The following is a 122,484-nucleotide window of genomic DNA, read 5'->3' on the forward strand; positions in this document are numbered from 1 at the left end:
CTATTCAGGTTGTATTGGAACAAACCTTTATAACAACAGCAGTGTAACAGTTTCAGTGACCTTGTATGTTTTTGGTCCTTGTTTTTATGATCGGGTGATCAGTTAAGACCTAACTCATAGACGTGCGTAATGAAAGATGACAGAAATCTCACGCAAGTCATGAAAAAAACAAGTTTATTATCTTATTGATAGGAGACCAATTTTTTTTCCCACTGAAGTACAGAAAGTAATTTTTAATATGCACTGAAATACTGTACATATTATCATAGCCATGCTTCTGTAGATTTAGCCTTTTCACTATCGGAATCAAATTTACTGAAAATACGTGTCTGTACCTCAATAAATTCCATTTTGTGTTCTCCACAGGCGACTTGGTGTCTCGTTTAAAGCGCAAAAGGCAGCAACTTCGGACAGTTTACGTACTTCGCTTCTTGGACACTTTACGTTGGTCGGATTTGACACTTAGCCCTGCTTAGGAAAATGAAACTTCACGTCTTTAAAAGGTCTTGTATCAAACTGCCTAAGAGCTTATAGTGCTGAAGACACCTTAAAATGTGTAGTAATGGACTGTCGAATGAGGTCTTCCTATTTGTAATTGAAATATTTCGTCTTCCATGCAAAAAAAACATTTTGACAATCTGCACTTCACCGTGCAGATTGTGACTGACATCAATCCCAACTCACAACTGCTGCCTGCCCGAGGTATGCGTGCTGAAGAATCCCATAGCCGCCCTCCAAGCAAACGCAGCTCCCTCACCTTGTATTTTATCGCTGACAGGCCGGCCGACCACTTCCAGCCCCATCTGCCGTAAGCCACTGCCCACAGTGGGACAGCCCGACCAATCAGCCCAGGGGGGACGGATTTCCTGAACTCGGAATCCCCCAGCCAGCTCCAATGTGACAGATTCGAGTAACTGGAGGCAGTAGGTGAGCAGCTGTGAGGACAGAGAGGGGCCAGGGACAGATGCAGGGTGCCGAAATGGAGGGATCTAATAATAACAGCGGCAAACAGAAGCCCCTTCCGAAAGTGAGAGAACTATTCAAGAACCAGAGGAAAGAATCGGAGGTAGGAGCTGATGAATGAACTAGAGTCTGTGTGTAGAAGGTACTGTGTGTGCCCGATAGTTTTTGCGTGCCCTACCTCTTTGGAAAGCGTGCTTAATCTGAGTTGATATGTTGTGACAGCTCAGACTACTGCTAAAAATACATGTGTGAATGTGCGGGCACACAATGTAATTTGATGGCAGTGTCTGGGATAATTTTGTAGCTGGCAGCGTGGCGGTATCAAGTAGAATGATGGTATGGATTTTAGAGCTGAGGACTTGTTAAACTTATTCCCGTATTAATTGATTAATTTTGAAATTGAGGGCACTCCATCTACATTTAAGATAAATGCAATGAAATTATTATAAAATGTAAACGATTTAAAAGAAAATCATGTATTTAAATTTAATCAAAACAATCCCATTTATCGACAATTCTGATATGTTTTTTTATTTTTCTCGGACTGGCATTCCGCCGTTATAAATAAGCATAAAGAAAAAAGCCATGCTTTTTCAGACAGAAAAAAAGCATACGAGAGCGACAGTACTGAGTTGGGATATATATATATTATACTATCATTATCTAAAAACAGTATCTTGTTAATCAAATGTGAACACGTTTGCTAGACACAGTTTTTGGAAACTAGTATTACATCACCTCAGTTAAGAGATTCCATATAGCCTACCTTTCAATATTCCCATTTAAAGATTGATTTGTGTAGTGTACAATATCCGTTAAGATGTTTAAATGTGTGAAGTGTTTATTCATTCTGTCATTAAAAATGTGAGCAAAATCAGTGTTGAATAAAATTAGACCATTTAAACCATCCAGTTATTTAAAACATTAAAGTGCAAAGGGAGACATTTTGTTTTGTAATGATACCAATTTATTTATTCGTACTGTTTTAGCATAAACAAATATTTGAGAAATGGGAGCTTAGTGTCCCTCTAGTCTCACTTTTCTATCACAATGAAGAGAAGATGCTGTCTGATGAAAGGTAAACACTCAAGGGCAATACTTTCATATTCCATATCTTTCTTTTATTTACTATGACAGTGCTTTTAGTGTAGACAGATGAATCTGAAATTTTCATCTGTTTTCGCCATTCGTCTGCATTTTAACCGATGATCGAAGGCAACATTTTCCAGTGCATTTCTACACTAAAGCAAGTTTTTAAGTAATACGTTATCTAACCAAATTTTACCCTCTTCTCCTGCAGAAATAGGATTTTCATTCTAAGTATTCTCCATGACCAATTTTTTAATCTTACCCTCTCGAATCAGAAATATTGGGACTTTATTTGAAGAAACCTCTTTAGATGCACACAGATTTGCAGTACTCTAGCTCTGAGGAAGGAAATGTTTTTGAACAGCTGTGTTATCAGTAACTTGACAGCAGACTATGTGAGAGAGCCATATTAAAGCCCATGGGTAGTGTCTCGGTAAAACTTACCTTTTTCAATAGATTATTTTATTTTCTCAGAGAAATAACCATAATAAAAAAGTCTTAGGTGTTCATTTCAGAATGTATAAAGAGAACTGATCTCATTATGAACTGAGGTAATTATCTGTGGTAAACATGTGTCATGTTACAACAAGGAGCTAATACTGTTTTATTCTTTTCATGTGATTCATCTTATTTTATTCCTGTAATTTGCATTGTTATTTGTTATATACAGTAGAATAAGTAATAGTGACCCTAATTCCCAGATTTTCGTAAAGAAGGCTTTGCAGTGTGCAGTATGATTGTTTTTTGTGAAACACATTCTTAAGGAGTAGAGATCGATTTAAGACACACATATTGGAGAGAAGAGAAACCTAATTCAGAGATATTTATATTCTTCTGTGAAAACTGTGCTGAGGCGGTGATGATTTTAAGGCACCAAATCCTTCAATGCATCTTTTCCACTATGTAATCCTCCCCAAAAAGGAAGACATCTTGTCAAAATATGTTCAATTCAGTAAAGTAAAAAAATGGGAGATTTCAGAAATATCAATTTTCAGAACAACAGTGGAACATCTCTTTGGATTAAATGTTTTTTCAATGAAGTCATTTGCACGAAGCAGACCTATCTAGTAAACTATAATCTATAATCTATATAATCTATAATCTATAAACTATAAACTATAATTAAACTATAAATATAAGGATTTCTCTTATCACGCAGTAACTGTTTCGTTGTCTTCTGAAATCTCGACTGTCCACTGTTGTTGACAAATTAATTTAAAGTGAGTTTCATTGATGGCAGTAAGACTCCTATTGAACCATTTAGGTTTTTAGATGATGTAAGTAATTTTCTGTTAGCCAACACCTGTTTCTTGATATTTCGTGTGCATTAACTTAAATTAAGTACATGAACACAAAGAGGTGCAATGATATTGTTACTTGATCTGGTGTTTACAGTATTACAGTGGCATTTATTGTTAGATACTTGTTTCCTATTTCCATCGGAACAAGATTATAAAAGTGCCTGAAGAGTGAAATATGAAATGGATTCATGTGTTGTGTACTAGGAGCCTTCTTTACATCCACAAGAACATAAGAATGTTAACAATCTTATGAGAAGGCAATTTGGTCCATACAGCCTATGGTAGTTGGTAGTTAAGTGATCAGAATGTTGCCCTCAAAACCAGCTTGCAGCCTTTTCCATACATCCACAATCCTTTGAGTAGAAGTGAGTAGAGTGAGAAGTGAGTCGAGCAGAGTAGAAGTGTCTCCTGTTCTTGGCTGTACTTTCATGCCATACTGTCCAGAATTATCCTGGTGATTATGTAATTTATTATCAAGTTTATAATTCCCCCACTTTGTATTTTTTTTCCTCTTAACCAACCAAATGTTCTGTGTTTGGAAGTGCAGTATTATTTTAATGAAGGAATGTAGCCAGACATTATCAGGAATGTCAAGTCCTTATGAAAAGAATGCAGTATGTATATCAATTCGTTTTTTGTGCAAAAAGTATTTCTGTTTTCTAAAGAAGATTGGCTCCTTTTTTTTAGTGTATGGCTTATCAAACCTTTGAGATGAAGCACTGCCATTCTTCTTCAGTATGTGTCTCATCACAGTTCAACTTCTAAGGGAAATAAATAGACAAACCTCTGTGTTCACTTAGCTTAGCCCTTCTCAGTTTGCACTTAGTGAGTATTCATTTTCTGACTACCATGTCTTCTGTCATTTGTTACTACAGATAAAAATATAAAACTAAGCTGGAGACTGAGGCTGTAACATCGGTCTGCAAACAGGTTTGCAAACAGGCTAGCTGTCACTCTGCAAAATGTAAATGAAGTGTTTTATTACAGTAGAAATTCCTGAGTGTTGAGCTTCAGCTCAGAGCTAATAAGTGTCTTTTATCTAGAGATTATTCCCCCCATCATTCTGCTGATGCTGGATTTCTGTTTTCAGACATTGTTAATAATTAAGAAGTTATACCTGGCACAGATTAGTTTATTTAGCACATTGCTATAGAACAAAGAAGGTATTCCTGAATTTGTACCTGTATTTACGTTTTCACTGATCCTTTAGGGGGACCAGTTGTGTTGCTAGGACCAGGCTGAGTTCTGCAGCCTTAAAAGTAATAGGTTCTTCTGCCACCTGAGACATTTTCACTTTGAGCTTTTGTTTTTGCTGTGTGAAGCATTGGCTTATGCAAGTACCCAAATGCATCTGCTATGAGATGTAGATGCATTTACTGTAGGTCGGGTTAGTTATTTTATAGAAGCTGTTTTTTTCTTATGTCAATGATAAAAATAATGTAGAATTGATCATGTTAATTCCGAGTCATTAGGATATTGCTTATTAGGTGTTTTGGAAAAAAATACATTACAAGGTGCTATGTTTAAATACAAAAAGAAAGGAAAAAAAGGAGCTTGTTTTATTTTAATTTAAAACTGATCATGGAAAGAAACCAAAGTTTGCTTGGAGCTTATTGAAGCTGTTTTCTATATTCCTAATCCAAAGAAAGGCAGGTTTGGTGCTCAAAAAGGTCTGAGTGCCTCGGTTTGGAGAGTAAATGTTCTTCATTGACACATATTCTGTATTTATCTGGTTAATCAAAAACATCCTTGTGGGTACCTGCTTTTCACAAATGTGCTATGAAAGACTGTTAGTGGCTGTATATGCAGCAAGCTCCTAAGACCCAGTCTAACCAATGGTTAAATGAAATGTCAGATTGCTTATGATGAATACTTCCTGGAAACCATTATTAATTTACTTAGAATCTGGGGCATGTTGGCTCCTGTGCATTTTAAGCACATTATCTGCTGAAGCAGACATAATACACCAAAAGAAAAACAGAATTAAATCTTTGTCCTGTCTATAGGAATTGTAAAAACAAAGGGTGGAAGACAAATTAGAAATATAAAATGCATGAAAAGCTTATTTTTAAACTGGGTGTATGATGAACTCTTGTCCTGTTTCATGTATTCTGTTGCCGAATGTTGTGTTTCAGGGCTCCATGGAATCTCCTAACCTGGAGTTTGAATATGGGGACTCTGACACCCTTATGGCTGAACTTTCAGGTGAGATGAGTTAGGTATCATCTGCTCTTGGCATTTTGTTGATACTACCTCTCAGCCCTGAGTCTGGCTTCCACTTGCTGACTCTTTGTTCCCGGTGAATGCTTCTGCCCTTGAAGTTCACGTCAATTACATGCTCAAGTTCCAGGCTAAACGCAAAAGCTATTTTTATCTGCTTCTGCACTTCTGAGGTTTAATTCCAAGGCACATTATTATCAAATGGCAATGCGTGTGCCTATAATCATTGTTTAATCGGGCATGAAAATCAAAGGCCTTTTTTCATGCATTTGACTTTTAAATGCACTTTTATAGGAGTCAGAATGATCCTGGTGATTATGTAATTTATTATCAAGTTTATAATTCCCCCACTTTGTATTTTTTTTTCCTCTTAACCAACCAAGTTTTCTGTCTTTGGAAGCGCAGTATTATTTTAATGAAGGAATGTAGCCAGAAATTATCAAGAATGTCAAGTCCTTATGAGAAGAATAATATAAAATACACCTGACTGATGTAAATAGAAGTGGACGCTTTCCTTACACGTTCTGTTCTAGCAGTACATGTTGATGTAATGACACTTGCCACTCAGTTGTGTCCAAGTCCAGAGTTTCTTTTTCAAACAGCCATCTATCATTGACAGTGTTATTTTTTCCCTCTGTTGTTGACAGAACTCTACAGTTACACCGAGGAACCTGAGTTCGGTTTGAACAGAGACTGCTTTGAGGAAGATTTCCGGAGCCAAGGTATACCTCTTTGGAGTCAGGTGTTCTTTGTAATCGTAGATGTCTTGTTCAGAAGGAAGGATTTTTAACTGGTATTGTTTTACTGTTCTGATGAATTCAAGAAGATTATCCAAATTGGCGCATTGGTCTTCAATGCAATTCCAGCCTTCATCTTATCCTCTAGATTCAATGTAAATACAGTAATCTTAGGCTGCTTTTCTGACATTCCACCAGGGGATAGCTTACAAAACAACTGACCATAGTTCTATAATGCTTTCTCTTATTTTTATATAATAATTTCAATAACATCTAAAACTATTTTTAATTTTATAATACTTACACATTTCTTTCATATTTGCACCAGCAAAGGGACATTTAATCAATTCTGTTAATGGTAAATCCAAGTGGAAAACAAAAGATCTTAGATTAATTTGCTTGGTGCCGAAAAAGAGAAAATGAGTTTGATAGACATCACATAATGTCAACACGCAGAATGTGTACATCATGTTCAATTGGTATAACAGAGCAGAGAGATCTGGGGTGTTGATCTCTGAACATAGCATATTAAACTCTCCAGAGATCAAAATAAATGTGTGCATAATCACATAACCAGGTTATAGTGTCCTCTGTAGGTCATCTGATTGCTTGTTATGAAAGAGGATTGCAGACAACAAAGGTTGTCTACTGCTTCTGGAATAGATTGGTAAAGTCTCATGTGAGACAAAAATAAGATTATTCAACAAGACTGAAAAGTCAAATTCATCACTATGCTGAGAATTTCTGTGTCAAGGAATCATAAAATCAAAGGTTTTGCTTTTCTATCCCTGGTCAAACAGGATCTGCCAGTGGGAACAGGATAGTGGAACAGCTTAGGTTAAGTCCCAGACTAAGGTGGTAAGATTAGAAACACCAGGGTTGGTCCACCCTCAGCTAATGAACTACTTTCCCATACTTTTGAAAAAATATGTTTATTCTAAGACTATGGTGGACTCAATACCACGTTACCTAAGTGATGGATCTGCAACATTGTTTAATGGAAATCTGTCTATTAAAACACCATCTTATCAACAGGGGAACTCGGAGAGAACAAAGCTGTTGATTACACTTCAAAAACGTTTTTAACTCTCCAGCATGTGTAAGCAGGGAATCAACATCGAAGTCAGCTTCCTCCTTCAGTCTGTAATTCTGCCCAGAGCTTGACATCAGTCCAGTTGACATCAGTTAGGTTGTGGCGTGTGTGGGTCTCCAGGACCAGGATTGGGAATCACTGTGTTATTGCCATTATATAGGGGTGTGAGATATATATATATTAAATGTATATGCATGTAATAAAAGTAAGAAATGCAATAAATGCATGTAATAAAGGTATCATAAGCATAAGATGGAGGTGGTTCCAAGCAAAATAACAATCTAATAAACATTTTTGGAAAATAACAAATAACATTTCTGGCATAAAATGACTTCAACAGTAATAACTGCAAGGACACAACTCACAGGGTCCAATGGGCACTCTAGCTAACCTAGTCAGCACTAGTTTTAAAAACATGACCTGACTGATTGGCGTTCACCCATTTTCTGACCACTCTATTTAATACAAGTTAGCCGGGGAGCAGGAAGCTGTCCTGGCAAGCAATGGGTGCAAGACAGGATACACCCTGGACAGGACACCAGCCAATCGCAGGGCACATACAGACACAGACACACACAATCATACTTATAAAAGGGTACATTCTCCCAGGAGCCAATGAGCCTACCAGTACGTCTTCAACTGGGAGGAAATTGGAGCACTCGGAGGAAATCAACACGAAAGTGGGGAGAACATGCAAACTCCATGCAGATAGCAGCCCCGGAATTAAATCCAGGGTCCCAGCTCTAACAACTGCACCACCAGGCCACTAATTTTCAGCGATTTTTAAAAGCTGCCACTGAAACATGAACCTTGAGCTTAGTGTTATTATGCACTCATTATAACAGTAATCTATTTCTGTTTGCCGTTATTATTTGATTAGATGGAGGCTTGCTGTTTTTAGACCATTAGAAGGAGACATCATGCGGTGATTTGAATGTATTCTTTGATCTTCAGTGTATATTGTTTCGCAGAAATGCACTGGATTCAGTATTGTTAAACTTACTAATATTTTAATCTACCCAAGTTGAAATATACTGATCAAAATAATCCGAAAACAAATCTTAGAATTATCACATTTCAACTACCCTATCTTGATATATTGTCTGTGTCACAGTCTGTGCTCAGGGTGATGTACTGTATATTAAAAAGCAGTAAGTGTTTGAAACAAATCAAGCATTGCTCTCAGGAATAGAGAAAGGCCACGTATGAACTTCACTTTACAATATTTCAGTCCCTGTCCTGCTAAGTTAGATTGTGAAGTCTTGTTTGACAATTAGATTTATGGTGAACAGTTTTTAACATTCATCTTTGTTACATTTTTTTGCATTTTTTTCCTTCTTGTTAGCACAGAAGTCTAAATTCCTTTGTTCACTTCGTTAAGGAAAGTGGTGAAGGCAGCTAATCATATGTCAGACATTTCTTAACTTTTATTTCTTTAATTGTGAGTCTGAAGTCTGATGGGTTTTACAGGAGCAGTTAACTTTTGATCACTAGCGATTACCTGGCATCCAGATTCCATTTGTAGTCAACACATTTTATATTGACAGGTGCTCATTACTTATACTTCCCAGCTAAAGATTGTGTTGAATAGAAGTAGCGTTGACAGTAGCATTTCCGGTAGTCTGCATTTTTTTTATTTTGAAAAGAAGCCCTTTTTTCTTAACCATTTCTGAAAGAAAACCTTGCATACTGAGCTGTAGAACAGTACACCCATCTTCATTTATAAGGTGGTCACTAAAAAACCCCACAAAACTATTTAACTTGCATTAGGAGGCTGGGTAAGTGCTGATTAATGAGAAGCTCCTGGTCGTAACCTTTTCCACTCTCCTTGCAGCAGACAGAGAATGAATCTTAGTGTTTGCCCTAACTGCTCTGATCTGTGTGGTCTCCCTGCTCTAGTTACAGACCTTGTCTACAGGGATGGTGTAAAAGGGGTCAATGTACCATCCGTGCATTCTCCTTCACTATGTTTCTATGCTGATGTGTCAGTGACGCCTTATTCAACATTTTCTAGTTGCTTATTTCTTATAAAATGTGGTGGCCTTCAAGATAGGTTTAGATGAAATTATAATTCCTGTACATTCCTGGTAAAAGGATTTCTGTCAAGAAAAGGCTCTTATATTGCACATGTCTCATTCAGTTAGTGTCACAGAAATTTACACTAAGCACTTTATTTTTCGTTTTTTACCTCTGCCAAATGTACTGTCGGCTAATGCACATGGGTTGTTCTATATCTGTCAATCTAGCAAAATAGTTAGATTTGTATGACCTAGATGTTATGCCTAGGCGGTGTTTACGTATCAGCAGGATGTCTGTTTAATAGGTGTAAACAAGATCTGTTATAAAATGCTTCATCTTTAAACAATATGCAAGACTGGAGTTCAAAGCAGGGTGGAGATCTCCAGCTTTTATACTGTGAGAAATATATACAGAGAAAAGGTAAATGAACTAGCGGAAATGTTCCCAAAAAAGGGGGTTTTGCTGATCTTCATCACAATAAATCTGTATTTATTTGCTTTTCAGTTGAAATCACATAATAAACGCAGAGACTTTTATTCTGCTTAAAAAATGTTTTTATGAAAATTAAGTCTCTGTATGTACATGTAGTGTCTGGATGTTATCTGTGTGTCATAGTTGTATGTTTTCACATTGGAACAAGTTAAAGGTTTATTCCATGCTGAAAAGAGAAGAAAGGAAACACAACGTTTCAGCTTAGGAGCCTTCTTCAGGTGTGAGCAACAAAACAATGTTTTCATTTCTTATAAAAGTTGAAATTCAGATGTACAGTACATGTATGTTTATCCCTGCCGTGCGTCAGTTGCTTGCTCAGATAGCCTCTGGCTCCCACGCGACCTTGATTTGGAAAAAGCAGTTATGAAATGTATGCTTGTTTGTGTGAAAGGATGATTATGAAAGTAAAAACAAATTCTGTGGTAAAAAAACAAACATAGAAATGAGTCTGTCTGGATTAGCAAAGTTCTGATAATATGCCAGAGCTTAAACGGGGCGTTTTCTTGAAAAGGTTTGTTCAAATATGCTCCAGAACAGTATCGTCTTTCCTGTGTGTATGTACCAGGGGTGTGAAGACGTTCCTGAAGAGTGCAGTCTAGATCATTTTGAAATGGATTTTAATAATGGAAAAGCATGCATAGTGATGACCACTGTTGTTGTAGACTGGGCTATTAATTAAGTATTTATTAATTTTTTTCTCTGGTCCAGACAAATCCTGTCTTAGTCTGACATCATACCTGAGCAAACATGTATTTTCAGGCCCGGACCTCTCAGATTACAATTTAATCTGTTTCCGTTTGGGACAGTTTACCAGGATGTGGTGGAAGACAGTAAAATATGTGCCCACCTGACTCGACTTCTGCATAATGGCCGTTTGTTCTAGACTGCCTCAGGAATATGCAAATTAATCTTTCCACAGACAAAAAAAGAGAGTTGTCTGACCTGATTAAAAGCCTGCAGGAGTGGTGTAAAACCCAGTCTTTTGGAATTCCACGTGAACGGTGACTGACACAGTGCTGCTGCCTCTTCAGCTTTCACACCAAGCCTGTTGTTTGTTTCTGCGCTTTCAGTCTGCGCAAACAGATGACACTGTTTTTAATATGTGGAAAGCGGAAACATCAACTTCTCTGTGGTCTGTTATTCTGTAACAGGAGGTTCTGATAAAATGTGACTGCCTATAAAAAAAAATTGTTTAAAGAGGCTGCTGAGTGAGATCACTGTTAAGAATGTGGGTTGATCCAGATGTTGATGGTTCACACTGATCCCTATTCCCCAAGCAATGGCTCACAGACCAATTGGCGCTGTCTCTCTTGTCAGGCACCCTGGTTCTTTCAGGGCCAGGAAACCTTCATGTTGCATTAATCTTCTTTTGAGGAAGAACACTTCCTTATGAACAGAATAAAACTCACACCACTTGTAGAGAATCTCAGTTACCAGTCTGAAAGATCTGTGTCATTTCCACATTAGGATAAAGCATTTGTTAACATAATATAGTTAGAAACTTTTATGAACGCATGCAACTATAGTAAATTATTCTTCTGAAAATACAAAACTTTATTAAAAGTATGTGAAAAATTGTATTATTTGGGATCTCCAAACCATTTCCCAATTAACTGATTGGACTAACCTTCAAGGCATTACAAAATGAGGCAGCGATATGTAGTTCACATTGTATAGTATGGTCTCAACCATTATGAAATTTGTCCATTTCTTTTATTTAAACCATATATTTCATGTGGAACTAATGACCTGTTCTTGTTTGCAAGCTTTCTTATTTTCTTAATGCACATTTTTTAGATAGAAAAGCAGGGCTTCAGACTGAATGTCTGTGGAGAGCAGTCTTTTACTCATGAGATAGCCTCCTGGACATTAAATGCTCTTCATATCACAACCAGACATGATAAAATAGAGTAAAACTCATTTTGCTTGATAGCTGTCCAAAACGTTCACAGGGAAGGGCGGTGACGTCAACGCCCTGGTAAACCGGCTCGCACAACCAGCAATGTCGGCCGTATGCATTACACTATATATTGAGTACTGGGTTTAGGATTTAAATAGCAAAGAATGGTAAATTAAATTTTTGTGTTTGAGTACAGAAAGAATGTCAAAAGTGCTTTCTGGTCACAGTCAGAAAAGAACAGTCAATTCCAGATAAGAAATATTCAGGTTAATCTCAGCTTTGCAGATGGCCTACTCCTGAAAGAGAGTTGAGCAATTGTTTAAGAGGAAGAGATGTTAACTATGAAAAAGAGGAGTTCTAATAAACCCAACCAAATCCTTTTTTTTCATACGGCACTGATTTAATTTGTAAGACAGTGCTAACCAGGACCTCCTAGTTTACTCCTGAAGATCAGATTTAGGATTGCTGGCACCCCAAGGACATACATTCAACATTACAACTTTAGTGCTCTAAAGGATTTTCACACACGGACAGTAAAGTAATATAACAGAAGTAAAGTAACAGTATGGTACTCTGTGCTTAGTGTGAGGTGTGCAGAGCAAGTGGATAGCTACTGGGTGACAACACACAATAGTTTTCCACAGCTGTTAAAAATAATCATTAAAAATGTTAAATTTCATAAAAATAATCTGCAAAGATTAGTTTACAATGTGTAATGAGTTCAGCTCTACTCCAGTGTGGCTGCAATTCTTTTGAGGTTGCAGAATGTTTGCACTGCGTAAGTTTCAAGGGGGTGATATCACCTTCTGTAACATGTTCAGGGGGTGGAGTGGTGGCTCTGTGTCTAAGGATCTGTGCCTGTGGCTGGAAGTTGCCCGTTCAAGTCCCACAGCCAGCAGAGGAATCCTACTCTGTTGAGCTCCTGAGCAAAGCCCTTAACCCCAGCTGCTCCAGGGGTGCTGTACATGTAAAATGGCTGACCCTGCGTTCTGATCCCAAGCTTCTGTCTGTCTCTGTGTCTCATGGAGATCAAGCTGCGAAAAGACAAATTCCTAATGCAAGAAATTGTATATGGCCAATAAAGTGATCTTATCTCATATCTTATGTTCAGTGCACAAAGCCTTGCTACAAGTGCGTAGAAACATCATACAGAGGAGAAGATGCTCCTGTAATGAAATACACATTAGATTATGGTGTCCATTCAGTATTCCCATAGGGGACAGAACTCTTGGCTGTGACTACTTTGTGCACAGTGGAGTACCAGCTTACTTTGGAATATTTTTTTGCAAGTCAGCTTACCTGTTTCCCATCAGTTAAAATCTTTGTGCAGTGAACATAGAGAGGTCTTTCAAACATGCACATACAGAAATGTCAGGAGATTTATTCTTTATTTTTCTTTGTCATTGAAAATCTATTGCAGATGTGGGATTCTCTCAAATCTCAATTTCGTGGTTGAACAAATTTATTTGGGGATTTTTCTCCCAGAGTAAAAATGTCTGGGAGAAAGGGGACTCTGGAGTTAAATATTCCAAAGAAAAGTGAATACATGCTTAAGAAAGAAGGTTAGAAAGAGTGTCCCTGAGTGACCAGGAAAGAGCAGATCAGGAGATTAGCATTCATTGCTGAAGAGTAATAAGAAACTGAACCTCTAAAGAGATGCATGAAGCTTTAAAAATACAGGAAAAATATAATTGGCTAAATGTGATGTACATTCCACATATTTGTAAGAACACACTTGTTGTTTATTTTTTAGTCCAATTTTTCTTTTTTCAAGAGGCTGGACGCTGAGACTACAACACTGCAGACAATGTAGTTTACAGCTCTGTACAAAAATTCAAATAGATCCACCTTACCATGAGGAAACAAGTCATTTCCACAACAGTATCTTTCTCATTGAGGTGCAGTTGTAGAAGAGCCATCATGTCAAGATAGTTGTTTACTCCAACATGAAGTCCTTGTTCTGATATTTATGTTTGGTCATACCTAAAATTGATTCCACTTATTGCAGTGTTTCACAAGGAAACCAAATTGGGGTTTCCTTCCTTCGGGGGGGTCACCGATAGATAAATGTGGCAGGTCAGTCTTGGTAACATTCATGGAGGAGGGATGCCAGATACCCATTTACTGAAACTGTCCTGCCACTGTCATCTTATATCAGTACAATCCTATTAGAAATATTTGAAAACTCCAAACTCAGGTCATTGCCAGTTTCTTCTGAGTTTCACTGGCTTCGTTGCTGCACTCCTGGGCTGAGGGTCTCCACATCTGTCTGTCAGGTTTAAAGTAGGAGACAAGAAGAGGCTGTTGTGTTATGTAAATAATTAATACTATGTACTAAATAATTAATACTAAATACTATGTGTCTTTTTTTGAAGTGAGTACATAGTACTAAAAACAAGTTCAGTTACTACCATTAAATGTGGGGTTATGTTTCAGTATCAATTAATCTTACAGACATATAACATATATGAACTAAGTGGGCTTCTGTTGAGTCTCCTCAATAGAATAATTCTGTATTCTGTCATAATACAGTATGTATGATTATTGTCCAATCACATTCGTTTCCCGGCAGAGGTTAAAATGTGGTTGATCTTGCCTTGTTTGTGAAATCTTGCCCTGATTTGTTACTGAGAGGACCTTTTTGTTCTCTCCCAGTGAAGCAGAAGAAGTGGACAGAACTGGACCTTTCAGAGCAGAAGGCTTATGTGATGAGACTCTTGGACGCACTGGAGGTTACAAACCGGGATAAAAGACTGAAAGTGGCCCGAGCCATTCTGTACTTGGCACAAGGTTTGTGCTGTAGAAAACAAAACACCATGCGTCATGTGAAAAAGTATTTATTAATTACTGAATTTACATGTGACAGCACTGTGTGCCTGCTGTTCCCTAGGTGTATTTGATGAGTGCGACTCTGAGCTGGATGTGCTCCACTGGTCTCGACACAACATATTCCTCCTGTATGACATGGGGACCTTCACTGCGCTGCTGGAGCTGCTCAGCATGGAAATAGAGTGAGTCTCTTGCAGTCCTATCACAGGGGCCGTACTTGCAGTCTACCAGCACTTCATATGAAGCTAAAGCAATTGGAAATAGGAAACTAGCTGTTAAATATGTGGGAATCCTGGCCATTTTTTTAAGACAAGTGGGATAGCAGCAGCTTTTAAGCTAACAGGGAGGGGACTGCATTTTGGAGACTCATAAACAACAGTAACAAATGGACAAACAGCTAAAAACTAGCTGTGAGTAGGGACTTCATGTGTTTTAGATTCAAGTCCTCATTTAAAAAAAAACAGTTTGCTGCTATAAGTGGTGTTTTGGTGTTGGACCACTAGGTTGTTCTCTTCTCATCTGGATTGGAGGTTTCAGACTAAAACCTCTGTATGGCCACAGGGGACACTGTGGTGTAATTTGTGAAAAGTAAAACCAAGGTTCTGACTACTTGGTCCTTAAACATCACATCATAAGAGTAAGAGTGTTAAGCAGGTTTACTGGCTACATTTCACTCTGGGTTTGCACCCAGCCTCAATTTCCCCCTGCTTTCTCTCCTTCCACTAAACAGTGTAACACATGAATGCGGTTATTTCACACTCTCCTGCTTCCTCAAAGTCATATTTTTCTTATTTCATAGCTTTTGATACTACATATATGACTGATCTGTTAGTTAAAACCTACTTCCTGTGCCCTAGGCCCCTACACAAAGCTAGCTTCTTAGCTCTTTGTCCAATTGTTACTAAATTCAACAATGAGTCTCTGAAACATGGTCTTTTTCCAGTTGTCTTAATGGTTACTTGTGTTAAAAAACTAATCCCACTTGTGTTAAAAAACTGGCTGGGACTCTCACATGTTAGTGCCCTTTTTACAGTTTGCATTGTCTCTCAGAAATTCTGGAGTAGTGATGGTAGCAGCTCAATTACTGTCTAACCTTGAATTGTTGAGCTCTTCAAACCTCTTTAGTTAATTATTATTGGTACCTCCCTGCATTGATTTGACTACTAGGGACCAGTTTGTAAATTTTGACGGTTTTAACGCTGATGGTGTTCCACCAGGGTTTGTCCTGGGACCATATTGCATCCTGGTCAAATTATTTCCCATCATGGACTTTGGTTTCACTGTTGTGATGTTGGCACTCAGATACTCTCATTGAGGTATCTGCAGTTTATAGCAATCAGTTTAACATTGCAATATGGATGCAGCAGACCTTTTTTAAGCTAAACAGGAACAAATCTGAGTATATGCCCATAGGGTCCCAAAAACAGCTTCGCAAAGCTAGTGAGGTTGGTGAAATGAAACCGTTGAATGAAAACCTTGGTGTTACTCTTGCCTCTGTTTGTTATCATTTATTAGTAGTGTCACAAGGGAACCATGTACGTTATATTTCTTGGTTAAAACCGTTACTCTGTCTTTCTAGTGCTGAAATATTAACACATACCTTTAGTTAATTAATATTAGACTAGTAGAAGTCATTCTTTACCGGAATACCATCTAAGGTACTATATAGTTCGGGTGGGTAGCTGCATCAGCATGTGTAGGCTGCAAAGGAACAAGTCATACTGTAGGTTTATTCCATGCTGAAAAGAGAAGAAAGAAAACAACGTTTTGGCCGTGGAGCCTTCTTCAGGTGGAATAAACCTGTGACTTGTTCCTAAGGTACTAAATATACTAGTGTGTGTGGCTCTTTTCTAACTAAAAGTACATTGAATCTACCTATGAACTACAGTACTACATCTACTTCCAGATTTATTGAAAACTTTATTGCACAAGTATAGTCCATCTTTTAAACTATTCTGCTGCATTTTTTTCTTTCTTAAATAGCGCTCATAATAATAACAGAGACTTTGATCCCATGCAGTCTCTGTAGAATTAAAAGGAAGTGGTTCCACATGCACAAGTACAACAGCTCTAACCAGATTCACATTATTTGGTTCATCACTCTCAAAGAAGGAAATTTTCACTTCAACATCAATAATCAGAATCTCTGTTGAACAGTGCCTTGAGAGTTCTGCTGTGTGGAAGGTACAAAGTGAAAAAGTTAAATTGTTTACGTCTGCCTTCTGGGTACCTTGTGTGTGCTGTTGATGTGGTTAAGCCTTGAAGGGAAGTTTCACTGGTTTCAAATGGTCTGGTTGCTTCCCTGACCTGTTCAACTGATTTTTATATTGGTCCACTGTCTAATATTATCTTTTTTCCAAAGATAACTGTACGTTTCCCCAACTACCGGTTTCTAAAATCGTTCATGACAGATTTGTATTCCAGACTGTGTGCCACAATTCACTTCAAATAGAAAGCCTCTACACTCCTAGAGCCCTGTGGATTTGTGGAAGGTCTGTCCTCTGCAGAGACATGCCACAGCTTTTTAATTGCCCATGATATGTTCAGGGGGACAGAGCAGATGAGGCCAGCAGGAGCACAATGAAGCTGCAGTGCACCACACACAGCGATGTATTCTTAGAAAGTCAGGCATCAAAGTGTAATTTTTTTATAGCCATTCTCCAAGGGAGATTGGAAACTGTTACAGCTCTGTTTGCTTCAAGAGAACAGCTTCGTTGTGAATATTTCCGGAAGTCTCTGTCGTCTTTTTTTTTTTTAAGAGAGAGTTTTGCCAGGGCTAATTCCTTTAGAGCTGTGATATCACAGCCCGGGTTGTCTGTCTTGGTGAATTAATTACACAGAAGCACATGTCCTAGTGAGCGAAACCACATTATCAAAATATCTATTTTTTAAAAGAATCTGTACATGCAGTATATTTCCAATGATGTGTGCTGTATCTCAGTTATGATGGCTAAACATCAGTGATGCTACCTTTTTAGTTTTAAAAGTACAACAAAATAGCCTTTACTAAAGAAAATTCACATTTCTTTACACTACGGACTTTCAAAAGATGTAACTGCTGATGGTTCACGGTTAGGATTAGAGTCATGATTGAATTTGTCCCCTCGTTCACAGCTCTGATTAAGCAGTTCTTCTAACTGCTAGCTAGGATTGGTTTGTGTGAAAAGAGGCAAGATATCCCAGTTTTATAAAGGAGTCAACACCAAAAGGTTCTGTATAACCGTCAAAAATTGGTCCCCTTCCAAGTTTTGCTCATGTTTTTTTCCTGCTGTTTTCCAGTAATAACCAGGCTTGCAGCAGTGCTGTGAGAAAGCCAGCTATTTCTCTTGCTGACAGCACAGAGCTCAGGTAAGGCTGCAGTGATGATGGTGTATACACACGCATGGCCTGAGACCATGAACTCGCTCTCTCATAGACACTAGTCTGAATGGACACACCCCAGATTAATTCAACAGCTAATGAAAGCCAAGTCTGGGATTGCTTAACAGATTTATTTCTCTCAAGGGATTTATAATGGATTTATAATGTTAAATATTGCAAGGTGGTAGTGTTTTCAAATTTCCCCTGTCATGTAATTAATAAGTAGGATTTTTAAATAAACATTAGAGAGCTGTATAGGATTCTCAAATTACAAAAAGCAACATTGAATTCTGTTCTTATGTGTGTAAGTAGTAGATTGTAGTAGTAGAATCTTTAAAAATTAAACTATTAATTTATCTTGTATTAATGTTTTAAATATGTTACATCATATAGTGTTTTAGTAATGTTAAGCAAATTTATGTATATTTTTGCCTGGAGCCAACACAAATACAGTACATTGAATTTTGTGTTATGAATAAATTCAAAGTGTTATTTCCCAAATCTTAATAAGAGTGCATGGAATGGGTATTTAAAGGTCACAGAAATGTCAGGTTCTTTTGTAAAGTGTGTAAAACTGTCTGTTTCCATTATCATGATTTAATTAGAAGGCAAAGGCAGCTGTGTTGGATTCTCTTTCATACGTATTTAGTGGTGCTGAGTTACAGCAATAGTTTGTGCTTGTCATTCTTGCTGCAGCTTCATTAAATGGACTGACATGTAAAGCTATAAAAAATAAGACACGGCTCTTTTTTCCTGAAGGGTTTTCTGCAACATAACTTGGCGTTTCCTCATAAATTAACTGTTCCTGTTCAAGTCAGGCCAGCACTCTCCCAGTGAGATTCGTTATACAGCAAAGATCGAATCGTCTGTCAGTGTCTCCTCATATTATAGAGATAGAAGTAGTAGAAAAAAATGCCATTCTACAGCTGAGTTGCTATGTGTCTTATCCCCATTTTTTGCCCTATTTTTTCTTTCCTGTGCCTGTCTTTAAACTGAGTTTTACTGAAGTTAGTGTTGTTAACTTGCTGCTCAGGGTTCTGCTGAGTATCATGTACCTCATGGTGGAAATCATTCGCTGGGAGACAGAAGAGGAAACCCCAGAGTGGAAAACAGCCAGAGAGACATTCAGGACAGAACTAGGTATGGGACAACCATAGTCACATAAAGAGAGATGAGATGTGTAGATACTCAAGAACTAATGAGTGGGGCTAATGAACTTAAGGACATAACGTTACAACAGCCTGTATGGTAGTTATTGGTTAATTGATCCCAAAATCCCATCCAGCCATTTCTTGAAAGAGGCCAGGATACAACAACATAGCTGAGTAACTTGTTTAATATTCCTTTAACTCTTTATGTAAAGATGTGCTCCAGTTCTTGGTTTTAAATGCACTTCCATGTAGTTTCCTCTTGTCCCTTCAAATGTTATGGAATTTGAGCAAAGTTACAGTATGTATTGGATTGAAAATATTTAGAATATGATATGGAAATATATACAGTATATTATAAAATGATGTCTAGAGCCTTTATTGGAAGTGTATCTATTTTATATGTCTTTTGACATAAGTGTGCCCTTTTTTCACGTCCCTGCAGGTTCCCAGTTGTATAATGGAGAGCCATTTGCTCTTCTTCTGTTTACCATGGTGACCAAGTTTTGCAGCATGAATGCTCCACACTTTCCTATGAAGAAAGTCCTTTTGCTGCTCTGGAAAACTGTCCTGGTGAGTCAGATCCTTCCAGGATTTCTACTTAGTCCAGTTTCTTTGTGGTAGTTCTCCTGAGAACGGAGAGCTGACCCTCTGCAATGCAGTATCTTTGCTCTTCTGCTCTGTTGCCCACATGTAACAAGTCCAGATGGCGGAGATGTCTGGGAAGGGCCAGGCTGTTTATTATAGAGGACACTCAGGCTGTGCATCTTACGTACACTGTAAAATGTATTCCATCTAAAAGTGCAAATCAATAATAACAAAAAAGCCCTTAGCAGGTCAAGAGTCCTACACTATACACCCCCGAGATCCATCTTATAGACAAAGAATGAGTTTTCCTGATAATTTTCCAGTATATCTGTCACATTTGTAGTTTCTATGCACCACATCTGTTTTTTCAAAGCACACCAAGATTAACAATTTGAAAATAGATGTCTTATTTAAAGTCTGACCGCTGTCCTTTGATTAGTGGCTTGCTTTGCAGTGAGAACAAAGATAGCACTATAACAGGCTGATGCCTTAGAATAGGCAAGAGATGTATTTTTAGGTATGCAAACTAGCAGTGCTGTTCTGCATTTAAAAGTGTACAGTATTTTTCATGAATGTACATTTTTGGGTTATATACATAAAGTAAATGCATTTTCAATTCTGGAACATAATTATTAAAATGAACTGCAGATTTATGTGTAATTAAATGCATGAAATTGATTGAATATGAATATGAATATGTTGATTTTCCCACATATTGTGTATTTATCAACAACTGCCCATTTTGCGTCAGACAAATGATACCATATGTTTTCTGATTATATAGGAGTCATCACATCAAATTCCATAACCGCTTATCCAATTCAAGGTCATAGGCTCTCCCTAAGAGTCTATCCTGGGAACAATTTGTACAAGGCAAGGTTACAACCAGGACAGGATGTTTCTCCATCTCAGGACGTACAACCAGTCACACACTTGATGAAATAATAGTGAATGTATAAATAGTGAATACTGTATATAAATATTTCTTATCAGTTCCATGTCTAGACTGAAGATGGTTCAATGAAATGCAGACACATCCTCTCTTCAATACAACAGGTCTTCTCTGTAGGCATATTCTCATACCACAGGTAAAACATGTAAAGATCTTGCATGTTGTAAGGGTAACAGTGGTTAGGACTGTCCACAGCTCTGATAGCTCTGTTCACAGCAGGATCATTGTGTATGTGTGTGGCAGTTCACTCTGGGGGGGTTTGAAGAGCTGCAGGAGCTGAAGGTGAAGCGACGAGAGAAGCTGCATTTGCCTGCCCTTCCCGAGGACAGCATTAAGGTGGTGCGCAGCATGAGGGCCGCCTCACCCCCCGCCTCAGCCATGGAGCTCATCGAACAGCAGCAGCAGCAGAGGCGAGGACGACGCAGCCGCAGGGTAAAGAGACTGAGCCCTACCACACCACTGTATCTGTACACACAGCTCTGTCACACCACTGTATCTGTACACACAGCTCTGTCACACCACTGTATCAGTACACACTGCTCTGTCATACTGCAGTATCTGTACCCACTGCTCTGCAACACTGCTGTATCTGTACACACTTCTCTGTCACACTGCTGTATATGTACACACAGCTCTGTCACACTGCTGTATCTGTACACACAGCTTTGTCACAGTGCTGTATCTGTACACACAGCTATGTCACACCACTGTATCTGTACACACAGCTCTGTCACACTGCTTTATCAGTACACACTGCTCTGTCATACTGCAGTATCTGTACACACTGCTCTGCAACACTGCTGTATCTGTCCACACAGCTATGTCACGGTGCTGTATCTGTACACACAGCTCTGTCACACTGCTGTATCTGTACACACAGCTCTGTCACACTGCTGTATCTGTACACATTTCTGTATCTGTAAACACTGCTCTGTCACACTGTTGTATCCATACACACTGGTGTATTTGTACACAAAGCTCTGTCACACTGCTCTGTCACACTGCTGTATCTGTACACACTGCTCTGTCACACTGCAGTATCTGTACACACTGCTCTGTCACACTGCAGTATCTGTACACACTGCTCTGCAACACTGCTGTATCTGTACACACTGCCCTACAACTGTGTACACTAATCTAATTAACTGATGCCTTTTTAAATATTGCATCACACAGTTGAATCGTCTTGAAAAGCAAAGGTGAAACACCACATAGTTCTGTTTATTAGAAATAATTACTTTTAAATATCTCAATGAACTCTGGTATCAATCACTGAACAATTCTGTAAAGCATATATAGCTGTTAGAAATGCAAACTGGAAGATTCTGTGGTAATCTATGCAGTGGTAATCCATTGTAGAGTACATCTGAGCCTCTTTCGTCTGAGATGATAGTACCTTCAAAGGCATACAGTACGTGAGCAGGTCCACACAGGTGAATTTACACATGAAAATGGTGGTATCAGGTCCTGCATGTCACAGAGGAGGTATGCCGTAGGAAGCCTTTTTTCCAAGGGTGGTTTTGATGTTTTTCTTGGTTACACCCGCACTTCCTTATATTTCTGCAGATGGCCTTTACTGATAGCTTGGAAGGCGACTGTCCCTTTCTCAAGAAACAGGTCTATTCCCACATTCCCACATTTTTGTCTTGGACTGGTGTGGCTCTTTTTCCCCTGCGTGGCCCCTGCACACAGGAGAAATGGGAGAGGCTGGCTGATTGTGTCATGCAGCTTCTTATTTCCTTTACATTTGGCTTTGAAGGAGGCTTTGAATGCACAGCGCAGCTTTTCGATTAGCATAAATGCTTTTCAAATGAAAATGCACATTGCCTCTCCATTCTGATGTCTCATATTTAGTATTCAGCTGAACAGTGGCAGTAGTGAAGGCAGAGTTCATTACATCGATGCCTAACACCTGCACTCTTATTTTTGACACTTTTTAATTGATATAAGTGATTTTATGTCAAGTTCACACATACAGTGGATGGCCTCAATTAACTATTTTCTTCAATTATATTGCAGCAGAAGTTAAAAATATATTTCACTCTACTTTCTAGTAGTTGAAATAATGTATGTTAATCCTTAGAGGTATCTGTACTGTCAGTCCAAATTGATTACCCTTTATTTTAAAGTTGCATCCTTTGCTATTTTAATTCTTTTCATGTGCTTCTTAGCTGTCTGAGCTTTCACAGCATTGCTGCTAGTTAGCTGTAGTGCACTGAAGCTGAATATTATTTTAAAGGAGGTTTTTGAAAGAAAGAGGTCAATAGACACTGAGAAATAGAAGCATGTCTTTATGTTTTTCTTTAATAAAAGCATAAGGTAGATTGAATATGCTATGGAAAGTGGAAGTGCTTTGTAATAAAGTAAGTACCATTAATGCAACTCAAAGGTCCCTCAGATTTAATGGGTGTTATCTCGGTTAGAACATCTTTTTGTTTGTGAGACAACTGGGAAAATCACCACAGTACTAGAGCATTCATTCCAGCTCTGATATGAAAAACGTGTAGGAAAAAATATAATGAACAGACATTGAATCTAGCAGAGACCTTTACTTTAATGAAGCCTTTTGAAAAAAAAAGGAATTTTTGCAGTCAAACACAAGCTGAGGTAAAAAAGAGTAAGTTAATTCCATGCTGAACGGTTTAGAGCTCAAAACACTCAATCTGTGGAGCTGTCTTCAAGTGTATAAGGGGGAGAGGAAGTCTGCTCACACCCTCTCTCTCCTACGCACTGTGGCATTAACCTCCACTGGTTCCTGTGCAGCTTGCACGCTGATCCGGCTCCTCACTCTAACCTGTTTCATGACGAGTGTTTGTCGTGTGGGAAATGAAGAGATTTTACCTCCCAACTGTGGTTCCTTTCCACATTGCAGCCCCTGGTGAAGCAGGACAGCCTGGACACCTACAATGAGCGCGACCCCTTCAAGAACGACGAGGCGAGGGACGAGGAGGAGGACAACGACGACGCGGACAGCGGCATCGAGGGCGAGGTGGACCCCCTCGACAGAGACGTCATCATCCAGCCACCTCCCCCACCACCGCCCCTCCGGCCCCCAACGGAGAGGCTGTCCTTTCCAAAGGGGCTGCCCTGGGCTCCCAAAGTCAGGTAGGTGTTCGTGTTCCAGTAGGCTCCCGTGTTTTCCTTCCATTTGTGCTGACTCCGCAGCAGCTCTGAGAATACCGTATAAACATGGTTGGGATTTATCTTTTCATGTTGGAAAGTTTGCTGAAATATCCAGCACTCAGCAATTGGTCTTAACAAAAACAGAGATTTGCTTATAGCTGTTTTGTTTATAGCCAAGTTTTCTAGTCCTCGTTAGTGCCTCAATGATTAAAGACTTGAGAAAAAAAACTTCCGGCTGATCGATTACCTCTTCAGGCATGGAGCTGGCTATCACAGGTCAGCAGGTGAGGGATTCCTGACCTGCGCTCCAGTCAGTCTGTAGAGACAGAGCTGAGGGTTAACAGCACGAAGTTCCAACTCCCTCTGAGTAGCTTTCATTGTACCTTTTCAAAGCAATAAGGCAATATTTTTAAGTGTCAGGCAGCAAAATCTCTCAGAATTTAGCCCTGAGGAGCATTTCCACTCCAAACGTTTTTTTACCCATTTTCAGAATATTAAGACACACTAAATAATTTCTCAATCTCTTTCTCAATCAGAAGTCTGCTGAAATTAACTTTTGTGCCCAACAGGGGACGAGAGATGCCTCTTAATTATCATTGTTTTTGTTTTGTTCCCAGCAGGGGAAAAGATGTCTCTTAATTATCATTGTTTTGTTTTTCAAATTATCCACAAAGATAATTGAAAAACGCAATGAGCTAAATTTGGGTAAAAAAGAAAACATCCAATATTCTAAGTTGTGCAGCAAAATGTTACACTGACAATATTAAATAAAAACTCTATCTTATTGTAGCCCACTGCTAAATATTTATAATGTGTTTGATTTTCAGAGCCCGTTTAATTGCAGATGACTCTAGAATTATAGAATATTGAAAACTTTAAAAAACTGTAACAGAATAGACCATGCCAAGTATTTGAAAACTAGCAAGATATTTGTTGAACATATTTTCATAAAAAAACAAAATCCTTATACCTTTATTCGTGATTAACATACCATGATATATTAAGTAAAATAAATTTCAGGCAGTGCTAGGTGTGAACATAGAATTAAAATGCCTATGAAGTCCTGTCCATACAGTTACTAACAAGTTCTGTTTTTAAACAGAGAGAAAGACATCGAACACTTTCTGGAAACGAGCAGAAATAAATTCATCGGCTTCACCCTTGGAAAGTAAGTGAGAACCTCTGTCATCCTGATACAGGTACAGAGTCAGAGAATGCAGTTGCTGCCAGAAAATATTAAAGAGGGCCTTATAAAAGGGTCATCCAGCTATTAAATCACTGTTTTGTCTGTCAACTAATAAATTGTTGGGTTTCCTGGATCATCCATTAACTTACATTTGAATAAGCAAGATGGACTAAACAGGCTTCTCTCAACCTTACTTATAATTACATGAATTAATTATATAACTCGTGAGTACGTGCCGAAATATGTGGTATCAATAAAGTATTCACAAAATAATTCTGAAAGTTACACTTTGGGATATTTTATCCTAGTTTTAGGATTTATACTCTCACTATTACATAACTTTTTGTAACCTTTAACATAAACCTAACAACAGAGAGGACAAACCTGCCTAAACCTGCTGTAAGTGTCCTACAAATCGTGTACACTGAACTGAAATAAAGTGTGAAGAGAAGAGCAGTGAAATGAAGTTGCCCCGTGGCATCACAATCGTCCCAGAATCTTGGAGATGAGGTGAGAATTGAATTAGCTCAGAGAAGGAGCCTACAGTCTGTCGCTCCCCTGGCAGAGCCTGACAGTCAGCTGCCAAATAGTCAGTGAGCTTCCTCTTTGCCTGGGCCGACACTGTGCTCCTGAGCCATCATACGCCAGCTGGCACACGCTTTGGTAAATGTGTTCTCAGGAAGCAGAAGTCTTGGTCTCTTGCTAATTTCTTTAGGCTGAGAAAATGACCATTTGCACTCTCTTTATTCCTATATCTGTGTCTTTATTTTGTCCGGCAAACTTTCTTCAACTGTTTTCCAGGATGCCTTAATAGAATTCTAGATTATGTTCCAAGTGAAAAACAAAATGTTGTTGAGCCATAATATTATTATCACGGCAGTCTTTATTTCTCTATGTAGGCCTTTGGTGTCTCTGTTATCAGGTTCTTCTTTATAAAGAGCAAAAATGGTGCATATGACCAAATACTGTAAACACCTATTGTTGGAATACAAGCAGTGGCCCCAGCTGATAGCTCCAGTCTTTCCAGACTCATTAAAATTGCATTATCCTTTTCCACTCTTATGACTCCAGTGGAACCTAAGCATAATGCAGCATACAGCAAGTGGTAATTTAGACCTTTTGTTTCTGATCTCTTGTAGTGATACAGAAACATTGGTTGGTCTGCCAAGACCCATCCATGAAAGTGTGAAGACGCTTAAACAGGTAAAATGCTAGACCTGGGCATGAAGACTAAGCAGACTGATAGAGTAATGGTGGCTTATCAAGTTGTGGTCATGCTGACTCAACCGGCACTTGGCGCACAGTGTGCCTGGGCACAGCTGGTTCCAGGCTGTCTGTCTGTGAAAGCAGGTTTATGAGCATATGTACAGTATATCTTGCTGAACTGGGGGGCTCTACAGGCTCCATTAGTCTCACTTCATTCAGCAGTGTATAAATTTGGCTAGATGTCAACTCCTTTTTAAGGAGAAGATCAATATTATAGAAAGAGACAGATTTGCACTGCAGAAGTCTTTAGATAAGGGCTGCATGTTTTGCTCAGGCATTAACTATTATTATTTTAAATGATCAGAAAAGGTCTTGTTTTTCATTTAGAATCTGAGAGTATTTTTATATCCCCCAAATTTGGAAGAATCACCAAGCATCCTGCCAATTGTGAATCCGTTCACTTCTGAGACTGTTGTAAATGTACAAGACAATACAAGAGAAACATGCTTTCACTATTGGATGTATAGTTACAGTTTGAGAATTTCCGTAGTGGTCAGAATCTTCACTGGCTGGGCCACTCATATTCTTCTCGTTATCTTTATCAGTACAGATACAGATCAGAATATAGATGAACATGAATTTCTGTGAAACTGTTTAAAATTCTTGTTGCTTGTTGTTGACAGCACAAGTATGTCTCAATTGCAGAAGTCCAGATCAAGAGAGAGGATGAGCTTCAGCAGTGTCCAATGACCATGGTCAGTGAGAGACCGGAGGAAAGAAAATCCATAAATTCACCAAAACCCACTTGCCCTTCTTGTAAACTCTGCTCCACAGAGATGTGGATTTTCAGTCCTTACAAAAGTATTTACTCCCTTTTCAGTCCATTTTCTAAGTGCTTCATCCAATTGGGGATCATGCGGGAGCCAGAGTCTATCCAAACAAAAACGGGTGCAAGTCGAGGTACACCTTGGACTGGACACCAGTCCATTACAGGGCACACACAGACACAAACACAGACAGGCACACACTCACACCAGAGTCCGTTTTCCCAGAAGGCCGTTCAGCTACCAGCATGTCTTTGGACCCTGGGAGGAAAGCAGAGCACCCAGAGGAAACGTACATGAACATGGACACTCCACACAGAAAGCACTGCAGGACTGGAATTGAACCTAGAGGCCGCAGTGCTGCAAGGCAGCAGGGCTACCCCCTGTCCCACTATGCCTTAACCCCTTCCCATTTAGTTGAATAAGAGCAGCTCAGACAATTGTGTGAGCTGAAGTCATTTTATGCATCTGAAGTAATTAAAACAATCGTTTAGGTGGGTAGCTGCGTCAGCATGCATAGTCTGCAAAGGAACAAGTAATAGGTTTATTCCATGCTGAAAAGAGAAGAGAGAAAACACGTTTCAGCTGTAAAGCCACCTGAAGAAGGGTTCACAGCCGAAACGTTGTGTTTTCTATATAATTTGTAGATCAACACAATCATTGGCACATCACTGGAAATGAGTGAATACATTTGTGAGGGACTGCATAAGTCTTTTATTTGGAAAGACACATCAATGCAATTATAATGCTCACCTGAGGATTAAAATCCAAGCTTTCAAAAATATTTTCATCATAGCACAACAGGTCTTGCAGAACTATAGGACAGTACTGCTTTGTGATATTTTTCTACATAAGTCTAGTTCAATAATATTGAATATTGCACACTATTTATCCAAATATGCTGGGCTGCAGTGAAACTGTGGTTAGAGCTCAGGTGTTATAACTGGAAGTCTGTGGATTAAGATCCCAGGTGCAGCACGGCTTGAACCCTTGAACAAGATATTTCAATCTACTTTCTTCATTAAAGTGTCCAGTCATCTAATCTGGTATAAAATTGTAAATCACTTTAAAAAAAACATTGGCCGTGTAAATTAATGCTAATAAATTAGGTTGTCCAGTCCAGAAGAGGTCTTCAGTTTACATGACCCTGTGGAACCATTGCATGACATTTTGGTGAGGTCTGTATTAGATGTGGTTTAGAGGGGATGGGTAGTGGCAATATTGCATACCCAGACACACAGCAGTAAAACTGTATGTCATTCTTACAGAAATGTTAAGGTCCAGTCATTTCAGTCAACTTTGCTCTTGGAGGCCCAAGCTTCTAGTGCATGTACAGAGTAAGGAAGATTTGGTGGGGTGCAGGAGTGGTAATAATGTGTAACCAAAGTGAAGCAAAACTCTTCCTCTTTCTGTTTCGTTTTTCTGTTCTCCATTTTGTAAGCGACTCTCTCCTTTGTGTGAATTGGACAGGGAGAAGAAGAGGTGGAAGAGATGCCAACTGAAATTCTGTATGTGGGAATGTTATCCAACCTGTCTCAGTATGTGGTGAGTGAGGAGGACCTGAGAGGGGGAAGGGAAGAGTAAAACAACATTTTTGTTTCTTTGCATTTCACCAATTTGACTGAGAATCCCATTTTCCAGTTGTAAATGCCCCAAAGCAGAAATTATGAATCAAAATGTATCATTAAGTCTTTTTAGTGAACCTTTGCAGCCAAGTATTGAAATTTAAATCAAATTAAGTGTCAGATATTGCATACTCCATTTGTAAGGATGAAATGAAGTTTTGACTTCTTTCTTTTTTTCTTTCAGATAGCCCTGCTAAAACTGCTGCTAGCTGCCGCTCCTACCTCAAAGGCCAAGACAGACTCCATCAATATCCTGGCTGACGTCCTACCTGAGGAGATGCCGTAAGTGTCCAGTTTCCAGACAGCCCCCTCTGTACAGTAACTGTTTACCAGAAGTGGCCTTAAACTGAATCTGCGTAGTGATGTTTCTGGTATTTCTTGCTGTCTATGACTAATTAGATTTGCAGTGTGATATCCAGCACTGTGATGTTAAATGTAGGTAATGAAAATGGATTCTGTCATGGGAACATTGAAAGGTCTGGTGTGGTCTGCAATGAATGAGAGATCAGTCATGATTAGCTTGCCCTTCAGAGGCTGGAAACCTTGAAATCGCATCATTCAGAGTTGCAATACAGCTAGTGATTACAGGATTCTTAACAGTCTTTTTTGGCAAATAGTTGTGTTAATGTTCTCAGTTTGACCATTCAGAATACAAGAAGGGCAGTAAAGATGTGTGCTAAGTGTACCACTCGCTCATGATCCAGGCATGGAAAGTTTGAGTCAGGGTCATGTCACTAGTCATTGTGGGATTAAACAAGTGCACAGCAGTAGAGCTCCACAATTTAGGGTTGGGGTTAAAGAGCTTGAGATCTGTCTCACTCTGGAAAATCGCAGCTCTTGCGACTTATCAGGTATCCACAGCCTAGTACTGACACTAGTGAGAGGCCAGTTGTACCTCCAGACAGTGCTGAGTGTCCCGGCTTTCACTGCGGAGCCTGCAGGGTGTCCAGTAGGGGGCGCTGTGCTCCTCCAGGTGTGCTGACTCTCCTGGCTGTCACTGCGGAGCCTGCAGGGTGTCCAGTAGGGGGCGCTGTGCTCATCCAGGTGCTGTCCTGTCTGACACTGCGGAGCCTGCAGGGTGTCCAATAGGGGGCGCTGTGCCCCTCCAGATGTGCTGAGTGACATGGCTGTCACTACGGAGCCTGCAGTGTTCAGTGAGGAGAGATTCACACATGGGAGGGTATCAGAAGAGCAAGTGTGTATCATTCTCTCCTGAGCAGGTACTATATAGGGAGCTCTTAAACAATCGGCAGTCTTAAAACAATTCGGGGTTAACCAAATGGGTGGTTAAATATGAAATAAATAATGACGTTCCGACGTTCCAGATTTATTTTTTTAAAATGCAGTGATAGAGTATAATGACCCCAAACCAAAGACAATCAGTCTTCTCTGTAACAATCTTCTTTATGTATAGTATTGTACTTCAGTACATTTTGTACTGAGTGCCACCAAATAGTATAAAATCTATTTTAATTATGTTGCTGAACAGCAAACATTATATAAAGGGCATACTCAGAGAGGAGAGGCAGAAGTAAATGTAATTAATCTCTGAGGCCTTTTTGGATGTTTCCCTGCAAGGAATGTTGAATCACAGATAAAAGTAGATGACTGCCTACCTATAAAAGAAAACCACGGGAGATCGATGCAGTTGTGGAATCTGTAAGAGAAATGTATTTTCATGAGCTTTGACTGTATTTTTCTCTCTGGAAACTAGGGTTACAGTTCTGCAGAGCATGAAGCTGGGAATCGATGTGAACCGACACAAGGAAATTATTGTCAAGGCCATTTCAGCTCTTCTCTTACTGCTTCTGAAGCACTTCAAACTGAACCACATCTACCAGGTCAGAAGACAAGTCTTTTCACAGATTCCAATATGGAGCTTCCCAGAAGCTGTCTGTCATTAAGGCAACCTGCACCCTGCTGATAGCAAGGCTGTCAAAGAACCCTTGATTTGAAAAGACAAAAAATTACCTGTAAAGGGCAAATTGAAAACCGGTTCAGATAAGGATGCCTCTCTTGAAAGTGCTTTGAGGCTTAAAATGAAAAGGGTGAGCTTCCCTCTAAAAGAAACTTATTTTCTATTGATTCACTGCTGGCTGTTCTCTGGGCACTTCACTGAAGCCTGGGGAGTGTGGATTACAAAGATCTCTCATTGACAAGAGTCTGAAACAGAAGGAGCTCACGCTGCTAAAATTAAGCCTTTTAGAAAAAAATAACGTTTTAGTACTTTAGCGTATTCGTTTGTGCTTTTGTTGTAATGCGCACACTTTACGGAGCAAGGCGGGTCGTGTTTCCGTCAGTATCAACTCATCCAACGGAACACTGCCATCTAGTGTGCAGAGAAGCAATTACTTGGCCTCTGGCAGTCGTGTTTTGAAGTTTTCTAAGCGCCGAATATAATAATAATAATTAATAATAATTGCTTACACTTATATAGCGCTTTTCTGGACACTCCACTCAAAGCGCTTTATAGGTAATGGGGACTCCCCTCCACCACCACCAATGTGCAGCATCCACCTGAATATGTATTTGTAACGCAAATGTGTGGATCAGCTTATACTGTATATGATTATTTGGTAGTGTATTTACAAGTGTGTTCAGCGGCCTAATTGAGCCAGATCTCAATTGTTAAAATCACAAATCCTGTGTTTGAGGTTTCCAGAGCTTACAATGATGATGAACCCTCTTGGAAGTGATGGCCTAGTGAAAACATAATTCGCAATGTGGCTCCAACCATTTGCACAGGCCACTCACTAACCACCACCGTCCTCATTAAAAAATGGCCTTATCTGGACAATAACAGGATAGTCTTTTGAAGTTTAGATGAAAATAGCTTAAAATAGAAAACTTAGTAAAATCAAGCAGCCTGTGTTTTTATTTTGACTGTTGATGACCTAATAGAGTTGCAATGCACTAAGTGCTGTGTACTGTATCCAATTTGTATCTAAGAACAAACCTTAAGATAAAATATAATCACATAAATGGTATTGTTAAAAATGGTCTTTTTTCATTTGCCTAGAAGTACTTAAATAAAAACGGCAATAGCAGGAAGTCAACACATTGAATTTCTAGCCAAACTAGAATAATTACGTCATGGAAGTTACAAATGGCAGGTCTGTCTGTGAAAGAAGAGTCCATTTAATTTGCATGACTGTGTGTTTATTTCCCCATCAGTTTGAGTATGTCTCTCAGCACTTGGTGTTTGCCAACTGTATACCTCTGATCCTGAAGTTCTTCAACCAGAACATCATGTCTTACATCAGCGCCAAAAACAGGTACTTGTTCAATTCAAATTACCTTCACAGATTATCAAATTTTCACATATGTGTACTTATTTCAGTTTCCAGTAAATGGTTGTAGTGTACACAGCTATTGAGTATTACCTGTGCACTTATATTGCTTTTAAAACACTTTTTAGTGTTAAACAGGACAAATCTGATATGTGTTTCAGGTCATTACATTTTACTATTTAAAAATACCAATGGTCCGACTATAACTGAAATGGCTTCCAAAGAGCTGGCAAAAGTCTGGAACAGAGGGTCCTACAGTACTGAAAAAGAGTAGTATTTATTTCAGAATTATGACGGGCGTAGAAGCTCGCTTTCAACGAACTGCTGAAGTACTGTCTTGCTGGAAGTCTTGAAAGCTGTTTAGAACTGTGGTTAAATGTCTAAAATACAGATGGTTCAAGCTTAACAGAAATAGCTCCAGGTCCCATCCGCACTGATGAGGTAAAATGTTTGTCACGTGGCCTCTCTGTGCCCGATGCAGCATCTACATGCTGGATTTCCCACACTGCGTTGTGCACGAGCTGCCGGAGCTCACCGCCGAGAGCCTGGTGAGTGGCAGTTTGAGTGCTGCCCTTCTCTTTCTGGCATTCAGTGGGAATTTAGAAAGCACTGAGAAGGAATGTGATCGTGGAGCACGTGGACGCCTGAGTTTGTGTGACAATAACTCTTAGCAAAAGCAGCATAGTATTCTCTCTACATTCTTAGCATGTGATTTAATTATTTATTGCCCCTTCTAATTACATAAGTACTAGGAATAAGTCTTTTATAATTCCATAGTCACTGCTGTTAATGCATTAGAGGGATTTATTGCATGAATTGTGACTGCTGTGGAAGTTCTATGTATAGTGCATCTATATAATGCATGTTTCATATGGAAATATTTGAACAGTTATGTTTTCCTGCCTAGTGGGAGTTAGACATGTACCCCGCAATATGCTTTTATTTCATCTTGTGTTGGCAGGAAGCTGGGGACAGCAATCAGTTCTGCTGGCGGAATCTCTTCTCCTGCATTAACCTGCTGAGGATTCTCAACAAGCTGACCAAGTGGAAACACTCCAGAACAATGGTAAGACTCAAACTCCTCAATCCTCAAACTCGCAATGAGCAATATGAAGCTACCTGTGCTTGGAAGTAAAAGAGTGGGCTGTGTTTTTGTGCAAAAAGGTGCGACTGCCACAGATAACCTGACTTCTGAAAAAAAAAACTCCAGTTACTGAGAACACCAAACCCCATACCTGACGATACTGTAGATATCCTTTTTCTCACTTCACGATCAGCTTTCAGTTGGGTTCCAGCAGCTTTCACTTTGGCTGCATTCTGATTTGGATTTTAAAGCCCCTCGGCCTTATCTTTGCGTGTGCTGTTTGTCCCTGAAGAAAACAGGGATTACAACATGACTCTTAGTCAGCTCTGACCTTCATGACAGATGCTGGTGGTGTTTAAATCGGCTCCCATCCTGAAGCGAGCTTTAAAGGTGAAACAGGCCATGATGCAGCTGTACGTCCTGAAGCTTCTCAAGATCCAGACTAAGTACCTAGGGCGGCAGTGGAGGAAAAGCAATATGAAAACCATGTCAGCCATCTACCAGAAAGTGCGTCACCGTCTCAATGATGACTGGGCCTATGGCAACGGTAAGCATAGAGAAGAGTGAAATTGCCGTTTGTTCTTGCTTGATGCTCTCGAGTGAAATGAGGCAGAGTGCTTGGAAAGTCTTCATGTATGAGGCTGCCTGCCTCCTCCTTTCCCTTCTATGTTGAAAAGTCCAGCTCAGTGGTGTGCGCTAACTAAACCAACAGATGGCACAATTCAAATAAAACAGGTAAGACGATGAGAACTGGTGGTTTCAGCAATCAGATGTGTCAAAAAATATATTATTGTTTAGGTACCAAGTCTGTCATGCCATGGTGACTGTTCAAATTTGTTAATTACGGTGTATGGTACCATGTAATATTCTTACTTTTTCTTGAAGAAAGCAAAAAAACAAATTGAACATAAAAGTGTAAAAAAAACTATAAAAGTGGCCAAAAGACTTGATGCCTCGTATTAGCAATTTCGTAGTTTCAGAAGAGAACTATAGCATTGCAACTGTTCCGTGCTCTCAACTGTTTGTTTTTTAAAAACCGCGAAGCCGTTATTTTTTTTTTGTCTTCCAGTAGCTTTCCCAGTTAGTTCCTTCATTCCTCTGGGGGGAAGCGTTGTAACATCCTGTATTGTTTTGCCGGCCAGACCTTTATGTCAGAAGCTGTCTTTGTCAGAAGGAGCCCCTGCAGGCTCTCATGAAATGTCTCTGTCCGGCTCCCGCAGACATTGACGCGCGGCCCTGGGATTTCCAGGCGGAGGAGTGCGCCCTGAGGGAGAGCATCGAGAAGTTCAACTGCCGGAGGTACGACAAGAACCCCAACGGCGAGTTCAGCCCCGTGGACAACTGCCTGCAGAGCGTGCTGGGGCAGAGAGTGGAGCTCCCGGAGGACTTCCGCTATAGCTACGAGATCTGGCTGGAGAGAGAAGTCTTCTCCCAGCCCATCCGCTGGGAAGAGCTGCTACATCCAGAGTAAAGGCCAGAGCAGGCAGCTCATTGTTCGGAAGTCAGACGCACTCACGCTACAACACTGCAGAGTGGGCATACAGCCAGTCTGCATGCACTACGTTATGTGCCTACTACTCTTTCAGATTGTTTTATTTTATGGTTTTAGTCTTTGCCTCCCTTTCAATCATCAACATGTGAAGTGGGAAGGTAGTGCAAAAGCAGAAAAGGCCAAATATTTGCTACTTTCCCTCACTCTGGTACTGCCTGGCTTTTTATGTTTTGCCTATGTGTTTTTAGCTCATCATATACTCCGAATTGTCATATTTGCCTTTTGATAGAGTCCTGGCAATCAAGAACATCTCCAACAGTTGTTTTAATACACCTTCCTACCTACAGCTGCTGAAATGTTACTGATTTTTCAGTCAGCCAAAGTATAAATCAGATTTTACTAGTATGTTTAAGTAAGCGTGAGCATAAACATTTTTGTTGGTAAACTGCCTTACATATTAGTCCTCTCCACAGTTTGTGAGAGCTTTACATGTATTTTTGTACCCTAAAACCAAACTGATTATTGTTTTTTTTAACATTTTAGATGACAAATTCAATGCACCTAGTCATGTTATCTGAATCTATTGAGGTGCAAAATAACATTAATTCACGATTATCAGGTGGGTGGCACAAATGGAAAAATCACACAAGGCACCATTTGGCTCCGTCTCTTTTTAGTCATACAAAATGTCATCGATTTAAGGGACAGTGTTTTTGTTTCAAGGACTGACTCATCTGTTAGTAACTCCTGAGTAAACATAAACCAGCTTCTCTCAATGCATTGATGCCCTGAGACTAAATCACAAATATGATCTGGAATTCTTGTTGCAGATGCATAATCAATGAAAACATCTTTCTTCCTTCATGATCTGGATGCATGCTGTCATAAATGGTGATTAAAGTACATGCTTACCCACTGCTGAACAGGCGAGCTCTGTCTTTTAGCAGTAGCGAATATGTGCTCCTGTCCTCATAACCTGGTGTTGGATAACTGTGTAGTCATTAGACTAAAAGCATTACAGTGTGGCCAAGTGACTCGGCTCTTTTGACAAAGTGTTAGTGTGTGAGCGCTGTCAGATTCAGGTCCTGCACACATTCCTCCTGTTGACACAAAAGCTCACGGCCTGCTGAGAGAGTGTCCCAAGTGGGTAAAAGCACATTTGAAGGTGTTTTTAGTCATCATCTCTTGTGGGCACTTGCCATGAAATCTGAGTCTCAACAGGAATGGTCTCACAAATGAACAGCTCAGGATTTGCTGTGCAGTAACACACAAGCACATGCTACTGTTTAAAAATGGTCAACTTCCACCAGTACTTGAAAAAAAATGGACTTTTTATTTATTTGTTTGTTTGTTTGTTTGTTTGTTTGTTTGTTTGTTTGTTTGTTTGTTTGTTTGTTTGTTTTGTATCGGCGGTCGGTGGTGGCCATGCAAGACAAGGCTTGGCAGTTCAAAACTGTTCTCTCACATCTGATCTTTGTAATGCCTGGTGTTATTTCTCAAAGGCTCTGAGAACAGAAATGTCCAAAAGATGGATTGGGAAGTGTGCAATTGTTGCCTTTTATGCTGCAGTTTGCTTGTAGGTAAATATCTTCTGTTGTAGCTGCGTTGTTCATTTCAGACTGATTGATGTCTTTTTAGCTGTAAAAACTGCAAGTGATTAACAGCACAACTGCAAATCGAAATTTAACCAGGCGTGCAAAATAAACTGTTCTTTAGAAGCAACAGATGCTAAATAATACTACTGCTAAACTACTGCTAGGAAGCTGGACTTGATTGAAGTCTCTGCCTTTGTAGGGCCAGAGGAGTCTGTAATGTAATGTACTTCAGACACTGCCGTTAACTTTGATGAAAGAAGTTAGTTTCAAGCATCCTCTTATGTGATTACATCATTTTTGTATCTGTTATATACTGTAAAATGAAGATGGCATTGGTGCGTGGAAAGCTGTAGCTTTCAGACTTGGCCTTCCAAGGCCAGTCTTTCAGAATATCTGAGCCAAATGTCCCACAGCGGTGAATCATACAATACTTGTGTAAAGGAGTGAACACACAAGAGTCCTTGGAAGGCATGTCATACAGTAACTGAGAGATTTGTATTCAGACATTTGCACCCACAAGGTTGACTGCTTATTTATTACAGGAAAAAGTGAGATGGTTTTAATGATGAATGGATAAAAAGATAAAGGTTTAGCTTTTCTGCCCCAGTTACTGGCAGAGAATGTTACTTTACAATATAGAGCATAAACAGTTTTCTTTTTGCTCTTTCACATTTGATTCCAGGGACATGTGTTGTTTTCAGAAGTGCCATAATGAAAAGCTTTGATATGTGTTAGTGCTTGCATAAAATATCTGTTGCATAACACAGATATCGATTGCAGCTCTCAACAATAGTGTGAAACTGTCTGTTACTGTTCCATGCAATATTATGCATGACAGTAGTTCAGATAATATCTCAATTAATGCAAGACACACCTTTTTTAATTAAGTACTTCCAAACCATTCTGCTCTTTTGAACATTTTTCTAACTGTTTGTATGGCATAATTTTAAATACCATAATAAAAACCCTTTATAGTCTTTATAGTCTGTTGCTTGTTTGAAACCTATGGTTAATTACTGTTTGTACCAATTAAAATGTACTATTAGGGTTCAACTACACACAAAATTCCATTATAAATTTTGATGTGTTTGGCACACTACACATAATGGACATTTAGAGTTTGTTTCTTTTTGAGAATTTATAAATTCTTAAAAAGAGAATTAAAAAAAAAATTATTCCTTTTTCTTGGGATCAATGTGTATTTTTACCATTATGAATATCTCGGTGTCAGAAATCCTGCAAAGACTTATTTGTGCATGATAAAGAAAATGTCAGCGTGTCCCATGAAAGCCAGACCAGACGTTGGTCTGTCCAAAATGAATCGAGTGATTTGTAACATAGAAGAATGCTTTCCACTTGTAAGACTGTTAAAATTATACCACTTTGTTGACTCACATCAGAATTGGTCACTTTTTCTGAAGGTTTTAAAGAGCTTTACAAGCTCAGGGTGTCACACTGTTGGGATGTCTCCTGTTGCCTCTGTGACAATCCCTAAACACTATTCTCCAGCAACGAATAAAATATTGGTTTAGAGAGAGAAATAATAATACATTTTTTTATCAAAGTAATGTTTAAAATATTGTTTTGTTACAAAAGCCAAATGTCTAGATGGACATGGTCTAGGATATCTATTGTTGTGTTCAGTCTTATTTGAAGTGGAAAGATTCTCCATTCAATTACATTATAATTTGCTGTGCTACTCACCTGACTTTTCATGCAAACTGATGCCTCAGGTTTAATGTGCTTACTGTATGTGTTTTTTCACAGAGACACCCATAATTGGAGATTTGTGATATCGCTTCTACTGAAAAGCATACTGTAGCTTTCTAGAAAGTCCATCATTCAGCTGTGAAAAATAATTTGGGAAGAGCAGGGACTCTTAGCCTTTGAAGTTATATTCAGCACTTTTATAAGTGATATTTCTTTGAGGTTTTGGTCAAGCCTTTCTAGTGCCAAACATTATTCTAATGCACAGTTTAGCGTATTATTGTTTATTAGTTGCTGGGTTTTGTATTTTTCATTGTTGGCAGTGAATGCCTTATTCTCAACAAACAGGGTGTTTGTTTTCTGGTGTGAACTTGAATCATTATAAACAAACTGCATTTGGAATGCTGTGTGGACTGTAAATATAATATATGACAATATTACAATGTGAAGATGTTAAGTATCTTTTTTAAGTATCTGCTGTATTAATACAATTTGGAATTAGTGTTTGCATAATTTTTCCTGTGTTTTTGTTTCGGGTTATGTGCAATCACTAGCTGAAATGGAGATATCCTTTAAAAAATAAAAGTTGCCAAACACAATAAATGTGTGCCTATTAACAAAAAGCTCCTGAAGGTAAAAACTATAATTCAATAAAATTTGCCTTGCTAAATATCTTAATTTTACATCTCACATATGAGTATTTAAATCAAATCACAGAGCTGTATAAGCAAATGTCGATAAAAAGACTTTCAAATGTTCATGTTGCCCATTTGAACAAAATGCATTATATTTATTTTTGGACTTCCCACTTTTAAAGTAACAGTAATGACGGGACAAGTCAGCTCACAGATGTCTTATTGATACTCCTCTTTTAAGCAGTATTGCCCACTGAACTATCCCTCCGTCATAGCTGGAAAGAAATGCAATCTAGGCTAATGACACAGATTTGAAGCACAGATATTCACTATGTTTTAAATGCTTTTTCTGTAGCTAGTGCATGTAGTGAACTACCTGACCAAAAACATTGGAAAATACAGTCGAATGTTACAATCATCAAGGTAGTTGCAGAAAATACTGGTCATTTGTCAATGAGATTAGAGACCTATTTTAAATTCAACTATAATTTATGACAATCTCTGCAGGCACTCTCATTCATATGTTTTTTTCAGCACGTCTAGCAGACAAAATGGATTCTACACTATATATGCTTTAGTAGGTCTGTTGGTCACCCAAATTTGTCTGAATGATTCCTACATGCTAAAGGTGAAAAAATAATACATAATGTGTTGAAAAGACAAACAATTCCAGTATATGTCACTGATTATGAGGATGCACTGTTGTGAAAACTTGTCAGGTACTGCATGAAAATAACTTCCATCTAGTGTCTGGGGGGCTTCCAGCAAACAGGTTTGGAGTTTGTGTGGGGGAGTGAGTGAAGCAAGGCCTTCACAGAAAGGAGCTGGCTCTTCCGAACTGCCCGAACCCTGCCTGGAAAGCAATAAATCCAGCTTCCTTGTCTCCATGACAGCCGGCTGTCAACAAACAAAACCTCCCCCGGGCAGTCGAGCAGCAAAGCAACTAGTCAGGAGAAAACTTACAGTGAGGTGAGTTCTGATTAATGTTTTAATGAAATGCCAATATTATTAACCGAAGTGTTAGTAGAGTACAGCATGAAAATGGATTTCTCTTTGAAATGTTAATATGCTTCCTTTCATTATGATGTTTTCACTTCAGACTCCTAGACACTTTTGTTACTATCTTTCTTTTAAGAATTTTGGAATACCACAGTAACAAGTGACGTTATTACTTATTTGAGTCCAAATTATTAATTAAATATTATTCAACCGGTTTCTGTCCTATAGCCTCTTTTAATTCAGACATAATGGTAAGAATTCCTGCTGCACCTGTGACAGTGTGTTGGGTTGAGACAAGAGACAAGTTTTGCTTGAAAGAAAATGTGCTGTAATGAAGAGGAGAGTAAACATCTCCTCTGAGACGTGCACAAATCTTTTGCTCAGTGCCCGACGAAGTACTGGCATGTAATGTACAGTACCTCCCCGATCAAATGAAAAGGCCAGCCAGTGCCAGGTGAGGGATGTAAGAGTCCAAGCTCACATCACTCCACCAAGTAACCGTGGTACTCAATCAGTCAATCAATCAATCACAGTTTATTTATCAATTGCACAATAATATAGCATGCAGCATTAGTTGCTGGCAATGAAATGTCTTTTGTACGAGCTCACCAGGAGGAGGGGGGAGGGGGGATAAAAATAACAAAATTAAAGTTACAAAATAAGGTTAAACAATGATAGATAATAGTGCAATAGAAATTGAATAAGATAAACATCGGACAAAACTCAATATAAATAGAGCTGCTATGTGCCCAGGGTGTATGCAATGCATTATGTCCAAGTAGTGCAGTATGCCGAATACAATGAAAGTTTATGGTACTTCAGCAGGAGTGGAGCCACTGTGTGGACCAGCCCAGATTCACTCCAGCAGTCTCCGGGCTACATGGAACATCCCGAACTCTAGGCACTCGAGGCATCCACAGAATTCACCTTTACTTCCTTTCTGAGACTTTTTCCTCTTTTATCATCTTTTGATGTCTTCTCCCATTGTCAAAACGATGGGCTTGCTATGCATTGGCTCGAACCTAAACTCAATCGTTGTCACTGCATTTTTACACGATGCGTGGATATGGTTTATGTCAGTGGTTACCCACATTGTAAAAAGTAGATTAAACCATGTCCTTGTATGAATTCTTCTGTCTGCGTAAGCTACTGTATCAGCTGCTACATTGTCGTCTTCAAATAATTCTGGTGGGTAGCTGTGCCAGCATGCGTAGTCTGCAAAGGAACAAGTAGTAGGTTTATTCCATGCTGAAAAGAGAAGACAGAAAATGCAACGTTTCGACTGTGAAGCCTTCTACAGGTGTGGGGGTACATGTTTTAAATAATGTACCAAGTGTTTCATTTTACATTGCAAAATTATTTCAGGAAAATTAGATTATTCTATAATGCATTTTACAGCAATTTCTTGTTGTACTGTACATTGTTCATGTCTAAAACCTGTTTCTTTAGGTCACGAGCACTGATGAGAAAAAGAAAGAAGACCACTCAAGCTGGAAGATATTTACAATGGTAATGTATATTCAGCATAGGTTGACAAAACAGAACCAAGTAATCACAGACCAAATAATTCTTACTTCTGGTACTTATAAGGTTATGATAACAATAATTAGAACTAAACTAGAAGGCTGTCTGTATGGCAAGATGATTCTTTTTTATGCTTTATTGTAGTATGTTGAGGCACACAATATCCCCTTTTTCACATGCTTCTTAAAAGAAACACAAAATACAACAAAAGAGCAGAAGGTATATACCGTAGAAAGAAAAACAGCTGAATTTTTCGTACAAATTGTAATTGTCTGCTGCATCTTTGTCACATTACTGAGAGAGAGATCTTTTTACTATCTTTTTACAAATACATTATGTTGATTTCTAATTCTGTGGGTAATTTTCTCCATCAGATATATTTCATTTGTAGAGACTTTCCATATTTGAACACTAGTTCTGCCCAGCTTTAAGCAGTTTTGTTGTGATTCGTTTCATGGTTGCAATTCTGACAATTTTAAACAAGTATTTTTCCGCCTCTGGTGGTAGTTCATCCAATGTTGTCCCAGAAGCAAAATTTCAGGGTATAGTTTTAATCTAATATTTTGGATATTTCTTCAAGAACCTTTTTCCTTAATACCAAAAACTGTGTATTGTATTATTTGCCAGGTGTTGGCAAAAGGACTATAGGGAATAGTCAAACTGTATTTTGAAAACAGAGGACTCGCCAAATAAACTTGTTCAAGTTTTCTAAGCAGTAGAAAGTTACTGTAGCTGCTTTAGGCATTCAAGGTAAGGCAATCATTTCTTGAGTTGAAGAATTGAAATGATAAATTGCTAGAAAGTGGAGAGTATGGATTAGGGGAGGATATTCAGATTTGATTGATGTAATTAGTGGTGTGTCACAGAGATCTGTACTAGGCCGTCTGCTTTTCTCAATGTATATTTCCCAGTGATCTGCATTCTGTTATAATTAGTAAACTAGTCAAGTTTGCAGATGAGACCAAAACAGTAGGGTAAACAAACACTGTAGATGCTACAAGGGAAATTAAAAGAGTCAGACAAAATTCAAGAAAGGGCAAACACATTGCAGATGATATGTATTGCAGACAAGTAGTGAGTATTTCATGCAAGAAGCAAGCACGTGAACTATAGATGAAGAGCATACTTTTGAAAAAGACTTACAGTAACTGGATGGATTATGTTTGTCTTTGTCTAGATAATGCAGGGAAAGAATAAACAGAATGTTAGGATATATAGTTAGAAATGTATTAAAAGTGTGTAAATTAGAATATTAGGATTTTTAGTTAAAAAGTCTGTAAATTATGGTTAAGGAAGGTTTTAATTGTACTATTCAGTAATAAGACACCATTTAGTATGGTATTTAGTTTTTAAAAAATAAAACAACCAAAGTTATTCACCAGAAGTACACATTGTGCATAAAAATATTGCTTCTTTGCTCCAACAGTTGTCATTACAACATATAATTATTGCCATACATTTTTTCAGCCCTAAGATTGCCAAAAGCAATTAAAAGCTATACTAATTGCAATTTTCCTTACCAGTTTGTTCTAGTACATTTTAATATATTCTCATTTAGTAGCTAGTAACTTCAAGACTTTGTTTTGTATTAAACAAGGTATTGCATCTCATGTTTGTCAAAGATGGCTTTGTTTGGATTTTACTGAAAAGGCCATATGACAATGAAATTCTTGCTTTGTGACGGTGTCTTGAAATCATTGTGGCTTTTTCACCACCGGAGATAATGCAATCTGTCTAGTGCTCATCTGAAACATTAGCTTTAGCTTGTGTAGGAAAACGGATAAAGAATCTTCACTTCATGCTTCGACTTTGTGCTTTTTATTGCAGCCAACAAAAGCTAGAAGATCAAGGTCTCACAGTACTGGAGCTGGCAAAACTGGCAGAAAGAAGAAGGCCCATAAAAAGAGATCAGCTAGTGTCAAAACTGCCAAGAGAGAGGTGGACATTCTGAGTCCAGCTGCCATGGAGAATGTTTACTACATCTCCCACAATGCAATGGACTGTTTGGAATTTAGAGGCTTTGGTTGGCCAGACTCCATAAAGAAGAAGAAAAAGAAAGGCAAAAAAGGCAAAAAGGGGAAGACCAAAAAATAGACATTTCAAGCCACAACAATGCTGCACTACAAATGCCCACTATCACAAAGTAGCTGCTATATTTTTCCAAGTGTAAAGTTGTTAAACACACAAAGTACACAACTAAACTTGTAGTCGGGAGTAACACATATTAACTCAATAGATAATATTAAAGATCACAAATGAGAGAAGACATTTCAGCTCATTGTGTTCATTTGGTTAAACCAACACAAACACCCTGACGTAACCCCCCACCCCTCCCCGCTCAGAAACAGAGAATTTAGCCAGTCAGACCGAAGCTGAATGTCTCTGGGAGGTGGAAAACCCAGTGCAAATACAGAGGGAACATGCAAGCTTCATACAGACAGGTTTTCATTTTTTACTATCACATATATTCTTTTCTTTTCAGATACAATGGGTTTCAATTAATGTATAAAAAATATTCAGGAAATGGATAGGTGTATTACCATCCCTACAACATTTCATACCATTTAATAATAATAATAATTGCTTACACTTATATAGCGCTTTTCTGGACACTCCACTCAAAGCTCCACTCATTTCTTAACATATCACAAATGTAGACAATGATGTTACACCTTGATACCCATAGGTTTCCTATTCAATCTTAAAATTTTGGTAAAACATATATTCTGTGTAGCAACTGGTTTGTTCTGACTGCTGTGTGCTGCTATTGGGTCTGCAATTTAATTGTTTGAAATTAAAGATGTACTGCAGGAAGAAGTTCTAATATGCATTTGTTGTAGTCTTATTAGCTAACAACAGCTATGGAAATAGTTTGTTAAATGAAGGTCTTTAAACAATGAATAAAACTGATTTCCTGAAGCATTAGTGTGCCGATAAGCCTCTTTTAGGGGGTAGCGCTCTGTACAAAGCCACCTAAAAGGCTGTGATTTATTTGAGAAAAATGTTTTCTCTTATTTTGATGCTAAAAGTTTTTTTTTTAAAGAAGACCTTTTCTGCACTTTTAAAGAACTATAATATCTTTTTTTAAGAGTACTGAATAGGATGTTACAAAAGGGTAATGTAATTTATTTAAACAACTTACAGTATTTAATGTAGGGCAGAGTTACATTATACAGCTTTGAAGAAATTCGGCATATTTTTGTCAGTTGATCCTTATAAGCAAAATTTAACATAAGCAATTATTTTATATGATACACCTTACATTCTTCTTTACACATTTGATGTGTAAATTTAAAGGGCAAGCATTTTTACGACTAAGGCATCTTTCCCAATCATTCACTACAACGTATCTTTCAATTTGTAAATATAAAGCCAGTTTCAGAATCTCCCAGAACTGAAGCAGACGGCATCAACTCTTCATCAACGTTTCGCCTACCCAACTGTTCTCTTCACGACCTAAAGTCACGATCTAAAGTTTGTTGGTCCTCAATAAATATATGAATTTTGGAATCAAGTATAAACCCAGATCAGGACACCTTTCCCTTCCCAACATGGCGGCCGCCCCAGGAACGCCCTACGCGCTGACGTGCTGTGTGTTGTGGCGGACGCGGGCCCGCCGCTGTCGCTGTGTGCTGGGCTGGCTGCTCTTTGTCCTCCATTAGAGCTCGGATTCCCGGTTCCACACTGTACGGCGCAGGCCCGCTGTAGCGCAGCCGCTCTGAGGTTAGTGCCCTACCGCGCAATCTCCAGCTAATTCAGCCCTGGCGCAGCCGCACCAACAAACCCGGCAGCGGCGGGGTGATAGAGGGGGACGGGAAAAATCCTGATGCGGAACGAGAATGGGGTTTTTGCTAAATTATTGCCTCTCGTTTCGAAAACAGGCTCGGGTTAAGTGTCCAATTAGCTCGGATTAAGGCACATATGTAGCTCCGGTGCTTCTGCAGGCCGCACTAGGCCTGGGTTTGCTGGAGTAATGGTCCTGGGAGGCGGGTAATTTTGGGGTCCGGAGAAATCGGGGTGTTTTGGGAAACATGCTTAGGCCAGGGACGTTTTGATGGCTTGCTGTGTACGCTGTATTACAGTTTTACCAGTATTGTGCCATTTTTAAAATTATGATAGTACTAGTGTGGTAAAATATGCATTAAACATTGCGTTGCTGTACTGCGGACGTATTTACAGTATGTAGTGATTGTCTTGAAAGAGATGTATGTATTGTGGAGGGGGGACAGGTATGTGATTTTGTTTAACATATAGAATAGTGGTAATACTAAGGTTAGCTGCTTTACGTGTAGCGTTATTGAAAATATGAATAAACATACATTTACGCGATTAAATTAATCTTTGAAGCAGTTCTGTGGTTTCGGATGGGATAGGATGTATTACTGTGATGCCCAACAGTTGAGGCCATTACAGTTTATTTCCAATAAAAGACCATACTGTTACAATGACGTTTCCTGAAGCAGAAGTTAACTAAAACATGGATTTGATTTTGTATTGTTGTATGTTTACCGGAGGCCTGCTATTTCTTTATCCCGATGAAGACCCTTGGCGTGTGATTTGGTGCTGAAACTTTTAGGCAACGTGATTTTGTAACCTGTATTTTTAAAACCTCTCTGACAAGGGATAATTGAGGAAGGGAACAGTATCACTGATACAGTATCTGTTTCGTAGGTTTTCCTGTAACAACAGGTCTGACGGGTTTATATTGCAGTATACTTTCACTTTTATTTCTGGACTCCTCCTTTGATAACTATCAAGAATATGGATCGCGACGGGGTCATGTTTTATCTATATTACCTCAGTAAAATAGATTGTTTCAAACGCCTGTGTGTTTTTCAGTTTGTGTACATAAAGGAAATGTTACTTTTGTGATCTAAAATGTGACGACCACCTTCTGTGTTTGAAGCTGCATTGTGAAAAGGCTCTATAATGAGAGAAATGTGTAAGAATTGTATTCGGCCTGTATATTTTGTACTGTCCATCCATTAAATTGAATACTTTTACAAGTTATATTTTTCCAACTGATATAAAACCCAAATCTTGGCACTTATAAGTTAATGTCTGAGGTCCATGTAGCCAAAAATAAGGATGGCCCTCACCTTTGAGTGCAGTTATACATACAGACACTGATGGGCCTGTTAATGGAACAGATGGGATTTGATACATTAGTTATGCTTTTAAATCTATTTTAATATATGCAAAGATAATTTTGACAGCTAGCAGCAAGCGTGAGTAATCCCTGCTTTTAATGCAGTGTGAAAATGTTCTTTTCCTGCAAAAGACTTGTTTTCCTTTTGTTCACAGAGGCATGTGCCGTCCTTTTTATGCAGATCTAAGGATGCCTTTTGGGTTCAGATTTCTGTAATTAGCTATTTTCTTCATGCATAGTGTGGTACACTGTGTGGTTCGAATACTGCTTGGTTCAGGTTTGATCAACATGCACACAGAGCCTTCATGCTACTGAGGGTCTGCTGGTATGGTTGTCCTAGGAGAAGGGTATCCTTGGGCTCCTGTATGTGGTATGAACCATTCAGGTTCAGTCTTTTCAGCAACCTCCAAAGCTGGATTATCTGTTAATTTGTGGTGAACGCAGTGAATCGCAGCATAAGCACTGTCGCGCTTGCCACGCAGACTTTGAAGTGACACTTGACTCAGTTCTCACACAGGCAGTCACAGGTGGAGTGTTCCTGCAAGCTCTTTCCATTGCAATGGAAACATTAACACGCACAGAAGAGAGAACATAATGTTGAACACATAACAGGATGAGTAAGCCGTAAAATAAGGGTATAAAGGTCTCCTTTAGTAATTTCAAAATCATACTAAAAACAGCAGTGGTTTTTACTTGGCCAGAATAGTAAATATTGATACAGTCAAAGAGTTCTGGAAGTGTTGATTTCCATCCAGTTTCTGAAAGCTGCTTTTTCCTGGTAAGAACCCTGGAAATTTATCTGGGAATACTGGACTGAGTCCTAAATGTTCACAGGGATAATTTAGAGGCGCTGTTTAGCCTAGTCAATGTCTTTGAATTGTGGGAGGAAGCCTCAGCACTCAGCAAAATCTTGTGTGCATGGTTAACATGGAGACTCCACACAGATTGATCACCATGCCAGACAAAAAACTGTTTCTCAAGAGTTGTGAGACAGTAGCACCTGCTGCCTTCTGTTCTATCGTGTTGTGAAATTATTTGTGTAAATAAGATGTTAAAAAATAACAAATCAATTATCATAATATCAAATTTAATATCAATATCATAATCAAATATTTTATTCAGGTTAAGATTCTACCAAAAATCGTTAATAGTTTCTAGATGTGTTCAGGAGTTAACTGGATGTAAGGGTTTTTGGTTAGATTATATTGGAAGTTTTCCTTGTCATTTTGTTTGTTTATTATTTAGTTAAAACAATGTTTTCTGTGTTCAAGGCTGTATGACTGAATAAATTCTTTCTGGTTTCCTTTGAATGTGGAACTAAATATCTTAGCCGAGAGCAATTTGTGTTTATTGATGTTTGATGTTATTTGTGTTTATAGTTATTATTTTGCTTTTTGTCAATTGCTTTATAGTTAGAGTGCTGCAAGAACTAAAAGGAAAGAATTACAGATTCACCCGCTTCCTTCTACAGAACATGAATATTACAAGGTACCAGCTTTAAACTGTCCTGAAAACCACTGTCAATAATCGAGATCCCTAGACAGAACAGCCAGTTCCAAAGAGTTTGTATCGCCCTCTAGTGGTAAAGGAGAGAAACAAACTGAGCTTTCTGACGCTACAATTGATCTCTAGGTCTTGGAATAATATCTTGTTTTTGTTATGAAAGAAACCTTTGTATATTTAGAAAGGCTTGTATTGTTAGTTTCTAGATAGGTACTTTATTAATCCCGTGAGGGAAATTGCAGAATTTCTAGTGTCCTGCTGTATGTTTTGACTGTTTCAGTTGATTCAGTGTGGACGGTTGTTCATCAAATTGTCAAGCTTTGGGGCAAATTCTGTCATGTTGTACTTGGCTAGGCTGGATTCCCGAAGTGCAATAAGATCAAACGTTAAGGTTATAAAATTCCTCTCCATTTTTGAAGGGGGATGGAAAATTTGCTAATACATTCCTTGACCTTTGCAACAATAGGAGCATTGAGTGAAATTAATCCTTCATTAAAAAGAAAGCTCAGAGGCAATGAAGAGCATTCTTATAGCACTTATGTAACCTCCCCCCATTTTCATTTAAGAAGTTTGGCTCCTCAGCTCACTTAGTTTTATATGTATCTTAGAAACACATTGTTAATGTTAACCACAAAATTAACCACATTGAATACGAAATAAAAATAAGAGGGCCCATTAGGTTTTTTAGTTTCTTTTACCATTTTGTTTTTCTGACCGTTGGAAGGCCTTCTTAAATGTGAATAAACAGCGTACCTAAACTTTAAACAAAAGGCCACCATGTCTGCTCGATCTCTGTTCTAATGAGATAAGACATGCTTTTTCTAGAATGTGCAGGTGTTGGAGTGCTCAATATATATTAATTTTCTGTCACCAGCTGGCCACCACCACAAGATGTCTGACCTTTATTTTCTTACATTCTTTTATGTTTTTCTTCTTAATGACTTTAGTAGTGAGGCAGAAGAAACAATGATTCAATAAAAATGTAGAACATCACCATCTTCTTAACTTCAAATATGTAGTAAGCGCTGGGGCACGGACATTAGTCCTAAAGTTCTGGCTGGAAATGTCCTCTAAAAAGAAGCTGCTGTTTTCAGATATAAATACTGACAAGAATGAGAGGAGGGCATTCAGCCTATATACCTTGTTTGGTAGGTAGTAGTTAATTGTTCCAAGAGCCTCATCCAGTTGTTGCTTGGCAGAACACAGGGTATCAACAATGTGGCAGAGCAGCCTGTTCAACACTCCCACAACCCTTTGTGTAAAGACATTCCTCCTGTTCTTAGTTCTAGTATTCTCAATATGGCCTCCAAACCATGTAACTAGTCACCTGTGTGCGCTTGCGGGCAACGCTTGCATTAGGCTTTTATAGCTGGATGTCCAAAGTCTGAAATGGTTTGCTCTACTTGAAATTTTCTATATGCAAATTTACCATGGCTTAAATCTGATTTGGATGTTGTAGGTGTTTTTTCATGTCGCAGATTTACCTTAATAATATTGCTAGGTGATTGTAGAAAGATGAGACATGTTGAGATTCATATTTGTCGGCCAGATAGTCCCTGAGGACTTGAAGCGTTTTGAGTCCTTTAAGTGTTTTGCTCAATATCCAGCATGGCCATCACATGTGACCTCACCACCTCACCACTTTCCTTAAATAGAACCAGTCATGAGGGGGCTGTATACAAAGTCAAAGAGTTATATTTGCTGTTCCTGAGAAAAAGGGTTTTAATGAATTTTTGTGTAAAAGGAAAAGCGTTTCAAAGTTTTCATTATGCAACAATATCTACATTAACGGGTCTTTTCCTGACTGGTCACTCTGCACCTATGTTGTATGTACCCATGTTGATGTGTTTAGGTTGTTAAATGCTCGTATTTTTATTGGATATCTGAAATGATCAATTTTAAACATTTCTCAAGGATGATAAGTGTGATTCATTCATACAATAATGATTCAGCTAAAAACAATTACGTGAGTTAAATAAAAAAAATACATATATGTGTGATGAGCTGTATGAAGCAGTTCTATTTTTTTCACACGAGTTAAATTCTCTTTGCATAGGCTTAGCTATGTGTGTGTGTTTCTAAACATTTGATTTTGATAAGCCCTAAGTGCAGTGCAAGCATTTTTGTTCTTAATGAATTGGCAAACTCGGATATCTGTATGTGATTAAATATTGAAACGAGGAGTATGCAGCATAAAACTATACTGAAACAACATTATTGACCATTATTTTTTGTAACAGCAAAATGAGAAATCCAATAAAAAGACTAGCCAATTTTCAGATTTGTTACTTCTCCTTTATAACACAGTCAGATGTTCAGATGTTTGCAATGTGGTTTTAATGGGTCTGTTAACAGTTAAACACAATGAACTTTTAAGCACCACTTTAATTACAAAAATGTTTTTTTTTTTACTTGTACATTTGTTAACAGGAGCAAAAGAGCAAATAAAACACAGAGTATATAGCTGGGGAGGGGGGTAAGGGTGTGAAATATTAGTCCTGGCACTGGCTTGAAAACAAGCAATTTCTGAAAGTTGAGCAATAAAATGCCACAAGACAAGATGTTCAAAGCGAGGTCTTGTGACTTTTTTCTGTCAACAGTTTGGTGGTGAAGAGATAAATAAGCAATATATTAAAAGACAATTTGTTAAAATTCACAGATGATTCACAGTTGAATTTAATTCTAGAACACTGTATCCAGTCTTTTCCTTTACATTACACTGACAAATGCACTCCAAAGTTGACACAAAGTTTTAAAATGGGTCAGGCGGTCCATCGGGGTCCTAATGCCCCAGTATAGTGACGGGGATACTGTACTGTAAACTGGCTCCATCCTTCGGATGAGACGTAAAACCGAGGTCCTGACTCTCTGTGGTCATTAAAAATCCCAGAGTGTTTCTCGAAAAGAGTAGGGGTGTAACCCCGGTGTCCTGGCCAAATTTCCCATTGGCCCTTACCAATCATGCCCTCCTAATAATCCCCCTCTATGAATTGGCTTCATCACTCTGCTCTCCTCCCCACTGATAGCTGATGTGTGGTGAGCGTTCTGGCGCACTATGGCTGCCGTCGCATCATCCAGGTGGATGCTGCACATTGGTGGTGGTGGTGGTGGTGGAGGGGAGTCCCCAGTACCTGTAAAGCGCTTTGAGTGGAGTGTCCAGAAAAGCGCTATATAAGTGTAAGCAATTATTATTATTAAAATACACTTTTTAGAAAACAATCATCCTCAAGCAAGTGTACAACCTACACAAGTGCCCAAAAAGAGACTGTCTTTATTCAAAAAGTGTCTTAAGTACAAGTAAGATACACTTTCATTTCCTTGTGGATTAAAAAGGAAAGTTAAACCAAATCAAGGCCCCAGTACACTGTGCTGTAGAAGGTGCCAACTTCCTGAGGAGAAGTTAAACCGAGCTCCTGTCATCTTGGCCATAACAAAATTCCATGACCCTGTTCCCAAGTGAAGGGGTGTGAGCCCCAATGTACTGACCGAGGTCCCCTGAATTCGAGGGGAGAGAGACTCTCTTGCTTTTCTTCCTGATCTGCTGTTCATCCGCGGCTGCTGGAATATATTGGCTGCTGTGCCTCACCCAGCAGGATGCTGCATCCAAATCCAAATAAAAGGTAAAAACCTTTCCTACTGGGTTTAAAAGGAACGTAAAGTGGTTTCAAAGTAAAAGCTCTCCGAATTACAATTAAGTTATTGTATTTTGGCAAATGAGAAAACAACAGTTCTTTTTCCTACATCTACACCTTTCAGTGCAGATAGTGTTTCTATCTAAGTATCTATGTAAATGAATCCTTTCGGTTTCCAGTGCCCGATTCCTCAATGAAGAATCCAGGGGTTGGTGTCTTTTCTTCTCTCTGCTGTTCATCTTTTGTGGTGTCTTTTAAGGACAGCTGTTTTCCCTCCTACCATCCGGTAAACGGTACCAAAGCATTCGGTCCGAGTCCAGCAGATTACGGAACAGCTTCTAACTCCAGACAATAAGACTGCTAAATAGCCAACCTGCAGTTCCTTTAGCAAATCACCTGTAATGGCTACATGGACACAATTTTCACTGTATTTAGCATAACTGCACTACTTGTATATATTACATACACCATGGACACATAGCAGCTCTACTCATATTGAGTTTTATTCGATTTAAAAAAACATAACCTCAATTTTGTGATTTTTGTGTTTTTGTGAATGTTGTGATTGTTTGTGATTCTTGTGAGCTCACAGAAAAGACCTTTCATTTCCAGCAACTACTGCTGCTCGCTGTATTGTTGTGCATTTGATAAATAAACTTTGATTTGATTTGATTTTCTGGACTCGAACTTGGCTGGTCAGAAATTCAAGCCTCAGAGGTTCTCAAACATCTGGTGTCTCCACTCAGTTGGGGGCTGATAATCTAATCAGATTACCCTGAAAACTGCAAAGGCATTGTCAATAAATCTCATCTCCCTGGAACAAGCAGTTCTTCTTAAAATAAAGGGCAGTAAATACTCCTGTGCATCCATACACAACACATAATGACACTAAAGAATCGTATCAAAATGTACAATCACCAGAAAATAAAAACTTATTGAAGTTTTGTGATAGCCCATTGCCTGTATTCCTGACACCTACTTTAGACATTTGAAAATCAGGATGTATGGGTACAAGTCTTTTCAGATTTACTCTTGGCTTTTAGCCTATAAAAAATACACATGCTCACGTATGTGCTTTGAGAATTTTCTTAGAATACACTCAAAGTGTATGTCTACCACTTTGCTTGCCACATTCCAAACAAATATGGAGCTGGTCGTAAGAACAGCAACTGGGTACATTCCTGGGCTTGAAAGGAATGTCCTGCAGTGGCATCTTAAAGGAGCTGAATCTCTTTTAGTTCTGAAAAAAGAAGTCTAGGAAGGGAGTTAATACAAGTATTCAAAATGTTCAATACTATCATACCCCCAGCCAGACAACACTGACTTTGACTGCAACACGTTATCAAGTTATCGACAAGTTAAGGTTGATTTTTCTTTTTCTTAATTTTCTTTGAGAATGCCTGCTAACTCTTTATCTCTTTCTGCCTTCCTCCCGAGATAAGTGAATTGTGAGGGGAGTTCAGTACGGGCTTCATCAGGTTTATGCTGCTGATGGAGAAAGGACAGAGATAACTGAGGAACAGTTAAACGTTTATTCCATATTTAAAGGGAAAGAAAGAGAGACAACGTTTCAGCTCTTCTTCACAGCCGAAATGTTGGCACTTTTGTTTTCCTTTCAGCATGGAATAAACCTTTACCTGTTCCTTTTCAGCTTATACATGCTTGACAGCTATCTACTCGAACTTCACAAATAACTTAGTTTGCTGGGAGGTCACCCAGCTCTTTGGATTGTTGTGGATCCTTTTTTCCTCCAACACCTCCTGTGGCTGCCTTATAGGGTCTTTCAGCTGTTCATCTCGCCTTGCTCAGTTCCTGGCTTGACCGGAGTTTACTTGTCACGCCTCCTGACAGCAAACTAGAAAACGAATACCGTCGTGGAAACCCAGTGGCTCACGAGGCGCCCTTGTGTGTTGCAGCGTGTTTAGAGTTGACAACGGGCGATGGAGGATCACGGAGTGAACCAGGCGGAGCACATGACCACTATCGAGGCCCACGCCGTGGCCCAGCAGGTGCAGCAGGTGCACGTCACCACCTACACCGAGCACAGCATGATGAGCGCCGACGAGGACTCGCCCTCCTCCCCCGAGGACACCTCCTACGACGACTCCGACATTCTCACGTCCACCGGCGCAGACGAGGTCACCGCCCACCTGGCCGCCGCAGGTGAGACTGGCTGCCGTTTTTCTAGAAAACCCCGTCACTGCGCCCCCTCTCGTTCTGCCTTAGTCCTGGTTAGTTTAGTCTGTGAAGGATGTTTTCTGATGCGTCTGTCAGCCACAAATCCGTATCCCTTTCCCTGACACCTGAAGACACATCGTTGACGTATCATGGTTTCCACATATGAAAATGCACTTCTCATTCTGCATATGCACAGGTACAGTTCTGACTGTCCTAATTAGAACCATTTTAACTAAATCTCACAAAATTCGTTTCTAGAAACTATTTGAATATTAAGATAAGATAAGATCACTTTATTAGCCATATACAATTTTTTGCATTAGGAATTTGTCTTTTCACATACCCCAACTTGCTCTCCTTGAGACACACAGACAGGGAGAGAAGCTTGGGGCCAGAGCGTGGGGTCAGCCATTAATACGGCGCCCCTGGAGCAGTTGGGGTTAAGGGCCTTGCTCAGGGGCCCCACGGATTAGGATTGAACCTGCAACCTTCCAGTCACAGGCACAGATTCTGAGCCACAGTTCCAGCAGCAGTTTATGTAATATATTTTTAGTTGTCATATTAAGTCACAATATAAATTGTTTTTTATCACCATACATAAAATAACCAGATTTTCAGTCATATTTGTACTTTTACAGTGTTGTTGTCAGACTAGGTCAGAATATAGAAAGGGTCTTTGAAATAATTGATACATTCTTTACCAAGAATAATCTGTTGTAATTAATGATTTATCCACTAGAAGGTACTGTAGTACCATAAAACCATTACATTATGGCCAGCGTATAGCTCAATACTCATTTGAAGTATAGCTCATTTGAATAATAATAATAATAATAAACTTTATTTTATATAGCGCCTTTAAAGGTGGCTTCTCAAAGCGCTTTACAGGATGACAATAACAATAAATAAGAAGACTACAACAATAAATAAGAAAATTTCACAAGACAGGACACAATTATAATTACAGCAATACAACAATAACAATAGAGGAGACCGTGGAAGATGGTATTAAGAAGAGCAGAGGGGTGAAGAATGGAACCAGTTAAGTAAAGGCTTTTCTGAAAAGGAGGGTTTTGAGTCTGGATTTGAAGGAGTTTAGAGAAGGTGACTCTCTAATATCCTTGGGCAAGGAGTTCCAGAGCTTGGGGGCATAGCAGGAGAAGGCCCTGTCGCCCATACAATGTAGACGGGCTTGGGGGACAGTAAGGAGGGCAGAATTTGAAGAGCGGAGGTTGCGAGGTGGGGAGTAGGGCGATAAAAGTTCAGACAGGTATTGAGGTGCCAAGCCATGTAAAGCCTTGTAGGTGAGCATGAGGATTTTAAAGTCTACGCGGAATTTGACCGGAAGCCAGTGCAAGGACTCCAGGATAGGAGTAATGTGAACACTTGCACTAGATCTGGTCAGGATTCTGGCTGCTGAATTTTGGACATACTGCAGCTTGTTCAGAGTAGATTTAGATACCCCAGGGAGCAGAGCATTGCAGTAGTCAATTCGAGAGAATACAAATATGTTGATCAGCTTTTCAGCCACAGTTAATGATAGCATAGGGCGTAGTCTTGCGATATTTCTAAGGTGAAAAAAAGATGTTTTGACAGTATGCAGTACATGTGGGTCGAATGTTAAGCCAGAATCGAATATAACCCCAAGGTTTTTCAATTTTGATTGGAGCTCAAGTACAGAGCCATCTACAGACAGGGTTACAGGACTGGCTTTGCGAAGTTGATGGGGGGTACCAATAAGCATGACTTCAGTCTTGTCACAGTTAAGATGAAGGAAGTTCTCTCCACACTTTACACTGCAATTTCATTATTTTGAATCCATTTTAAAACCAGAGTTGAATACCAAATACATCTTTTAGAATGAGGCGACTATTTCTGTGTACAAGCTTCAACATAAGTGGCCTCTTTAAAATTTAATCACAGTTTACAGTGGTTTTTAGCTGGTTCAGATTTTGCATTTCTTTCAAAAACGTTTCTTTTGACAAAGGGCCTGTGAGAAATGAGAGGACCTAAACTGTTACTAATGTAGCTAAGGTGTTGCAAATATAGTCTATGAATCCTGTTGGGTCTTGCTGTTGATTACAGGACACCTTTGTTATCGTTTATTACTCCAGAATGTCATGAGTTAATAAATATAATACAGCATAACAAGACTATTTGGCAATAATGACACATGTTTATATCCTACAAATATCTATTTTTAAGGCTGATAACTGTAGTCTAACCACCAATTCTCTTAATTGTTTTCAGTTTAGTTGAATACTTAAACGTAATACTATTAAATGAATCCAGTCCAATTGTAGTTTTATCCTGTTTCCTTTCAGGTCTCCATCTTAGACTTTTTCCATTTGCCAGTCATTTTCAGTTGCTTGCTTTCAGAGTTTCTTGTCATTATAGCTGATCGAGGTAGCTTCAGAATACTAAGCACACTTAGTTCCCTGAAACCCGGAGTTGTGGAACCAGCTCTAATTCAGAGCTAAAGACCTGTTTAACCCCAGTTTAACGTGTGTGACGTGCCTCTGTGCCTTTGGCTTGGGGTGAAGAAGAGCACAACTGTTTCACTTCAGTAGTGGAGACCAGGAGTTGGTGAACCCGGATGAAACCTGATGTCATCTACTGTGTGGGAGATCCCTGCGGTTTTCCCTGGTTTCCAAGGGAGCTCGAGCTTCAGGACTCTGAAGCCGGTCTCTGCATCCCTCTCCGGGCTCTCGTTTCAGGTCCGGTGGGGATGGCAGCAGCTGCTGCCGTGGCGACGGGGAAGAAACGGAAACGGCCGCATATATTTGAGTCCAACCCCTCGATTCGCAAGAGGCAGCAGACACGACTGCTGAGGTGAGTCCTCAAACTCTGCTTCCGGGTGCCAAGTGGAATGGCTAATTGGGAATCTGACGCAACTTCTGTGGGATATTGAATGCTGCAGAGTGCACTGGGAACTGAGAGCAGAGAGCTCATTAATTCCCGAGTAAAGTTTTTTTGTTCACGTAAACCTTTTTTCTTTCATGACAGGTGAGGTAATTGCTAAAGATCTCTTTACCTGTTTTTGGTCAGTTTTCTTTCTCACAAAATGGTATATGTCTGTAAAGTATGCCATGCTGAATAATATATACTGTATATGTATCTAAAGACATTATCACCATTGTATTTTCCTTTCTTGTGGGCTGCTTTTCCACCAGCATGTAGCCCTAATTACGTGAGAACACTTATTTAGTTATTTAGGCAGCTGCGGAAACGCGCTCTTGCTGTGTCACTTGTCCATGTTGGTCCTTAGAATAGCAGACTGTCAGAAGAATAGGACTGAGTAGTACCCCACACAGAGTGAAATTATCAACTTAACAGAATGTCAGTCAAAGCAAGAAAGCTTGCTGTGCTAGGAATGTGTTATAATATTATTAGGCACCAGTAGGGGGAGCCCTTAGCTGTCCTATTTGTCTTTTTTGCTGTAGTATGATATGATAAGCTAGGAAGTAAAAAAAGCAATGTTATGTATGTGCTTGCTAAGAGGTGACATCATTTGTTGTGCATTGCTGTAGGAAACTGAGAGCTACTTTAGATGAATACACCACCAGAGTTGGACAGCAGGCAATTGTATTGTGCATCTCCCCCTCTAAGCCCAATGCTGTGTTCAAAGTGTTTGGGGCAGCTCCTCTGGAGAATGTGGTAAGTGCTACACTGCGTATCACACTGAGTATGAGACAAGCGGGTACTCCTATTGGGAATAACTGGGGTTGCCAGCTTCTGCACACAAAATCTTTTTTAGTTTCACTCTTTTCCTATACAGTGTGTTTTTTTTTCTGTGAAGCATATTATTTCCGAAGCTCTGTTTCTTTCCCTTCAATTATGATTTACATTTTTAAAGTAAGCTACATCAGTTATTATTTTTTTCCAGACATTTAGTTTTTGTCTTCCATTTCATCCAAGTGTTGTATGACTGAACAAATTCTAGTCAGGCTGGAAAGACTGCTCTGCTGTTTTCTTCTGGGGATGGGGGGAGAATAGAAAGAAGATCCTTCTTGACATGTCACATCAAGTTCCCCTCATACTGTTTTTCCACCAGAGCCCATCATCCCAGGCAAGAGTGTCACATGAGGCACGTGTAATGACCCTTTGGTCTAATCTTCTTACAAAAGAACTTCGATGTTTGTTAATACTGTGCATATTTTACTCTAGTCTTCCATAGACAGCGATGGGCAAATTCTGCTCTGGAGCAAAAAGTGTTGTGTTATGTTTTGCTCCAATCTGCAATAACTATAACGACATTGTTCTTAGATAACTGTGTTGCCCTCTGTGCGTCTTGTTGTATTGTGAAATCCTGAGGAGTGTGTATAGTCTGTGTAAGTGGTGGGGGGAATCATCAGATATTGTAAAGACCTTCTTCATTGTGAAGGACCCCTCACCCAGAACCCCTCGCTCATCTGCTTCATGCCTTGCCGTTCAGGTGAGGAAGTACAAGAGCATGATACTAGAGGACCTGGAGACGGCTCTGGCAGAACACGCACCCCCACCGCCTGAAATGAGCTCCGAGCTGCCGCCCCTGACCATCGACGGTATCCCTGTCTCTGTGGACAAGATGACACAGGTAAGGCTGTGTTAGAGTGGAAACTCAGCACTGTGGTTGTGGAATGGTTAGTAGAGGGTTTTAGCTGACTCTCCAAGCAAGCAGCCAGTTTCTTAGGAGGCAGCCAGGCCTCAGTTATGTGTTTGGAAGGGAAAATAGTAAGGATGAGGTTTAATCATTTCCTATCGAAGGTGAATGAATGAGGATGGAGAAAATGAATGGGAGTAGGTCAGGGGAGCAGAAGAGAAGGGACCAGATTCCAGAGGACAGGTAGTAGGATGATACGAGAGAATTAGTTCTGAGACGTTGGCCTTTGGGTTGATAAGGTGGAGGAAGATGTATGGGGGTCCAAAGAAGCAGTTTGTATTTTGGGCTGGTAGAAGTGACAGAGAATGGAGAAGGAGGTTCAGAGCTCAGTAAACAAACCGAGTGATCATGTTATTTAGTTAGTAGCGACGAGCCTCTGACTGGTCCATCATGGTTCCGTGATCTGTGAAAATGCTTAAGGTGGAAAATTCAAGACTTGCTGCTATTTCTGCATTTCTTAATTAATGAATTTAATTTGTGCATATAGTGCATTTACTTGCAGTAGTTTTAAGACTGTCTAGGGCCTCATGGGTAATACTGCTCTGAACCTTGACGTTAAAGGCCATTTTTAGCCCTGCAGTCCCTTGTGCTGATGTGAAAAATGTATCGGGAACAGTAATTGCATCATCATGCTCCCTATTGTTGTTTTTTTTTAAAACAGTGCCAGGGTACAGCATTTTGTTAGCTAGGCTGCAACTGCAATAATCAGGGAAATATCTCTGTTTTTCTGACATTACCATAAACCTATTGTCAAGAATGGTCCATGGCAGTTGATTTGTTCATTGAGCGCAGGGTTCCGTTTCCCCCCAGAGGCTGACTTGTTTACTTGAGGTAGCCGTGTTGACGCAGTGGAAGGCTCACAGTTCGGGATCAGAATAGGATAGCTTCCTTCTCTTTCACCGTACTCTCCAGAGATGCAGCCCAGTAAACTGGGAGGGGGGGGGGGGGGGGGTTTGAGGGGGTGTAACTGGCCCGCCAATGAGGAATTCTGCTCAGGCAGGAGTGTCCTCAGACTGGTGTGAGAGGTTCAGAGCTGCCAGTTGTTTTTCTTTCACTAGCTGACAGGAGGACAAATATCTCGCCCTCTCTTTCCTTTAATTGTCCTGGTCCCTGGGAGACGGGTCGACTCTCACAGCTTCTCAGGTGGAGGTGAGTGTGTGGCAGGCCCCCAGGAGTTGCTCAGTGCAGTTGTCCTGCTGTATCTGAAGGCTCACCAATACCACGAGGTGTGGGCTGATCTTCAGTGCGGCAAGCGAAGCTCAGGCCTCCTTGTGCTGGTAATTAGCGAGGCCCCTCAGCTCATCAGCCACCAACACACTCACCACTGATTGGCTCCCTGGTGGATTGGGAGAGGGACTGTCTCTTAACAAGTGCCTCTAGCAGAAATGCACCTCTTGATTTTGTCACTCCTATAATTAAGCCATCTGCCTTAGACATGATGCAGATTCGGAAGGGCAGCAGGATTGAACACACCAGGTTATTTGGTTGTTGCCTCATCCACTTTTGCAGTGACATTTGAGCACTGAGGCCTAAACCTTAAAAGCTGTTGAGTTTTTGATTCAGTGGAGGTAAAAATCACACCCATACTAATACAACCAACAGGGAGAGAAAATTCTTTATATTAAATGTAATCTGTTTTGTTAAATTTAAAATTTTTAGTAATGCTGTTTTAGGCAATGAGTGAGAAAAATATAGTTACTAAAGTTTAAAATAGTTTCAGAAATACATTCTTCGATAGCGGGTGCTACAAACCAAAAATGTGCAATAAGTGTCATTTTTTGTGAGTTGTATTTTTTAAATAACTGATCTCTTTTAAAAGAAAATAGTGCCTAATTTTAACTCACTTCAACTGCTACTGTTCATAAAAACATCCATTTTAAATAAGATAAAATATTCATAAATATATTTTAGGATATTTAAAAATTCTAAAATTATATTTTAGAAGATTTAAAGAAAATTGTATCATTGTTAAAGAGAAATAATGACGTTAACTATATTTCCTCTTTGATGCGTAGAACTGATTGATCCCATGAGTATGTAAATCAATGTTGAGAAAAGCACAGGCCCAAGTGACTTAACAAATCAATTAAGGAAAAATGTATGAAAATCTCTTTGCATTAGCTGAAAATGAACAGGATCCACTGAGAGAAAATAAATGTATTATCTTGCACACAAGATAAAAATGGACTATTTACAGTATTTAAAATGAGTCAACAGGGTCTTCAGTTATACTAAATAAAACAGGACGTTATCCTTGGCTATTTACAGAAACATTTTAATTTCTTACTCAAAACAGAGGTCATACACAGAATCCAAAAGTGCTATTGTAACAGAATCCGTACCAAAGTGACTGATCCGTACCAAGCTATTAAAGACAAATAAGTGTTCTGTTACATGTAAGGTTATAGAATTGATAAATGGAACTCAACTGAAAGCTAATCAATTAACATGGATTTAGAAAAGGCTGGTCTTGCTTAACTAACTTGCATTTAACATCATATATTTAGCTTTTCAGAAGACTTTTGAGAAATTATAAACTTTCACATAAAAGATTACCTTGAGAGGCTATTGACTGTATTTTAAGAATTAAAGTTTGTATTACGACAAGACTCAGACAAAAAATCAGACAAAGACAGGGCAAACACCCGGCAGATGAGATTTAATGTAGACAAATACAGAATGTTACATGCAGGCTGCTGAAACATAAATTATAAGTGTAAGATGGAAAATACTGAACTGGTAGAAACTATCTTCAAAACAGGTATGTCTGTTGACGCAATATTTTAATCTTCTTGACAGTGTGGACATATAATAAAACAATCAGAATGTTAGGGTATGCAGTTAAAAGTGTATAAAATATCAAGTGAAAGTGTTAAAATTATAACGCTGTGTATAGTCTTGGTCACCCCATAACAGATATTACTGTTCTGCAATCAGGCTAGAGAGGAGTGACTACATTCTCAGACCAATTGTAACATTGTACTAGACTGACAGGCTAAAAGTACTGAACCTTGATGGTCTTGAGCAAAGAAGACAGTATTTTATCATAATTAAGGACAATTATTCAAAATCCTGAAAGGCATTGACAAAGTTGATCCTGTTGACATCATCAGAGTGAACACAGTGGATCTTGAACCAGAGGGCAAGTGAAAATTACAGCCCTGCATCTTTTAAGAAACAGCTGGATGAGATCCTGAGATCAGTGAGCTACTAGCACCAAACAGCCTAGATGGGCTGAGTAGCCTCCTCTCATTTATAACTTTTCTTATGTTAGTCAGTTTGGCTGAGCTGCAGCACTTCAGGTACAGGAAACCTTGCATTGTAGAATCTTGCTCCTCTCTGAAACTCTGCTTTGTTGTGTTGTTGCCGAGATACAACCTGCACTCCGATTGAGTATGTCAGGGCTGACTGAAGGAGTTGTTGGTGAAAATCATATAAATGATTTCATATATAGAAGTATTGTAAACAATTTAAAGTTATTCTGTATAAACGTATCCACAGAATTAGGATTTTTAAGCATTATTTCATATTTAAACAAAATCCACTTCATTTCAGATCATTTAGAAATTTAAGTAAATAATGTGAAATATCTGAATAGTTGAAATCTGTATTTTCCCAGGTCCTTTTACTGTATAGCTCATGTTTAGTACAGCATAGGTCAGTTTCCGGTGCCAACAACTTTGCCTTTGAATTTGCTTTGGCAGTGGAGTAGTGTTCTATTGTACTTGCATTGTTGTACATCACTTTATTATTGCAGCCATTAATAGAAAGCTCCAGTTCTACGGGTGCATTGTGTTTTCTGTTATCAGTCAATTTCACGGTTATGTGGTTTATATTTTTAAATCTGTGGTCCATTTTCAAACCTCTAGCAGGTTCCTTTTCTGAAATGTATCATAGTACTTAATTCAACTAAAAGACTGAAAATGTTGGGGTGTTTTTTTAGTACTGGAACTCAAGATATTTTTAACAGGCTTTTGAAAATGACCAAAGGATTCTTATTCAGCACTCCTGAGTTTTTTTAAATACAAACATTACCCTTGATTTTCTTCTGTACCTGCCCAGACGGATGAAATCATTTGTGTGGCGCAGGGCTTGCATACAAGCACTGGGCTAATGGCAGGCGATTGGTTTCTCTGGAGCCAAATTTAGCCTGTGATGTCAGGCAGCAGACGCTGCAGTGCTTCGGTGTGCAATCTAATGCCGATCAGGCTTGCGAATTATCAGGGACAGTAAGGACAAGGCTTAACCCTATTGCTACTGACAGCAATAACAGCATTTCTGCAAAAGGGGCACCAGGCTGCTTGCACAGAGAGGAACCGGTTAAACTAGTTTGGCTTGAAGTCTCTCCCCATACAGTAAGCCCAGTATGTAGCAAGTAAGGTTGCGTCAATCAATTTTCATTGCGTTGCTTTATCCTTGTCTATAGGACACTGCAGTGTGACATACGACATCACAGCTTCTTTTTGTAGAAACAGTAGAGAAATTGGATATGTAATAATTATGCAGATGATGTGAATGATAACTGCGTAGAGAAAAGCATCATGTCCAAAATAAAATTGAAGGCATTTGTAACCAACAAAGACTGTTTCCATAATAAACAAATGTTAGGAATTTCTTAATATCCCTTCATATTTCTTTAAGTGTTCCTCTTGATTTTAGTTCTTCTCTTCATTTCTGTAGTTGAGTTAAGTCAAGCAATCAATCTTGTGAATAGTAATTGTTCCCTGGTTTTACTGAGAGTTAGGTCTGTGTAGGTCTTTGAAATTTCAGCTCATCTTAAGAATTAAGTCAGTTTGTTCATGGTGGTTCACTTTACCTGAGTGGTATGAAAACCAGTTTTGAATGTCTCATTATAATCTGGTTTTCAACTCCTAAGGTTAGAATTATAGCAGGTCCAGAGTGAAGTATGGCAGTATTCACTTTGCTTGAGCATTTCACTCAGGGGTTTTCATGTACCCAAGTAATATATAATGAACAAAACGAAATATTAAGTTTAGCATTGAAGTGCAGCAGACAAATGTTTTTACCCAAGCGAATACTGGCTCAGTTAGTGACATTAAGTGACAGAAATTATGCTGAGAGATAGAATAGTGTTCATTCAAAGTGGGGCAGATGGACTATAACAGTTTTTGACAAGATATTTAGGCCTGAAAAGAAAGGGGTTTGATGGCTAATCTGATGGATTAAGAGATTTGCTAATCTATTGTCATTGCTTAATTATCCTCTGAATGTCCTGAATGTCCTGAGATGTCAGAGGTGCTCTGGGCATGATATTGTCCTGTTGTCCTGAGAGTTAAAGCAGGTTTTTAGTGGGCTCTCTTATTAATTAGAATCCAAGCTCAGGTTAACATGGTGGCCTTGAGAATTTATTTGAGAAATTCCTTTAATATTCTGTGTGAAGTAAAGCAGTGCCGTGCTCCTTTAGAGACCTCTTGCCCTTGAAAATAAACAGGGCAAACACTGTTAACCAGTTCCAAAATACAAACATTGGCTTGACAGTTACAATGGCAATTTCTAGATCATACCATGACACTCAATATACTGAAAAGCCTATATGAGAATAGGAAAGATTTTCCTGAAATCAAACTCTAAGCACTCTAATAGGGTGTTTATTTATAGTCTTCAATATGGACTCCTGCAATTAAAAATTGATAACTTCCTTTCATCACTAAAGATGCACTGCAGATGCTTTTAATGTTGAATAAGATGCTATTGAATTCTAGGCCCCATGAGTGTGACCTGTGCTGGTGGGAAATGAGTGTGTTACAGTGGGGTAGCCTGTGTGGTTGTCTTGCTCCTTTAGGCCCAGCTGCGGGCCTTTATCCCCGAGATGCTGAAGTACTCCACGGGCAGGGGCAAGCCCGGCTGGGGCAAGGAGAGCTGCAAGCCCATCTGGTGGCCGGACGACATCCCCTGGGCCAACGTCCGCAGCGACGTCCGAACGGAGGAGCAGAAGCAGAGGGTGAGGGGGGCCGAGACGGTGTTGGGGCAGGAGGGCAGTGTCAGCCTGCTGAAATGGCTTTCAACCCTCAAGGGGGTTGGTGTTTTTGTTAAATGCTGGTTTTGGTATATATTTTCCCTTATTTAGAATGTTCCTTTTAACAATAAAATGGATGTTTCTTTTTTTCCCGAGCCCTGTTATATTAATGAATTGTCCAGTACGTCCAGCCTCGCAGCAATGGCTCCTTCCTGTCTAAACTGCCCTTGCCACGACTCAGAATGCGAGAGTAATGCTGTGTTCTTGCTGTTGCTGTGTGAAGGTGTCATGGACACAGGCCCTACGGACCATAGTGAAGAACTGTTACAAGCAGCATGGCCGGGAGGACCTCTTGTACGCCTTCGAGGACCAGCAGGCCCCACAGACGCACGTTGCCACGGCAGCCACCCACAGCATTGCCCACCTCGTCCCCTCGCAGACAGTAGTGCAGACAATCAGCAACCCTGACGGCACCGTCTCCCTCATACAAGTGAGTATCTAGGAGGGCCTCAGGTCCTCTGAGGTCAGCTCCGTCAGAGCTTTGGAGAAATGGAGGCAGGGATTTATCACATTTATCCTGCCGGGTCTCTGGGTGCTGTTGCTGTTTTCAGATGTGGTGTTTTGAAGTCACGCCTTCCCTGGGAGTAAAATGAATGATATTAGTCAAAGGTGACACGGACACAGTTAAAACAAAACAATGATCCAAATCCAGTAAAAATGTGCACTTTCAGCATTTATACCGGTAATATACTCCACCAACTAGGCACATTAACAAAGAAACAACTGAGAGATCTAACTGCATCATGGTATTAAAGGAGGATTAATTAAAAAGAAAACAAACCTGTGGGAAATATGAGCTATTCACAGGTGTTCAATAAGAAATTGCTGAGCATTTAGTGTAAGATATGAGCATTAGTAATGAGACTGATTTCGTACTGGTTCAAAGGCAACTTCAAACACCAGGTCTGTCTCTGTGTGGAGCCGAGTTGAAAACAATTGAAGAATTTTGGTAGGATTAAAAACCTTTCAGGCTTGGTGATAAACTGCAGACAGAGATTGTTTCTTTTAATATTAAAGTAAAATTGAGAGATGAAAGAGGGCAAATGAGCCCTGTGGGACGACCACTTCTTTCTTTTTTTATTGGCTGTTTCATTTGGTTTGTGTGCAGTTAAATATGGCGAAGCATTGCATTGTTTTTGAAACCCTGCAGCTGTTTCTTATTTGTGTGTGTGTGTGTGGTGGGGGGGGGGTTCGTCTTTCACAGCAGCATCGATTCATAATGGCCTTTTGTAGGTCTGTTCTGCCCTGGAAAACGCTCATCTGTAATACAACCTTTGATCTTCAAATGGTACAAGTTGCCGTTATTTAAATTACTACAGTAATCCAAATAAAGATGCTGTAATATATTAAAAATGGAACGCACGTATTTGGTTGGGCTGATGCAGATGTGTTTTAAATACCTTCCATGCAGAGGTTTATTTTAGTCTCTGTCTGCTCCTCTCACTGTACTCACAGGTTGGCACAGGTGCCACAGTAGCTACACTTGCAGACGCTTCAGAGCTGCCCACTACTGTCACTGTGGCTCAGGTGAACTATTCCACGGTCACCGATGGAGAGGTGAGGCACTCAAGCATTCAACAAAAGCTCACAAGTTGCACAATGAAAAAACAAAATGATACGTAAATACAACATTTCAAGATGGTGTTGAACTGCTCCAGTTTCAAGTCTCAAAGTTAAAAGCTTGGTATGTGCTTGTTCTTAAGCTTAGCTTTTTTCATAGTGTTTTATCATATTAACAACACAAAACACATTTAACTAAAACACAACTGGTTTCTGGCTTAAATAAACAAAATGGAGGGAAACATTACCACAGAATATTCCATATTTTTACTTCTGTATATTGAAAGCAGTGTTGATAGAGTGTCTAAAAGGAGAGCTTTTGTGAATAATATTATATTTGCATTTGGTCTTTAAGAGTTATTTTCTGCTGTTATTGAAATCATTTTTTAATATGATATTTGCATCCTTTCCAACCAGATGGAAGTACTTATTCCATTGCAGAACGAGGTTGATTTTAAGACAAGTGTGTTTTATCTATTTACTAATATTTTTTGCTGCTGCTGCTGTGCAGGTAGAACAGAACTGGGCAACGCTCCAAGGAGGAGAAATGACGATTCAGACAACTCAGGCCTCGGAGGCAACACAAGCGGTGGCCTCGTTAGCTGAGGCAGCAGTGGCGGCTTCTCAGGAGATGCAGCAGGGAGCAACAGTTACCATGGCGCTGAACAGGTACACAGCAGGGAGGAGAGGCCCACTCAGGGGAGAGGGCCTGCTGTGAGGAGATCCACAGCGGGGCTTGAAATCAGCTTGGCCAACATTTTAAAGACAAAACAAATTTGGTTCCTTACTTACTAAATTAGACCCGAGACTGCAAGTAGCAGCTTGTCATTCTTGACATAATCAGAAAACCCCTCAAACCTCATTGTGGATCTGATTAAGAACATTATTTCCTCTTATGAAGAGAACTGCCATTACTCCTTTATTGTAGTGGAGAGGATTAACTCCTTTAAGCATGCAGCACTGTTGCATTCTGGGGATTTTTTTCTGACTGATTTTCTTTCTTTTTTTTTGTCAAGTGTGTCTATTCTGTGCTTTATGTATTAATTTGAAATTATATCCAGGAATCCTACAGTCGATTAGAATCGCTCAAGAATAGAGTTCTAACTTGATCCAGTCCTCTAACTAAAGACAACTTAGGTCAGTGGTGTGGTGAATGGAGAGTTACCTTTTGCTTTACCTTAAAATGTAGTCTTGTCAGCTAGTGCTGCTTTTGTGCGCAAACAATGCACATTAACACCTGTGTGTTAAGGTAAGTCTAGACTGTACTGGGATTTTGAGAAATGCAGATTGTTGGCTAAAAGAAAAGCATGTTGGGATACAGGCAGCTGGTGTCTCAGACAGCAATGTTTTGGAGGTGGGTCGGGTACTGACTGTTCTAGGTAACAGTGGATGACGTGCTCAAACAAATTGATGCCACAGGTGCTTATGCTTCAGTCAGCACAGTTTCCATAACAGTTCACACTCGGTCCCGGAGCTGAAATGCTTCACACGACAGCACTGGAACACTGTCTTCCCAGGAGAGCTTGTTATCAGCTTCACCTGCAGCTGTGCACAGCACCCTGTTTCATTTCGAGCTGCTGGAGCTGGGGGGATTTATTAATTGAGAACAGTAGCTGTATTTTTTGTGTAGACTGTTCTCTTGTTTGCTCACTTTAATTTTGTGAGCTTTGAGTCTCTGCTTTTGTTTAAATAAAAATTTAATAATTAATAATTCCTTACACATATTATATACAGCTTTTCCAGACAGTCCAGTCAAAGCACTTTACAGGTAATAGGGACTCCCCTCCACCACCAATGTGTGGCCCCACCTGGATGATGCAATAGCAGCCAAAGTGCGCCAGAACTCTCACTACTCATCAACTATCAGTGGGCAGGAGAACTGAGTGATGAAGCCAATTCATAGATGGGGATTATTAGCAGGCCACAATTGTTAAAGGCCAGGGGGAGAAATGTGGCCAAGACACTGGGGTTAACATGCCTACTCTTTTCGAATGGTGCTTTCAAGAGTAGCACACAGGTGTTAACATTTTTAATGACCACAAAGAGTCAGGATCTCGGTTTTATCAGTTAGACCAAATTGATTTTCTTGGTTTAGTCTTCATCTGTTGTGTTTTATAGACTTAATGTATTTTAGATTCTTCCCCTTGTTTAGAGTTCATTTGTACACTGTGAGTGCTAGCTTTTGTGAAGAATGTTGAGGCTGTTCTTCTTTCTGAGGCTACTAACGCACACAGGGGAATTCACTGAATGTCTTCAATCTTCTGTCTCCAATTAAATTTTGTATTTAGGATATATGATTATTGTTGTTCTTAAAATATTTTTTTTCTGTGCTTCTGTAAAGGACTATTGATAAAATAGAATATCAGAGCAGCCACAAACAGGAGGTTATTTATTCCGTCCTGTTCATTTGGTTCTAGTTTTCTGTAGCTATATGGCCAGTTATGGATGTACAAGGAACAAAGCAATCAAACCTAACCCTGTGTGTCTATGAGGCTCCTGATCCAACTGTAGTGTCAGCAAGCTAACCACTTGACACACATTGTCTGCCGTCCTTTTAGTGTGTTGCTAGTATTGTAGATTTTCAGTCAAATTATTTTTATGAAAAGTAAATATGAGCATACAGAACATGAAGATTAAAGGATGTTCTCATACGGAAGGTCACACAGAAGCATTCATTAACTTCCCAGGTGCTTGGATTGGTGCTCTTTCAACAAAATGAAATAGCATTGCCCAGGAGTTTACCTGTTCGCTTAGCAAACAAGTGGCACTTTTTCCTGCTCTCCAAATGACAAGAGGGATGAGAAAGTTGCTAGCCGGGTAGAGGTTTGTTTAACTAGGGAGTTTCTCCTTCCTGTGAGCAGGACAGTGAAGATAAACAGGAAGCTGTGGTCTCCTGTGATTGGGTAGACTGCCAGCTTCCATCATGGCAAAAAGTACTTCATGAATGATGACAGAGGTATAGAATTAGAGTTCTAGTATCCCCAAGAACACATAGAATACAGCATGTGAAGAATGTGATAAAAATCAGTAAGTAATAGAATATGCTCATTTAAGCACAAATATGAAATTGCAATGAGGGGTTTTGTTTCCACTAGATGTCAGTATTCTTTCATCGATTTGTCAATCATCAAAGCTGTTGCTGGTCAAAGCTTGACATTTTTGTGTCAGGCGAGAATAGCACAGCTGTTACACCTGCTAAATGCCGTAGGATTCCCTGTCTGCATAGAGGGACGTGTTATGTAAGTGGCCTTCCCATAGACAGACGGTTTTAGTCATTCTGGTGGTTCTGTCTAGTAGAGATTTTTTTTAAATAGTTTTAACTACTGAGTCTCGTATTTTATGCGTATAAGTTTGTGACTGTGCAGCAAAGCTTCCACACAGGGGAGGTACATAGTGGTAGATCACGCGACAGAGACAGGACTGAGCACTGAGAGGGTACTATGACATTGATCTACATCATCAGCTGTAATAATATGCCTGTCTGCTGATGTGGTTTGTGCATCTGGGATTTTACAGAGGCTGTTTCCTTCCAGTAAAGGTCAGCGCAGCCATCTGAGATAAGTGACTATAAGCTAGATGATGGCAGAGTCAACTCTGATGTTTCGAAGACTATAGCTTGAGCCAGAGGGCTCGTGTATTTTCTAACACTGGGGTCACCAAATTAAATCAGACGCATTCCTGTAAGTGGACTCAGAAAGGAATGAAACAAGATACTGCACTCAAAAAGTCTGAGGAAATGCCCTTCTGTACACTGTTTCTGATTGTGTTAGCACTTATTAAAGTCACTGGGACACCTCTGAGAAAATGAGATGGCTGGCGTTTCTGTTATTTGGGTGAATTATGATAGGCTAAAGATTCTCAGATGGCACATTCTGTAATGCACTATTGCCTGTGTTCAAAAGATCCGTACTGTTCATGTTGAGACATTAAGGCTTGAGGGCATTTTGTCTTGTAGGAAGAATTAATCTGTCTCACAAGCATCATTCAGTTCAGTCTCCTATTTTATTTGCTACTGTAATTTGCAAAGGAGCTAGATATGGGATCTTGTTACCTGTTGCTCTGGGGCAGGCATTGTATTCCAATCGTAAACTTAACAGAATTAAGTGCCATTGAATCACTGACTGCTTTGGTATCTGTCCCCTGCTCCCTCCCTGTGTGTGGCAGACGTGCTGTTTAGCAGCAGACCTACAGTGGCGTGGGGAAGGGCTAGCCCAGATTGTCAGTCTTCTGATTCTGTGTCTTTCATACAGTATGGAGTCACTCATTAGATTTTTAAAAGTGATAAGAGGCCTGACTTTCATAATGACTTCATCTAGATAAAAATACATTGTTGCAAGCAACATAGACCTAAAAATAAGTGGGAGCACTGGATTATCTGTAATCCTGGAGTTCGATGGCCAGGAGACAAGCTCACTGGCAGTTAAAGGTGCCAGTATTATACCAGCCACAGTAATGGCTGGTAATCTCAGGTCTAGCTTTGAGATGTTTAATTTTGTTATGCTTGTTTTGACCTCTTTTCAAACTGACATTAAAGATCTCTAATCACTTCTTAAATTAGTGATGTAAACTTTAGTGTTGTTACCTAATCCAGAAAGGTAATAAACTCTGCTTGACATGACCATACCTAAATTGGGGTTAAAATCTTTCTCCTGCTCCACTTGTTGCTTTTGATAGTCTCTAGGACGAGGCTGATGTGTTTCAAGTGGATCCTTGCCTAGGGCCAGCTGGTGCCCGTCTCATTCAGAAGTAATGCATGATGCCAGTACGGGAACCCCTATCATGGGAGGGTTTCCACAGAAAGCTGAAACCTCCTTTAGCACACCATGTCCTCAGCCATGTGTTGTGTTTCAGGTGCTCATGGTCACACATTTCAGTGGTGCACACAGGATCCCTGGGAAAGCCACTCGCTTGGTCCTGCTCCTCAGATCCTTTGAATCAGTTTCGTGTGAAAAGACTGCTCTTTATACCGATGTGGTTCATCCCAACCTGAACAACAAACTGGGTCTTCCCCCTGCCTTTGCTTGAGCACGTCTGCTGTGTGGGCAGGAGACAAGAGGGGTGCGAAAGCAGCCGCCCCGCTCTTGTTGACATGCAGGGAGATCTACCTTCCTGCTCGCTGGTCCTCAATGTATAGCCATGTCTGTGTTTTGCAGCGAGGCAGCAGCTCACGCCGTGGCGACGCTAGCGGAGGCGACGCTGCAGAGCGGAGGGCAGATCGTCCTGGCGGGGGAGACGGCCGCCGCCGTGGGAGCACTCGCGGGGGTCCAGGACGCTAACGGTACCCCCCTCTTTCACAGTTTACACCCAGCTCTCGCAGGGAGGGGGCCGCTGGTGGGGGGGCGGGAAGGCCCAGCCGACGTCCCTCTCTTCTGCGTTGCAATGAATTCATCACCTTGCCTTGCTGGTCCTGCGTATCCGTGAGTGTGGGCCATGGTGGAATGGCCCACACTCACAGCATGTTCCTGTTTCTCTGGGACAGGCTGCTGCTTGCAGCTTTGCTCCTCCGGAGGACCAGAAAACCAGCCTCCTGAAGTGGAAACGCTGTGGGGTCTGTTCCTCAGTCCTTTCTGTTATTGTGATCAGCTCAGTAACCTGTTTTAGGTTCTTAATAACTTTATCAGTATTAAAGGGGGTTAGTCCAGGGATAGGTCATATAGTATGAGGTCATATAGTACATATCATGTGAAATTATCCCCCCTTCGAAGGATACAGTGATTTCTTAATTATTATTGCTGAGACTTTGTGCTTCTGAATGAAGCAATAACTCTTTATGTACTAAACCATTCACAGCCCTGTTTACTTCTGTGTTTTTTATCTTTTTTATCTAACTTAATTTTTATGGCTTAATATTAGAATTCTACAGTTGCAGGTCACCATTTATGCTTCCTGGAAAAAACTCTCGGACAACTAGAATGAGGCAGATGGTGGCTCTATAAAGACTTGTTTTATAGACCTAATTAGACCTAAGGATGTGTAGGGGTAAGGTAGAAGCTGGTCACTGTTAAATTTCATTTAAAGACTAAATGGGCTCTTTCATTAAATCTCTTTTGAATTAGAATTAGAATTTATCACATAGGTCCTGAATATTGTATTAAGATAGCATATAGCAAATAGCAGAACATCAGTACTCTCTGTAAGCTGTGAAGATTAAAAATGGTCTCAGTCCTTCATTGTTATAGCTTGTTTCTTACTAATTCGACTGCAGTTTCAGACACTGGGCGCATCACTATTTAGAGCTGGGCTTGAAAAAGAGCACAGAATTACTGAGTCTGGATGCCGAGGTGCTGAGTAATGTCTCTAACTGGGGATGTGAAACCCTGTTGCAACAAAAACATTTGCAAAGCAATATTTCACTAAAATCAAGTAGAATTGTAGCTTTCAATGTACCCAGTAGAAATGTTAAGAGCACTGATGATGGAATGAGGTTATTCCTGTTGTCCTGAGACTTTAAATATACAGCTCTTAATCTTGTTTTACTTTGTCCTTTGTTTTGCTCTAAGATGGCAGCCAAGGTACCACTAATTGACATGCATTCCTCTTGCTCAGGCTCAGACTTTTGACCTTATCATAAGAGACGACTGTCCTGCAGAATTTTTCTGTATGCCTCCTTTACTAATGCCCAGAGGAGATCTTCTCTTAAATTTCATCTTAATATTTTTCTAATGTGACCGGACATTGCTGGGGGTGGAGAGGTACCAGAGAATTTGTCAACTTGTCAGAAACTAATGTAATCCATTGTGTGCTGATGTGACAGATGGCTTGCACCCTATAGATTTGCACAGGGCTCCAGTGACCTAGCTTGCCTTCTATGGTAGCTCTAATCCACAGAGGCTTTTAAAGATGTGGTAACACCCCTTTCCAGCATGTATTGCGGTAGCCAAAACAAGGGCACACAGATCTGACTCTTATTCTTCAATACCGTGCAATAATGTCAGAACATGCCACTGGTCAGAAACAGTCAGGTTCATCAGAGCAAACAGTTGTTTGTAGCAGTACCATTTCTAAATCTCTGCATCATTTTATTGCCAGCTGTTAATTAGTTGATTTGGATTTGCACCCAACACGTTTGTTTTGTTCATTTAAATTATTTATGTTTTCGATATGAAATATATGTTAGGTGTTTAATAGCTCCATACATATTCACATCTCATGGTTCATGTACCCTTTTAAACAGATCATTTTTAAGAAATTTGAAAATCTTAAAAAGATTAAGGAATAAATTATTGCATACCTCTATATGGGCATTTTCAGATACTGACAAGTGACCAGTAACACCCTAAAAGATTTCTTAAAGCAAAACAAAGACCTCTGGTCAATAAGTATGTTTTGAGGTCAGAACATCTCAACTCTGGTGTGTAGATGACATACAAAACAGATGAAAAAAGAAATCGAATAGAAGTACTAAACCAGAAATACTTTTAGCATATCAGACTTGTGTTAATTTATTAAAGGTTTGCAAATGTCAAAAATGTGTTAAAAATATTTTTTTCTGTTAAGTTAACATTATACATCAAGTATATTGTATTGTATTGGAATATTGTATTCCTGGTGTACTAAATCTCTGAGGTTCTTAGTGGACCCGTAAACCAGGGAATAGAAAGCTAAAATGCTTTGTATTCAGGAGCAGAGCTACAAAATCCTTGGTTCTGAAGATAATTGTATTTTTCAAGGAACTGCCTTCTGTTAAATTCAATACAGGAGACAAAGGGTTGTAGCAAGGGAGGACATTGTAACAAGAGTGAAATAAAAATGAAAGCTGAGAGTATTTGGATTTATGATAAGCAGTGAAGAATCCTGCTACCGGTGGGGAAACCTAAGACAGAAATAGAAGAAGTATAAATCCAGTGGAGCTCTGTCAGTCACAGTCACGAGTAAATCCATCCCTGTGCCCACTCAGTATAAAAATGTGTTTTAATAATAGTTGCTCCAGGCTTCTAGTGCCCATGCACCCTCGCATCCTGTCTTTTGTTGCCTCACATCCTGTTGTTTGGAAGTGGCCCTCCTACCCCTGTGATAGTCCCTGTGAGGCCTGTAGCCCCTCAGGAGCCCTCCTAAAGAGCTTTGATCCACTCCATTATCAGTCCATAGACTAATCACCCTGCCAGCTGTCACTGCTGATACTGTACTGGTTTAATCAGAAGCCCGTCTGCACACCACGTGTGCTGAATTAGGAGAATGGACAGGAGTGAAGGGTATATTTAAAAATTAAAGCTGATTAACGGGCATTAACATTACATTTAAAGAAGTGGACATCAAGATCCCTTCTACCATTAGTGCAATATGTGCACTCTTCTAAACCTTTTAAAAACAGACTTCATATAACCTTTACACCTTATTTCTGAGAGACAATGTCCACTTCCATAATGTGTAACCATGTCTAACTGAAACATTTCCCTCACAGTTTAGCCATCTTCAGTTGCTCTGTGCTTTTCATGATGAAAGAGAAGTGTTGTATGGCTCATAGTTGTGAAACAGGTCCACCTACTAGATCTGTTAAGTGGTTAGGCATTTCTGTGAATAAAATGGAAGATGTAGAAGCGAGGAACATGAAAAGATGCCTTTCCCTGTACTGTGTGTAAATACCTTGCCCCAGGTGAGACATTTTAGGTTGTGTTTGAAGCTCCAGATAGATGCAAGTCTGTTGGTGTTTATTTAGCCCTGATCTACTCACTGTCCTTTGAGACTCTGCCTCAGTGAATGCAGTCAACTGAGCCCAGGGCTTCTGTCCATGGAGAAGAGATGAAGATGAAGAAGTGTGCCACTGGAGGAGAAAAACAGGCCATTATTATATGAAAATATTAACTGAAAAACACCTTAAGACTTATTGAAATATACAGCTACACTGAATCCTGTAAGGTGTTGATCACTGATGTTAGAGTTTTTGTTGTTGCTGCGGCTGTGGAAAAATACAGCAATTGCAAGTTCAACACTTCGGCTATTGCATAAAAAGAATGCAAGAACAGAATTATAGTGGTGTATTTTGCAGGTGGGATGATATTGTTGTGAATATTAATGATAGTCATACTTGGCTCTTAAGGGTCTGGAGAGGGTTTTTAAGCTGCCACCAAAAATCTGTAAATACCAACTGTCCCAAATTAATCAGTATAGTGTCTCTATGGTGGAAGTGAGGCATTTGAAGAGAGGAGGCTTGCTGATTGAAGCACATGTATTTTGCTGGTACTCCAATCAACCACTCTACCATCCACGTCAAGATAATGACCTGTTGCAATCGTGCAGCTGCTTCTCAGGGCTGTTTGCATTTTAGCAACACTCTGGCCCTGCTCAACTGATCACTGCAACTCAGTCATAATAACTGTGCTGACCCAGTTAGCCCGATTAACACACTGCACAGGGGCACTAGAATCAGATTAGCTTGTATTTGTCTCGGCAAAAGATGATAGGATGAATTATGAGTGAATAAGTGAATTGATTGAATTTGATTTGAGCAACCTGCGAGTCTGTGGAATTAAATCCCAAAGGGAACGAATGGGGGAAAATGTATTTGAGTGACTCGGTGAGAAAGGAATCATTGTCTTACGAAGTCAGCTCTGCGTCTGTTTGGTCAGGTTTGATAAGGTAGGTCTGATAAGTCAGACCGACCTCCTGACAGGTCTCATAGAAAGTAGGTCTGATCTCTACGTTGAGAAATGCTCTGCAATATCTTGCATTTATACCCTTGTGTTCAGTATCCTTACAGATAAAGTATGATTTCAGTTTCTAAATATCTCTTATTGGATGACTATAGTAGTAAAGTTTACTGGAATGTCTTAGTCCCCCGTACCTCTTTGGTTTGTTTGAGTGTAAAAGCATGTGTGGAAGACCTGCTTCGAAAAGCTATGAAATGGGTGAATCAATACAATGTATGTGGTTGAAAAACCTACACAGACCATAAACCAGCTTGCATGTCCAGAGAGCGTCACTGTCTTTGTAAGCTCATCCTGTGGGAACTCTCATCTTCGAGTTGAGGGAGAGTTCAGTACTTGCACCGTCCATCAACATTTACTGATATTCCTTCACCCTGTCCTTACAGGCGTGGGTTTTCAGTTATTGGCTTTCTACCTACCTTTTGTCTTTATGTGTCCAATAGCAGGCTGAGAAAGGTATGCTTAAAAGGTTGCTGTTTGTAGCTATTGTGTATGCAGATAGAGCCAGTGCCTCTGAGAGCAGCTTTGATTACACTGTCCTGGTGATTAGCAGTGGCTGCTTTCCAAGGAAGGATTTGAGCCTTGGGGGCAGTAAGCTGAGAACATACCTGAATTACTAGCACTTCAGTCACCACGCTTCCGTAATTAATATTCAAATTAATCTTGAGGAGCACATCGACAGACAACGCATCTTTTCAGTGGAAAGATTGGGGGTTGTTTGTAAATTAAAAAACAAGTTTAATCTTTAAAAGAAACCAGTTGGGGCAGCACAGATGCACAGTGGTCAGCTTTGCCGCCTTGCGGCTCTAGGGCTCTAGGGCTCCAGGTTCAGTTCCTGACCTGGGGTGTTATCTCTGTGGAGTTTGTATGTCCTCCTCAGCTTCACAGTCCAAAGACATATTGGTAGGTTCTAAGTGGCTTCTAAGATAACTAGCCCTGGTGAAAGTGTGTGCATGTCTGTTTTTTTCTCTGACCTATGATGGAGTGGTGTCCTATCCAGGGTGTATCCTTCCTTGCACCCGTTTCTTCCTTGGGTAAAAGAAACCCATTGAAGGTTTTGCGTTATTCTTTTACAGCAGGGTGATTTTTAAATGCATGACTCTTAATGCACCTTTTTCTTTTTCAATTGCTAGTGGCTGAAAATATTGCTTACATTAGAGTTAATTGGTTTACTTTTTGGATCCTTTACCACCTTGTCTAACTGGTGAACATTAAAGTCAGTTTCTCACTATGCAGCACAATTAGACATGACTTTTATTTCTGGGAGCTCATATATAACAAAAAATGTAGATACTGAATTGCTGCAAAAGCATAGTCTACAAAAAATCATTGGTGTTTGACAGTTTCAACGAGTATGAATTCACGGAGGCACATAAAAGCTGACGCCTTCATCAGCTTGCTTATATTTTAAAAGAAAGCGTGACTTTTCTTTATTTTGTGTACACACTCCTAAATATTTCCATATATTGGCCCATTTTACCACCACTGCTCCCTTCTGTGTAGCGTCCTGCCCTGGTCCACTGCAGAAGTTTCCCCACGTGCCGAAATCTTGCCCTGGCCTCCCCCCTGCCTTGAACAGCTTGCATGGCTGTGACCCCGCTCATGTGACTGCAGTAATCCACAGCTGGGAGGGCTCCGCGGCGTCTCAGTCTCCCCATTGTTCCACACTGCAGGCGCCGCCACAGCCTGCCAGCAATGATGTGCTTGCTCCACGCTTTCCATGCACACCAGAGGACATTCCCCAAGAAGCTGCCTCTAGGGCTTCCAGTTGAGTGTCTGCTCCACCAAACCCGGTGCCTAGTTAGGACAGTCAAAGCCAGCCCAACCAGTCTGTCAGCGTTCTACTGTGTATCGTCTTCTTCATGTTTCACGTACTTCAGCTTTTCCTGAGCCCTGCATGATTTTGCTAGAGAACATGGCATGCTGTTGATGTGACCAGGGATCGCAAGACTGTTACATCAGCCAGTATTTTAGTTGTCTTCTAATCTTGAAGAGTTAACATGCAGACATTCAAGTTTCCCTTGATTCTCTTTTAGACTTTTAGCTACATATACTGCACCTCTGCTGTAGAAAAAAGCCTTTTTGATGTTTAGAGGTGAGTTGCGGGCCCTATTCCTTCCCATTGAGTACTCTACAATTACTATCAGTCTTCAAGTTGGACAACAAGTCTGAGGGGAAACTGACACGCTTTTTGATTCCTTTAGGTTGAAATTAATTTGCAGAAACTGTTCTCATGACAGGAATGACAACTTCTTACATTTGGCCAGTACTAAAATGTAATCTCAAAAACCATTTACGTAGCCTTCCTTTTCCTTTGTTTCTGTGTGAACTGCCACTCCTTGTGTAGGTTCTTCTTTTGTGTATGTTTGGTATATGTTTTAAATAAATTATTCAATATTTTTTTCCAACAATAAAAATAGACTTAAGCCAAAGGTAGGTGTCTGTATATTCTCTTCAGCTGGTGTAGTTGCAACAGTAAAAAGGCCAAACTGACTCCATGTTCCTAATTGTGTAAGAGGAAGGTGCTCTGAATTGTGCTGAGCTTCAAGAGGGTTTCAAGGCACACCTGTTGAAAAGCACCACTGGCAACTTCACTAAAGCACCTCCTCACTCCTAAACAATGCTTTTATTTCTGCAAAGCACTCCATTTTAAACGTGATATGTGATGACACCTTTACAGTTCAATGTTAAGTGTAGAACATTACAATAGTAAGATCTAAAGCATTGTTGTTGTGAGATTTCACAGCGAGACCTGCAGTGATAGCAGTGGTGTTCAGTATATAGGACAGGCAAGTGGGAGCGAACATCTGCAACTTGTCAAGAATATCCTCTTCGGCAGGCTCCTTTTTTCAAAGACGAAATCTAAAAACAAAAAGACTGGCATTCGCTGTGTCATTTTATGTTTTCTGAGAGATCTTAAGAATCAAAATCAATCTGCATGCGAAGACGCAAATAAGATGGCCTGCTAAGTCGTAATGACCTTTCTACCTACATAGCATTCATTAAAAAATGAAACTGTGTAAATCTGTAGGATCATAACATACTTGTATCTTGCGACGTCCTGCACTACCCCATGGTAAACACTCTTCCTTTCTCCCCTGTCTCAGGCCTGGTCCAGATACCCGTCAGTATGTACCAGACAGTGGTCACCAGCCTCGCGCAGGGTAACAGGCCCGTGCAGGTTGCCATGGCGCCCGTCACCACCAGGATAGATAACAGTGTGACTCTGGACGGACAAGCAGTGGAGGTCGTGACCTTGGAACAGTGACGTCTTCCTCTGTGTGGCATGAGGTCACTTCCTCCCTTCTCGCCATCTTCTGAAATGGAGTGATGGGAACAATGAAGAGAGTGGCATTCCCGAAAAAGAAGGCTATGCTCCTGGCGCAAGATTTTGTCAAGTCTGAAAAAATAAAGCATTTGCAGGGGTCAAACAAATATGTAAAATATATCATTGCATTTTGTTTACTATGTAAAGATGATGAGTTTTCTTAGTTGCGTTTTTTGGCAATTTCAGCTAATGGGTTGGGGGATGAAATATTTATTCCTTTATGCCTACATCTTTTACTTGTTTTAAAAACTGAACCAAAAGGGTAGGAAGCCAGTATGAAGTCTTTCAGAACTAATCACAGCCATGTTAGAGACATGTAACAATGATAGTGCACAAGGTTTTATTTTTATTTTTGAATATATTACAATGAGAGGTCCCTGGGAAGATATTAAACATTCAAGTAAGAGGAAACAGAATCCTAAAGTATCCTTAAGCCCATAATATAGTGTGTATAATTCCCTACTTTTTGGTAAGAGTAATTGTGTGTCTTTGCTTGATATGAACAGTATACACCTCAGTAAACCTTTGCCTTTGTTTAAAATCCTCATGCCTGTTCACTTTGCTCAGGAAATAAATTCTCTTAATTTAACATGCTCATTTACACCCCTGTTGTTGCAGGGGAAAAAAGAAAAGCTTTTCTGGGTTTTAAAGTCACAGCTAAAATAAATGGATCATTTTTTTACGGTGCAGTCATTCTGGGAATGCCAATGTTTTTTTTGGTAACTCAATTATATATAAAAGAAATTGTGTAATATTGTCTCCCGTGTTGTGATACAGAGGATGTTTGGCTTTTAATTTTCTGATGAATAAAGGAGACATCAGCAGGATGAAAATGCTTGCACTGTAGTGCACGTAAATGCAATTAGACTTGTACATTTTCACTATGTATTTTTTTTACCTTTTTACCCTCATACAATACTTTTGCATCAAATTCTTAGCCAATTCTTCTGCTTCTTCCATGTTCCAGTCAGACCTTGCGTTTTTTGCTTCCTGTGTGCAGTTCTGCTTCTTCTCGAAAGCTGCATTAGGTCTCCAGTTCTCAGTGGTATTCTGAAAGGGCCGTCTTTCTGTCTTCTCCACATTGCCAAGCTAATGAACTCCTCCACTCCACGCCTCACGTAAAGGTATCTGCATACTTCAAGAACTTGGTAGTTTAAATCGTGGACAACTGAAAGAAATCAGTAGCCACCAGTGCATTGCTGAGAAGGATGTAAATCTCATTGTATTCTAATTTTTCGGTATCCATGCCGATGACACTTTTGATGAAACAATACAAGACGCCAAGAGGAGCTGTTTCGCGTGTATGTGTACTACGGCCCTTCCACAAACCTTTTTTTATTACGTCAGCAAATAAAAGAATCCTTTTATTTCTGACTCGACAGAGTGTTGACACTTGTATGTACTGTTTTATAAAATTGAAATGATGTTATTTGTAGACATTTCTATGTTTTTGTGTGAAGCGTATTTGCATTATATAAAAAGGTCTTGCCATTAGGATTTTTTTTCTAATTGTGCTCATGTGTGATTAAGTTAACGGTTCAGCTTTTCCCCTGTTCACAATAAAGGTGTTGGAAATCACTTCAACATAGTGACTGAAACAGCACAGAAACAAAGCATGCAGTACATGTTATACAACAGCAGTGGCTAGATCATCAATAAATGGCTACTGCACATGAAGAAATTGTGAAAAGGTTGCTTTGTTTTTCTTTCAGAAACAAGTCATAAAAATGACTTGCACTTTGTGATGTTATGCATTATCTTTTAGTCTGATAAAAGGAAAAAAATGCTTTGGAAATGTTTGCAATAACTTTGTTCCACAATCTAGATACTGTGGTGTGCTAAATATGTTTTTCAGGTGGATAGCTGCTTCAAGATGCGTAGTCTGCAAAGGAACAAGTTCTGGGTTAATTCCATGCTGAAAACAGAAAAAAACGTTTCAGCTTTGAAGCTTTCTTCAGGGCTTCACAGCCGAAACGTGTTTTTCTCTCTTCACTTTTCAGCATGGAATAAACCTATTATTCCTAATTTTTTTCTGGTTTAAACTATAGTGTTTCCAGACACTATATTTAAGGTGTTTCTAATCATGGAGGTGCCCAGTCCATCAAGTCTTACCATTTAAGATCTGTTTACCATTAAAATCAATTTTTAAGACTTGGAAGGTGTGAGTTTTGATCAATTTAGTAAGTTAAATGATTCAATATGTATGTTAATTTCAAGCACCCTCTAAAGAATTTATTGAAGAAATCACTTACGTGGTCAGAGTGTTTAGAGATTCCTCCTTAATGTGTGATCTATAAAGACCTGTTGTACTGTGTGTATCTGGAGTAAGCTTGGCCACCTCTACTGTAGTGAAAGCTGTCATTTTCAGAAGTACAACTGCAAGGGATTCCTTAAAGGCTCCATTAGTGAAAATGGTGAAGTAGAGGTTGAGTCCTGTAGTCCAGACATCAGCAGGTCTGTTGGGTTATGTCTTTAGTTAAACGTAATGGAGATCATCAAGCAAGGTCACACAACTGCCTGAGCTCCTTCAGCTTGCTGCTGTCAGGTCGCTGTGACCTTGCGATATTGAGTAGCCTTTTCTGTAAAGCTTGCAGCTCTTCCGATTGAGTAGTGTAGAAACAAATGACACCAGATTGAAAACAAGCGATTCATAGAGGTTAAATAAAACACTCCCCACATGTCAGGGAATCCAGAGCGAGGTAATATGATTTGTTTGCTTTTCTGAGAATAATGTGATGAGTGAAAAATAGACAAACCTTAAAAGACAGGGTTTTTTAAACATGATTTAAAGCACACAATATAATATTATGATCTATGGTAAACTTTAGGAATGACTTCCAGAGCCCAGAACACAGTAGCCAAAGCTGTAATGTATCATTACTATAACTGACCAACTCAAACTCATTTAAGGACATCTTTACCTCGGAAAAGTAGTAGTAAAACTGTTTGCTTAAATGACATATCCTTTGGTCTTCATACAAAAATGCACCCAAAAATCAGCAAGAGTGACAAAGTGTTCCTGGTGCATAAATGTTTACCACAATTAAAAATTTACCCACAGCTCCTTTCCCTAACTTGAAGTAGTCTCTTTTCAGGTTTTCATTCGTGAATGAGACACTATTGGAGGTAAAGACTGCAGCTCTTGACATCAACAGGCCGCTACAGTACAGCTCTCTGAGCCAGGCAGTCTACTCACAGGCCTGAGAGGAGCCAGCTTTCAGTCCTCACAATCATGATACCTGATACCCGGGCTCCTCCCTATTAAACCTGTGTTCCCTCGCAGCAGATGTGTGTGAGGAAGCCAGGGAGAGACAGAGCACAGCACAGCAGGGAGTGCTGCGGGAGAGGCTCCAGAGAGAGTATGTGAACAAACCAAAGATTCGAGCCCTTGAACTGCTAGATGTGGAAAACCAGCCTCAGAGTGACCAGACAACCCAAAAGACCGCTCGCTATAGGACAGCCGAATAAGCTACTGAGCAGATGAAGACCCTTTGTGTTGTTTGTGTGAATCATTTTGTTCTGTGTTCACACTGTGAAACAGTTTGGTTAGGTTCCTATGAGGCTGTTACTTCGCTTTCTGTTGGCTCTCGACCAATTCATTGCCCAGCCTTTAACGCTCTCCTTTGCGATCAGCCTAAGTACTGAGAAGGTCACTCAGCTAGGCTGCTCACTTTCAGAGCATTGCAATCTTGAAAGCTGTGAAACGTCTCCTCTCATTTGATGACCAGATAACCCTGAGCAACAGCAATTCAGCCAGCACCGTTGGCAAACTGGACATACACTGTCGATGGACTCAGGAGTACGTGTTGAATATTATTTTGGATGAGCAGACTGGTTATGTGTTGGAGGAAGGAGTGGACATTTCCTTGTTTCACCTTTACTGGTTCAAGTAGTTGTCATGCTTAGTTGTTATGATTAACACTTGGTGTGTGCGAGTAGGGGTGAGATATCAAAGTAACAAAATCCACACTTGAAAATGACATGCAGCTGCATTCAACCTTTGCTTCGTCCTTCTTGTTTTGTTCCTTTTCCTAAACAAGTGTTTCCAAGCAACTACATGCCCATGGAGACCATGTTGTGCTAATGTGTATCTTACTGGTCTTGTAGAAACATTAACCCCTATACTGGGAGCAGAATCTCTACTGGTCTATCAGTACACAGGGATTTTATTCAGGGGAACTTTACATCATTTTTATCACTTTTCTTCTGTGACAACATCTTTTCCCAGGAATGTCAAATCCACAAGTCCCCTCAAAGTCTTACATGGGCTTTGTTGCGATCTGTCAACAAGAGCAGGACATCATTAACTGCAGCTTTGATTTCTATGCTCTTGTCATGTGACATTGCCTTCCCAAGAGCCATGGTGTTTACCATCTATTTAAAACTCTGATATCATTGCCTATACTCACACTGGCCTTGAGTGGCTATGGCACTTTCTGATGGGGTGCCTGACACTCAGTGACATTATAGCATGCCGGTATAATACTTTGTAAAGTAATGTTTAGCTATTTTATACACTTCAAATTGCCAATTACATTTGCTACGATACTGGTGACCACAAAGAGGGCACAATGACGAGGTGTAAACAGTCACTCACTCCCACCTTACCTTGTAAGCGCCACAGCCCTGTACTGGAGGTGTGGAGGACAGTGGCGGCCCTCACCGACAGCCTCATGTTCCTGCAGGTGCTGAGAGTCGAGAGACCTCTGGGCCAACGAATCTCCCCCTCCCCTGGGCACCACCCAGCCGGCTCTTCACTGTTGATGACCCGACCCAGGCTCGGACCTGGGACACCTGGACTGGTCCGCCGGTGACCCAACCCAGGTTCAGGCCCAGGATGATGAAACTCAGACCAGCACCTTTATCAGGTGGGGCACTTGGGAAACCCCCGTTCCTCTTTCATATAAAAAAGACTTTATAGGGCACTATTTCCATTATATAACCACTTTTACAATCATACACTACTGGAGTGACTGGAATTGGTAATTAATTAGCGTCTGTGAACGTTGGTGTTTACATAACCTGCAATTCAGAATGAACTTGGAGGCGCTTGTGCCTCATTATCAGCTGTCTGAAGGAAAGGTAGCTGTGTTTGACTACAAAACCACTAAGTACTAATTTCCTAAGATAATTCCTGAACCACAAATGTGGTAAAAGGTTTATATTGACCTTTCCCATGTTGACAAATATACAGTAATATCAAAAACAAATATTTAAGCCAGTAAGGTAAATCAATGCTATTGTAGTGCAAATCTAAGACATTACCATAGCACTGCTACAGTAAACGTTAGACAATATGGTGCAGTGAGATGTGTGTGATATAAAATTGACAAGCAATAGCACATTCCCGTCGTTTGTAATAAATATTTATTACCATGTGTTAATAGTGGCGAATTGGCCCAGCGTGGAGTAGTGGTTCAGGCTTTGGACTCGTAACTTGTGGGTTGACATCTGGGTGGAGGACTGCTGTCTTACCCTTATTCAAGGTGCTTTGTTCACATGCCTTTATTTTCTTACATTCTTGTTACGTTTTCACACAGACGTGAACTTTGAAACCCTGGCTCCTTTCAAGAAAAGGCTGAGTGAGATTGCTAACTCATTTGCCTAGTACCTTCCAAACAGGCATTTCTCAGCTGGAACTTTTCTGAAAGCAGCTGACTATGTTTCTGCCCAGAAGCATCTTTCTCACTGCTTGCTGGGATGTGGCTGTGATTCACGGGACCCTGATATCAGTCAATGTACCATTTTCCACAGGAGGGTTCGGCTGTCATCCTTCCATGTGATCAGGCCTGCCAATGCAAGATGAGGAGGAAAAGACATTTGTAACAATGTATTGCAAAATGACAGAGGATGGCCTGTATCTTTTTGAAAATAATTTCAGAATCTTTGCATTGGATTAATAATTTCCCATGATTTAAGTTTGAATATCAGAACTATTTTTTTGCTATGAGAGCACATTGAGTGAACTACGGTACAAAGGCTCTAAAAGCAAAGGCTCCTGAATTCCAAAAAGTGCTTGATATTATGTTCTATATAATATATTTCAACTTTTTATAAAACAATATCACTTTTATTTCTGTTCAAACTGCAGTTGTTTAAAATATCCTAACATAATGAAAACATCATATAAACCTAATTCAGAACTAAAATCTGTTCACAAGCCTAATACCTTCCAGGTTTAGAGCTATATTTATGAGAAGACTATTCGCCGTGTAAAATGTGAGCTGTCCTTTACAATATACAGAATTAGATTTAAAATGTTGTTTTTAAGGAATGGAGTCTTAACTATTTTCAAATAGTTTTCCTGTGAGGAACACACGGACTCCATACATGCAATGCACAAAAACTCAAGCAAAACTTTGAAAACAGTTTTTGTAAAACTCATCATTTATTGATAGTAAATGTAATAGGTTTTGGCATAAAATAAAACCTTTGTTGAGCATGAACATAATGTCTATTATTTTTGGTACAGTATTCAGGTATACAGATTGGTATACAGATTCTTTCTATAAATCTCAACGTCCTCTTTATAAATGTATTTGAAAAATACTGATGCGTTTTGGTAACATTTAACATTTTTTCAGAATAAGGCAAACTGTATTATCTCTTTTATAATTGTTACAACTAATTCTTAAACTATTTACAGCAAAACTGAATATCATTTGAGACAAAATATACAGTTTCAATATCAGGTGTGAGACAAGAGCTAAACAGACGTGAAATTATCCATATGCGGCATTTGTCCACTGAAATTGAGTGCAACTGAAAATTAATGATGTCAGAAGATTTTTCCAAACAATCTGAAATTTGATGATAAAAAAAGGATAAAAAAAACATCCAGGACATGACTCTCCATGACCCAAAACAAAAAAAACGTTTAATCCTTGTTCCTCCGATCAGAAAAGAGTTGTGTGGCTCAGAGTGGGTAGTGGCCTATTGAATGGGCTTGCTAATAGTCTTCCCCAAACTGGGGATCCAATAGCACAGCAGGTGATGAACGCGCTCCTTCGTTCCTGGGAGACTTCACCGGAAGGCTGCGTGTCCTTGGTTCAGTGATGCAGCTAGGTCACTCACTGTCTCCCATTCAGGGGGGAGTCGTTCTGTAACGGGAATCCGCCTTCCCCTCCCCCATCCTCCAGCCCGCTGTGACGGACTGGAATTTATTGCATCATAAGCTCTGATCCCTCTATTCGTTAAACCTGGGATTTAAATTTGCAGCCTTCTGTTTAAAAAAAAAACACATTTCTAATCCACTACACCGTCCACACCCAGACCCCCTCCTGAATAAAAGAAAAAGATTAAAAGGCATGAAGAAATGGGAGTGAATTAACTCAAAATGTAAGATTGTTCCTCGTTTTATTAACCACCGAGCCTAGAGAGGAGCAAGCTCAAGACGGCCGGGCCGACAGCTGGTAATGCGCAGTGCTGTGGGCTCTGGGTCTTGCGTGCGTCATTCAGCAGCTCTGGATTAGGCTGCTTTATTAGAACTCTTTCAGCAAAATTGACATGGCCGAGCTGCACTCGCAAGTCTTCTCCTTTTTTACCTTCCTTCCTCTCGCCATCTACAAAGACCTGGAAGGATACATTCTCGGGTACAGGGGTTGTAAATGGTAGAATCATATTTGAGCTTCTGTGTTCTAAACTTTTGAAAAACTGTATTTCTTTGACAAAGTGCAGTGTTTTATGCAAAAATCGTACATAATTTTCCCTTCTTTTTCTAGCTCAATGTTTTTTCTCATGAAAGTGGGTGGTGTTTAATGTGCATATATATGTTATTCTGTACGATTATTTTATTATTTTCCAGAGGGAGATGATGTAAATAGTACTGTGTGGGTTACACTTTTAATGGTTTTGATTTAACTTTCAGCATTTTTGTTTCTTCAATTGGCTAACACTTTAAAAGCTCCACATGAAAAAAAAAAACTTGAGGCTACTTTGACATGCAAAACATGTTTCTGCTGCTGTGTGACTTGAAATGCCATCATTTCTCTTGGAATGAAGTACATGGGTTCAATGGAAAAGCTTGTATGTGCACACCTTCAATCTTACTGTTATTGTGGGTGTTTCCATCAACTCTCATTCTATTTCTATCTAGCATTCAAGACACTGTTTAAAATGAAACACCGCAGGCTGTAAAACTAGACCTGAAACAAATATTTTATCACTTTTGATATGTAAAAAAACATGACACGTGAAAAAAAAGTAGTTTCTAACAGAAGTTCAGGAGGAAGGTTAGATCATACTCTTGCCCACTTTTACTTTTGCGTGTTTATATATATTTTGCACCCAGGACTTCCTGTCACACGTCTCTTGCACCCTTCTCCGTCTTCACTCTTAAAGCAGCTCCCTGGCTCATTCCCCACAATAGTGAGGGGGAATTTATCATTCACTCAGCTAGGTGAGTCAAATAATCACATTAATTGAGATCGACTGTAAATTCCATTTCTCAGATTGCATCCCAATATTGAAAGTAATGTATCCTAAAACATACAAACGCCAGAGGCAGAACCAGTCATTGACTATTGGATTTTAAAACAGGCACAGTTTTGACTCCAGAATATACAGTCATGTCATTCTGACACCAAAAGGGTCACCGAAAAAAAATACTTCCTATTTTAAATAATCTTTCACAATATTAATAGCCATTGAAACATGAAATAGCCCTATAGTTAATCTTTTAGTCCAAGTTTATAGTTTGACATGGTCAAGAACTGTTTTCAGTTAACTCTGGATTAGTTTATTAGAGGCTTTTATCACTAATGTAATTTATGTATTTTTATTGATTGCGTTTTATCATATCTGTTAAGAATATTACTGCATCACATTTATAAGTACATCAGGCTGTGCTTTGCAGCAGATGACCATAATGTTTCACACTTTTCTCAGCAAATATCCCATTCCCAACCTGAGAATTATTGTCCTGTAGGCTATAGTAACCTTATTTAATTTTGTTTACCTGCCATAGATGAAACTTCTGTAAGTGTCTGATTGCATGAATCTGCAATTTATACCTTTCTCACTTAATCTAAGGATTATGATTTCACAGACTTAGGAAAGCAATTTCTAGCAGTGACACCCCTGACTATTCAGGCAGTATGAACAACAGTGATAATCAACAAAGAAGTTGATTTGTTTCTTTAGTATTTCTTTTGTGTACTGTATAAGATGAAAGTCAAACCTGTCATTTGAACAATATGGACTGATTTTTTCCCGAAAAGATTAACAACCCATCTGAAAAACCTTGAGACCTGCAATCTCTCAAACCACCGGCCTTTGTGCTGGAAGTCAAGCATGGATTATGCATGAAAGGTTTTCTTATATTTTCTAATGCTCCCTAACCACTAAAATCTCTAAAAATGTGCATTGTGTGCGCCATACTGAAATGCAACACACAGAAGTGGGTTTCATAAGCATGGCCATGGCTATCTCAGTTATTTGGATCTGTGGACTAAGGTGAATGATTCAAATGCGAAGACTCCGGTGATTAGTGACTCCACACCTCATCGCAGGTGTTTCCTGGCTGGAGGAAGATACTGACTGGTTCTGCAGACACCCTCTCTAGCAGATCTAAAGCTGGTCTGTGCTGGGCACTAACTTGAAGATTCCTAAAGAGATCAGACTGAATTCCCACAGCGTTTTCTCCATCATGGAAGATAAAGAACACCTCAGGTTGTGTTACTTCTCTCTTTTGCTAGAGATTCTTTTTTTCTTTTTTTTTAGAGAATCCAAACCATTGTGGAGAGCCATGACCTGTTTAAATGCACACACTCTGAGGGGATGTGTACTGAAGTGATACAAGGAAAACATACAAAGGATGAAAGAGTCCGACAAATTCTCGGTGTTGGCTGGAGGACATGTAGAAAGGATAGGTGACAGGAGTCTGAGAGGACAGGTGGACCTACAAATTTTCTAGGTGGCTCTGAAGCACCAGTACCTGAAGAGCCGGGAGAGGCTGTTTAACTGGGCGCACAAAGACAATAATGACCTGATTGAGATCAATAAGAGTTGGGCTGGAATGCAAACCTAAAGACAACAACAGGGTTCAGTAGTGCCCCCTTGAGTCTGAGCTTTCCAAATGAAGAAAATAACCAGCAATTTAAATAACCCATAGAGTAAATCTGCACCCTTGAGCAAGAGAGTTGTTTCCAAATGCAGGAGTATCTGTTTAAAGTCCTTTAAATCTTCTCAGAGCCCTGCAAACTAATAATAATAATTCCTTACTTTTCCTTACTTATATGGCACATCTCTGGACACTCCACTCAAAGTGCTTTACAGGTAATGGGGACTTCCCTTCACCAATACCACTGCAAAGCCCCTGCCTGGATGTGGGTAAAACTAAACAATAAGCAACTTTCCCTTTTTCCCTTTTCTACGCGTGTATTCATCCAGGAAACTGATATATCAAGAGTGAGAAAGTGGTGTTGGGACATCTGATCAATACCGTGGTATTGGGGAGTTTCATTTGGAAATTGACTACATAACATCTTCATATACTCTAATTGCTCGAGAGCTCTTTGTAAATAAATATATTCAGCAAAACATCTTTCTGAATTAAAAAGCAAAGGCAGGCTGAAAAAAGTGCTCTGTGGGAGTGTGTGAAGCTGTGTGTCGGTGTGGAGAGTGATTTTGTAAAAACGGGTAGTGGTATTGATTACTGCGGAGTGCAGAGAGCTTTGCAGGGTATCAGACCTCTCCTCAGCAGGGAGCTCTTTCTTCTTGCCTGTGGTCTTACAGACACCGGGCCAAAGCTTTAATCTCGGTTAATCGTTTCTTAATATGAGAGCCTGCCCTCCATGCTGCAGCCCTTGTCCTGTTCACTAAGGCATGATGGCTAATCCTAATTCCCTGCTCTGTACAGCCCGGCAAATGAGGCAGGCAGCGGGCTCTGAGAGAAGGGGGTGAGGATTTGGGGGAAAGTGACGCGCCTGCCCCCTGCAACCAGACACATTCAACCTTTATCAGAAGCTTCAGAAGAATTTGTATTTGGTCACAAAATGACCTGTTTTTCTACACATAGTGTGCCATGTCTTCAAGGCTGGCTAGTCCACTCTTTAGTTTAAAGAGAAAGAGAGACCATGGAGCACCGATGTCCAATCCTGGGCCAGTGTGTCTGCAGGTTTTCATTCCGTCTCAGCTCTTCATGAGCTAAACCAGCTAGTTCCTGGCTTAACGCTCAATTAGGCAGCTTCTCCCAGAATTTCAGGTGCTACTGATTTAAAGACACCGAGAAAACCTGCAGTTGTAGGTTAAAAGACCAGGACTGGATACCGCTGCACTAGGGTACAGTAAGGAGAAGTTGTATGCCTACGTAAATATCTAAAACAATTTAGAACTATTTCTTCCGAATTTACTTCTTTGGATTGTAGTCAACCAAAAATAACATCTGGCCACAGACAGCTATGCAGTATCGTTGTTGGTCATCTCATGTGTGCTGATTCAGATATACATTACATTTTCTGATCAGATAATAAGATGACACTACGTAAGAACGGACAGAAACTATAAAAAATAACCCAATGATTTATTCAGTGAAAAATGACTCAATGAAATCCTTTAAACAGTGTAGGTCAAATTGTTGAAAGATTAAGGTCAGTTATAGTCAACTGTTGAAAGTTTGTTTCAAGCTCTTAGTCATTGCTATATTTACAAAGATGTTGACATCCTACATCTAGACAGTTCCAGCTTTATCAGAAAATTTGACTACATTAATGATGTCATCACCTTTTAACTCATTAAAAATGTACTTGCACTTCAGCGTTGTGTAAACCTTTTCATTCTTTGCTTTTGCTGTGGGCAACATTACATCTCTTTGATTGTAATTGGGTACAATCTTTGGCCTCTGTGGTTTTTAAGAAGTGTGGAATGTGCCGAGTTAATAGCAGAGAGCTGTGGCTTTGCAGAAGACTGTAACCTTTGGTCTGGCACACAGTTATATGGACCTCATCATATCTAGAGGTCTGGTGTCTCTTCTAAGAGCTTTCCTAATCTAAAACAATGCACTTTCCACTATTGTGCAGTTCCATGAAAATGTCTGATTAATAATGCAGAATTTAATCATACAGCCCTAATGCACTCTGCACATTAGGAGCTGGAGCAAATAGATTTACTGACGACTTCTCCAAAAAGCAATTGAGAACAAATTGAGATCTGAAGTTTTCAGGAGGTGGGGCTGTGGCAGATGTAATAGAGTCATGACGTCTGTCCAGAGATATACTCTATTGACAATAAGCCCCAGATAAAACCACCTACATATTCTGCAGCAGAGATTTGTTTAAAATGTGAGGAGCTTCATTCTTGCAAATTGTGAAACTCATTTGTCAACAATTAAAAAAAACAGCATCCAGATATTTTTAAAAATATAATTGCACATTTTAATCCTGTTACACAATGAATTAAATTGCTGATATAATTCCAAACACTTTTGATCACAGTCATTTAATGAAGGAAAATGTTACAATGTTATTAGTAGAAATATTCATTTCCTTTTGATAACAATATATATTTTAGTGCACATTAAATTGCAATTAAATGCAATCCATTTCAGATTCAAAGATCTGCTGATTTTGATAAGGAAAATACCTCATATTTCTGCCGTTCACCTGTGTGAATGTGTTTATAGCTGTTTTTCATAGTGTGAAATTGTAGAACATTCATACCTTTCTCTGAGTAAAACACTGTATAAGGTTCTAAAAGGAGGTGTGAGGCACTCATTTCATTCCTGTTTTAAACATGTTTTTAAAGCATACCAAAATAATTTAAATTAATTAGAAATGCTTGCTTATTTCAAAAAGAAATAAATTAGCCCATTTCTGTTTTCCTGAATAAACCTGTTCTTATTCAATTCTGATGGACTCCACAGAGTTTTAGAACACTCCAATAAAATCCAACTGGCGACATGTTTATCGATCACGTCCCTGGTGAATCCACACCATTGCAAATTCTTCAGCTCGAGACGTGCAATGCACAGCTTGGATGCGTTACGTAAAAGGAGATAAAATGAGAATATTAATCCTCAGATTTCCTTTCCACTAACATTACCAATTACAAATCCTGTTTACAGAAAACAATTCCTTTAATGAGGATTACTTTACAAACAAAATGTAAACCATTCATTCCTTGAAAAGTATAAAGACTGTCTGCAGCAACACCTTTTCTTGACAGAAGTAATGGGATGGAGCTACACTCAATATGCTGAAATAGAATGTTACTTTTTTACTAATGAATAATGTTAATCATGACATATTCATGATTAATCCAACAAAGGGAGAGCAAAATGGATGTCACAAATAAATTCTGAGGAACAGCATCCCCATTTTATATTTTTTTTATTGAAACACAACAACTGTTTTCTACCTGTAAACAAAACACAGAAAATATCCTTATTCCATATGAGGTACCGATTTTTAAAATCAAATACTGTAGTACTATTTAGTATGACACAGCAACATTCCAGTACAGCACAGCTGACAATAATCTGAAACAGGTATCCTAAAAAAACAAAGCAAAACAAAAACGTATGTCCATACAGAATACAGTGTACATAAAAATCAACCTCAGTCACTACATGCCACACCAAAAAGCAGCATTTTAGGTGATGTGCAGACTAGAATGAAATTAATAAATGAGTTTTCATTCTGGAAGTTAGTTTTTCCCTGTCCATAAAGTTGCAATAGACTTCAGTGCAGCATGAAAAAAAGAAGAGAAAAGACAAAGGAAAGAGTCAAGTCTGGTTTCGAAGCAGTGAGCAGAGATCTTAAATACAGAACGTAAAGAAAGATACCTTTTTTTACTGCAAATACAGGAAAAGTATTAGAGAATTAAACATTTTGCACAGGCAAGGTAAATCCTGATAAAGGTCTGATATTTCCACATACGGTAGATTCTCCTGGAGCCAATGCATGCCGCATCAAGACCTGAGACTGTGGGCACGCAGGAGACATTGTCTTTTCTCATCCCACTCTGCACTGCCCACAGACACTGACTCTGAGAAGTCCTCAGTCATCTGGCTCCACAGCATTCATCCAGTCTTCCCTGCCTCCGACGTCTCACACGTGGCAGGAGCTGACCACTGGCAGGACGCACAAGAAGCAACATGAGACACACAGGAGAGGAGGCTCTCCCATGTGGACACCAGAGCAGCTGGAGGTGGAGGGCCGGGCAGAGCTCTCAAGCAGTAGTTGGCAAGTCTAGAACCACCGGATCCATCTACCTCACCAGTGTGAGTTCTACCATTGCCAAACACCACAAGACAGCCAAGCATGCCTGGAGGACTGGGCTCTTGGTCAGGGCCCCAGGACGCAATCTTCTATACAGCAACCCTAATAAAATGTGCAGTCAGTCTTCGGGCATCGAGCTCTCAAGCAGTGAAACCTATCTGTTTCACCCAGAGGGTAAGGAAATATCTGCAAGAGGAGATCAATTTAGAAACTATATACTCTGCAAAATTGTAATGGTAAGGAAAACAAACATTTGGAAGTGGAGTCGTGAGAGACTGAAGAGAATTTTGATTAAAAGACGAATTTCCGTCACTGAAGAAAGAGAAGGAATACTCTTTGATGGCTGAATACCTACAAAACAATCATAATAGAGAAGAGGGGAAGAACTTGTGAGGCACTACATCTTACAAATGGTGAATTATACTGAATATGCTTTAAAGTGGTTGCTGATATTATAGTCTATTTGCCATTTAAAGCTATTTAAATGTGTACTTGAAAGACAATGCTATGTCTAAATACCATGCTGAATAAAATCAATACAAAAATAGACTAGGACAGGGGAAAAAATGCAAAACAGACATAAAGATGCATGTTACTGCCAGCTACATTACTACCACCAAGGTTTAGTAAAACAACATGAAGAATAATCCACTTAATCCACCCTTTCAATGAATTTAACAATTTGCCACCTGCTGAAGTTGTTTGAAGGGTCAAAAATCCATTAAATCCTCTAGTCCCGAAACAGCAGCTCCAGTTCCTGCGGGCGCAATGCCAAAAACAGAAAATGACCTACAAGGCCACCAGAGCCCAGAAAAAAGGACGATCAATAAGGTTGAACGCCTGCTGTTTTGATTTTTTAAAAAGTAAAGTAAAATAATATCAATTTATTGCCAGCTTGCATAAGTGAGTATGCAAAGGAGGTAGGAGCTTGGAGTCTGGATGTCTCGGATGGAACTGCAGCAGTGGAGCACAATTTCACTGGATCATGAGCACACCATTCAGAAATATCAATGCTTCTGATATGTCCAGTCTGTGAAATATGAGATTCAATGCTGATCAATAGAGTACATGTGGGCAAATTAACACTACTAACTACATGCTCCAAGAGCAAAAATGGAATTTGCTCTTATAGTTCAGTGAAATAAGCACTAAGTGTACATCTGAAAGCATATTGATTAGGAAATGTATTCTTCCTTGTTTAGCATAACATTTTCTATATATAGTTTTCTATATAAAGTTTGTATTCGCCCATCCATCTTACAATTCACGGCTGTGGGAGAGAAGAAACCTATCCCAGCAAACAATGGGCACAAGGCAGGGGACACCCTGGACAGGATGCCAGTCCATAGCAGGGCAGACAGACACAAATATGCTCACACCAGGGCCAATTTTCCCAGAAACCAATCAACCTACCAGTTTTTCTTTGGACTGTGGAAACTGGAGAGCCTAGAGGAAACCAACACGAACACACAAACTCTATGCAGATAACAGCCCAGGTCTGAAAATGATCTCAGGGCCCCAGTGCTACGAGACAGCACTGCTAACCTCTGTGCCACCATGCCATCCACCTGTATTTGTTCATTACCAAATTATTTTAAGGAATTCAGCCAAGCTACTGTAGGTCACTGGAAAAGATCTGGATCATGAGAGGGTTTGAATTCAGACAGATTACTGAAAATATATTAACAGTAGTTTTGAGCACTTATCCTTAATAAAACAACATTTATCTTTTACCATTTCTTCCAATCAATTCTGAATATGACGCAGGAAACGATTTAGTACTGTCTGTAAGTACTGTACAGACTTGTTTTCTTAGTCTTTTCATAATCAATTCAAAGATGAAATCTGTGCGCCAGTCAGTTTTTACTGCCTGGGAAGAATCGTTCACATCTATTTACGAAAGATGGACTCCTAGCAGCAGGGATAAACTAGGGGTGATCAGAGACAGTCCAGGTGTCTTCAGAAACAAAGAGGAATTTAACTGCTGTCCAGTACTGCCTAAAACCAAAACCTCACACAGTGGCTCTGCCCTGGAAGTGCTTGAAGAGGATCTGCTTAGAGAAGCCCACAGGTCTGAATTTAAGAGAATTTATAGTAGCGCTGTTTACAATAACTGTTGACTTCAGCTTCATTTGGAGTTCCATCTTACTAGGAATGTTCACACAAGAGATTGAAAGTCCCTGCTTTCAGGACAGGCAGTGACCATTTGTTAAATGATCTAACAAATGCCACACATTTCCATGTTCTTCTGACAATGTGGAATAGTTCTGTGCCATTTACAATAAATTGAAAATTCTGATTTAGCTAGCATTAATCAATGTATGTACTATTAAGATACATTCACATATAAGTAGACCATCATTTACACAATACACTGGCACCAAAAAAAGATTCACAAATTCACATTTGCCTTTATTCCTAAGGCAATTCCTAATTCCTACCACTTACTAAGCTAGTTACCACTTACAACTCTTTCAGCTTGTAACCTCACTGGCCAATTGATCACTACAACCAAAGAGCATACAGTACTTTACCAAGTGTGAAGAAAGAGAGTACTTTACAGTTGGTGGCAATCCCTAAAAACAGTGGAGATCAAGAAATAACTGGATTGGGGCTCTCCAGGACTAAAACTTAGACCCCTGGTCTAAATCGCTCTTGCCACTGGGGTATAGATGGAGAGTCTTGAACTCTCTACAGCATGAAGACAGAATAACCTTTACCTTGAAAGGATTTTCCCCTACTCAGTCAGTGTTCACAGGTCACACACTTAAGATGGACGTTCTTTAATAAGTACTTCACATCTGGGCCAGTAGATATCACTTGAATATCTCATAAAAACATTTTTATAAGATTGTCTAATAGGTCTATTAGATGTTAGAACTGTACCTAAATGGTTCTTATCTCCTTAAACACTCAATAAAAATCAGTATTCAATATAGTAAAGGACATGCATGAAAACTGTCATCACATAGTATTACAGTTATATTTAATATGCATGCAGTTCTCAACATATTTCACAAAGCAGAAAAAAAAAACAGAAATATAAAATGCACCAAAGACCAGCAGTGTTGCATGTCTGTCTTCTCCTATATTGGCACTACACATAATTGCTCAACGGATATATACAGAAGCAAAAATGTGCTAGTGCCAAAATGGGCAAAGAAGTGTGATATTTAAATAACAAAAAGTAAAATAGGGTTAAGAGAGCCAACTAATAAGTAATATAACACTCTTTTTAGAGACCAGTAAAACCAAGAGAAGAATCCCCCCGAAGAAGAAGCTAACACTCATGCACACCCAGAAACAGATAGAAATGCTTAAAAGCTAAACTGGCTTCTACCATGTGGTTCTTTCTCTGCTCTGTTTATGGCCCTATGGTAATTCACTGATAGTGTGTTTTCACAGTGAATTCTACCAGTGCCATACACAGAACAGGAGTCATCATCACCCCAGACAGCCATTCTCGAGAAAACAGGTTAGTAGAAAACACATCCTGCCCTACAAGAATTTTGAAAAGGAGTTTCTCTGAATATTGGACATTTATGCTGTTATTTCCCCCTGGAAAAGGTGAAGGTAGCTAAATCGAATAGAAACAGAATAGCCTTATTAAAACAAAAAACATAAGTTTAGATATGCAACAAGTGTGATGTCCAGCCTACTTCTACTACACGAACAGGCTAATTCCCTCTCCCTGAATCCCTAGATCCGCTCTCTCTGGCATTCAGGGAAGATATCAGTGCAGTATCAATTAACTTCCTGCGAGGGAGCGCCTGCAGACACCTCATTTATTCAGTGAAACTGCTCATGCTGGCTGTCTTCCCCTCTAATGTATCACTGAGGAACAGATCCAGTATCTGTAAACCCTTGCTAAAGCCCTAGGCCTTCCACATCACCACTAGTGATGATGTACACAGCTAGGCCACTTTCTACATTCTGACGTCTGCATAACTGGTATTAGAGATACAGACAACAAATATTTAGGATGGCTATGTTGACCCTCTTCTTTCAGTTCTTTATTTGATCTTGTTTAGCAGCATAGGCCTGCTGTTTTGTATTGAAATACCACTTTGTCTTTATCTTAAATACATATACAGTATGTGCCGTGAAAGATATAATGCATGTTATGTTTAAAAGAATTTATATCACTGCAGTCCACACAGCTGGACAGTAATGAGAGAAGGAAATTCAAATGAAACCGGTGTGAAAGTAACTTGAGCTGAGAACACAGGTCAGGAAAAACAAGGAATTGAGCTGGCACTTAACATAAAAAGTTATAATTTACATTGTACAGTAGTTTCTATTTTGGAACTAAATTTACACAGCAGCTACAGGGACTAAACCTCAAATTAAAAGGGCATTAACTCTGCTAATAAACATCCAGCTGCTGAAAGCTGGACTGGGTGATGGAGAAAGGACCTCATCACGTAGGCCTTGAAGAGCTTGTCATTTCAAAATCTTTTCAATATCTTTTCAAATCCCTCGAAGTCTGTATGGTACAGCAGCTCTAATCACAACTGGGTAGTTACTGACGGAAATACAATGTGAAGAAAACAGCACATAGGTAATGGATTTAAATTGAATCCCTTTCTAGCACTTTTGCCTTCCTTAACACTAATGACCACCCCAAGCATTTACCAATGTTTCCAGATGACACTTATGAATCACTTACATTTTTTTACCTCTTATCTATCTTATAATCTACAAGAAGGACAAAGCATTACGTCTCAGCCCTCCTTACCCTGTGACAGACAAGCAAGACAATGAAAAAACACAAATCTGCTTCTTCCAATCAGCACATGACTTTCATTCAGCCTTCAGTTTAAAGGAATGGCCACTACCCTGCACATCCATTATGACTAGAAACATGAAACAACTGAATCAATTTACATTTAAAATGTTGTTTCTTTCAATTGCACTGGCAATAGAACCATTTTCTTCTAACATAATTATTCAAAAAAATATTCATCACATTCACTTCCTCTGTTAACATGGTTTTTACTTATATTTAACCTGCTATAAGACAATATTATTGTCCCTAAATATTTCAGCAACAATATATACAACTGCAGTATATACAAGAAATATATACTGACGTATTCAGATGCCTCTCTTCCAGCTTTGTGTATGAATGTGTCATCTCTGATGGAGCTAAATGTTCTTCACAATGTTCTGTCCAAACCTGATCTTGTCCTTGTACAGCTGGCTTTATATCTAGGTGCTTTTTTATGGCTCCCTCTGCTCCAGTCTGACTGCCACCTACAGTTCAGTGCTGCTCACTCTGCACCCAGCCCTATGTCACCTGTACAGTACAGTATATAAAGATTCAGTGGCTTATAACGCTATGCTGTCCTTGTGCCCACCAGTTCAAACTAAGCCAAGTTCTGCGTTTCTTGTACTGCTGTAACTCAGAGCTTGGCCACAAGCTACAGTTGTGAAGGTTGCAAGGATTGTGGGATTGCAGGAATCCTGTCTTCGAAAGCAACATGAGGTGTCCAGTATCCTGACACTTGAGTGCTCTTGCATGACTACCACCTACAGCTCTTAATGGCCAAAAGGAAGACTAACCTGAAGCTTCAACAAACAGGTTGAACTGCACTGCAAAATGGAATTTGCTAGTACTCTCATTTTGGGGTAAGTCCCTATAGAGGATCTATTCCTGTCAGGATAGTGTCATGTTAACAGTCCATTCAAAACTCGTCTACAAAAAGACTGGCGCAGCTGGACTTAGAAAAGAAATCAAAAGGTGACATTTCCATATCGTAATAACATACGTAGTAACATACCATTGCCTCTGATGATCTCCATACATCCATTACCCACAAGGACACAGGCTTTTCTACTAAACTCACACTAATACGCAAACCGCAGCACAGTCCATTCAGAACCCAGTGACCCCTGTTTGACCAGTCTTGATTAAACAAAGACAGAGATCATTTTCGGTCATTTGGACTTTCCTCTCTCATGGGGAAATGCATAGATAATCTCCTCAAAAAGGAGTGAAAAACACAGAAAGTCTGAAAAGACGGAAACTAACTGTACCTGTCATCGAAACACAATCCTAAACTCTCACTCTGGCATCTGTTGTGAATATCATAGCAACTGTGCCATTGTAGGGATAGAATCTAGTCTGCCTTTCTTTTTTTAATTCACAAAGATGCCAAATAAGAAGAATTTATTTCCTTGGATAACCTATGTAAAATTGTAATATGTTTTTTTTTTAGAAAAGATTTTGAAACACAGAAAAACACTATTACCTATATATTTCCACCCTCTTTTTAAAATGGCACCTTAATTAACACCACTCCTGTCTAAAAAAAGAAGAAAGGATTTACTGTGTTCTTCCTTGTCATCAACCTAGAGAAAGAGAGCAGTCAAATATAATGCATTTCTCTGGGCTTTAGTAGTACATCAACAAACTTTTTCATGTTGATCTTCCCAGATTCAAATGCTGTCCTAACTAAGCCCTTGTAATTAATATAGCGCTTTTCTGGACACTCCACAAAGCTCTTTACAGGTAATGGGGACTCCTCCACCACCACCAATGTGTAGCCCCACCTGGATGATGCAACAGCAGCCATAGTGCACCAGAACGCTCACCACACAACAGCTATCAGTGGGGAGGAGAACAGAGTAATGAAGCCAATTCATAGATGGGGATTATTAGGAGGCCATGATTGGTAAGGGCCAATGGGAACTTTGGCCAGGATGCCAGGGTTACACCCCTACTCTTTTCAAGAAACAGGATTTTTAATGACCACAGAGAGTCTCATCCGAAGGATGGCGCCTGTTTACAGTATAGTTTCCCCGTCACTATACTGGGGCATTAGGACCCACATGGACCGCAGGATGAGCGCCCCCTGCTGGCCCCACTAAGACCCCTTCCAGCCACAACCTTAGTTATTCCCAGGTCTCCCATCCAGGTGTTGACCAGGCGTTGACCAGGCTCACACCTGCTGAGCTTCAGTGGGTTGCCAGTTGTAAGTTGCAGTGTGATTTGGCTGCTGGCATATGGCATATCATATTGTACTCGTTCAACAATGAAGTGAAATCGTTTGTGACTTTTCTACTGTTACTTTCTCACATCTCTCTTGCACCTGCCTCCACAGTTTATTTTCAGAAACATTCCCCCTGCTAACATCCACCTCTGTTCCCCACTCCCCTGTCTTCCCCAACCTCTTGACTGTCAGGCAACACTTCTTATATTCATTCTTACTTTGATCACAGATGATACAGAAATTATAGTACATTTTTTGCACTATAATAGTTTCCAACATAGGTCTAAGGAATCAGAATCCCCTTAAGTATTCATCAACACGTTGTCAATGTGCCCAGGTTTTGAAGTTTTGCCCGAGTGTCTCTGGAGATAGCCAGGTTCAGATTGTAGGCCTCTCCTTAACCTCGTTCGTCATCACTTTCAACAGCTATTAAGAGGCATTGGGCTGCTTTGCTGCGCATTTTCCATCAGGGCCAGCGATACTTATCTACCTCGTGTCACACTGCGCAAGCAGTTCTTAACAGTAAACATCTCCAAAACGTGTATTAATACACGGAGAAAATGAAACTGTACTTTTTGTTTGTGAGGGACGAAATCTACCTTTCAAATGTTGATTTCCGTCTTACGAATTAAATACTAGCTCTTATACAGTAGTTATGAAGCAAGTCTCCAGTAAGAAGTACGAATAAACTCTCCGCTGAGCCACTCTCGCGGAATCACCAAAAGATGGTGGAATCGAGGCTCTTCTAAAAAATAAAGATCACCCTCAGAATGTGATCGACAATGCACTTTTTAAACAAAATTTTGTTTCCTGGTGCACATAATAAATATAATATAGACAGAATACTGGTTCTTTATCACCAGCTTAATCTTTCATTCCATCTGCTCTCAGACAGGGCTGCCGCAACATCAATGCCACTCAGGCACAAATTCTGCTCGGCCCCTCCCCGACAGACCGGGCGCAGCCATTATCTCCCTCGCCCTGAGCCCTGCAGTATGTGGAGAGCAGATTGATCTGAGCTCCGAAATGATGTTCTAAGTGATTTTTTAGACGCCCAAATGGCTCCCAGGGCAGGACTCATCTTGCCATTTCCTGGAGAAATCAATACCGCTAAAAAGCCAAGTTGGTTTTATGAGAAACCTCCATCAAGTCAAATTGTATCCTGTTATTTTTTTTCCCCCACAGTGAAGGGCGTAAAAGCGATTACGATTTAAAAATGGGAAACTTATAACATTATATTAGTAAAATAATTAAAAATAGCGGTGTGGGTTTAAAGGAATTAGCTTGTTACTCTTCTTCCATAACTCAAGAGTAAAAGGCATTGCTTATTGGTAAATAGAATATCTCCTGTTTTCTTATCATTATAACTTTTCGGGGCTTACAAGGTGTTGTAAGAAACTGCAACCAGGCAACATTCTTCAATTTACAAAAACATCCTTCTGATTGAAGTTGTGGTAGATAAACCACAAACTAAACATTTATTGCAAAAAGACTGAAGAGCCTCAGAAGATTCTGTTCGCAAATGTTTTAGGCATTAATGCTACATGATGTAGTCTGACTATGTCCTTCTTTCGTTTAAAAAAAAAGTACTTCGAAATGTTCTAATTTCAGATTCTTCAAGAGAGAGGTCGCAAAACAAGTCCCCCTGAGGTTCAGTATATACATTAATTGAACACACGTTTACAAATGTATCTGTTAAACCATTGAGTAAAACTTATTTATTTTTCAGGATCGCCTCGGGCTCTATTATTTTACATAACCAGCACGTTAATCTCCGCAGTGCTTAAAAACCAGAACGTGCCTAATGCAAATTGTTCTTGCTCAGATCTCATATTATTAAGTATTATGCGTAAAAAAAACTTATATTCCCGCCTTTACTCGACATGGCATTTTTTTCTGTTAATATTGTGTATAGGCAGTGTGAGCGCCTCGTCTTCCTAACAGACCACATAATTTTGGTCACCTGTGTATAAATTCCATTCAATGACAGTTGCGGTGCCCTGTAGTTAATCGTATTTGTGATTATGGAGTCTGCAGCTCTCCAGATTGAGTTATTTTAGGAGCGACTTGGAAAGGACTGTTACCGTCTCCATAATGTACTGTCTCCATCAGGCATTTAAGAGGTCAAGAGAAGCATCCAAGCATATAGACATTTGGTTGCATACGGAAAACGATATCTGAGTGAGCTTTAACTTTCCAGTATATTTCTAATAGAGCATATTTAATGGATATTATATTGGATTTTATATCTTGTTTGATGTGTTTGATAACGCCACACAAACTCTTTCATGTCTGTTTCGCTGCGAAAATGTTTTCTTAAATTCCATCGCTTCACGAGTAATGTATTATTTTAATACTAACGTTTATAAAACAAAACAAGATTTTTTAGAAACACCGTAGTAGCCAATGTCACCACATCATCTTTACTTAAATATTTCATTTGAGCGTTTCTTTTTTTAATCCTGAAATGCGACGAAACTATTTTACTGTGGTTTGCCAAGGGTAAAAAAGATCCAAGAAAACAGCAAACCTACAACCTGATACAAATACGTGTATTTTGTATGCAATGTATACATTGTATGCATATATCATTGTATACATAAACTGGGTTATTTTTTTACAATATAAAACGTGTGTGAAATTGTACAATCCCGTATGCGGTATCTAAGGAACAAAGAACAAAAACATCAGACTTTTGTTTTTGAAGAGGTTTGTTACAAAATCAGGATCGCAGCTCTTTGCATACTCCTTGCTAATTTGTTTGTACGTTAGAGTTCCTTGCAAGGCAATTATCATTTTAAAAGCAACATTTATCAACAATATTAGTTAGATAAGTCTTAAGACACGCTACTTTGTTTCTGCTTTGCAGTGTCAGCGTCCAATGTTAGTCTGCGCTGCAGCGCGATCCCACAATTCGGGATACAAAAGGTACTTTGTATTAAAGCTGGAAGAATGTCAGCTTTGTGATGTTTTTGTCTCATGAAAAAAAAAACTGAGCGTTTGATTTTTTGTTTGAAACTTCTTTTTCCCCCAATATGGTTTGAACAAACCAAATACATAACCAACTGTAAAATAATCTCAAGTAATAAAAGATGAATTTGGCATAAATTTCCCACCTTTTTGAGAAACGGACATTCTTTGGTGATTCACGCTTAAACACGTTTTTGCAATCAATGTGACTTGTTTTAAGAACTAATTATTGACTGTCCTTCCAAAGAACTATAAATGGTTATATTTACATTTTTTTAAGATTTTATGTTAAATGGCTTACCTGCTTTCCCCCAAAAAAGATGCTATAAAAACGTCACAGGAATGGCACGATTTAGTTAAAAAGATTGAACCACTCTCTAGAAGATTCCTAAATCAACCACAGTGCACATTATATCTTTATGGAGTCAAGGAAAGTAACAATAATCTTGTATTGACACCCGAATTCACGAATTTAAAGAAGAATCATACAGGCCTGCAGTTCCGCATGCTTTCAATTTGGAAATTTTTACCTCGTTTGTCTGCCTTGACACAGGCAAAAGAGAGGAGGCTGTACTAAATATACAAAACAATCTTTTCGGAAACGTTAAAAAATAAACACAGAATATACCTGCTACCCCTGCGGACAACAGCCAAAAAAGAATTACCTTTATAGCTAAACGGGAGAATATGAATGAAACAAAGAAATCCGGGCGGCTTTGCTAACTTCCTGGGTATCGAATGACAATTTCAGCTCGCTGTTTTTTTGCCTTCGACTCACTTTGTCTCCCCCTTTCCTTTTACCTGCAGAATCATTTAACCTGAGCCGCCGCTGTCGCACCCAAGTGGATGAGCCTTCCTTTGCGAATGGAAGACGTTGTCTCGGTTTCCCTGTGCCCTCCTGGTCAAACGGCTCTCCTTCTGCCCCCCAAGCAGCTCTGCCTGGTTTGGCTGCAAAAGCAGGGATTTGCCAATGGAAAGATAATTAGTTTGTAAGCATCTTACCCCAGTGGCAAAAGAATAATCCAATCCCTCCTCTGTCTCTCTCGCGTTTTGCAATGTCACTGGCTCAGGTGCTTTTTTAAGGTGGAGCTCAAAGGAGGCTGGGCCACCTTAAGAGCTCTGGCCTGGGGAACGGATTCGATTGATGACCAAAAGGAGACAGTTGGCAAGAGATCGGCTGCTCTATGCGGACAAATTGATTTCATGCTAGAACTTTTGGTGCAGCCCTTTATTTCTTAATTTAACACGAAGAACGTCTATCTCCATCTACACTGACCATCAAGCTAGCCTACGTTAAAAAAAATATTAAGCCTACTATTAATATTGTTAACATTACAAAAAGTGACGAATCTTAAGTTTAAAATCTGTTTATTGTTTTGAGCATTTTATGGCAATATGGCAATCTAATTACTCCACACCAATTTACTCTACAACATCTCACTTGATTTGTTAGTATAGCTGGCATAAACTATTTAGTAAACAAACTGATATTAAACCTAATGAAATGACTATTTTTTTATTTCGATGTTTCAGATTGGCCACAAGCCAGAAATAAAAAAAAACTTTATGAACCTCAGCATCGTTAACGGCCTCCAAGTTATTCAAATTCTCTCATTTGAGTAACGCCTCACACATTAGAAGCAAAGATTAGCCGGTGCTGCAGCAGGTAGGCCTGGTGAGGTTGATTTGGTCACTCCCCTTACAAGTGTTGTGGTCCAACAGAGCATATTCGGCAGGTGTTTACCTGCAGGGACACCGAACAAAGAGGCTCTCTGTCTGTATCGAGGGGCACAGAAGGAGCAGAGGAGCGCATATTCCAAGCGGCCTGTCTCTATCAAAACGTAACGGGAAACTATTCACCCGTTCAGACAGATGCTGTTAACTTTGAACCTCTTGTTTATTAGCAGGCTGTAAACTCGAACACGTTTTGTATTTAAAAATACCCGGAGTTCGCTCGTTTTCCCCCTTTTTGCCATTAGTAGAAAGCAAACTACACAAAATAACTATAAAACCAGGAGCAGCAGTTATTGTCTTTCTTTAAAAAGTACAAACCTAAGTCTACATTTTAATTTTACTACCATATGAAATCGAAATCTATTTACTGTGGTTCCTTTTCGGATCCACGGTTTTATCACAGGTAGGTTACCACAGGGTACAAACTCTGAATGTACAAATAGTCATTTTAAAAATTGATTTGTTATTTTGCAATTGCTTTCGCCTCGTCTTTTTAAATTGTGAACTAAATTAATATGCTAATCAACACAAATGAGGGGGATATAATACATTAAAAGAACAGAACCATTTCGTCGCATGCTATGAAATGGATTACTTTGCCAGGTCGGTATACCATATACGTGATTTATATAATTTCCATACAATGTTTGATCACGATAAAATATTGTCGCACCAGCAGAATTCGGGAGATTTTGAAATTGTTTCTTTTTAGGATGCAAGAAAGCACACTAATAATAATAAACGGCTCATGCAGAGCAGTAACATTTTTTTAGACCGTGCACCCAAAGACAAAAAGCTCTTCTCTCTTGCAGATTAGATTTTTACAGAGCTGACATTCTGTTGAGCCTGCAGTTCTTGGGCTGATGAGCAATACACCAGGATCAAATAACCATATCCAGATGGTCAACGACGAGCAAGCTTCACAAGACTATATTTCACCAATGCAAGCCTCTACTTAGCAATCTGCTGTTTCTACACTGTAAGTGGAAGTCGAAGAAGATTGTCTCCGACCGCCACACTCACCATTTTAGGAAATAATTCTCCGGTACAGGTGACTTGAGTAGTGGAGGTCCACTGTATTACAATATTGTCTAGCTTATGAATAAGTTTCTTTGATTTTCAATCGTACGTATGTGCGAAACCGACCGCAAATATTTGTGTAGGTGAACCTTGCAATAAGATTTTATTTTTAATTTCAGCGATGTCTTACGAATTGTAGACACCGACGATTACTAAGCTGGTTTCCAGTTTAAATTGTGAAAAAATGGAGCCTACATAATAAATCTAAACGGGTATTCACGGCAAAAACATAATAGAAGTTTTATCTCTCGCTGTACAGCAATAAACCTTACCTGGCAAAAAGCTTTTTTAGATTTTTAAAACGGATTGGAACCTGACAGCAAAATAACGGAATGTTAATGTATAATATTTTTTCATGAAACCCCCCATCTTTACGATATCCTACACACTCAATTGAAGGTTCCCACCATAGCAGTTGCTTTTCCCCATGACTGCTAAAAAAGAACAGTATTTGAACAATGCCGAATCTCATACAACCTGCGGTTTGAGGGGAGCCCAGACTCCAGGGGTTTGGCTCAGAGCTCTCCGCGGAACACGTCACTCCTCGCACCCCCCTTGCTCGTCAAATCGAACAGGCGCAGACAGGCTCAGCACCGGGACCCTTGGCGGTCAGTAAGTACACGTGGAGCTCGCATCAAAGCGAGCCGAAACTGTGGCACTGGAGGGTCTTCCTTTTCCAATATATGCAAGTGAGACCTACCCATGCTCCTCTCTGTTAATTTCCACGACTCCATTTACCTGCTGTTGATAATTAGGCCGACACCTGTATGGAAAAAAGAGACCCCCATCTCCACAAGAGATCCGACCGGAGCTGGTCCGCGGGATCCAGTTTCACCTTTTCAAAACGGGTTACCAGGAGTGAAATCCATCCACGGAGCCTCATTGTTTCCGCCGTGCAATTTTACAGCAGGAGCAGCGAACAATCAAGCAGAGCGTCTCTTACCCTTAACCCACCCTCTTAGTTTCTGCCTGATTAACTTTTGGAGAAGTTGAAATCCTAGCCGTGAGTCAGATCTGAAATAGGCAGACGACAGGAGTTGAGCAGACCTCATGAATATTTAACGTTTTCATTAAGTTCTGCCCATCGTGGCCGGGTCCAGATGACGTTTTTGGTTTAGACTTTCGCATCTGGTAGAAAGGTTCTGGTGTAACACAAGCACACCTGTGGCACAAGGTCTCTTGTTCGAACGTCAAGCGATAGCCAGACTGAACAATAAGAGATCAAATTATGTAGAATCCTTTGCATTAATAATACGATTGTATTTGGAGATGTGCTGTAGATAGATTTATTAAATCAGTCTCCGATTTCGAGTCATATACCACCGCCGTTTATCGAAATATTTATATATTAAGGATTGTTTGATACTTCGTATTTTGTAATAATTTAATGTTCGTTTTTTCTTCACAGAAAAGTGTGGTTGGTACGTGTTGTTCTATATACAGCAGGACAAGTTGATCTTCACAAGGCTCGTAGGCCTAACCTAAATATTTCAATTTTATACCTCTTGGACAATGACGAGAGTTCAAAATATTTTCACCAACATTCGTCACGTTTAGTTTATAAGCCTATTTTAAATTTGTATAATACAATACGCCCTAAATTAAATAACACCACTGAGATCTACATTGCCCATTTCTTTTCATCCCATGTAAATATTTTCTAAGACGAATTAGACTTTTTTGGAAATAGAGGCGCACTTTGATACCTGTTCGAATCCTGCAAGAGAGCCTACCGAACAAAGAAGCTCTGTCTGTAAGACGGACCTGCTCGTTTCCCACATGGCATGTCGCCATAAAGATGCAGTATTAGGAAAAGTACTATTTCCTAATTAAGTCTTTAACCGCTTTGCTTGTTTCGGTTTATTTGTAATCTACGAATTATAATGATCACAGCCCCCACCTCCTCCTCACTCGGCCTCAAATGCAAGAAGACGCTTTGAACTGTAAGCATTTGAATGAAACACATACGGTAAATGAAGTTAAATTAAACATTTGAATAAAAAATAACTTATGTATTAAATACGCGCGCATTCATTGAATTGCACTTTCTATTATATAAATAACTGATCAAATAAAAAGTACATCTAATTGCTTATACACAAGTGATAATTCTATTAACGTTGGGTCCATCTGTAACACTCCCAGTGGATGAACCAAAATGGTTTTCTTATGAATTGCTTTTCCTGAGGCGGTCTCTTGCTTTATAAACTGAATAAGTCAAAAATAAAAAAAACAAAGTCTTTATCCATCACTGTGCAATGCAAAAAGACTGCTTGATTTTAAAGGAAAAGAAAAACGATAGGTGTTTTATCGTTTATAACCGAAATGAAATATAATACATCAACGCTAGACAGTATCGAAATCAAATGTATTAATTAAATCTCTGATACCCTAATTTACCTAATTAGTATTATGTTGATGTGTTACCTTTAGGTTAGCAAAGTGAAATAAAATCAGCTTTATATATCCACAGTCGTGTATTACTGAACGATTTATTTTGATATTCTTCTTTATATGGTATTTTTTCCAACCTTTCCTTCCGTCAGTCTGCGCATTTATTTTGTATTTTACATTTCAAAATACATTTTACCAAGGAGATTGTATTTCAGTTAAAACATGTCCAAAATTAAGATAAAATACAAATCAAAAGAAAAAAGAAGGACAATTTTCCTTTCCAGTGTTCTAAAAGATGAGCCAGTACAGATGAAGAGACCATTAGTGTTCAATGACACCCAAACAAGGAAATTCGTATCGCAACTCGCACACAGCGCCGAGAACGGAAGAATGCACTACAGGTGAAAAAACGCCGTTTTTCTCATTGAACACTGGGGCTCTGATAGGACTTTCTTTTGCAAAATGAACGAAGCACAAAAAAAGGTTGGCATTAGTTTCTCTGAACGAAAGGCACAAAACTCCTAATCACATATCGAAAAACTCGCTGAAAATGTCACTCGCTGAGATGCCGCTTTCAATAACTGGCAGTCATGCTCGCGATCGATAGTCTTACATTTCTGCCGTTTGGATAGACTGGGGGTTATAAAGACCAACGTATTTTTAATCGCATATGCACAATGGAATTCTAATGGAACAGGTGACACTGTTGTAACACTTACTTAACGATGGTTTGGGTAGAGGTGAAGACATACAAATAGAAACCAATCGCCCTTAGCAGAAATTTATTTTTGTGGGATTCCGTGTGTACAACAAACGCAATATTTGATATGTTTGGAAAGACAGTCTCGGTGCCAGGCATATTGAGTTACATTTCTCGGAAGAAGCCCTTTTTACTCCTTTAACCCGAAAGACTAATGATTAGTCTGAAAGTTCGTTTCTAGCTTTTGACGTGATGCGTCAGGAGCCACCCTGTTTGGGTGTATAATTCAATTTAGTGTTAATTAAATTTACTAGTTAATTTTAAAACACGTTCGTAAAAATAATATTATAAATTCGCAAAAACACATCAATAACCACGTCTTAAAGTTAAGCATTTAAAAATTCTTAATGAAATAATGTTTAGGCATAATAATAATATACATAAGAAATCTGAATAATATAAATACCATTACATATATGAGAAAATGGTCGAATGTCCAAATCAATACGCTGACAAAATGTGAAATTAAAAATTAAATGTATGTTTCGTGGAAAATGTATTATTGCATTTGCGTGTTTGATCCAAACTATATGTTATTGAACTATTCGCAAACCGTGCTCTGGAAATGAAGACTAATTCCGCAAACATTTTGCCCAGTTCAAAGCAATGTAAGCATTAAGAGGCTTATCCGGACGCAGAGAGGCGAGGGTGCGTCTGTTTGCTTGAGCTGTGACGTTCTTCAGCAGAAGGCATGACCAACAGCGTCCTTTGAGAGATTATAAAACGCCGTTAATTGCAACATTGAACTGTCATCCAGTAAAGTTGATATTCAATGAAAGATCGAATATTAATCTTAAAATTTGAGCTAATTATAATGATACCATACTGTAACTACAATAAGACTCAGGAATGCAGTTTATTATTATTATTATTATTATTATTATTATTATTATTATTATTATTATTATTATTATTATTGTTGTTGTTGTTGTTGTTGTTGATGTTGATGATGATTTTGACTGCTGGTTAATTACCTGACGTCTACCCTAAAACACTTAATACTGTTATGTTTTACCTGTTCTGTTAATTGTCCTGTGTCCTGACCGGTTAATTGCCAAGCATCATTGAGATACGAGCCACGGAAGATACAGTATAAATGAATCAATCTTATTATGTTCCTGTACATACAATATTTAAAAGGACTAAATCGTTCTAGCTAATCGTAGTCGACCCCTTGCATGTCAGCTCAATTTGAAGGTTACCCATTTTTAATAATAAAACGTTATTTCCTTTACATAAAGGGGGATCTTTGAATAATTCCCTAAATATAACCTAAGGTGTTAGCTGTGACTGATAATATAAGTTTTCATGGATATAGTGAATCTTGTACTGTAGACTTCCGCATGTTCTCTTCCGCAGAAAGTCAGATGATTTACGGCTATATTTTCAGATTATTATTGAATTGCTTTGTAATAATATTATAATAAACATTATAAAACAGAAACTGACGCAGTTATATCAAAGTTTATTATTACAGGAGGTGAAAAGTTGCATAAGATATCAATCACACACGGTGAATTGACCACACTGTTTTGACGTTTAAACTCACTGAGAAGATTTATTAAATGATGGAAATAATAAGGGTACGTTATCGATTGTTAGCAAATTAAGAAGCATAATTTTTGTTTTACACTGTTGTATAGTACTGTATATTAAACAGCTTTTATGGAGACTATACATTCGCTAGAAATTTTAAATTTAAGGTTTGCTTTAGAAGAGTTTGCAGTAAACATAAAGGAATATATCATAATATATATTTAAAGAAAAATTTGAAATACCCGAATGTTAAACATTTAGAGTAGCTTACTATTCCACCCGATTCACAAATTAATTGCAAGGATGTCGATTTTAAAGTATTAGTAAGATCTTTCTACAAAAATGTTACTAACAATAAGAACCATTTAAACATGATTATGAAGTGCATCAGACGTTGAGAAACAAGTATGAAATGTAAAAGGTAGATTTGCCTTGAATTTAAACGACAGCGACAATGCCTGTGTTATCGTGTGTCACACATTCTTAAAAGAGTAAAAACCGAAGCGCAATATTGAAGCGTACTTTCCGGCGCAGTGCTATAGGAATATTTAGGTAGTACTCAAAAAACATCTACTCTCGGTTCTTGGCTGAGCGACGGTGTGCCTTTCATAGCTGGGGGTTTAATTGCAGCCCCGGCGTGCCAGGATCAGAATCGGATGCAGTATTGATGCAGAGGGATTAGAAGGTTGCACTGATGATGGACATTAAGAAGAGCAGTAATCCATCAACACACAATTTCATCTCAAAACTCCAGCGGCTCCGGAGAAGAGCGCAGCCTGGCTTCCACACAGCAGAAACAAACAGGGTGAAAAATAGATATCGATTTCTACATTTCCATTTGCAAGTCGAATCAAATTTATTTAAATCGTCAACATAATATATAATACATATATGTAGATGCAACATATAGCCTATAATCTGGTTTTGTAAATGTCTGCACACAATACATGTACCATGTATTGGTACCTCTGCACAACAGTAAAACAGAAAAATTAAACAAAAATCACAATAAAGAAGAACACAAATTACTTACAATTCACTGGTAGAAATTTCAGGGACATAGACTAAAATCACCCAGTTAAAGCGAACACCTGCAAAATCACACATAAAGTACTTTCTGACATAAAATATCTACATATGTGACAACAAATTATAAAAAACAAAACAAAACAAAACTAAGGGACCTAAGAACAATGGTTTAATGCCATTTGAGGTATACAGATATTTTTTTCTCTTCTCATTCATCCATGTACATGCAGATATCTCAGCTATACATGCAAATGAGACAAATCCTTGTGTTAATCTAGTAATGAACATGTTGTTGCATAAGGATATATTGAGAGCTGACATCAGTAACAAGACACCCATCCTGAAACCAGATGTACATTGCACTGGTGAATAATGAATGGGCTATTGCACCACACTATGCCTGATATAAGATAATGATGCTCTTATGCACTGCAATGTAAAATCAGCACTGCACATCTGCGGGAACCTGGGCTGTGAACTGTTAGAGCACTAAAACATGGGTATGCATACGCCTTTTGAAAGTACCTTTGAAGGGTTGCCTATAGATGTTCAGTAGTGTTGGTCCAGAAACTGGTTAGGCCAACGTATAACAAGACTCACTTAGCCTTTCATAGAAAGTGGAAATCATCCCCTAGATGAGGCCAGATTCTCCCACATCTAGTCTTTTGGTGGAGTTGAACTCTTTGCTGACTGAAGAGTTTTGCTGTGTGGCTCTAAAAGAGTTGCCCGTTATTGGTAAGAAAGGGTGATAGGCTCAGACAAGACTGAGATTCTTGTCTGAACTACATTCCCCAGAAGGCAATGGGAAATGACCTGGGCACCTTCAGTAGCCTGACCAGTCGGTCAAAGAAAGTTGGTCAGGTGACATTTAGGTGACTTTCAGGTGTTTATTTATCTCTTCCGGCTAGAAATCCCTTTGCTCTTACTTAACATTTTAACAATATCACACACAGTGACAAATGTGTTAAAGTGAATGATGATGGCTTAAAATGCATTCGATTTATGACACATCTGCATTGTTTTGCATACAATGGAGATGTGGAGTGTATTCCATTTCCTGCTGACAATTCTGCATTTACAAGTTTTGAGGTGTAAAGTTAAAAAAGAAGAATTGTGCCCCTCATGCTTTTCTTAAGGCCATTCAAATGGTAGAACGTGTGGCTCAAAAGTCTGTGACTTTATTCCCAGTCTTTTCTCCCAGGGTGTTCCGCCAGGCATTGAATCCTTGGGTGCACTGAACCTGTCTTTCAATTCCAAGAGACAGGTGAATATTTACAGCAGGAAACCGGCTTCAGTATGAAATAGCAGTGACTGGATCTCAGCTCCCATTTCTTTACACAAAGACAGATAAAATAGTGCTAACAAACCAGGTCTTTATCCCATTTACCAATTTGATTGCCATATTTAAAATTTCATGCAGGTTAGAGTTGCATTTCTCTGCTGACAAGTGCCCTTCTAGACAGAACACCATGGGGTATAGAGGGGTGTTGTACATTCCCTCATTCTGGCCATTAGCCTGTGTCTTTCGTTATCCCTAGTTGGTGTGCCATCTCTACACGGTCCAGACATCTTTCTCTTCAAAGACCCTTTGCCTTCATGAGGTTATCCAGAAATTATAGAACCTGTCCTTAAGCCTTTTGCCAACTCTAAATCTCCACAGCACGATGATCCTTCCACATGTGCTGCTAAGAAAGACAAGGACCTGCACTCAGTCTGCAGTGGTTGTGCTTTCATCAATTTCTACAGCAAAACGTAAAAAACGCCATGCCACTCACTCAGTTGTGCACATATTATATACTATTTTATATACACAATATACATGTGTATTATATACTTACTTTGTTATACACACATATAGGGATACATATATTATATCCATACAATGTTATATATATATAATGCAAATATATACAATGAAATATACATATATATATATTATACTTGTGTCTTAAATGGTTCTTTGCAGTTATTTGTAGTGGGTCTTAACCTATCCCATGTGAAAGCTCCTTAGCTAGCATTTAACTGACTATGCTGGCAGGCTGGCTCACTGGAAAATTACAGATGTTTTGGAATCTTGTATCATGTTGCTGTCAAGGCTTTCCTGAAACAGGGGGCTTGGTGTATACAGTACACTGTGAATGTTTAACATTTCATTAAGGGGCTGCAGCATGATACCCTGCTGTCTACATGGGGGTTTCAGGTCATCATTGCAAATGAGGATTTGTTCTTAATGGATTTACCTGGTTACCTGGTTAAAAGGATTTTAAAAAAATCATTCACAAGGCTTTTAGGACAGAGCATTTAAAAACGTTAAACAATCAGAAAATAAATTGTACATATTAGAAAAATAATAGAAAATACCACAACTAGCATTCGGAAAATCAAATTAAATAAACAGTAAGGTAATTTCCGCGCTGAACAAAATACTCGCACTCCGATGAATAACAGAGTAAACGAAACACCGCCTGTAACTTGCGCCATGGGGAATATTTCAAAAGATTTCTGCAAAACAATTTCCAGCCCGGCTTTTAAGCAAGGCGAGAAACAGCTCTGAAGGTATTTCACTGAAGTAACAGATAAAATAGTTTTACCACACAGTCACTGTTGTGAGGAGGCCCACAACAATAAATGCAACATCAGCTCCCGAATGGTTTTTACATATTTCACATGGAAGCTGATTTACAGAAAAAAATGCTATAGTAAACATAAATATCACAAAACTGTTCATCCTTCCGTTTTTCAAGAATCACAAAGGCTGAACAGATCGTCTCCTGGAACAGAAGGTGAAGACAGGTTATGGGTGTAGCTGCTCTGAAAAGAATCACGAGGCTTTTTAAACAGAAAATATCATTTGGAGGCACCCTTTTCAAACGTCTGCAATACGCCAAACAAGCGCTTTCGTATTTAGACTTTCAACTCGTAAAATAAATGTAAGCGCGCCGTTCACGGTTTTTAAATGATTAAATAAAGCCAAGTCCCTTTTGGTAAAAGCAGTGTTTCTTTGCTATCTTATCAACGTGCGTCTCGCACAGTGATGCAGGAATATTCAATCATTGGTGATAGGTGGCGTGTTTGTCTTATCCTTGAGCCAAGAAACATCTTATATATTTGGAATGTACATTGAAATTCACATTTAATTATTAATAAAGCAATCTATCTTGGATAATTATTATCTCTCGAGTGCTTCCTTTAGTTTTTTTTTGTAAGCATGTTTACTAGCTGCAGATGATATCTGCTACAATTTCTAAACATTCGGCGTCTCGGTCTGTTCAATTTAGCGCTGACAAAATACAAACTCACTCTGCTAACGTCGTACAATCTGCAGGGCAGGAAGGGCATAAACTAGTGTAGTGGATGCAAGGAAATTGTGTCAGTGTTTTCCTAATGCAGAAAAGAGCATGAAGCAGGTCAAGGAATTCAGGGAAGCAGGAGGAGCTAGTTTGAATAAGACACCAGTGGACTGGTTAGGATCTTTGCCCTCAATGCAGCACCTCAAAGCTCAGGCCTGCATCTCGGCTTTTCTCTCTGTTCCCCTTCATCTTTAATCTGAGAGACCTGTTTAATTAGAAGGTCGTCCATTAATAAAGACAACCAATCCCTCTGCATCATGCAGTTCTTTAAGGAAGAAATAACTCTGGAAACTAGAGTCACCACTCTCAAGCAAACCATTAAAAAAAAACCAACAGCAGGTGGCCAGTGGATTTCAATGGTGCAAAACAAGATGCCTGTGTGGTTTGGACCTCAGAATAGTCACGATTGAAACGTAAAAATGCACACGAAAATGCACAGATCTGAAGAAAATAGCCAAGAATCCTGATGTAGACAAAAGCATCGAGTCGACATCAAAAACACAGCTGAGGGCCTTGGTGTCGGACAGCACCCTCTCGGGATCTGAGTGGCTTCACAGAGCTGTCTTTTTTTAATCTGGAAAGCACACCCTTTTTAATCTCTCTCCTCTCTTCTCAACATGTGCATTAGGCAGGCTTACTGGAACATTAACCCTTCCCTTGGCCCCGACGCACAGATCATCAGATCCAGAGGAATTTGAGTGCAGGAAGTGTCTCCACCGGGCCCTCTCTCTGCAGTCCTGAAACAATTACGTCGCACTTTCTTATGCTCTGGTGTTGCATTTTGATTAAACAATACTACCAGAGAAGAATATTGTTTTTGATATCTTAATGTTTCAGACATGTGCCTGTACACAGGACCTTTCAGAATGGGGGGTACAGTGTGAGGTGCTCACCTCCTCTGCCTCACATTTCCTGGGCTGGATTCCTGCCTGGATGTCCTTCTGTGTGGAGTTTGTATTTTGTCCAAGTAGAATTTCTGCGTGCTCAGGTCTCATCCTGCCTCCTGAACGCGTACAGGGCTGATATATTAGTGTTCATTGATCATCCCTTTGTGTGGGATGGATTGTAATGGGCCGGCGTCCAGCCCAGGGTCTGGCCCCGCCCTGTGCCCGGTACATGTGGGACAGATTCTGGGTTCCCAGAAATGAGGGGCTTTCCGAAGATGGATAGATGATTTGAAATTTTAATAACTGTCTAAAAGTCCTAAAGGTCTTGTCAATTCAGTCTACATTATTGTTTTGTAATACAAACAGAAGTACATAAAGTATATGAAATAAATAACAACTGTAATTTTAGTATTAAGTTGATTATGTGGTGATAATTGTTCACATTTCCAGTCTGGTGTTTTTTCAGGTGTCAATGGCTGTGCTTGATATGGTATTTACAGACAGTGATCTGTACGGGTGAAAGAGATCCTGTTTGTCTGACTGTTTCAGGGAAGCTTGTTCTACTCATTTATAATGCAGAGGGTCCCATAGCCATTATGATACCGAAGCATCTTTCTCTCTTTGGGGAGGAGGAACACAAAGCTTAAGCCGAATACAGTTCTTACCCATTGTTTGCTTAAAAGCAACTGACATGCACCAGAATTGTGGGGCTGTACTTTAATCAAAAACCAGGCAACAGCTATGAACTTTCACGGTTTCAGGGAAAACAATCCACTGTAAAATGTTCTACTTTGCTTTCTCTTTGATTTTACTGCAAATTTCAACACAATTCTCTGATGAGAAAAACATTAGTTTCCTTAAACTACCAAATGCTCACTGATGCAATGAACACCACATTATTTACCATTTTCTACTTAGCAGCAGGGCCTTCTTGAGAGAACCCTAGCACCGGTCAGAAAACTCCAGAGAATCAATTAACTGTAATATGAGGCGCAGCTCATGGGAAAAGTAGAATTTGTCGGTAAAAGGAAAAATAAGAACCATATCTGTGATGTTCCTGAAGGAGCTGGCGACAACCAGAGAGACACGCTATGCCTCCCACAAATAATACTGCAGTCAAAAATGTTATTGCTCCGAGGCATGGAAACAAATTAATCATCTCTCTGCTCAAAATACATTTAAACATTTTATTTATTGCCTTTTTTCCAAAACAACCAATATTTGCACCCATTGGGTGGGTATTTTCCTATAACAATCGAGGCACAAGAGTACAAAGCATTTTTATCAAAACATCACTGCCTTTTCCATTTCCAAAGTTGTATTCAGTGCAGATTCATACACTTGGTGATGAACATCAAAATCAATAATAATAATAATAATAATAATAATAATAATAATAAAGGCAAGGAGGTGTTAGATTATGAGACTGAGCAGGAAATTACACGTTCAAACCAAGTAACGTGGAGCTGAGAGATTTACAAAAGTTAAAATATCCACATTTCGATATATGCCTAATCTTTAAGACTGGATTTGTGTTAAAGATGAAAGTCTTGTTTTCTGCGTTTTTTTAAAGAACAAATATTCAACGTAATCAAAAGATCCATTGATGTAGCTACTCGGTTCCAAGGCATTGTAGACGTCAGTTACAAAATAAAAATAAGACCATCCATGAGTTTTTAAATTGGCAAACCTTTGGGTTAGTGGAGACAGATACGGCGTACGGTATTATTTTCTTGGCTTATATTCACACAACAGACAGATTTGACAAATTCCATCTGCAGAACATATTAAGGCTGTGACTGAGCGTGTCGTGAAGACTGCCCATGTGTTGGGCGACATGTCAGAGATGCAAGGTTTCTATCAAGGCTGTTGTCAGGAGAAAGAACAGGAAAGTTCAGAGCTGCAGTTAAAGCTATTTTAATGCGTCCACTGCGGGCCGTCACGTGACGGCCACGATTTGTCTTGTCCAATTAGACAGGCAGGAGCTCGATTCACATTACATCATGCAAGCCTGCAGCCCCAGTGCAGCCCACCTGACCAACGCATTGCGGATAAACTTCCCCTAAATATTTCATTGAGAAGCTCGGATTTCTTTAACCCCCGAGGTGAAGCCTGCAGAAAGCCCCACCTCTCCAGCCCTCCCTGCACCCAAAACCCCTTTGTATGTGTGCGCTGTCACACAGTGCTCGAGAGGGAAACAAGAGCATCTCACCCACTGCAAGGTGTTACTGTAAAACTACGCCCCTAAGAAACTTATAAAAAACTAACTGTAAATGACAGGAAGTAAAGCCGAATACTGAGAAGTCCTGAATAATAATATGTATTTCTTAGTTAACCTAAGATGAGTGTCTGCTTACTTTGTCCCTCCACTGTCCCAGACGGCAAATTTACTTTGCAGGAAGGTAAAAGATGCAACAAGGTACACGATACATTTAACACAACATGAACCCATTTACAAATAAGAAACACAGATGCTTAAATGAGGAAAATAAGTTAGCTGCTTAAGGAATTTTCACAATTAAAAATAAAACAATGAAAATGGGAAAGAGGCGTGTGAGATAGATACATAAGATGCTGCAAGATGAAAAAATAAAGTAAAATATACAAGCAGCTGTCCAAATTAAGCTAATTAATAGAAGTGGGAATGAAGGATAATTTAGGTAATTATCGTCTAGCGGGGTCTAAATGGACGCCCTAATGGAAGGAGCTGAAATTCACTGTGCAAGGGGTGTTCCACAGTTCACACGGAGGTTAAAAAAAAAACTTTCCAAAATCCCAGGGTGCCCGAACTCCAGGGTTGGAAAGACTGACGTTCAGTTTAGTGATACTTTTCTGCGGACTGACACTCTGCCCCATGTTCTTCTCCTAGTACAAAGATGTCTCATTTCTTTAAAAACGAACTCTTATCACAGTTTCTCTTACACGTCGACAGTAGAAGCAGAAAGCATGTAGACAGGAGCATGTTTCACACAATCACACAGAACAGTAAAACAACTTGTCCTCAAATAAACTGCATCATGTGCTTTTGAGGCTTTCACAATACTTCTTTGCCTTCTCAGGAAGGGTTTGACTTCAGGGGAATGCCAGCCCACGTTTATTATTTTAAAGAATCAAGTCTTTAGCTAGTAAAGAAATGTGTGCTGAAGCAAGACAAACGGGAGTTCACAAACACCGTACTCAAGTTCTATTACATTTTCTAGTGCCCCCGAGCAGTGCTTTCGTTTAAGGAACGAGCCCAGACGTGTTCTTTCATTGAGCTGACTTCGCAAATTAACAATTAAGGAAACATTTCTCAGGAGAAGCCGCCAAAATACGTTTTTCAGGAATGGTTTCCCTGAATTCCAGTGCCTTAAACATATTTCCACTAATCACTTGTTACCAGGCTGCTTTTTCATTGTATAAATACGATGATTGGCTGATTAAAGACATATTCCCTGAGAAAGTCTTAGGAAATATGCAGGCATTTGTTGAGTACGGCGCTAGTCCTTTGTTTTTCATAATTTAATTAATGGCCTGCTTAACTAAATATGGACAAAGCAACTCATTGAAGAGGCCACTAAAAAGTGGACAAGGTCTAGGAGCACATGTATAGAATATGTATGGTTTCTCTTGGTTGAAAAATGCATTGGAAACTAGAGTGTTATAAAATATTGCGGGCAGAACATCCAGTAGGTATGGTTCCCAAAAGGAGATAAGGCTATGTCCCCGTTGATGTGCCACTTCATTTCATTCTACATTCGTTAATTTCCTATTATTCACCAGTCATTAAATTGTTTATTTTTTCCAGTCTCTTATCAGATGCTCCCTGCCATTTCTCTGCCCAACCACACAATCTCGGAAGCAGTCCATGTTTTTATTTCTCTTCAAATTGGTTTAATCTACATCTACTCTATTGTGTTTCTTGCATTTTTTTATTGCTAGGTAATTTATGAAGTACGTATGCTTGTATGCATTCTCTATTTGTTGTTTAAAAATACAAATTAGAAAAGGAACTTAAGAGAGGCGAGAAAGTTTTATCGTGTTCTGAGTTTTAAGTACATTGAGAAATACTGTACAACACTATGATATCCGAGAATTAAAACAATCAATTTTGAAAAGGTTATTAAAGTCTGTTACAATTTTTTAAATATATGATGCTATATCAAATCTATATCTGAGTCTATTTTTAAAATAATTTGCTTAAATTCAACATATCCCTGTTTCTTTTTGTCCTTCCAGTATGACATTCACATTCACATTTATGGCTGCCAGAACATCAGCTCATATGTTTTGCAGGATTTGTCAGAGCGCAACCTGCTTTTGTACACAGAATACAAACCCACATACCAGCCGTAGTATGGAGTCTTATTCATTCCGGGAAAAAAAAATGCAGATTATTATTCAGCAGGTCTCTGACTTCTGAAATGGGGGAAAGGACAGATTGTTGCGTGACAGAACATTTTGGCAGAAGCCGAGATTAAATTGCCTTATGTCACAGAATTTATTTCTGTACCGTTCCTGCGCATTTGATACTACGGAAGTAATGATGCCAAACTCGTGTGAACGACACAACTGTAGCGCCCTCTTCTGAACGGCAGTTCAGTTTCAAGACTTGGTCAAGAACCTGTTTCTGGTTTTGCATCCGAGTGCAATTTACTCACAAGTCTCTCATAATATTGATATTATTATGTAATATTGTTATGTGCGTTTACCAGTAAGTTGTATAAAAAACACTTAAAAATATGCTGTAGCATTTCGTCTAACAGCAGAAACAAGTAGAAGTAAAATTTTCTGCAAACATGTTATGTGCCTATGCTCTTTGATTATTTTTTACAAAACATGTTCTCTAAAGTGGTCCAGGAAGATGCATCACAAAAACTCGTTTGGAATAGCCACCTAAGTTTACGTACAGTAAATACCACGTCGTTTCTGCATTTTGAAATGTCATTTGTCATTTGTTGTTAAGACAAGATTTTCTACTGAGAGAAAGAAAAGCAAAATGAATTCTAATAAAGAAACTTACCAGGTGAGTTTATGACAGGGGCGTGGATTACTTGTCACATTCATGGCTCTTTAATTCATACCTCTATACACTCCAGGGTAACACTATAAATCTGTAATTTTAAAACACAACGTCACCTGACGAATTCCCTATACTGTATATTTTCATATACAGAACAGTATTACACAATCACTGAAAGGTACTAATATGACAACACCATTTTATCGTAGTTTTTTCAAATGGTAAACGCAAACCAGAATATATTGTCGTTTCAAAATGCTGTGTTGTCAAGTATTCATTTTAATTGCTTCATTATACTGTATAGCGCTTTCCAGGTCATTGGGGACTCCCCTCCACCACCACCAATGTGCAGCATCCACTAAGGAAAAACGAGTTCATTCACGATCATTTAAGTCATGCTTGGCTCACTTTGGCGCTGTTAATCCAGTACTGGGAATCAGTTTAATTTTGTGTTCAGTAGAAGCCCGCCTTTCCGCGGCGAGAGGTATATATTCACCTTTCAAGCGGAGGAGAAAGTTTAGGCGGAATACAAATGTTGTCCTGCCATCTGCTGGAGACATTCACTCAGAAAAAAAAAGAAAACCTTTTCATTTCCGAGCTGCCACCTAGTGGCCTGACGTGCTTGTGCTGGAGTTCTCAGTCCTCGGTCTGCGGACCTTAGCTCTTCTCCCAGTCATTGAATGCTACACCGGTAACCAGTCAACTGCGAGACGGGAATCACCGCAAGTTTGTTTTTCGACTTAAAAGTTCAAGACCTCATGTTACTTATGTAGGCGACGCTTAAAAGACACCCTCCACCATGAGTAGGAGCTTGAAGAATTCAGGTAAATCCTATTATGAAGTCAATTAAGGAACTGAGAGGTTGGCTGGAATAAAGGTGCGTCCGTCCCAAGGGGGGACAGCAAATCCTGCTCTATGCAGCACTGGATATACCCACAATCAATTTATGTTTTGTAGCAGGATGCTCATGTTCATATAATAGCAGGTTGAAGTCATGTCATGGCATTTGCCAAACCGCTTTATATCATACGGTGTCGCGGGAAGCCGAGCCTACCAGGCAAGGAACAAGTGCAAGGAAGGGTACAGCCAGTCCATCGCAGGGCAAGTGCAAGCCAGTCATACATGGGGACAATTTGGAGGCCATGGTAAAGGCCAAGGGAGGACGTTTGGCCCGGACACTGGGATAACTCCCTTCTCTTATCAAGACATGCCTGGGGATCTTTAATGACCAGTCACGAGTTAGGACCTCGGTTTAAGATCTCATCTGAAAGACGGCGCCCACTACGGTATAGTGTCCCCGCCACTATTCTGGGGCATTAGGACCCACACAGACCGCAGGGTGGACGCCCCCTGCTGGTCCCACTAACACCACTTCCAGCAGCAACCAGAGTTTCCCAGGAGGTCTCACATCCAGGTACTGACCAGGCTCAACCCTGCTTAGCTTCAGTGGGCAGCCAGTTGAGAGTTGCAGGGTGATATAGCTGCTGGCAAAGTAAAAAGTAAAAATACAGAAACTGCATCCAGTCAATAAAACTGATTAAAATATTTTTTGTAGGTTTATAAACCACTCAAGAAAAGGTTAAGCATGAACTAGGAACAGCTAAGCCACATTAACTCCTGAAAGTATTAAAAAAAGAAACAAAGATTAAACAGCATATTTTTTTAGGTTTTCAAGTTCTCTTTAAAGCAGCATTATGTAGACCTGTTAGACTGGCCTAATTAGCCAACAATGAGCTGATTTAGGTTGTGCAGAGCCCTCGTGGACTGAAAGCCTGCAGACTGGACCCCCCCTACCCTAGGTGAAGAAGACTGGGTAAAGAAGGGGTCTTCCATCCTGGAAAACTGGCACAACTCTTTCTGCATACTGGCGTTTCAGG

The 122,484-nt window shown here is 39.4% G+C and overlaps 3 protein-coding genes and 1 long non-coding RNA gene across 9 annotated transcripts; 3 read left to right on the forward strand and 1 right to left on the reverse strand.

The window, feature by feature from the left end:
• The first annotated feature begins 885 nt into the window (after window positions 1-885).
• Window positions 886-38,426, forward strand: strip2 (striatin interacting protein 2). Of its 2 annotated transcripts, XM_088644921.1 has the most exons (22): window positions 886-1,066; window positions 5,489-5,558; window positions 6,221-6,295; window positions 14,470-14,604; window positions 14,705-14,825; window positions 17,923-17,991; window positions 19,037-19,143; window positions 19,597-19,724; window positions 20,935-21,123; window positions 22,258-22,308; window positions 23,564-23,796; window positions 24,917-24,982; window positions 26,140-26,203; window positions 26,890-26,961; window positions 28,501-28,575; window positions 28,840-28,937; window positions 30,370-30,496; window positions 31,830-31,930; window positions 32,427-32,493; window positions 32,907-33,011; window positions 33,372-33,576; window positions 34,250-38,426. In XM_088644921.1, exons 1-22 carry the CDS (start codon window positions 965-967, stop codon window positions 34,498-34,500), a joined length of 2,511 nt encoding a protein of 836 aa, XP_088501047.1. In that variant the 5' UTR covers window positions 886-964; the 3' UTR covers window positions 34,501-38,426. The 2 variants fall into 2 exon arrangements, with proteins under 2 accessions (XP_088501047.1, XP_088501048.1); XM_088644922.1 differs by lacking the exon at window positions 22,258-22,308 and having other exon boundaries at window positions 887-1,066.
• An 856-nt stretch (window positions 38,427-39,282) lies between these two features.
• Window positions 39,283-43,247, forward strand: smkr1 (small lysine rich protein 1). Its single transcript, XM_088644923.1, has 3 exons — window positions 39,283-39,427; window positions 40,907-40,966; window positions 42,809-43,247. Exons 2-3 carry the CDS (start codon window positions 40,964-40,966, stop codon window positions 43,073-43,075), a joined length of 270 nt encoding a protein of 89 aa, XP_088501049.1. The 5' UTR covers window positions 39,283-39,427; window positions 40,907-40,963; the 3' UTR covers window positions 43,076-43,247.
• Window positions 43,248-44,560: 1,313 nt separating this feature from the next.
• On the forward strand, window positions 44,561-80,803 carry nrf1 (nuclear respiratory factor 1). 5 transcript variants are annotated; one of them, XM_088644928.1, is made up of 12 exons: window positions 44,609-44,704; window positions 47,543-47,618; window positions 53,182-53,428; window positions 56,161-56,275; window positions 56,974-57,100; window positions 57,879-58,019; window positions 63,889-64,047; window positions 64,346-64,552; window positions 65,569-65,679; window positions 66,194-66,351; window positions 70,836-70,960; window positions 78,434-80,803. In XM_088644928.1, exons 3-12 carry the CDS (start codon window positions 53,206-53,208, stop codon window positions 78,592-78,594), a joined length of 1,527 nt encoding a protein of 508 aa, XP_088501054.1. In that variant the 5' UTR covers window positions 44,609-44,704; window positions 47,543-47,618; window positions 53,182-53,205; the 3' UTR covers window positions 78,595-80,803. The 5 variants fall into 5 exon arrangements, with proteins under 5 accessions (XP_088501050.1, XP_088501055.1, XP_088501054.1 ...); XM_088644924.1 differs by lacking the exon at window positions 47,543-47,618 and having other exon boundaries at window positions 44,561-44,704; XM_088644929.1 differs by lacking the exon at window positions 47,543-47,618 and having other exon boundaries at window positions 44,562-44,704; window positions 65,578-65,679.
• A 10,198-nt stretch (window positions 80,804-91,001) lies between these two features.
• LOC148654968 (uncharacterized) lies at window positions 91,002-103,845 on the reverse strand. The gene is made up of 2 exons (XR_015941166.1): window positions 103,637-103,845; window positions 91,002-92,328 (listed from the first exon to the last, which is right to left on the reverse strand). It is a non-coding gene; the product is annotated as an uncharacterized LOC148654968 (long non-coding RNA).
• Window positions 103,846-122,484: the final 18,639 nt, after the last annotated feature.

This window comes from Lepisosteus platostomus, chromosome 9 (assembly GCF_059453375.1).
Source record: "Lepisosteus platostomus isolate fLepPlt1 chromosome 9, fLepPlt1.hap1, whole genome shotgun sequence".
Taxonomy (NCBI): domain Eukaryota; kingdom Metazoa; phylum Chordata; class Actinopteri; order Semionotiformes; family Lepisosteidae; genus Lepisosteus; species Lepisosteus platostomus.

Excerpts from the sequence above, each read along its gene's own strand:
- strip2 (XM_088644921.1), top strand. The coding sequence starts at position 965 with ATGCAGGGTGCCGAAATGGAGGGATCTAATAATAACAGCGGCAAACAG. Across the intron at positions 6,296-14,469 it reads GGAAGATTTCCGGAGCCAAG|TGAAGCAGAAGAAGTGGACA; the intron begins GTATACCTCTTT and ends GTTCTCTCCCAG. Across the intron at positions 23,797-24,916 it reads CCCTGGGCTCCCAAAGTCAG|AGAGAAAGACATCGAACACT; the intron begins GTAGGTGTTCGT and ends GTTTTTAAACAG.
- nrf1 (XM_088644924.1), top strand. The coding sequence starts at position 53,206 with ATGGAGGATCACGGAGTGAACCAGGCGGAGCACATGACCACTATCGAG. Across the intron at positions 53,429-56,160 it reads CGCCCACCTGGCCGCCGCAG|GTCCGGTGGGGATGGCAGCA; the intron begins GTGAGACTGGCT and ends CTCTCGTTTCAG. Across the intron at positions 56,276-56,973 it reads CAGCAGACACGACTGCTGAG|GAAACTGAGAGCTACTTTAG; the intron begins GTGAGTCCTCAA and ends GCATTGCTGTAG.